General features: G+C 43.9%; 2 protein-coding genes across 4 annotated transcripts; one reads left to right on the top strand and one right to left on the bottom strand.

Annotated features, from left to right (window-relative positions):
- The first annotated feature begins 56,535 nt into the window (after positions 1–56,535).
- On the top strand, positions 56,536–95,652 carry Palld (palladin, cytoskeletal associated protein). The gene is made up of 11 exons (XM_052162913.1): positions 56,536–57,105; positions 67,143–67,278; positions 69,986–70,084; positions 72,107–72,328; positions 74,824–74,973; positions 82,477–82,571; positions 84,275–84,407; positions 90,362–90,569; positions 91,077–91,242; positions 91,770–91,903; positions 93,504–95,652. The coding sequence occupies exons 1-11, from the start codon at positions 56,630–56,632 to the stop codon at positions 93,674–93,676; spliced, it is 1,992 nt and encodes a 663-aa protein (XP_052018873.1). The 5' UTR covers positions 56,536–56,629; the 3' UTR covers positions 93,677–95,652.
- Cbr4 (carbonyl reductase 4) lies at positions 86,905–130,284 on the bottom strand. 3 transcript variants are annotated; one of them, XM_052162916.1, is made up of 5 exons: positions 130,037–130,284; positions 127,948–128,068; positions 126,286–126,419; positions 121,959–122,093; positions 86,905–87,524 (listed from the first exon to the last, which is right to left on the bottom strand). In XM_052162916.1, the coding sequence occupies exons 1-5, from the start codon at positions 130,176–130,178 to the stop codon at positions 87,484–87,486; spliced, it is 573 nt and encodes a 190-aa protein (XP_052018876.1). In that variant the 5' UTR covers positions 130,179–130,284; the 3' UTR covers positions 86,905–87,483. The 3 variants fall into 3 exon arrangements, with proteins under 3 accessions (XP_052018876.1, XP_052018874.1, XP_052018875.1); XM_052162914.1 differs by lacking the exon at positions 86,905–87,524 and adding an exon at positions 110,718–111,220; XM_052162915.1 differs by lacking the exon at positions 86,905–87,524 and adding an exon at positions 112,710–114,016.
- Positions 130,285–144,179: the final 13,895 nt, after the last annotated feature.

Below are 144,179 nucleotides of genomic sequence, written 5' to 3'. Positions count from 1 at the left end.
GCAATTATATATAGCAACTAAGATTAGTACTGATTAATACTATAAAGGCAAAGATATTTATGATCAGTGGTATAATTTCCCAAGGTTGTCTGTAGAGTTATACTGTTGGAACAAGTACTCCAAAGATCTGGACGGAGTAAGGAATGAAGAAAGCTGGAGTGCTGGTGTGTTATGCCTAGAGATAGATTTTTGTTGACTTTATTTGAACGATTTTATAGTACATCCTTTTTGCAAAGATAATAAAAAAGGCTAATGAATAAGAGGCAATGTCCAGAAGAAGCACAATCCCCGACTTCAGAGCTTATCTGTCCAGAAAATATAAACCAAAAGGTTGTGGTTAAATGATACTAAAATGGACAATTACTCATAGGATGGCTTTGCTTTATGACCAGGTAGGCCACTTTCAGGCTAATAGCACAGCCAGCTATACCTTGAGAAAAATGTAGTCACCAAGCAATGTAGCTATAGAGGCTTGGCAACCTGTCTCTGTGATTCCCCGGTAGAGCTCTGAACCATGCAAAGTATCTGAGGTGGTCAGGGTGGATACAGGACTAAGCAGGTCTAAAGGCCCATTGTCTTAGGGTTTTACTGCTGTGAACAGACACCACAACCAACGCAAGTCTTACAAGGACAGCATTTAACTGGGGCTGCTTACAGGTTCGGTCCATTAACATTAAGATAGGAGCATGGCAGAGTCCAGGCAGGCATGGTGCAGGAGGAGCTGAGAGTTCTGTCTTCATCTGAAGGCTGGTAGCAAAATACTGGCTTCTAGGCAGCTAGGGTGAGGATCTTAAAGCCCATGCCCACAGTGACACACCTACTCCAACATGGCCACCCTTTCTAATCCTTCTACTCCCTGGGCAGAGCAGACACAAACCACCACACCCATCCTTATCCTCTTTGACAGCAAGATCCCAGAATTCTAGACTCTGTTCTCAGAGGGAGTCATGCATTTAATCTTAAAGTGCAAAATTCACTTAATATCATAGTTGGGTAATATTATTGAGTAATAATAGTATTATCTGGATAAATTCTTTGCTATAAAAAATATAAAGACTTCCATAGGACTAGGAAGGAATTTATATAAATTGACCATTTGAATCATTCCACTTAGAAGAGGAAAATTAATCGACTTAAAATAGTACATGAGTTATTAGCATACCTGGGTGTCAAAAAGCAGAAGAGAAGCTTGAAAACAGCACGCATACCACCATGGGATTTCCTGTGATGGGTTATAATAACAGCAATTATAGAGCATTAGATGTGATCTCCACCTGCCTCTTACAGAGCAGACGTGAAAACTGAAATCCAGGGACTGGGGAGAAATGCTTGCCACACAACTGTGAGAATCTAAAATTTTAAGTATCCCCCCACCCCACCCTTCTTCCAAAAAAAAAAAGTGCCCATAATTCCACTGCTGAGGAGTAGAGACAAGAGGATCTCTGGGGTGCCAGCCAGCCACTATAGTCTAATTCTAGGCTTGGAAGGGGTGGGGGTGGGGCTCTGTCTCAAAATAAAGGTGTGGGGATAGAGAGACAGCTTAGCAGTTGAAAGCACTTGCTACTCTCCAGAGGACCTGAGTTGAGTCCCCAGGCAGCTCATAACTCCAGCTCCAGGGGATCTAACTCTCTTTTCTGTCTTCCAAGGGAACTCACAAACAGAAACCACACACACACACACAAATAAAGTTACAAATATATATTTTAAATGAAGAAGGTTTAGGTAAACTTGAATTTGTATATAAATAAACAACAACAACAACAACAAAGTAGACTGCAATAGAGACAACAATGTTGACCTCTGGTCACCATGCTCTTCCCTAGACATACACACACACACACACACACACACACAGAGAGAGAGAGAGAGAGAGAGAGAGAAGGAAGCAAGCAAGTAAACTAAGCAGGACCAGTGGGTTGTACAAGATCTCACAGGGAATTAATGGCAGTGCAAGGGCCCTTGCTGAACACAGTATTTAAATCCCTAATGGGTGTTTTCCTCTCCCATCTCTGCTCCCTGCCCTTCCCTTCTGTGGTGAACTTAAACAGCACTTCCACCCATCTTATTCTGACAAACCAAGAATTTGGAGGCAGTTTAGGTGGCCCATGTCATTGACTTAGACCAGGCAAGACTTTTGAAGATTCACCTCGCCCATTGTTCAGACTATCAGCTCCCATGGTTGCTTGGTGTTGTCGCATTCCCAGTGACAGCAGGGACTGGGGTGAAACTCCCTAGTCCCACGTGTCCTTTCCTCCATGCAGCAATCCATGAAGTGTGCAGTAGAACTGTGCCTGTGTCACCACGTGATGAGACTTAGATCCAGAGAAATTAAACAACTTGCCCAGAGTCAAACACCCGTGTGTGGGGCAGGGTAGCGACACTGGGATTCAGAGCTAAAGCTCCAGCTTGGACATGAATTGAATTTATGCAGGACATGAAGGTGTCTAAGTAGATTATAATTCCTCTGAGAACAACCAAAGACCTGTAGAAGAATGCCTACTTTGAGGAAATAAAATTATGGATTTCTTGCACGAAATCAGGTAGCCAAGGGATAATTTGTCTGTCTCAAAATGGGAGTGGTCATTTCAGGACAGCTCCAAAAAGTACCTGCATACATAAAAACTGACAAGGTAGACAGATAAATTTTGAAATATTATTCACAGTATCAGTGAAGGGATCTATGGCTGTCTTATTCATTAATCAAATAAAGATCTTCGTAAGAATTAAATAACTAACATTTCTGTACTTTTGGGGGCCAATATATGAGCTCTGCCGCATCCATAGGGAAAGGATTTGGCCAATCAAATGTTCTGCTTCTCCACAACAGCCAAGCTGCAACGTAGAGGTCATAACACTTGCCTGTCGCTGTGCAGTGCAGAGTCACGTAGGATGATGGGGAAGGCCAAGCTCCCAGCCTCTGTGTGGGTCTCTCAGTCCTGCCCCAGGGTACATAGTGGAGCCTCAACCTAGAGAAACAATTTGAAGCAGTTACCTTAGCCTATCATCTAGCCATCCCTCTCCCCAAATTATTGAAATGAAAAACCAAATAGCTTCAGGACAAGTTAAACTACCTACTTCTACCTTCTTGCTGTAGACTAAAGAGTACAACAGGTGAAAAGAGAAGTCCCAAGTCTTCTGCATTCCATCTAGTGAACTGAGTTATGTATGTCCAAATGTATGTATGTATGTATGTATATACACACATATATATAGTGTTATACAATATGTATATATACAATATATGCATACAAATATATATAGTGCCTAACTATATATTACTATATGATATACATGTGTGTTTATATATGTATATACATATATAGTATATATATTAATATATATATATGTTTTAAAATTTCCACAAAGAAGAATTCAAAGGATGAAATGGACATAAATATACAAAGAAGGTTTTAGCACTTTTGCACAGCTCTGCATGGATTGTTTTTGAAGACCATAGCTCTGTCTAATACTTCAACACCCACTTGAAGAATTATCATGGAGTCTTCCACCAGATCAGAATGGGTTGATCTTGAGCCTGGTCCTAGGACCATTTAGCTGAAAATAATGTTAGAGATCATATTATCTTTTGCTTCCACTGAACCAACTGAACAGGTAATACATGAAAATAATGGACTTATCCTCAAGACTCCATTTCCTCTGGCTGGAGAGATGGTTCCAGAGGTTAAGAGCTCTTCTAAGAGGTTCTGAGTTCAATTCCTGGCACCCATATAATGGCTTACAATTAACTGTCTATAATGAAATCTGGTCCCTTCTTCTGGTGTGCAGGGAAAACACTGTAAACATAATAAATAAATCTTTAAAAAAAATGACTCAAGTCACCACTCCTGGCTTCTGTCTGAAAAACCAAGTAAACAAACAACATGTTTGTAGGTGAATTAAGTTTAGAAATTAGTTTTACCATATCAAGAGTTCCCGTTATTTTGTCCAGTGACAGAATATTCCCTTTCATCGCAAGTTAAGTTGAAACTGCAGAAGAAATCTTAGGGTACGTAAAGAGTGGACAGTAGAACTGTGTTCAGAGGCAGTCCATGGTGCTGGGTCAATGCAAGACTCCAGGAGAGGTTCTGGTGAATGAGTGGGCAAGCCAGGAAAGCACCGGAAGCTGCAGGCCACACTCACACATCCTCTGTTGTGGCCTTCAGCCCCATGCTCACTCATTCTTCAGACTCCACTCTCAGTGCTGCAGGGATTTCTGTTGAGCCTTTTATGGGTATCCAGATGAATTAACCATTGTGTCTCACCGACGCCCCAGTAATTCACTTTCAGTGGGCAGTTTTATCTCCCCAGATGTGCGAATTGTTCACAAGGGAGTCATGAGTAATTAATGGCCCCATGAATGAACAACTGCAAAGCACCTGTTGTTCGCAGCTGATTTTTGTCTCCTCGCTTAGATTGTAAAGAGCCTGAGAACACAGGGCTGTGTTTTCTTCCTTTAAAAATGCAGGGCACCTACTGGTTTAGATTCGCACAGAACACAATGATGAATAGAGAATCGACAGTCAGTCAGTAGGTGTAGCTTGTCATTACACCCAATGAAAGAAAGTGTCAGAGTTGACAAAGGCATCAGATACCTGAGATTAGGGCTCACTGTGCTCCCAAGCACCTTAGGTACGTCGATCTTGTAGACCCTTTTGCCTGCTGAAGTTTTAGAATTGTATGTACTGACTGAATTAATCTGAAAATCAATGTAATCAAGTTAGAAGCATTATGCTATGGACATTAGTGTTATATTCATTTTTATTTTTTCGTTTTGAGTTTAAAAATGATTGATCTTGTGGTATAAAGTGTAGTGGATGCTTATCACTATGTCTGCTATATAAAATGCATTGACTTATATTGTCTAAGATGACAGACATGGGCTCTTCCTGCAACCTCAGCTGGCTTCATGTCTTTTCACACCTAAGATAACAAGGAGCGTTCTTCTTATATAGCTTTTTCTCTTACTTTCCCTAACGCTTCTTTCTTTACTCCATTGAGCAGAGAGATACCCGTCTCACGTGACGCCACGTGACCTAGGAAAATCAGTGGGCACCCCGTTGACCCACCAATGCTTGCCTGGTCGCGATAATGATGGATGGGACCTTTTCCAAAAATGAATTCTTCTAGGATGGTGAAAATTGTCTCCTGTTTTCTAAAGCACGGCCAACATGAAAGGATCAGATTTTGATCAGGCCTTCCTTTTTTATTGCTAGGTTACAAAGCTTTATTGAGTGTCATCTAGAAGACACATCAACAAGGAAACGATGACAGCAGGGTTATGTCAAGCTGGTGCTTGTACCTCCCACCATGAGTGTGAAACAATAATGTCCCCACCTCTGAGCTAATGAGCAGATTGCAACAGTCAGCTAAACCAGGAACGGGCAATAAAGTGACCTCTAATGAGGCCCTCTGCTGACATGGAAAAAATAATTTGTAGAGAGTCCACTATTTAAAGAGGCAGGACTCAACTGAGTCTGTATTTAAGGTTGCTGGCATTTCTTTTTTCCTTGGGTTGAAAAATGTGGCTTTCCAAATCTGACTTCATCAAATCTGCTTAGAAATCCCAGTTTTAAAGCACGGTCTTCTAAACTTGTGTCTCTCCATTTCTTTCTTTCTTCCTTTTGTCACACACATTTCATTAAGGTCAATAGCATATTAAAAAAAAATAAAAATAAGGGGCCTTTGGGGAATATCCATAGTCCACTAGTTTCCTTGAGCATAATAGACTGAACCCAACATTAACTTGAAGTATCTTGTCATAGAAGCCTGTTGACAGATTCAGCTTCTTCAGAATTCTTTTAACCATGCCAAGGCTACTAAAAGCAAAATATAACATGCGGATGCAAGAATAATTGTTTTAGAACAATGCGAATATTCCTTATGTTTGTAGAAATCTTAGGTATAACTCTGGACTTCATATTTTTGAAATTCAGCAATTCTTTGTACAAAAGTGACCTGGTATACTTCACATAATAGGTTCATAGTGGGCAAAAAACAATAATAGTAAGTTGACTTTATCAGGCATATAAACTATATATTAAATAAGTCCATTAAAAGGATGGACTTATTTAAAAGATGTACCAAATATTTTTTTCTTTTGGGTTTAGGGTATATACTCAGAAAAAAATTGCATTCTAAAATATATCCATTAAATTTTTATATTAAAAGAAAAAATTTTGAAATATTTGACATCCTCTTTCAAAGTTTAGGTTTGGGTATTTACTTTGGAAAAACACCATCTACATAATAGTTTCAATAGTTCTTTAGCAGATGAAAACTTTTTCCCAAAACTATTTGCAGCACCTCACCCAATGTGTTACCCTAAAGAGAAAAATAACATATTTCCAAAAATACAGTCCCATTGCTCTGACCCAAAAGATTAGATTATTGTGGAAGAGAATGAACACCGAGTCTAGACTACAAAAGGGTTGGACAAAAGACAAGGTATTTAGTTGACTGGCTGTTGCTCTAATAGAACACAACAAAGTAGGTGACATATACAGTAAAGAAAGTAGTTTTCACAGTTATAGAGGTGAGGTCATTTGAGGTCAGGCCTGGCATCTGATGTGGGGCCATCTTGCTAGATCATTCTGTGGTAGAGAAAAGGAGGACAAAGAGATCCATGTATGTGTGGACGGCGGTGTAGCAGTTCAGCAGGGACCTGTTCCTAGGATAATCACACTAAATCCATTCATCCCACCCTCATGGTCTAACTTCCTCTCAGTGTACCGCCCTCTCAGCTGTGTTCAGGGAGAAATTAAGATTCCAGTACATACGCTCATGCTTTTTAAACTTATTTTATTTTATTGTGGGGGAGCAGGGAGGACATATACTCAAACCACAGTAGGCTTAGAGGAAGACAGGTTTGTCCAAGTCCGAGAGAATAAATAGATTCTGTCCTTCCCATGAACACAGGTGAGGTCTGTTGGAGTCCCTGTTTTTTTCTTTTTCTTCAGTGTCTGGCAACGGGCTCTCCAGCACCCATACCAGCTCCTTTGTGGAGGTGTTTTACTCTCTGTTTCTGGGAGAAGCAATGGAATGATCTGGGTGTTCTCTCCGTTCCCAAAGGAATTTCTATGATGTAAGATTCCATGTGACGGTATCGCCAGAGGTAATTGCAGCAAGAGAAACAACTAAGGAAGTTGTGCAGCACCTAGCCAGTCACCACCACGTACTGTCACCGGCAAAACAGAAAGCGTGTTATTGGAAACTCTTTCTTCATATCTGCCTTTTTGTCATCCACAGATAGAGTTTTGATTGTGTAGGATCAAGCTAACAAGTCAACTGCTTTAGCATTGACCCTGGACCATCACATGAAAGGCCAGTTCCTGCTTTTCCACTGTTCCTCTTCAGTAATGCCCTTGGGGTTCTGTGGCTGCTCCCCATCAGAGCCAGCATAACACATTTAATTTGGAAGTGCTTTTCTCAGTTGTGAGTCAGACCCATCACTGGCCCAAGCAGGGCACAATCAGGAGCAGTCTCAAGTATCTCAGGTCACTTAGTTGGTGCGGCCCACACTGTGTCATAATAAATTGATTTACTATCAGACAGTAGTGTTCTTGGATAGCTAATGAATTTTCCATGCATATGGCCTTTTCGTTTTAATGATATAGTCCCTGGAATCTGAGCTCTAGATTCACACTGTCCACAGTGGAAGAATGCTTATAAGGTGATTGGTATTGTGCCCCTCGGAGTGAAACTTGGGATGACTTTTATTCTATTTCTTATTAAATACTCTGCTTTGTTGTTTTGCTTTGTTTTGTTTTGTTTTCTTGGTTTTTTTTTTTTTTTTAAGGTTTTTAAGGGGATGTAGCTAAGTGGGAAATCCTCAGCATCCTTAGAACCTCTCACCCTCCTCCAAAAGCTTAGAGGTCTGGGAAGGCTGCTGGGACATTGCCTTCTGGTGATGGACGGGACTATTTGTAGAGGAACCTGGAGTAGCTGAGTTGCCAGCACAAATCAAACCAGTCAGCACTGTAGAGTGGGGGAGCCATTGACAGTTGATGGCCTCTGTGGGAGAGAGGGTTGGTTGGTTTTCTTCAGGGATGTGGCCCCTGGTAGGTTGCCCAGGGTCCATTGGATGGTCCCACACACATATGACAGTACTAATTGGACTCAGTGAGTTTAAAAAAAGAAGAAGTTATAAAGTTGGGAGGGAGATAAGATGGGAATGAAGAAGGAATTTGGTGGGGCAGGTAGATGTGATCAAAATACATTACGTGCATGTATGAAATTAATAATTAAATGAGAGAGGAGGAAATCAGTCACCAGTCAATCCAGGTGAAAACAACAAATCAACCCTCCCCAAACTGCTAGATTAAAAGTAGAAACCTGCTTCCAGCATGCACACCGTCTCCTGGTAGGGCCCTGGGTTAGACACACCCTGGCCAGCAGCTCCAGGCCTACTCTTACATTTTACAAGCAGGAAAATGCAGCTGTGGGAATTCAAGGCCTCTGTAACAGCCTAGGATTAACCTTACACCGTCCATCTCCAAATCTGTCTGCTCAGGGCAGGACTCCACTACCCCTTCTCCCTCTGTGGTCCCCTCCTGACTGATCACTTTAGTTCTCTGGGGTCACTGTGGAGGTTCGGGCTTTGCTTTACTGTGAAGAACTCGCTCTTCTCTCTGTATGTTGGCACGATCACGGTCGATCTTCCGTTATGTTCCGTGTGGCAGATCTCCTGTTTGCCAAGTTCTCTCTAACCCAGTGCTCAGTGTCTGCTGGGATAGTCGCACTCACACAAACAGCCCTCCCTCCATTCTTAGCTTTCTCACACTTAGGAAAAAGTAAAAACTACGTACAAAGCAAAGAGGCAGAAAGATGGCTGGGCCAGTGGAGGAGGTTCATTTGTTTTTATACTGAAGTATGAACTGTCCTCGGAGATTTCCTGTCACCCCCTCCTCCTCCCAACAGTCTGAGGATTCATCACTCACAGAGTTTAGTCTCCCTAGAGACCCACATTTATTTTATTATTTTTTTTACTTTATTCACAATAATTAATGATGTTACTATGAAACTGAATGTGATTCATATAAAATACTATATTTCATTAGAGAGTCCAAGTTCAAAGATTTTTTGAGTGCTTATTTTTTTTTTGAATGAATTCAAGGAATGGATCTTCAAGGATTTTTATATTAATTTATCATTAGTGGCATTAACAGCTGGGAAGGGGTGTGTGTGTCAGTAGTTAGTGTGTGTGTGCTCAAATATATGAGCGTTACCTCATGGGGGGGCCAAAGACCAAAACTTAAGGGTTCTTTACTTCCACTGTGGCTCCTGGGGTTGAACTCAGGTTGTTGGGCTTGCAAGTGTTTTTGTTTTTTTTTTATCCACAGAGTCATCTCACCTTGGGGGCCAAAGTACATCCTAAGCAGTCTACACTCAGAAATAGTTCCTAAAAATAGCATTAGTTGGAACCAACACGAGCTAAAAAAATCTATATTGGACCCACAGTTTTCTTAGGCTTTCCTTGGTGGCTGCCAGAGGGTGGGATTCCTGAGAGAGGCATCAGCTACAGATGAGGGCAGCAGGCAGCCAATATCTCCATCCTGTGACATCTACGATGGATGCTAGTGATACCAAAGCCCCAGATTCTAGTGAGTGGAAGCCAATCACGATGCTGAATCAGTGACAAAGTATCTTTCTTCGCGCATCGTCCACCATGCTGGGGAAGTAGTCAAGGCCTCCTCCTGGGCAACTGTGACATCCCCGAAGCCAAAAGTCCAAGAAAATCCCGAGCTGTGGTAATTTTAATTAAAAATGTATGTGTAGCAAATGGCCTAAAGATAACACAACATTTTTTTTTCTGTTGTTGCGTTTAAGTAAAAATAGGAAATATGTGTTGTGAAAACACAGATGTTGACACAGATGTGTTAGGCTAGAAAAGCTTTCTTAGTGTAGACCTGTGCTCGCGCTGGTGGGTGATGCTTACAAGGCATTTTTGTGGCTTGGTAACAGTTTGTGCTTCTTTAAAAGATTGTTACATGTATGGAGATAGATGGCAACAGTACTTGCTAGTGGTGTTAGTGTGTGTGTGTGTGTGTGTGTGTGTGTGTGTGTGTGAAAGGCAGTGGGACAAGGGCTGGAAACGGTGGCTTATAGGTCAGAGCATTTATTGGTCTGGCAGAGAGCCAGAGTTTTTTTCCAGCACCACATCTGGCAGCTCACAACTGCCTGGAACTCCAGGTCAAGGCAGCCCAATTCCTCATTCCTTCTTCTGGATTTGATGGGCAACTGTAAGTGGCATGTAATCATGCACACACAGACACACAAACACACACAAATACACACAGACACACAAACACACACAGACATACACAAACAGAGACACACAGACACAGACATACAAATGAACATAGAAATACGCACAAACACAAACAGACACATACACAGACATATACAGACACACACAGACACACAAACACACAGAGAAACAGACACAGACATATACAAACACACATAGATACACACACAGACACAGACACACAAACACAAATAGAGATATACATAAACACATACAGACACACAAATACAGAGACACAGACACACACACACACACACACACACACACACATGCATGCATGTATCCACACACAAATAATAAAAATTCAGAGAAGACAGAGATGGAGGAAGGGGGACAGAGAGATGGCATCACTACCAAGACAGTTTTGTTAATCAGGTACCATTTGTCATCAGCTCCTCTGAGCCAGGATTTCCGTTACACAGCCCCATCCTCCTCCACCAACCGAAAACTAAGCAGAAGGCTGTTTGCAGATTCAAATCCGCACGTTTGAGCCCTAGACTTGTGAGCTGAAGGGAGCTGGGCATGAAGCTGAACCAACAATCTAAGGGAGATGTGTTTCCAAACATCTCAAGTGAGGACACTGGGAAGATAAGCCCATGGCCTATTTGTTTACTGTCTCTCTCCTTAGCTTAAAACCATGAAACGTGCATCTTACCCCAGGGACAGGGAAGAAAAAAGTACAAGAGACACTTGCAGGGCATAATCTCCACAGCGTAGAAGAAAACTGAGCATTCTTTTTCAAATTCCCATCTGGGTGTCTCCTCCCGCCGGTTCATTGAGTCTGTGAGGGCTAATGTGCACCCACACCTCCCGAAGTTCTTCCCAACAGTTTTCCATGGCCAGTGCTAAACTGTTCACTGATTTGCATCACTACCTTAAATCATGTTGGATTTCAGCACAAAAAAAAAAAGACTGGAAAATGGGCCAGAGAGATGGCTCGGCGGGAAAGGCCCTTGTCCGTGGCAGTCAGTTCTGACCTACAGGTCTGTCACCAGGCCAGCAAAACACTGAGGTGGTATTGCTGATGCCTATATACTCATTCCTTCTGTTTTTACACTACAAAAATCACAGAATTTGAGGACCGGAATTTAAACCCTCATCTGCTGATTCCAATACTCACAGAAAAAAGAAAGCATCCAAGCCCTACAGTTCAGGGTCATATGACCCAGCTCATTCTAAAGCTCTTTCCTAACTAACACGGCGCAGTCTCCCACCCCACCCTTGAGAAAACCCTGCGGTCTCCAAGCCGTGGCCACTGCTGACCACGATGGCCATTTGACAGGAAAATGGACAAACTGCAATTCAAAACAAAAGTAACAGGGTGAAATGCTGAATTTCTCACTCTTTTAAACATTTTCCTCCCAGGCAAGTGGGGATATTGACCTATCACCTTTGTGCTGAAAAATAATAAGTCCTATATCGTGCTGAACATCGTGACGGCCGAGTATTGTTAGGTTTTAAAAAATAGGCCACAGAATCATATGTAAACAATGATCTAATCTATGTTTTAAATATGTGCTTAAATACACACACAAAAGTCTGGAAAAGTATACTCCAGGGAGTTAGCAGTGTTTATCTCTGGGGGTGTGTGTGTAAATTACAGTGTGGCATTCATTTTTGATTTATTGCTTGAATATTTTACAAGTGTTTTTTTTTTTTTTTTAATTCAATACAAAGCTATTTGGGAGGGGAGAAAAAAGTGAAGGGAAGCGGCTACCTTAAGGCTGTGAGACAGAGGGCCTCCAATGGCGCCGTGCGGACACACCATCTACTGTGCTGGTGGATCCAGATTCTCAGAACTGATCAGGCCGAATGGAAACTCCAGTGCCAGGACACACGAGTCCTTCATCTGGCCACTGTGCCATGCCCACTGAACATGCGTGAAATAAAGTCCTTTTAAGAAATAGACTATGAATCTAGAAATCCTATCGTAGACACAGTATTGAAAGAGCAGGTATACTTATCAGGGCACGTAGGCGTGTGGCCTAATTACTTACTGATACTTTTTATACGGACTATTTTAGAGAAGCTGCCAGGGTCCGAGCCAGGCCTCTTAGCTGGACTCCCAGAAGCTAGGGGCCTGATACCCTGGACACTGACTCGTATGCATGTTTTTCACCCATCCAGTCATCTACGGAGAGCCTATTGTATGTAAAAGATCTGGTTCTAATGTGCAAGAAAGCATACATTCTAGCAGGAAAAATGGGGCAGAAATAGCTGTGATGGGAGTGCTGGCCAGATATTAGAGGATTACACACAGAGCCCGGCTGCTCTTAGCTAACGTGGTAAAGAGAAATTTGGTCATCTGGATTTATGGCTAAGTCCATAACCTGTCACAGCTTTGGTATAAGTAATTAATTCTGAGCCATCTTGGTAAAGGCACTTGGCACCAGGCCTGAGTACTTGTGTCGGACCCTCTGTACCCAGAAGGTAATGGAAGGAGAGAACAACTTCAAGTTGTCCTGCCCCCTCCAGCCCAACCCCCACACAGACAATACGTTTTAAAACTTAATTATGGAATGAATCCATGTGTCTTATTTCTTCCATCAAAACACTTCAAGAGAAAAATTCCCACTTAGAAGTTTTAAGCAAGTGACTGAGGTCCAGTAGTTCATGACGGAAAACCCAGGGGAGGTCTGGCTACATAGGGACCAATTGTTTCCAAGACCTTGTAAAAGCGAGTCTGAGAAACTTTTACCCAGAAGGCTCTCGGATTCAGTGATTCTTTGGTACGCAGAACCCAGTAAGCTACTTAACGGAATCAACAGTACTCCCTTTTCTTCTTTATAAAAGAACTGTCCTGTGTGCCTTTTTATTTAAAGGCTGCACATTCTGAGGCCGCCAGTCTGCCCCTGGGCTGGCCTCTTCCTAACCCCGCCTCCAGCCCCAGCGGTGCTTCCACGTTTAGTTCTCATCCTTTTCTCCCAGAATACCCTGAGATGGGATTTTGAGGGCACCCCTCTTTCCTCTGAAAAGGAAAAACCAGACTTAGAAACTGTGAGACAGTCGCCTGTGACAAGCAGCCAACACTTCTGCTGACTTAGGTTAAATTCTTCCCCTTTATCAGTTGTGGAAGTTAGAGCCTCAGAAACCCAACTCACAGCTTGGCTTCTGCTAAGAAAGGATTTGCAAGGAAAAAGATGCAAAGGGCGTGGCAAGGTTAAAAGGGGGCGGACACCCTAACCTGGGGCTGCTCCCCAGGGCCTCAGCCACGCCTCCCTGCCTTGCTCCAGCTGGCCCAACCCGGCCGCTCTGCCGGACTCTTATTTTGAAAGGTTGAAGGCTGAAGCCCTGGGAGGCTCACTGAGTCACTGAGCTGCTTGGCGCTATAAAGCCGGGGGTACCTGCCCGGCGCAGCCGGAGGAGCCCTCGACACCCACCCTGTTGCTTCGCTGAGACCCCAGATCGACGAGTGCCAGGCAGAGCCGGGAGACTCAAGGTAGGCGTGGGAGTCCTAGCACCGTGGCTCTTCGAAAAAGTTTGAATTAAAGAGCTGACAGTGTAGGGCTGCAGGACAGCCCTTAGGAGCGAGCTGAGACAGGCTGAGGACACTGAGCAGCGGATCGCTCTTCCCCAGAGCCTCTCCTTCCCACTAGCGGGATCTTAGTCCTGACCTCTGGAAACTGAGCTCCAGATGGGACTTTTCCAGCTTTTCCACCCGCTCGGGACTGGAGAAGATGCTTTGGCACCCAGGAGGACCCCTCCTGCCTCTCCAGCTTCCCTGACACCATCCCCCTCGTAAAGGAAGCACCACTTGGACCGGGCAGAGCTGTAGGGGCTGCCACAGACTTGGGAGTGGGAGCTAGGGGTGGGGGTGGGGTAGGGAATGACCTCATCCTCTGGCTGTCGGTTTTGGTCTTGGAGGAGGGGTCCACACCTCCCAAGCCCCTCCCCTCCCCTCCAGGGCTTCTCTCTCTCTCTCTCTCTCTCTCTCTCTCTCTCTCTCTCTCTCTCTCTCTCTCTGTGTGTGTGTGTGTGTGTGTGTGTGTGTGTGGTCTCTACGTGTCTCTTTCTGTATGTCTCTCCTCTTCCTTTCCCTCCCTCTTTCCCTCTTTCTCCCCCTCCCGCCTTCTCTCCTCCCTCTCCCTCTCAAGCTAGGTGCGCGCTCACACACCATGATCACATTCACATTCGGTGCAGACCCTGGAGGACTTATGTAGTAGCGCTGATTCCCCCCACCTAGTAGGTAAGACTTTCAGGCTGGCTAATGAGTAGCTCCGCTTCTGTAGCCCCCCTGGCCTGTCCATGCTTTGTGAGATTCTCTGAACTGCCAGACTCCTGTCCTCTTGGATGGACCTGATGCTCCAGGTCCTGAGAGAAGCCGGCAAAGCCGGTGGGGGTTGGCTTCCCTGCCCTTTGCCCTATTTTACACTACTGTGGTTCTGTCTGGAATGACTTGTCCAGAATCCAGAAGGCCTGTCACCCTGAGCTGCAGGATTGAGACTTTTTCTTTTCCCTCTGTCTCTGGGAACTGACTAAAAAGGAAAGGTCTCTTTGGACGAACTCAACTTTGCGCTCTGCTCATCTGGGTCTTGTAATAGTTGCAGGACTGGGCAAGCCAAGCCCACATTGACTGTCTTTAGGAGAAACTCCAGGTGAATGTATATTCCTCAGACCCGGAGTCTGCAAGTATATAGCTACAGATAAGCTGAGGAAAGGCAGAGAGACCGGAGCCCAGCATCAGAAGCAGGACTAATGAACAGTGATGGTTTCCTGACGAACACCCTTTCCAGATTAGGAACTGGTCCCAGCAGCTGGCTGTGGGGATGCTTTCTAGTTTCTCCTTGAACTCTCATCTCTGGAGATGCGTATGCAGTTGTGCCCGACGCTGGGTTGCTTCTGTGGGGTATCAGCAGACAAGCATGTCTTCCTTCAGCAAAAGTTTTTATTTGTTTTTTTTTTTTTTTCTCTTCAAGATTTCAAGGGCTTGGCTTTAGTGGCTAAAGTCTGAGACTGTTTTTCCATAGGTGGTTAGTGTTGGTTGATTTACAAGAAGGTATGAAATAAATATACTCCTGAACTTCTGGGTCACTGTAAAATTTAAGTTAGAGAGGCAGTTAAGTGACTTGCCACAAGAGGACATGAGAGCTAGAAAATAGATATTTCAACTAATTCCTAAGCCTTATTCTTTTTGTGGTGATCCACTGTGTATCTATAAAGACATATATAATGTGTATTGTTGACTTCAGTACAAAGAGTAGAGTGGGTTACCCAACTGTAAACAAAGCATACAAGCATTCTACTCTTCTCTTGGGCTCTCTGGAAACCTGGGGCTCTAAGGAAGCCTGGGTGGGTGGGCAGGCTCATGGAGTTTTGTTTTCTGTGATTGTCGAAAGCCATGAAATTCCGATAGCTGGCGTGGGTCATTAGCTTGCCTGCTTTGCATGACGTAATAGCTGCCTGGCCCACTTACCCCTATAAGAACACTTAGACAATGGATAGATGTCCTACTTAGAGGGACACTGAATGCCTTAGGGACTACAGACAGGTTCCGGTTGACCTTTAAAGCTTTAAACATGACCCAATAAAGACAGTGGCACTGTGACTATACTGCACTGGGGTCCGGTTTCAAGTGTATATTGTGCTGTCTTCTTATCCCTAAACCTGGCGTTTTGAAAACTTTGTTCATTGGTTATATTACTAACTTTCAAGGTTGTAGTCTCCCCCTCCCCCCAAAGTACCTTCCCCAGATTACAATAAATCACTGGTTACTAATAGAAAGAATTTTCTGGAAATTATCAAAGTCCATCCCACTCAAGTATCAAAGCTATTAGGAATTGCACCAAACAATCATTGATTATCTAAAGGATTAATCCTTTCCCTCCCTCCAAATTTCTTCCACTGTCCTGGCAAACCATAAAGCTACGTATAACACTGTCACCTCTTTGGGCTGTGTATTCACATCAGGAATTTTATATCAAAAGTTGTTGGACTTTGTCAACACTTGTTTCAGAAGGTCATGCAAATATTGGGTGACCAAAGTTCACTGCACCTCACAAATTTCACGCTATCTAGTATCTTGCCAAGCACCCCTTCATCTTCAAATCAGTGGTAGAGGAAGCACCAAAAAACAAACAAACAAACAAACAAACACACCTTACAAAAATAGGACTTAAAAGAGTGCCATAATGCTCTTTTGAAAATGTACTCCAGTAAATCCATGCTCCTTTGCAATGTTTATTCCAAGGCATAAGAATGTGTGTGCGCGTGCATGCCTGTATGTGTGTGTGTCAGTGTGTGTCAGAGGCTAAAGAATTAGCAATAGTTTTATCCAAAGAGATTGAGCAGATAAAAAGCAATGGGCCTTTGTTACAGAGAAGGCGTGGGGAGAGACTTAATACTGAAGACTAGAGGTATCAGGGAGGGAGAAACACTCTGAAAAGGTTGTCCGCTTCCTGCACAGACTCTTCAGGACAGATACTTTCCTGAGCTGACTTGTTGGTTACATCTTTAGGGTTAACCATGATTGGTAACATGAGCCATCCCAGGTAGGTGAACTGCTCAGAGCTTGTATATTTTGGATCATGACTACAAGGAAGCAAACCGAAAACAGAGGGTGGTTAGCTAGTGTCAGGTGGAGACTCCCCACTCAGTGCGTTTCAGACCAACATCCTGAGCATCAACACCGCAATGGCAGGTGAAACTGGTGATTTTCACAGCCGACTCTTGGAAGGCACGTGGCCTTATTGGATGGAAATGATTTCCTCCCAAGGGAAAGGCTGCCATTGGCAGGCAAGGTGCGTCAGCCAGAAGAAATGAGCAGTGACTGTTTTTCTGGCTTCTGTTGCCAGAAACCTTGCTGCTGCTGCTGCTGCTGCTGCTGCTGCTGCTGCTGCTGCTGCTCCTGCTCCTGCTCCTCCTCCTCCTCCTTTTCCTCCTCCTCCTTTTCCTCCTCTTCCTCCTCCTCTTCCTTTTCCTCCTCTTCCTCCTCCTCCTTCTCCTCCTCTTCCTTTTCCTCCTCTTCTTCCTCCTCCTTCTCCTCCTCTTCCTCCTCCTCCTTCTCCTCCTCCTTCTCCTCCTCCTTCTCCTCCTCCTTCTCCTCCTCCTTCTCCTCCTCCTTCTCCTCCTCATTCTCCTTCTTTCTTCATCTTCCTTCTCTTTTTTTCTTTTTAAAGAAAGAAGTGTTAGGTAAACTTTCAGAAGAAGATATGCAAAGCCAGAGTTTCACCAGGAAGAGAAAGAAAAAAAAAACTGATCTTTGTTAAAAAAAAACAGAACAATCGCTGGAGTGGGGAAGTGGCTCCTTTGGTAAAGTTCTTGCCCAGGAAGCATGAGGATCTGTGGTCTAATCTCAGAACCCACATTTGAGCCTCTGAGGATGCAGAAACCACAAGACCTTCAGATTTTGAAAGTTCAAGTGAGAGACCCTGTCTTAGAAAAAAAGACGTATGGGTGCTAACTGAAGAATAATGCCTGAGCCCTGAGTTGGCTTCACGTACACCACAGAGACAAGCACAGACCTGCATACAAGTGTGCTCTCATATGTGTACCCACAATACAAGCATGTGCCTCTCTCTCTCTCTCTCTCTCTCTCTCACACACACACACACACACACACACCACACACACACACACACCCTCTGAAGAACTGCTGGGCCTTTAAATTGCTGAGGCTGAATCCTTTCCTTTGAGCTGTTACAGTGGTTAGGCAACTCCCAAGCCAGCCCAGCAGTACTGTTGACGTCAGTCTGCATTATTAATAGAGCCATAGGACCAGGCCACTATATATAACACAGTTGTTATGGGACAAAATGCACTCAGTTCCAACGCGAACACTTAAGGGGTTTTAGTCCCCAAAACAAAAGTGACCCTCTTTTCATTTTCCATTTAAGCCCCAGAGGAAATGGAAAGTGCAGAGATGGATTTTTCTTTCAGTCTCCTCTTCTGCTAACAGACTCCACCCTGGATCCACAGAGCTACAGGGAAAGGGATCCTGGCAGGAGCTAGCTTTGTAGCAACAGAGGGTTGGGGCAGAACAGAAGGCGGCAGCGGTGATGGAGAAGAAGGGAAAACTGCTTGTCATCGTCCATGGGACTGTTGGGATGGGTTAGCCATATGAGCTGCTGACAGACTGGCACTGTTTCCTTACTAAACAAGAGGCTCGCAGTGGGGCACCAGCCTTGGCATTCACGGGCTTTAGTTGTGTGTTTAGTAGTTTGTATACCAGGATCAGGTTTGAGAGGGAATCTGGTCTAGTAGGAAGAAAGAATATATATAGGTGCTTTTTTCTTCACATCCTCTTCTTCTTTCTCTTCTTCCTCTTCTTCTTCCTCCTCCTCTGGCTCCTCCCCCTCCTCATCAATCTGCTATATTCCTAAAATCGAGCCAATTTAGATTTACAGTTGAACAAACAAGTAAATTTGAAAATAGATATATCTGCCAGAAAATATGCTAAAAGATTTACTCTCCTATATTAGTTACTCCCCATCGTAATCCCACGCGCTCGGTACTTTGAGCATTGACATCTCAAAACTGAGGAAAGGGCGATTTGGAGAGGGCCAGTCATTTCCTCAGGAGTCACACAAATCAGAAAGGGCAGAGGTAGGCCTTCGTAAATCAGCAGATGTTATTGAGTAAGTTCTATGTCCCAGGCACTGTGGGAATAAGTCAATGTTCTAAGCGGAAAATATGCAAACCTCCCTGTACTTTGGAGCTTAAATTCCAGAGGTGAGTGACAAACTACAACCACCTTACACTTCAGATGGACTTGCATGCTTCAGGAAAAGTTAGCACTGTGGAGGAGGCTTCGGCATGTCAGGATGGGTAGGATTCGGTGAGTCAGAAAACACAGACCTCCTAACTGTTCTGAGCCAACAGAGTCCAGATTTGTTGGACACGACTGTCTCTCACAGCTAGCTATTTTGTTTTGCACCTCTCAATGTTTGATCATGGGCTGTCTCCATTACTCATTCCCAGTCCTCCAGCAAGGGACCAGGAAGTACCCTAAAACAGCTCACAGAGGGCTTGACCTTTGTCTGTCCAAAGGTCCGGAGAAATGGGGACAGTGGAGGGAGGAGCATTCTGAAGAAGATGGGGACCTTGTGTGCTGCAATAGGTTGGAGCCAGCCTTCGCATAAAGGGCACAAAAAGTTCTGTGGGGGTGTACAGAGGCTGAGTCCTGAGGCAGTGGTTCAGGAGTGGGGAGGAGCTTGTGGGAGTTCTCTGTTTCTGCTTTCTTTGTGAAATGGAGAACTCACTCATCAGCTGAGAGTGGGTTGGGGAGGGAGTGTAAGGAACAGAATGAGAAGAGAGAGATGTGCGGCAGTCACCTGAGAGAAAGAGGAAGTCTGTCTGCAAGTGGTGATATACGCACTCCGGGTCATCCCAAGTTCAGAGTCTTGGTCTTAAGCATCTGGTATATAGGAGCTCAAAATTCTGTCTTGAGTTTTCTTGAGGAGAGGAACTCTTCTTATTCTTGTCTGTTTGTGCCACTTGCTTGGAGTGGAGCCCTGCAGGTAACGTGTGTCTAGTGTTTGTGAGTGAGGCCTATAAGAAACCGCCCATACATTGGTCCAGAATTTTAGGGTGTGGTAGCATGAGCCTTTAATCCCTCCAGCAAGGAGGCAGAGATCTGAGTTCTAGGCCAGCCTTGTCTACATAGTGAGTTCCAGGCCAACCAGGGCCACACAGTGAGATCTTGTCTGAAAAGCAAAAACCAGCTCTATCTTTTTCATTGCATTGATCTCTGTCTTAAGTATTGATTGTCCCTATCACATCTTGGGTACCAGGATGCTCTGTGGCTAGCTATTTCATTAACTTGGCCCTATCTATCTCCCTGTGGCCAAGGATTGGGAGGATTTGTTTTGTCTGTTTACTTTTAGCCTGGGTCTTGCTCTGTTCAGTCTGGCCTCAAACCCCTAAACCCAAATGATCCTTCTGCCTGCAGAAGCTGAGACTGCATGAGGACATGCTTTTTGTTGAATGGTTTTGTCTTCTGGGGTTGCTAGATCGAACCTCATGCCTTCCTTCTTGGACATGCCTTCTACTTGAATCACTTCTTGTTAGCCAGTGCAGCATTGGGAAACCAGGAAACCGAGGGGGGGGGGGGTTCTTAGAATGAGGCAGGAAATACGTATCAGGTTATCTCAACTAACTCAGAGACAAAGGAATTGATTGCAGGAGAGGAATGTCTGGGATAGTTAACATGGGAGCTAGGGAAATGGCTCAGTCAGTGAAGTGCTTGCCACACAAGTACAAAGATCAAAGATTGGATCCCAGCCCCCACTTAAAAGATCCCCAGAGCTCACTTGAAGCTAGCCTGCCTCAATAGGTGAGCTCCAGGTAGGAAGTGACTGAGAAGGACACTGTAATCAACTTCTGGCCTCTGTAAACCATGAACACACACACATACACACACACACACACACACACACACACACACGGATACATACACAGTCAGTGATATGGTCATGGTCACGGACAGACAGATGGACAAACCAATGGACCAGCAAATAGCAGGACAGGAGTGGTTGTATTTTAAACATCCCATATAGAGACTATTTATTGTACATCTGAAGCTGAGATCTGACTGGGGGACAGTGACTTGGGAATTATCACTACAGGTACAACTAAGTCCTCCGGGAAAAGGAAAAGCATGACTTTGCCCCCAGAGAACATTAGGTGAGAAAGCTGAGCTCTGTGTCAGAAGACTGAGTGATACTGACCACACTCAATCGACCAAAGCAGCCAATAGTCTGCCAAACCTGACCAGTGGTGGCCGACTGAGGGAAAGCATATGCCAGGCAAACCACAGATGAATTGCCTGAAAACTGGACTGAGAAAAATGTTGTGGCTTTTTTTGGTAAGGTCTCATTTTCTACTTGTCTTCATAACTAAAAATGGATGTATTGGTATGGAAGGTAGCATGTGGATTTTACAAAAGGTTTATTTCAGGTTCTTATTAAAGAGACAAAACGAATCCACATGTACACAGTACTTCTCTAACACCACACCATTTTGTTATGTAACATAGAACGTTCCTGAGAACATAGTGTCCACCCCAGAAACTATAAATCTGTCCAGGAAAATGACTACAAGACACTCAGGGACAGGGCATAAAGAACTGGTCTTTGCTTTTGCAAGGAGAAGTTTTCGTTTGCAAGAAAGAGTGGTATATAAAAATTTGAAAATTTCTTTGAAGGGCAGAAAAAGCATCCAGGGATAACAGGGCAGAGATCCAAGCCCACGCATTCCTTGGTCCCTGTGTATATACAACCAGCAGAAGTTGTCAGTTTGCAAACAGAGAGTTGTACCATGAGGTATCAGTTCATCTTCTTCTCCCTTTGCAGAACTAGCCACCAGCGTGTGCTTCATGCTCTGTGACACGGCTCAATGTGGGAAATTTCTAGACCTTTACCAGGGATTATTCTTTGCCTAGGGGCACAAAACTGAATGCCATGATGGCTCCCTTTAAAAAGTTATTTGTTATTTTGTATTAAATAGTTTTTATGGGACTGAAGAGATGGCTCAGCGTTTATGAGTGCTGTGCTTGCAGAAGACCTGAGTCAAGTTCCCAGCACCCACATTGGGTGGCTGGCTAACAATTGCCTGTAGCTTGAGCTCTGGGGGAGTTCATATCCTTGGGCATCTTTACCTTCATGGCACACATTCACACACACACATACACACACACACACACACACACACACACACACACACACACACGCACGCACGCACGCACGCACGCACACTCAAAATTTAAAAATAAAGTAATCCCTTAAATTGATTTTTTTTCAAAACCTAAATTTAGACTTATCTGAAGTATGTAAAGTTTGAGATGTATATCACCCAGTACTATGCGTGAAGGCCAATTTCTCATCCACTTAAATACACTGGGACATTTGCCACTCCCCAGTAGGGAAGCTGAGTAGGGGAGGTATCCTTTATCACAGACATACAGATTTTTTTTTAATATTAAATAGTGATTCTTCCAAGCTGTATCTACCATAAGACTTGAAATTCTAGAGCCTACAATGAGTTTGCTTTCCTGATCTCTAGGGATCCTCCAAGATGCTTGGTGATGTAAACACTTGAAAATGTGCACCAAGAGCAATGGTGGAGGTTTCTAAACTTGAAGCTTTAGCTCAGCTGTCAAATTTGGCAAAGTCAAACCAAGAGCGCCCAGTATAAGTTCAGGGGCGTTTTGAAGACTAAATGCTAAATGTCTAAAACCCTGAGAGCAGTTTCCTTGAGAGAGACATTCTGAAGGAAGAATTGAGTTAAGTCATTGAGGAGTCCACATGCTGACTCTTTCTGTAACTGTCATCTGTGCTGGGACAGCTGAGAAAGACGTGGGACAGTCAGTGGTGTTGAGTGGCGATGGTGGCCACTGAGCTGGCCCTGTCTGGCCACTGTATCTGTCCTGTAGTTCTCTTTAGTGTCTGTAGCTCCCAGGAGAGTTGGGCGTGGCTTCTACCCCTCATCCTGTAGCTGTTTTCTTCTGTGAGAATCATTTAATTCTGTATTTTAATTTGGTCCACTTATAAAACCAAATGTGAAAATGAAAGAGAAAGAGATTCACTTTAAGCTTTCAAATATTTGCCCAATGTAATTGTGGCTTTCGCTTTTATTGCAGAGTCCACCTTCAATCTGTAATTAGACATTTCAAAGTGCACAGTGAATGGTTTCATATCCTGTATCGTTCAGCCATTGTTGTTTTAGTGTGTGTTAAGTAAACAAAGTAATAGCATCCATAGAAAGGTTCTTCTCTATTGTTAGTCATCTGAAGAATTAACAAGGAGCAGGGTAAAATATGTCTTCAAAGTCTGACCTACATTTGGCCGTGCTATGAGGATCGATACAGCCCTTCTTCAGAGCTCACTAGGAGAAAAATAATTTCACTACTCAAAGAAGGTACTGATGACTTGATAGCACTCAGCAGTCTGGTTAAAGGTTAAAGCCTTATAAACCCACAGAATCTAAACATCTGGGTCACCTTCTGGCATGGTGAAAAGACACCTGGTGTTTTCCTTGGGCTCCTGGGGATCTGCATCTTGGTCTGCATGTCTCAGACTATCAATGCAGAAGATTTAAACACGGGGCAGTGGCTTGCAGCCTGTATCTTATTTTCTGAACTAGCCAAGGAAGTGTTCCGTCTCGGCCTTCTTCTCTGCTGCTAGACTGTAGATCCTTGCTAAGTCATTCACATCCAGCTGTGTATTCCCAGACTCCCCGGATTGCCTCAGGGTCTTTGCCTCTTCTCTTAAAATAGAGAGAGGAGCAGACCACATGGACGGGGGCCTTGAGGGTGTTCCAGCCAGTTCTGCCTCTGATCTCCTTCCAGGTCCTCATACTCTCAGGGAGTTAAGGGTTAAAACATTTAAGAAGTTGATGATTCTGTGGGATTTGGCTTTCTAGTCTTGGAGTAATTAATACAAATCCCAGACTTCTCTTGCTCAAATTATAAGCCTGTGCATAATTGGTAAAGCTATATTAGAAATGGAAGCTTCTCAAAGCCCCCCCTAGGAAACGATGGCAGAGTTGGTCCGACAGATGTGCATTTGAGCATGTCGTAGAGCATACGTAGGCTGGGGAAGCATCACCATGTCAGCTGACCCGGCTAGCTGGAAAGCATGGTTATCATGGTTTTCCCATATTTGGGTACACGGTAATTCAAGAACTATGACATGATCAGGGAATGAGGGCAATCTCCGAGCCAAGGTCACAGGAAAACGTTTGTTCTGCAAAACTAAACCCATTTCATAAAAGCTGTTTCATACAACAGCCCGCTTAGGGGTCTCTCTTCACTGTTTAGTTTGGGTTATGGAAACCTGACATTTTTTTTCCCCAAATGTGTAAAATTTATACTTAATTTCCCTTGATCTTAATCAGATAGCTGTTTAGACCTTAGAATGAGCAGATTTAAGTGGCCTGGCAATATTCTGCTCACACCATGCCATTATGCCATAGGTAATGGTGCTGCACAAACCTCCTGCCATGGTGCGGTGGTTCGGGCTTTAGGAAATGCATTTGCTATTTTGATAGGGACGGAGGTTCGTCACATGAACTTGAGGCCTTCCATATTAGGCATTGTGGATCACATGAGTTATCTGGGGGATGGGGCACTAATTGACTGCAGAGGCCTCTTTAGGGCACACAGAGTAAAGAATTCAGTCAGGTGAAGCCATGCAAGAGCAGCAAGCCCACACAGGAAAACCTGGCAGCACTTTGCCCAATACCAAACCACCTGAGGCATTTCCTGGGCCGAAAACAAGATTGCGGAAATTACACTTCCCTGCCAAATTTACTACACCTTGCCAAAAGCTTGGTACCTTCGTGTTGCCTCAAGAGTCTTTACAGCTGTTCAGCCTCCCTTCCAAGCAGCCTCCCGAAGGACAATAAGGAGTGGTCATGTCTCTGAACAGTTAAGTGGAGAATGTAGCCCTCTTCCTAGCTGTTCAAAAGGATGCTTCTGCCACACCCAGCACACTGTGAATTATCACCCACCACGGAGCAGTGTGTGAGCCTGTGTGAGAATCACAGAACGGGGACAGAGTTTGTCTTTTGCTTTCATTCTCTTGGGCTTAACCTAAGATTAAATAATTAAGCACCATGATTAAATAGGCTCAGAAGTAAAGACTGCACTTGACTAATTTGTCTCCACTCAGGTCAAACATGTTTGCGCTATTTATCCCTTAGATATTAATGATGCTGCCAACTTTTGTATTATATACACTCTATTAATTCCTATATAGTCCTCTAAAATGTTTATCCTGCTAAATAGATATATGTGGGTTTAGAGGAGAAACTGGGCCCACAGTTTGTTAAAGTATCTTGTTTTTGGAATAACCCCAAGACTTTCTCACCCCATTCCAGTCTTCCGGAATCTATATACCCTCAGTGAGCAAGAGCCCGTGGTTTCTGTTAGTATTTTTCTAGTCATAGTAACTGAGACTACCTAGATATATAGCATGAAAAGAAAAGCTGTGTAACAGGAAATTAGAGTACTGGGACCAGCCCACGGCATCTCCTCCCTGCCAACTTCTTCATAGGCAAAGGTGAATTCCAAATCTTGAAACGCTATCACATGACATACTCAAATGTTTGCGATGCTTTACAAAGCTAGGAAACATGTCCAGTGTCTTTTATTGACTACCAAGCATGTATCCAGTGCTTACGGTGATCAGCTGGATCCTGAAGGAATAAAATTTGACTGGGGCCCCTTAAGGAGGGGCAGCGCCTGGGGTAGAAGGAAGTGACTACCTATGACCGACATTTTCAGCCTCGGGGATCAGAGGCTTCTGGAGAGAACTGAGAGCCAATCACAGAGAAGTTTGGGCGGAGCAAGGAGGCCCAATTGCCTGGAGTGGTGGGAAAGTTGTGTGCCTGCCGGTGGACGACTTGTCTGAAAGGTCTTGGATGGAGAGGACCCAGAGCAGAGGGAAACTGGAAGATTCAGCTTCTGTACTCGGTGTCCTAGGACTGTGAAAATGAGTTTGCTCTCCCACAAAGCGATACAGTAAAAACTGGTGAAAGCATTACCTATCTCATGCGCAAACTCACTGGATGCTTTAAACAAGGAAGTGAGGACCTCCGCATTCTTTCTGCCTTTTTTATAACCTCCATCTTTTTCGTAACTTCGTCTGGTGTGATGTCCCGTTAGACAGGTCGTGGTGAGCATAAAGGATCTCAAAAAACACAAAAACGTTTTAGAAGGAAGCTTTACGCCAAGTAAGGATCCCATCATCTGAAGAGCTTGGTTGGTCAGGACCGTGGAGGCACAGGAAGGAGAGCTGTGGGTTAAAATATTAGGTGGTGCAGTCTTTCAAGAGGCTTGGGAGCTGCTGGTGCTCACCGAGTCTTTGTCATCGACAAATGCCCCTTTCAGTGGTTAATGGAAATCTCTGTAACTCTTAGTAGTTAATGGACATTTCATGTGCATTAGAGATTTCTGATCAATGTAATCTATATGAATGGGGCTTCCTCTCTTAGACCTTGGAACGGAACACAGGTGCTTCTCTGATAGGAAATTACACACCAATGCTATGAGTAGAACTCTATTTATTTATTTATTTATTTATTTATTTATTTATTTATTTATTTAATGTATATGAGTACACTGTAAATGTCTTCAGACACACCAGAAGAGGACACCTGATCCCATTACAGATGGTTGTGAGCCACCATGTGGTTGCTGGAAATTGAACTCAGGAGGAGCAGTCAGTACTTCTAACCGCTGAGCCCTCCAGCGCCTGAGTAGAACTCTTAAGACAAACCATTGAGCTGGGAGCATAGCCCAAGAGAACACTTGTTTAGAATGTTCCAGGTGTTTGTTTGATCAGATTCCTGTGTGCACATGAGCACACTCGTCTCACACACACACACATACACACTCCAAACAAATCCCCACACAAACTGGGTGTGTCACAACCAAGAAGAGAAAAGTCTTCACTTTTGTGGTACATCCTCTGGAAACTGGCCTTTCTTCTCTAGAGGGTAATTAGCATAACCCACCTTTTCCTCCTCACCAACAAAATTCACAACCTGCCTACATTTCCTTATTAGCTTTCACGCTCGTTCCATTCTCTACCCGCCACACAATGCACAGCATCTCCATCCTTAGAGACAAGCCCTAGGGCAGAAAACATACCGGAGGCATTGTGCAAATGCATCTAGTACAGCAAAGGCCAGGGCTCCAGGTTCCCTGCCGTTCTCTCAGGTTCACTTCTGTGACTCGGATAAATAAGAGGCAGCTCTGTCCTTTGGTAATATAATTCAAGCATGTCAGGCATCTTGTGATTACTATAAACACAAGCCAACATGTGATCAACCAAGGATTCCATTGTGAGAAAGACACAGCTTTATTTTTGCAGTTGATATATATATATATATATATATATATATATATATATATATATATGCATACACACATACATCTATACACATACACACATATATATGCATACACACATACATCTATACACATACACACATATATATATGCATACACACATACATCTAAACACATACACACATATATATATGCATTCACACATACATATATATGCACATACACACTTATATATATATGCATACACACATACATCTGTACACATACACACATATATATACACATACACACACACACACACACGCATACACACATACATCTATACACATACACACTTACATATATATATGTGTGTGTGCATCTATCTTAGACTCGTTGTGAGGCGACCCTGTAAAGAGCCTGTTGTGATGGAAAGATTTCTTACAGAAATTGTGGGGACTGTGTCTCACTTGAACTCATAAAGAGTCCCGCTCGGATGAAAGTTGTGATGGTCCTCTGACTGTACGATCATCTCCAAGAATGAATAGCACATTCTGAAAGCTATGACACTCAAAGTGTGACTGTGACCTTCACAGCTACACCTCAGTAGCACTGTCTTAGGAAGACAGAGCCACAGGCATCCAGGATACCTGTGTCTTCTCCCACTGGTATCCAGCATTCCTGTGTCTTACCTGTATATCCATTTTTATCCATACTGAAAACAAGAAGTATTTTCAAAGATAGTATCACAAAAAATATTAACTTAGTTTTTTTCTGAGACAGGTTCTCTCTATGTAGCACTGTCTGTCCTGAAATTCTCTGTGTAGACCAGGCTGGCCTGGAATGCACAGAGATCTGCCTGCTTCTTGCCTCTTAATTTGACCATATTAAGGCAAATATTTGCTAAATAATGGAAGCTCTACATAAATGATCTCTCTCTCTCTCTCTCTCTCTCTCTCTCTCTCTCTCTCTCTCTGTGTGTGTGTGTGTGTGTGTGTGTCTATGTGTGTGTGTGTGTCCTCCATTCAGAGGACAACTTACTAGAGTTGGTTCTCTCCTTCTACAATGTAGGTAGGCATAGGAGTCAGAAGGTAGGCAGGTGTGGAGTCAGGTGACTTTACCTGATGAATTGTCTTGCTGACCCTTAAACTTTTCTTTTAAGAGTTGGGGGTCTTACAATGTTGCTCAGATGAGTCCCAGTTCCTATGTTCAAGCAGCCCTCCTTCCTTAGCTCTGAGTAGTGGGGACCACAGGCTCACGCCATGGTCTAAACCTTAATAGAGTTGAAAACTCAGTTGGAAGTGAAACTGAAGATTTCATGGTTTCCCTCCCTTTTCAGATAAAAATGTGGCATTATACCATGTCTCTATGGAAACTTGGTTTTACACATTAAGTTTCATATTCATGTGCCCTTTGAACAACAGCTTTATTTTTACGTTTTCCCCACCGAAAGCTCAAGGACGTGAGTTAGATGGGTGCTTCTTTCTCACACACTTTACATCAGCAGTGTCACTGGAAACAGGGCGCTAGTCGAAAGGAACAAGTCCATGGAAAAATGAGCATACACTTGACCCAGTTTAGGTGAATAAGCAAAACCCAACCTTAAAAGTACCTGAGCTACATTTATTTATATTTGCAAAGCAAATTTTCTGGGAAAAATAGCTCTAAAAATTTTAAATTATTAACAGTTTTCCCTGCGAAGTGGAACTGCATAAATACTGGTAATTCTAGGAAAGAATTTTGGTTTTCACACTTGAATTTCCAACGCTCTGTGTTTTATTTATTTATTTTTATTAAGGGTTTATTTTATTTATATGAGCACACTGTAGCTGTCTTCAGACACACTAGAAGAGGACGTCAGATCTCATTACAGATGGTTGTGAGCCACCATGTGGTTGCTGGGAATTGAACTCAGAACCTTTGGAAGAGCAGTCAGTGCTCTTAACCGCTGAGCCATCTCTCCAGCCCAGTGTTCTATTTATTTATGTTGAAAAATATCAAGAAGGGAAGTAGAGAGGAGGGTCTGTGGTTATGAGTGTTCACTGCTCTTCCAGAGAGCCTGAGGCTAGTTCCCAGCACCATATATACTTGTTCACAACTACATACAACACCAGCACCAGAGGATCTGATGCCCTGACCCAGCTTCCATGGGTACCTATATATATGCCACATATACATTGCATGCATGTGTGCACACATAAATCTTTTATTTTCAAAAGAAAACTGTCAGAAAGAAGCTAAGTTCCAAGAATATTTAATTAACAGAAGTGAGCTTGATCTAAAATTTCCCGGTCAGTGTTATTCACGATGGTTCTTTCTTGTCTTGTTCTCAAGACAAGGGCTCACTATGTAAGCCTGGCTGGTCTGGAACTTGCTGTGTAGACCATGCTGACCTAGAAGTCACGGAGATCCACTCCGCTCCCTGAGTGCTAGAATTAAAGAGTAAGCCACCCACATCTAGCTCGGGATTATGGTTCGCTTTGCTACACCAGTTTCTCGGGATCTCAAAGCTAGAATTTAGCCTGAATGTTCATTTACCTGCAAAGAAACCGAATCTCTAGAGGAGTAAGAGCCTGTAAAGCGAATCCGTCGAGGTGACCAAAACTTACATGGCCTCTAAGCTCAGTTCTGTGCCAGGAGCCAGCTACTCTGACTGGTACTAGGGCCTGTGCTTGAGGGTTCTGAACTGGGGACAAGCTGTAGGGACCCAAACACACTGATCTGAGTCGTCAACAGCTAGAAACTAGGGCTACTGTCAAGAGCTATTAGGCGCAGACTTGCAACCCAGCAAAAAAATGGCACACAAGTTTAGGCATCGATCAGCTTTCCAACAGCCTTTGGAAACCACCGATGCAAAAATAATTTGAGAAAAATAAGAGAACACTCAGGGTGTGAAAGGATATAAATGTCAAAAGCAGGAAGTCAGGGGGTGACTGGTCACCAGACCTCGAATCATGCTAGCTGGGATTCTGCATCTAAGCATTGGTGGAATTTAGACCTTGAATCTGGAATGTACTTTGAGGCTATGCCTTAAATAGTAGAAAGGAAAGGCTTGGACTAGCAAGACATATTTCATACCAAGTAATTATTAAATGGTAGCCTTTTGCAAGTGAAGAGCAGACTTGGCTTTCTGGGTGGACTTGTCTTCATATCCCACCAGGATCAAAAGAGACCTAGAGCTCTTATTTCAGAAAGAAATCGACAATTCAAGACATGCATTGTCTGTGCTACTTTTTATAATTAGTGTGTAAGGTCAAGCAGACACAAATGAACGTAGCTTAAAATGTGTGTGAAGAGCACTACGTGTCGTTAGTGGAGCTGGGAAGAAGTTATTTGGCAACTTTTCCTGGAGGGTGTGAGAATTTTCAGTGACTCTGCTCTTACCAAGAGGGCCCCTCCCATCTGAGCATAAGTGAGCCCTGCTCCTCTGGGACATCCCTGAACACAGCTACATTCCAGCTGGGTGCAACAGTTGACTTTTGTCTGAGCTTTCCTTGGCAAGTGATAACATCGGAGGAAGAGATAAGACAGCCCCTTGGAGAACTGAGCTGTAACAGGCTCCAGACCGCCACATGCCCATTGTGTAACTGACAGCTCTCAGATTCAAGCCTGGGTCGTGGCTTGGGGCGATTGTTTATCGGCTTCTCGAAGATGCCGGATGGGATTTTCTTCATCATTTCAACTCCTGCTGTGGAAGGTCCTCTGTACACTGCTCTGACTGACTTAGCTGTAGAATAAAAGTGGGGGGAAAAGAGCATACATAATTTGACATGTGTGTGTGTGTGTGTGTGTGTGTGTGGTGTATGTTTTCTGTGTATGTATGTAAATGCCAGTGCCGGTACATAGATACACGGGTACACAGAGGACAGTGGCTATGATTGTCTTTTGTTTCTTCCTCTATCACTTTCTACCATATTTTCTGAGACAGGCTTTCTCACTGAATCTGGAGATTACTCGTTGACTAGACGGACTGGCCAGGGAGTATCCTGGATCCTCCTGTCTCCGTCTCCTGTGCACACTGCTACTCCCAGGGCTTTGCCTGGGTTCTGGGTGTTCAAAAAGAAGTCCTAGTGCTTAGACAACAAGCGTTTTACCCAGTGAGCCATCGCCCCAGCCCTAACATCACGGTTCCTATAGTAACCATATTCATTGAAGGAACCAGACCAACCGTAGTATGTGCTTTTAAAAGTCTGAATTTAGTTTTCTATAGAGTCTGACCTCTTGAGAACATTTCTAGCCAAACAAACCAAACTTAGTATTTATATTTATTTTATCAATAGTGAAAGAAAGTGAAAGGAAACTAAAATTCCTGGACAGCCAAAACTGGCATGATATTTTTCACATGTGTAACTTCAAGCGTTGTCAAGTAGTCTCCTTAGGAGTTACTCTATACCTGACCTTAAAGAAAATGGCGAAGCTTGAGCAGTTATCTGGAACAACTGAGATTCAGGCCTGGAGTGTATTCAGTGAGAATGGCATTACAATGGATGTGAAGGCAATCTGTTCCTCTTCCCCATCATCTCTCCTTACACCCATGACACCCACATTAAGGGAAGAGAGAAAAAAAGGAGAAACCCTGTACCGCTTTGTTACACCCAATTGCTAGTGAGTTCCCTGAAGTCTGACTTCCTAGAACACAATGCAGCAACTTCTAACCTATTGTTCAATGGACTTCTTTAACATTTTTTTTTAAGCAATAAACTCCCTGATCCTCCCTCATTCTTGCAGAGTACCAAGAAACAAAGGATTTGATGACAAACAGGCAAAGCAGTGTCTGACTCTAAAGCCAGGAGACATACTTTGCCTGGTCCCTGGGAGTTAAGCCATCCACCAGACCCTGAGTGGGGTGAGCTTGTCTTCCTCTTTAGGGAGGGAGGCCTGTCTTCTGCAGCCCAGCTCCTGGAAGGAGGGAACAAATGTTCTCTCTCCACTCCTACTGCCCATGAAAGGCTAAGCCAGGAAGAACCTAGTTCTTTGACTCTCAAGTAGTTTAATAGTATGTCTGGGCCTTCCCTCCTCAAACCCCTTCCTAAGGGCCTCTGAAGATGGCAGTTACTCCCACTCCTAGCATGTGTGAAAAAGTTGGACAAACCCCTGCCGCTGCCAGGAAAGCCCCTCTCCCTTTGACACACGCAACTGCTGATGTTGTGACTTCTCATCTTATTGTAAAGTCTGTCTTCTCCGTCTGCTTGGGAAGCAGTAGAATAATGTGGGAAACCACAGGTACTTCTGGCACCCTCTTAAAAGGAGGCGTCCTCAGACCCTGTGTACCTGGCAGAAGAGACCATTTTGCTGAGTGAATGAATCTGGCCCATGTGTCACTGAGGCACAGAGGGCCCCCCCACCCCCCCTGTCAGTCAGGTTACATCTCGTGCAGCACCTCCTACTGTGCCTCTCTCTGCCTGTGTCTCAGTTGTGTCTGAAACGTGCCCATTGTTTAAGGACTGTGAACCCATAGTCTGACTTTTATTCTCACTGTCTTCAGAATCAATCAACCTCTCTTTCTCCCTCTCCGCCCCTTCCCCTCTCCAATAAATCAAAAGTGACCTACATAAGTAAAATGAATGAAAGAGGCAATAATGAAGTGAGTCGGTAAGTTGAGCTGCCAGTTCAGTCTCTAGTGAGTTCATTTTTTTTCTCTCCACACATTTTTTTTTTAATTGAAAAATTCACCGTAGCACTTTAGTGTGTAACTTATCAAAGCCCCTTGATGTTAGTGCTTAGGAAACCCCTCTGACCTACATCTGACAAGCACACGGTTGATATCACCAACAACTAAGAAGTAGCTGTCACCCAGGAAACGAAAATCATGCTGAGCCAGCCTGGCCCTGCAGTTCTCCTGGAAGTGTGCTAAGGCTTCCTAGAAAATGATGTGACAGCTCGCTGTTAGGGGCAAAGAAGAAAAGGGCTCTAAAACACAAGACCCTTAGAATTCCAGCTTTCTCACAAGCACTTTGTAACTTTGCAGACATTGGATTGGCTTCCTATGTGTGAGGTGCAAGCAGGCTGGAGAAACACAAAGGCTAGGGACACAGTGCAACCCTCCCCAGCCCTCGGATCAGTGCAGATGGTGCACGGTCTGGTTGCAGAATCAGTGCTATGAATGGTGGCTGGGTCCTTTAGCGCTGAACCTAGACCAAGTCTGTAGTAAGTGCTCCAACCATATTGTAGGATGACTGAAGAAGGGTGGGCAGGAAGGACAAATGCAGATCAGCAGTGGGGCAGGAGCTGTCTCCGAAGCTCTTAGCATTTGTTCTTTGATCTTGAAGTTTGAGTTATTTAGCAATACTTATAAAACTTTGCCTTGAGCCGTGATAATAGGTTTATTCCATTTTGAGGGCTTTAAGGAAATTGAATTAAGTGCCTGTCACCTGACCGACATCGCACTGATGTCTTGTAGGTGGTACAGAGTGGGACGCCTGTGTGCTGAGCTCATCAGGTTGTAGGCTCTGTGCAGGAAGTATCTTTTCCTTCCTCTTGCCTCGGTAGTTTTGGATATAGCCCTCGTGCGCCATTAAGTTTTACAGAAAAATGTGAAGTCGGCTCTAAGGGTCCATAAATCAGTTTGCAGAAATTTAGGCATTCAGGGAGACCAGCAGGGATCCCTTTGTCAGGTAAAGGGAGAAGTCATACCCAGCTGAACAACCGGAAGAGAAGTGGTATGGAAACTTGAGAGTATCTCACACTATATTTTTTTTTCTTTCTGCTAGAAAGAGTTGTCAGTGCCTTTCATGAATGAACACAAATTCACCTCCTTTTCCCCCATAGAGCTCTTAGCCAAAAACAAAACAAAACAAAAAAAAAACAAAAGCAAAACAAAAACAAAACCCTCATATATGTTATATGTTATTATGTGGCCAGAGTAGTGTAAGGGGCCCTAGATTGTCTCTAGAATACCCTTGCCCACTTACATTTCTACTATTAATGCCAATTCTTCCATCTCATTGTACTGAAGGTAGAACAGGCCCTGAAGGGTCTATAAGCATGGGATTATCGCTGACAGATAAAGGTGTATATAAGGAGTGTTTGGGAGGCAGATACATGGAGTATGTCCAGGGACTCGGAGGGCAGACCATGAAGTGAGGTTTGGGCTGACAGCTGCAGAATGAATGGGAGCTAGAGAGAGCTGTTAAATTGGGAGAATCAAATATCGATTGAAAAGTAGCACTGACTCTATAAGGAGAACTTAGGAATGAGAAGTCATAGGCAGACACCAGGCCTTGTGGGCCACGTTAAAGAATTTAGAACTTATCCTAGGAGCTTGAAAAAGCTATCATGGGCCAGGAAATCAGGGAGTCACGTGATCAGATGTGGGTTCTGAGACTCTGCGATGATGCTTGGAGAATGCAGTGTGGGAGGTGTGTAGGAGGCAGGAAGTCAGCGTTTGCCATGTGGAAGAGGAGGCGAGAATCAGCAGGTGAGCTGCAGGGTTCTGACAGGACCAGGGTAGAGCAATGGGAAGAGAAGATGTCACCAGTTGCTGACGGAGTGTTGTCTCCATGCCAAGCCCTGGTCCCCTGTAGCAGCTGGCTGGCGCAGCTACTCTACCACTGTCCCAGGACATAAGTTCAGTGACTAAGGTGGAGGAGGACGGATGATCAAAACCACACAGCAAGCAGAGTCATCAGTGATCCAAGCTAACAGGACAAGGGCTCGGTGCACAGTAGCTGCCATTCCTTCTCACGCGTCCATCCATCCATCCTTTCCTGGATGAGTTGTTAAGCTTAGGTAACATATTAGTGACCCAAAGAAATGTGGGTCCTGCCCACGTGGAGATTACAGCCCAGTGAAGAAGAGAGGCAGCAGCCAGAGCGTTGTGCAGCTCGGCAGCGTTGGCTAGGGATGCGATGGTAGGATGTCTAGAATCCTTAGACTGAGATGATGTCAGCACTCTAGATCTTGGAGAAGCCTTGGGTAGACATGAGGGTGGGGAATACAAATGATTGACTAAGCAACGTGACATTTCTCAGGTGTCCTCCGAGGTTCCACAGACATCCCTCAATGAGTTGGCTAGACTTGGGCCGTGTGCCTATTCTATAAATGGAAAGACTGAAGGCCAGCTCTGTGAGCATCTCAAGAGAGGCAGAGATTGGGGTCCTAGACACTCCTGCTGTCCTTTTGGGGCCAGGGTGGTATTAAATGGCCAAAGCCCTTGCAGGTCAAGCCACGACTCCCTGTTCTCAACTATATATAGTAAAGAACTTACATAAGAGTGCTATTTTAAAAGGACTACAGAGAAAGGAGTGCCAGCTGAATTTTTTCCACCAAAGCTCATTTTTAACAGATGTGTTTTCTTCTGTTTCTATGATGACAGTGAATTGGGGGACAGATTCCCTGGGGCCGGAGGGAAGAAAGCTGGTGACTGGGATTTAACTGTACGTCTGTGGTGAATACGCCATCTCCAGCTTACCTCTGACTTGATGACCCCCCCTTCCATGCCTAATTACTGATATCCCCGTTCCTCTGATGTCTGTGGAAAGGGGGCCGTGACAAAGTGTGTGAGCATTGCTGAAATGATCCAAGGCAGACCTTGCAGAGAATTTCAACCTTGCAGGGTTGAAAAGAGATGTTCTAAGCAAATGGGAAAATTAACACACAATAATTGTCTCACGGTAAATGTTTTATATTATCATTATAAACTCTTTTGGCAAGGTTCTCCTATTCAGTTTTCTCTCTTATACACTCTAGAACTAATGTATGCATTTTGTAAGTCAGCTTATTTCAATGTTGACCTTGCCATGATGTAATATTAATACTGTGGCTGCAAATTCCCTCTGCTCCTGGGACAGTTGATTTGTCTGGCACACTATTTGCCCCAAATGAAACAGCAAACGTTTGGTTAATAAATTATATAATATGTATGTGAATTATCATCTTGAATATCAGTAGCTAACACGCGCTGAAGGCTTGCCTAACCGTTGTTCTTTACGCTTAGAAGCGGTTACTTAGGCTCTGAGCCTAGGTGCTGTGGTGACCCTTATTTTAAGGATGAGGAAACCGATTCAGAAAGGTCAAGTGATGGAGGAAGTGATACTTTAACTTTAAACATATGTAAGTCTCAGTCCAGAGCCGACACACCCAAAAAGTACACCATTACTTTTCATTACTAAGTCAGCAAGAAGTATGTGGATAAAACTCCCCAGTTAGAAATAGGAATGGAACAGGATCCTTGGATCCTTGAATGGTTTCCCTGTCTGTTTCCTACGGCAAAAGCCTTTGATAGGAAACCGTGGGAACTATCCACTACCCAAACTTGGGAATGCAGGAGACTTAGAGATTATGTGAGTGTGTGCAATAATCTAAAAATAATATAATATATAATATATATTATAATATATAATTTGAAATTTTTATGTTAGAAAAGTTCTGTGATTAATTTAGAAGTATAAACCCAGAACTGTTAGAATGATTTTCCAGGCCAGACTTTCTTCACAGCCCTTAGCTGACAGTCATTCCTCACCCCCAATATGTTCATGAATAGTGAGGTTAACCTGGTTTTGTCACCGTAAAAAGCACAAAGCTTGAGAAATCAATGAGGTTTGTTACTTGTAGTATGCCCCAAGCAATGTATGATACATTGTGGCACGTCTTCGCTGTATTAGTGAGCTCAGCTCACAACGCATCGCATCTCAGGTTGTTTATTGACAAATTGCTTTCAATGTGGCCTTTAACGGTCAACACCATTGTGCTTTTGTGGGCTCCAGAGGTAGGACTTTTATTTCAACTTGTTTTTATGTCATAAGGAAAGCAAATGGATGTACAGGAAGAACCAGCAACGTCGTGACAACTTTATATCATGGGAAGGAAATGTTCAAAGAATACTATGACTGATTTTTATTTTATACACACACATTAAGATTAATCTGTCACTATTCATAGCAAGAAGCCTGTTTTAGTTAGCGTATTAATATTTTACAACCTCAGAGCAAAAGATGCTAGCCCAGAGTTAACCAACATTAAAACCTCATGGCTTCTTCAGAGCTTCTTTATGCTCTTAATATACCAGTCAGATAAAAAAAAAATAGATCACATATGTGCATGTGTGATCAGGCACCCATGGAGGCTGGAGGAGTTGGGTCCCCTGGGCCTGGTCTCCAGCTGGGCTTGAGTGCCAGGTGTGTGTGCTAGAAGATAAACGCCCAGTCTGGTTAAGAGCAATGCATGCGTTTAACCACCGAACTATCTTTCCAGCCCCATAGAAGTCCTTGATAGCAACCAATAATAGGACCTCAGTAAGTTGAGAACCTGAAATTTTGTTTTTCCTCTCTGTATGCACAGCAATACAAGCACATATCAAAAACAGGAAAATGGGGGCCCGGCAAGATGGCTCAGTGGGTAAGGGAGCCTCCCGCAAAGCCTGAAGATCGAAGTTCAAAACCCAGGACCCACATGGTGGGATGAAAGAACTTTTGAACGTTGTTTTCTAACCTCCATATGTATGCTGTAGAAAGTACACACACACACACACACACACACACACACGCACACATACGCACATGCACACATACACACACTAACTAAAATGTAATGAAATATTTTAGACACGGAGAGCAAAAATATGAAGAACATTAAATGTACTTTTCTAAATGTACCTTCTTTGAGGGGTTAAATGGACTTCGTCAATGTTCCCCATGGTGTAACTGTAGCTGAAGATGCCGTCACCTGACTGGCACATAGCTCAGTAGACAGAGAGTCTGCCTATCACTCGAGAAGCCATAGCTTTGATCCCTCACACTGACTGAGTGTGCTGCACACTTAACATCCCAGCACTCAAGAGTGGAAAAAAGTAGACCAGAAGTCCAAGGGCATCCTTAGCTCCCATAGCTAGTTCATTCAAGGCTAGCCTAGGCTACCTGAGACCCTGTCTCAAGACAAAATGAAACTGTGGTATCAAGTATTTCTCCTCCTGTGGGCAGCCCCTTGGTGAGAGTAGTTCCCTGTCTAGTCATTCACTGAGAACTAAACTCTTGATTATTTAGGGCAAATTTTCAGGTTGTAAGTGGTTTCCCTAATATGAAAAAGAAAAAATTACTATTTGTGGCTCTAAGCCAGGCTCCTTCGCTTGTTTTATTTGTGTTAGCGGAATTCCAGGGGGAACTGTGCGGCGGAGCATGTGGGCTGCTCACTGCTTAGCCAAGCTAAATTAGCGATACTGGGCGGCATCGTCTTAAAACTCACACCCTCAGTGGGTTACAAGCTGCCTTTTTGAGGTTTCTCAAAGTTTTATCATGAATAATACTTTTATTAAAAATGTACCGTTTGCTTTGAAGAAGAAAGTCTCTGTTGTAATCTTTAACTGGATGAGTTTTCCCTGAGATGATGGTTTTCAGATCTAAAAGCTCTGTGCGCCGCATACTGGCTATTTCGAACGAGGCAGTGTCAGTGTCCGAGGGGCATTAGCAAGGACGCAGTAACAGTGAGGGTGTGCCTGTGGGCGTGTGCTGAACAGTCATTGCTGCCCACTGTCTGGTATGGTCCGGTCTACATCTGTGCCCACCCCCTCAGCTCACTCCCAGTATGAAGATGGGCTCTGGGTCTTAAGACTGTTCCTGGGTTTGTGCTTTCCTAATTCTAAACCAGATTCTATACTAGATTCTAAACCTAGACTCTCAACCTTCCTAATGCCGTGACCCTTTAATACACTTCCTCATGTTGTGGTGACCCCAATTATAAGATTATTTTGGTGCTACTGCCTAACTGTGATTTTGCTACTGTTATGAATTGTAATGTAAGTAAATATCTGATTTGGGACCCCTGTGGGGAATCCCAACCCACAGGTTGAAAACTGTTATTCTAAACGGTTTGTATACAGTGGCAAGGTGCAGGATGCGCAATCTATAGCTAAAACAAAAAACCTGAGCTTTATAATTGGCCAAAATTAGAGGTCACAGCAAAGATAAGACCCGAGCTTCTAAGAACATAGTCCGGTGGTAAGATAAGCAGCCCACCTAGTCCATCTCAGTCCTGCAGTCATCCCCTCCAGAAGGAGAAAGGGGCGAGGAAGGCTCCTCGAGATGGCGCAGTAGGTTAAGGTGCTTGCTGCCAAACTTGACATCCTAAGTTCAATCCCCAGGACCCACATGGTGCACACAAGGAACAACTTGTTCTGTGACCTCCTGTGCACACTCACACACACACACACACACACACACACGCACACAAATAGGTAAATGTAATTTTTTGTTGTTGTTGTTGTTTTTGGATTTGGTTTTTTCAAGACAGGGTTTTTCTGTATAGCCCTGGCTGACCTGGAACTCACTCTGTAGACCAGGCTGGCCTTGAACTCAGAAATCTGCCTGCTTCTGCCTCCCAGAGTGCTGGGATTACAGGCGTGCACCACCACCGCCCGGTGGTAAATGTAATTTTTAACAAAAAAGAAACAAGTGATATTTATTTTGATAATATACTCTATTTAGCCCTGTATAATCAGAATGTATCATGAGCATGGAAATAATATGAACATCAGTAATGAGATCATTTTATATTTCCTTTTCAAATTATCCAAAGTCTGGTATATCTTTTAAATTTGCAACATATCTTAGCCTGGACTAACCCTGCTCAAGATGTGGCCAGCTGCTGTTGTTTGCACAGTACACACAGGTCTTGAGGTGTTAGACTGAGTATGTACAAACCTCGGTTCTCCAAGACAGTGTAGCAGAAATAGCATTTAATAGTCTCAGTGGTCATCTCCATCTTTTGCTGCTATGTTACAAGCCAGAAGAGAGTAGTAAGGACCCATGCTGGAGGTAAAAATGAGGCCCATTCAGTGGAGAGGAACCTGCTTAGCATGTCACAGGGCAGGCCCATCTGGGATCCATGCCTACAGAAAGGTCTTTTTCTTAAGACGTGGGGCTCTCAGGTAGCTGCACGGTCGGAAGAGAAGGTTAGACACTGAGACAGAAAGTGCAAAAAACACGCGAATTAATAGTGTCAATATTCCGTGTTGCAGATTATCATAGCATGACAGGTGGGTGCATGCAGTGCTCACCTGGGGTTTAAAGAGTCATTTGTGGGGTCATTTTTCCTGCATGGTATGAAAAAGTGGTTTATAGTCTAAAGAAGATTGTTCTTCTGACTGTCAAAGGAATTAAAGAGAGTCTCTTCATTAATCTTTAAAAGAAAATATCGTTATTTACAACTTAAAAGAAAACAGGAGACTCTGAAGAAGATAGTTTCCATACCTGGCCCAAATGACCTCTCTATCACAAGTGTGCAGTGTCCCACATACCTGAAATATAAAAGATAACCTCAGATGCACAGTGAGACGGGTTACTTAGAAAAGGTTTGCTCGTTCTGTGTGTGTGTGTGTGTGTGTGTGTGTGTGCGCGCGCGCGCATGCTAGAGAGAGAGACAGAGACAGAGAACTGAGGCAAACAAATTCTAAAAAACAAAATGCCAGTTATCTGTCTCATATTCATATTTACCTAAGTAAAACTTCAAAAGTAATTCCTTGTCAAGAATTTGGTCTCGGGCTGGAGAGATGGCTCAGAGGTTAAGAGCACTGACTACTCTTCCGAAGGTCCTGAGTTCAAATCCCAGCAACCACATGATGGCTCACAACCATCCGTAACAAGATCTGACCTCCTCTTCTGGAGTGTCTGAAGACAGCTACGGTGTACTTACATATAATAAATAAATAAATCTTTTTTTTAAAAAAAAAAGAATTTGGTCTCAGCCCCTCGAGTGACCAATCAGTGCTGTCACAGCGTGGCACCGAATGAGACAACGAATTCAGTGCGGGAGCTCACGTAGAAGACTCTGGGCATTGAAAGCACGGGGCCACCCCAGTATGTTATGGGGTACGTCCTCATCCATGAGAGCACATGTGGGCGCTTGTATGATGAGACGATGCTGTTGGAAGTCAGACTTTGGATCATGAGCTCTGCGTCCCCCTAAGGCATGAGCATGTTCTTGCTTGCCTAATGTGGAACATAGCTTCCCCTGTGCTGTAAACCGTGTCACCATGTTCTTCTGAGAACACAGAACGTACACTTAGAAGATTTGATTAAGCCTATCGGTGGGTGGAGTTTTTAACCTCCATGCTCTCCACATGTGGAGAAACATTTTAGTTTCTTCCATGTGGCCTGCAAGAAGTTCCCTGAGGGGCATGGGAAATAAGCGTAGTACCACAGCTGCATGCACTCAGATTCTCCCGTGAAAGGCATCTCAAGATCTTGCAGCATTTTTATTGTTTTGGAAGGAGTCGTAAATACCACAGTATAGAATACGCCATTTGATAGAATGCTAGATGAACGAGTCTTGACTGTGTACAGCCATATATTACTGTGTTGAAAAATCCAGGGAGCTTTGATAGATTTCTCTAGTTTTTTTGCGCCCCCCCCCCCCGCCCAGGAATAATTACGTTAAATAATTGGATTGTTTCACCTCAGGATTATGTTAGTGGTGTCAGCCATTTCTTAGGGAGAAAACACATTTATTACAACAGCTCTTCCCAAGACACATTTGGATGGTAAAAGTTTTATCTGTGTCCTGAGGGGAAAGGTTGGTCACATTTGTCCTTCTTGCATCTCACCATTTGGCCTCTAAAAAATGTCAAGGTTAGCTGGCCAAAAGCTAAGGAAAAATAAAAAGACACTTCAAATATATAATTCCTTCCCAGGTCATAAATCTCTTCATTCATGATGTTCACCTGCAGCTCCTGAGTCTGCCAAGTGCATTTTTAAGGTTTCTGTTTTCTTTTACAACCTCTTCCTTCTTCAGATTCCAGGTTGTACCCTGAGTCTGGTGACAGGGCAAAGCCTTTGTTCATACCACAGAACCTCTGACTTGGCTCTCTTGGTTATTAACATTTAATCTAGTGGTGGTTGACCTTCAGTGGAAAATAGATTGCTCCAAGAATCCAGAGCCAACTGTGCATTCTTCTCGCTGCTTATTCTTGCAACACCGAGACACATGGAAGATACTGTTGGCAGTATATTACTCATTCAGATATGTTGTTCAATATGTTCTTCAGAGATGGGCCTGTAGTCATGGAAATTTTGGGGGAAAAATCCTGCTCTTACAATAATGTTTTCCTGAGTATGTAAAAACATAAAGTCTTACTGAATTCTACCATAATTAATGATACAATCTCTCAAGAGACTGAAGGACAGCTGAGTAGTACTACTGAGACTCTCCTGTGTAATCTTTGAGGATCGGTGATTTTTTTTTAATAGCCTAGAAGGACTCCTTAAAGGTCTTTAAAGTAAAGAGCAACCCAGATTTCTCTCTCACAGATCATGAAGATATTCAGACCAAAAAGATGTAGTCAAAGCCAGTTTAAACCAGTCCCCAGACACATCTGAAGAGGCCACCAACCAGTCCCCAGACACATCTGCAGAGATAGGCCTAGGTAACTCACTGTTGGGATGTTAAAGCGGACAACTGGTTGTGATTTCGTAGCCACACCCAGCTTTTGCAAGAGCAAAACTCTAGTTTCTTAGCACATTGTTCTGTTTGCTTCTTTGCTTCAAGTATTCTGTTCAAAGAGATGGGTGGGGAAGAGCACTATTAAATAGACAGCGACTTACGCACTGTCACATACTGGTGGTGATGGGACTCTTTTGATCCTATGACACTGAGATTCACATTATACTTTCAAAATCTGACCTCAGAACCTTTGCACATCAATCTCTTCTTCCTACCTCTCCACATTTTGGAGATCTCTATGGTGCAGCTGTATACAAATGATGTCTAGTCAGTAGAGAGTGAGCGTAATAGACTAATGTTGACTGGTGGTGATGTCAAAACCAAAGGAAGGAACTATGGAAGCGAACATACTTCTTATCACAAAAATAAAAAATAACTTTTTAAAGTCCAGACCATGAAACCTAGCTATTTAAATAAGTAGGTTGCCTTTAGGGCACAGCCAGGGTATGTCTATATATAGCTGTTATGAGAACCATTGCAATGTAGATCTAGTGATGCACATAGAGAGAGGAGGAAGGTCCTCTGGGGCTGAAATGATGTTGCATATTCTCAGTGGCAGGGAATCAAAACAGCCATTCTGAGACAGATCTCTCCACTGTTTTCCAGTATGTGAGCTCAGACAGCTTAAGCTGCACCTCGGGCCCTCATTTATAAAGTGAAGATTATAAATTGGACCATCTACTACCATTTTTATAAAATCAGATGAGCTTCTAGAAATAAAGAACTTAACACTGCTGTTTGGTACACAGTTAACACTCATTAAAGCTATTCCTAGTAGTTAACTGTTGTTAGTACTCAGTACTAGCTACATGACTATTGGAAATAGTAGTAATGATAGTAATAATATCTGTGGTTGATTAAGTTCCTCCAAGGAGGTGGAACTTAAGTTCCACCCAGGCAGCTTCAAAGACAGGGAGTTAATAAGTGAATCTCTTCTTTGGTTTCCAGGGTACTTAGTTACTAAGACAACAGCACAGTGTCATCTCTTGTGGGGCAAAATTCTTTAAGAATTTTAAGAAACTTCTGGGATTTTGAGGGGACTTTCCTTAATTTCCTTAATTTTCTTCTGAGGGAAAGAGAAATCACTCAAGCTGTTATGGGCCAGCCAGTGCTCTAAGGTCTGTGTTTCCAAGTTCATCTTTCCTAAGTATTTACTTTCAAGAGTAAATTCCAGAAGAAACCAGAGGAGTACCATCAAAAAAGCCACCTCCAACACCACTGGAAGCTGACCCACAACCTAAAAGATCAGGATTCCTCAAACAGAATGTTCTCAGTCTTCCCCCTCACGCCACCTTTAAGCGTTTTCAGGGCAGCCAATGTTTACCCCACTGAGTGTTGAGCCAGTCTGGAAGCTCTCCAGAGAAGTGATGAAGACTCATCTAGAAGAGGAAGTGGTGGAGGACAGAGACAGTGTCACTCAGGGAAGGTTCAAGAGCCCCCAGACTGAGACAGTGTCAGGAACGGCATGAAAACCCCTTGCAAGTATTTCTGAGTAGAGAAAATGAATTCAAAGAGGGTCCAATCCCTCGCAGTGTGCACAGTATACTGTTAGTATGCAATGTCCAGTATGCGGTAGTCTCTGTTTAAGAGGACATTGCCTTAGCCTGAGAAATCCCCTAGTGTAATGAACATCATTGTGGGGGAGGGGCTCTGACTAATATTCTCGCACATCTGGTGGGGAGAGCAAGTTCTAGCAAAAAAAAAAAATAGATAGATAGATAGATAGATAGATAGACAGACAGACAGACTTGGGGTCTCTTAAGCTCCTTAGAAGAAACAAGATAGAAACAACATATTCCATCCCCATCCTTGACTGTCTTGTTCCTGAAGCCACATTTGTAGGCATGGAAGGACAGAGGTCCAGACACAGCCATTTCTTCAAGGACCATCACAAAATGAAAAATGGCAGACCTCCTGTTCTGACATGAACACCCAGTACCATAGACAAAGTCAGCCCAGCAGAGCCAATGGAGCGAGCAATGGACACAGCCCAGAGCTGTTCATGGTGCCCACTGGGGCTGGGCCTGAGCCAGTGGTGGAGAGACTCAGTTGGAGTACCATGGCCCAGAGGGGTCAGGGAAAACATCTGAACGGCAAAAATTATCGCACATACGAGGAGATGGTCAAGGGAAAAGACCTCTCAGATCTTCATAATGAGCCAGTGGAGAACCTGTAAATACAAGAATGGATGTGAGTTCAAGTAATACAGAAAGTCCTCTGTCAAGTGGGCAGTCCCTGGAAGCCATATCTGTTTTCTGAGGTCCTGAAAGGTCTCACTGTAAAAGTCAGTTGGCTTCTGAGTTGGACTTTAGATCAGGGAGTGGGCAGCACATGCAAGGCTCAGGCTAAGTGACTTCCAACCCTTAACTAATGAGAGCCGGGGCCCTTCCAGCGGGGGCCACACAGCCACTAAAGAGAAGCAGGGGTGTTTGCCCACTAAGGGGGTCAGCATGGAGCAGCCACAGCACAAGTCCTAAGACCCCACACATGTCTTAGCCAAGGGCCAGAATAAGAATGTAACCTTCAAAGCTCCAGGGAGAGTTTGCCCTCTGACACTTGATACAGGAAAGTTTAGTGAAGGGCAAACAGGACTGAGGGTATCCTAATCCTCAGGGAAGAGTCACCTTGTTCCCAGGACAGGCCACTTGAGGGGACACATGGGAGGAATCCCTCCTCAGCCATGTTAATGAAAAGCTTACGTTCTCCGAAACACTGTGTTAGAAGACAAGTCAAACATTATTTTGCAGTGACTCTGTCTTGGTAGAGACTAAAAAGGAGCAGGAAAGGCTCCCCATTAAAATCAGCTCCCCAGCATCTTCCATGCAAGGCCAGAGCTGCCGAAAAACAGGGTTGTCTTTCTGGGAACACTACCTCAGAAATGAGAGACCCTGCAAGGTCCTCAAGGAGCGAATGGGGCACAGGCAGTAGGTAGCACGCTCTCCCCATTGCTTCTTTGCCCCCTACCAAATCTGGAAAAATCCATACAAGCAAAACTGTAGGTGAGACAGAGCCCGGTCCAGCCTGAGCCGTCGCTTTTACTATCAAGCTTCCTGCTCTACGTGCCAAACACTATGTCTTACAGCCAAGCTGCTGCTTTTGCTGGCCAGAGTTATCCTACAAGGCACAGATGGATCATAGACAGAGTCTCAGAACTGTTGCCCTGCTGAACGAGCAGCCATGGCAGCAGAGCCCCCATCCATGCCCCACAGGAAGCCAGAGCCCTGTGCAAACCCCATGGGGAGGCATCAGGCTGGCCAGGCTCCTCCAGATGCCTTTCCTCTTGCTGAGGCTTGAGATTGGGAGGTTCGTCCTGATTATTCCAACAGAAAACGCTTGTCCAGGATTTCCAAGATTAACTTCTTCCGCATAAATGATCTATCCCTTATTGATTTTCTTCAATAAATGTTGTGAGAAAGATATAAACTTCTGCCATTTTGTTTTATGTGTGTGCTTTTTAGGGATAATGCACGCTAGGCAAGTGGGCTAGCATATAACTATACGCCTAGCCTCAGATGGTTTTTTAAAGTCTCTGTTTCTCTCTCTCTCAGCTTCTCCCTCTGTGTGTGTGTGTGTGTGTGTGTATGTGCGTGTGTGTATTTGCGTGTGTGTGTGTGTGTATGTGTGTGTGTATGTGTGTGTGTATGTGTGTGTGTGTGTCTTTGGGATCTGGGGTCCACCCACTATGCTGGGGGGTCATGGAACCCCAGGGACCCTGTCTCCTCCCCTGTAGTATCAGGGTTCCAAGGTTGTGACACTATGATTAGCTTTGTACAGAGTTCTTGGAATAGAGACCAGGTCTTCTTGTTCGTACAGCAAACTCTTCACAGTCTAAGCCCTTTTCCAAGCCACTTGAAAACATTTTAGCCATAGGGTTTTTTTAATGCACACAAGATTTTTAAAATTCAAACAGCATACAAAATTATAAAATGAAGATGTAAAAGGTTCCCCGCCTCCAGTTCATTTTAGTCTTACTTTCCAGAAGTGAGCTCTCTCAACAACTGTAAACATGATTGCTTCTTTATTCAGAGTACACACGTTTATCCATCTATGGAGACATCAGCCCTGGACACGGTGCTTACCTCTCAGTATTCTTACTAACAAGATATTCTTGTCTTGTCTTTGTCACCAACTAGCTGATAACTTCGTCAAGTTAGCTATATTTCCACATCTATAAAATAAGGAAGTTGGTTCTGGAGACCATTAAGATCACTTTTTTAAAAGTTGGAAAAAGAAAAGAAGGAGTAGGAGGAACATCATTTGTTTGTGAAATTTAGTTAGATAAAACTGTTCTGACAGTTTGTGGATTTAGAGAATGAAACTGATACGTCTTTATCCCCCTTGGCCTCTCTCTGCCTGTTGCCTGCCCGCTTGGCTTCCTTTCGTGTGCTTGGCTTCCTCTCTGCATAGAGACCCCCTCCACAGCACATTCCTTATTAGTATCTTCAGCAGTTCTGAGAAGAGGCCCAGTGCAGGCAGCAGGATTGTATCTCAACCATCCTCATCCTCGGTGCTTTTGAGCCCCAGTTGAGGTCATAGCTGCCTCCTGGTTAGGGACATGCTATTGTATCTTTATGATCTGTGGTGCTGTGAACAGAGAGAGGAGCCACGCCCTCTTTCTACAGAGGGACCAACTTTGTTATTTCCTGATTCAGAGATAGAAGGAGAAATGGGCCCTAGGAAAGAAGAGAGTCACTTAGAGATGACTAAAGTTCTCAGCAAGCCCAAAAAGATCCCTGAGACACTTCTCAAAGCAAGTACAAACTCAATACGTTTTTGACCGATAACCAAATAAAATGGAAAATGGGCACCGGTACAGCCTGCCACTGCTTGGAACACGACGGAGTGCCTCAGATGCCAAATTAGGAACTCTGTTGCCAGGTTTGCAAACACACTTCTTTGGGAATGGAAGTTTCTTATTTTGGATACTACAAAGACAAACCGTAACTGCCATTATTACCAAAGTACCAATGTACATACTTACATTGCATTTCCATAAATATGAACATATAAGTTTCTTTCCTTATTGTAGGACCTATTTCCTTTTCCTACGTTTATCAAAGTATGTCTGGCAGTCTCTACACGGGGATTTAGTAGCATTTGAATATGAACCACGGTTATGATAAGGAAGTCAAAGACAACACAGGCCTGGCCCTGGGAGACCTGCCTGATGGGTGGGTCCTGCCATAGATGCCTCTCTTGACTGTGCCCCGGGGCAGCTGGCAGAGGAAGGAGAAACATGGGGACAGTGTTATGTGGGGCTGCAAGAAGACAGGGCTTTGAAAATGGCCACCTCAGTAGGTTGAGAGAAGCAGGCAGAGGCAGGACTCCACAAAGAAAAATGCATGAGAAAGGCCAGGAAAGGGAGGCAGGGAAGGAAACTAATTCAGGAGACCGAAGAGAGTAGTGTAGTCGAGTGTGATTTATACTGGCTCTTTGGGACTCTTTGGCATCGACTGTCAGATGCTGTTAGGAGAAATTAGATTAAGGTGAAAGAGACTCATGCTAAGCTAGAAGTTTTGTGGAAGTGGGTACCAGAACTGCCTTCCAAGTCAGAGGTTGGGGAGTGAGGGAGAGGCAGGGTCTATACAAGGAAGAGCTTGAAGAAAGGCCGTGTTCCACCACGCGGTCTTTGTTCATGCGCGCCCCAGTACAAATATGGATGCAGCCCAACCTGGTTGTGGGTGAAGGTGGCTTGTTGCAGTGTCAGGTAACCCCTTAAATCTTGGAACGATACCCAGATTTAGAGAGCATAGGAAAAATACCAATGGGGGGGGGGGAAGCCAGGGTTAAACAGGAAACTAAGAATGTTTGTGTTAGTGACCCCAGGAGACAAGGGAGGGTGGGTGAGTCACTTGCCACAGATACATCAGAAAGACAGTGAGACCCCTAGACTGCCAAGTGGCATAACATGACCTTTTTATCCAGCATAACCGCATACGTGAACTTTCAAAAGAGGAGTGAAGGTTATTAAAGAATGTTGCCTACCGAGCCACTAGGATACTGTTAAGTCACAGAGTCCTTCCAATGGCAGGCATCACAGCAGAGCCTAAACCCCAAACCCAAGGAGTAGGCAGCCCCCTAGCAGGGAGAGCTGACTTGGGTTTCATGTTGGGTTTAGGGTTAGACAAGGCTCTGTTGGGATGCTCTCCCTTGAAGGACTCTGCTCCTTAAAGCGTGTGTGTGTGTGTGTGTGTGTGTGTGTGTGTGTGTGTGTGTATGTGTGTGTGTGTGTGTGTGTGTGTGAGAGAGAGAGAGAGAGAAATAGAGAGAGACTCCTTGAGTGTATATGTTATATATACACCCTAATAAATGCCAAACTTGGACTAATTTGCTCGCTCAATTGTTCTCTTCAAATGAGTTTCTTTACAGTGACTAAATCTTAAAGGACTAGCCAGGCCAGGTTATAGGATGTCAAAATTTACTAAGATCATTATATATATATATATATATATATTCAAATGCATGTTTATTTTTTTTATTTTCTATATTCTTTGTTTACATTCCGAATGCTTTCCCCTTTCCCGGTTCCCCCCTCCCCATCGGTCTCATAAGCCCTCTTCCCTCCACCCATTTCCCAATCGCCCCCCTCCCATTTCTCTGTCCTGGTATTCCCCTACAATGCTGACTATGATCCTATCTTACATTATGAATTTCCACCTTAAATTAAAAAAAAAAAAAATGGCCCCAGCAAGGACAAGCAAACTCTTCAGGAACATAAATGCTCACAGCATCGCCAGAGTAGAGGTGCCGGAGCCCCTGTCTTCTCTTCTGCTGGCTCTGTGTTCTTAGTTGTGAATTTGTGTGTGGTGGCAGCCTTGCCTCTAAGATTGCTTCTATAGAAAAAGGCAGCTGTGTGTGAGTAGGTGCCATTCAGTTCAGGGGAGCAGACACACGTGGGGACTTTAATTAAATTCAGCAAATATTTATTTAGTAGTTGGTCTGTGAGTAGTGGCGAAGGCACGGTAGAGAAAATGTTTCAAAGGGAGCCTAGGGAGGTGGGAGAATTGGTGTTTTGTAAAGATGTTTGAGTGAGCAAGTAATGATGATTTGTTTTGAAAGATGTGACCCTTGACCCCCAGTAGTAAGCCGTTCTCAAAACACTGACAGCACTGCACTCTTTTAGATCTACTCAGTGTAGCTGAAATGGAAATCATGGAAGACACGGTAGAAGCTTCTACGATGGAAAATTCAAGAACTATTCACCATCCTCAAACCTTAAAATATGCCAAGTTCTTTGTTCCACTGTCAGATGGCAAGTTAATTGTTCTCCCTCCCACCCCAGGTCTTCAAAACCTCTTGGAAATTTTATGCTTAAGATCTGAGAGGTCCTCCACATGTGTCTCACAGGGGGTTTTCTTTGGTGTTTCAATTAGACATGAGATCATTGATTCTGCCCCAAGCATTGACCAAAAAGGTTAGCAAGCAGACTTGTTCAAAAGCGTGCTTTGTCTATGTTATGAGTTAATAGCATGCACTTTCAATTCGGAACAGTTCATGCTCCTTTAATGTCCACTAAATTAGCATAGTTTTTATAAGAATCAACAGCTAATATCTTCCTGCTGCTCTCACCAGCCTTTGAAGCAGGAGAAATGAAAATCATGTCAGGCATTTCACTGGGATGCCTGCCTCCCTGCATTCCTCCTGCGAAGAGGCTGAGCATCCCTGGTCTGCGGGGTTTGATTCATCAAGCATCCTATGACCACCGGCATCCTCAAAGCCCATCCGCATCCCCTGTAGTCTGCCCGGTTATAAACCCTGACCCCTTGGCGAGGAGGTAAATATACTGGAGCAGACTCAGAAACCTTCACTGAGCCCAACCAGCCCCTTCCTCCTGTGGGAAGTTGGAACCGCACGGATCTAGATGAAAACTGTTTGTCTCCTTGGAGGCAGCTGCAGGGTTCAGCTTTGACAAACAGTCTCATCCGCACTGATGGACCACAGTTCCCCATCCTCGTGGTCCTTATTCCTTGTGGTACAGGAGGATTGAAGCTATGCTTTGAGTTTCCCAGAGAGTCCCAGGAGGATTGTGAATTGGGCAGCAAGTGAGCTCTCTCTCTCTCTCTCTCTCTCTCTCTCTCTCATATCAGTGAATGACTTTAAACAGAGATGAACTTTATGAATTGAGACACAAGGCTACTGTCTTTATGTTGTGGAGCCAAACGTGCTTCTTATTCTAAGTGCAAGGGGACAAAACTCTAAAAGTCCCTCGAGCTGTGTGCTGAGCTTGGCCGGGCCACTCTCCCTTGAGCCGTCCTGTGTTAATTAATTGTGCCCAGCTCTGGCCCTGTGTAGAGTCAACAAAATTTACAAAAGTCTCAGAATGAATTAAAGATCAAAGAATGGGGCATTGTAGTCTCTGCCCAAGCTATTTGGCAATACATGTTAAACACACACACTCTCATTCCCAAGAAGGGCTCACTTTTAACTTCATTTTACCATTCTCTTATGTGGTGTGTTATACAAAGCCGGAATCTTCATTCCTACTCTTTCTCCCATTCCTAGGGAATGTTCTTGAATTCGTAATTATTTTCAAAGTCCTAACCCCCTTAAGGCCAAGTAACATGATCTCATTTGGCTTACTTTTTGCTGTTCTTTTTGAAATTAATTTTTAAGTTAACATACAAACTGATGGGTTTCGTTATAGAATTTTCATACATCTATGTGGTTGCATTTGTGACCTCCATATTAATTGTGCAAATGAACTTTCCCAAGATTGTGCCTTTTATAACTTTAACACTCAGCCATGACGAGGCAGTGCTAAAGAAACCAAGCTGCTATCTATTAGCCCTCATGGAGTATACCCATGATATAAAGCCATAAACTGAGGAATGTGTGATTTAAACAAAAGTATGATTGGTGAGGCACTAGCATTGAGAAGTTAAAGAAGGATTTTAATCAAAACTGAATGCAGGCCTCCGTGGTTTTATATTGCATCTAATTATAATATCTGGCAATGCATGTTATGTAAATAATACTATGTAGAATTAATTATTCAGAATTAATATATTCACCACTCTCACCTCGAATCCTGACCTAATGTCCATCAGAGGGGGAAAATAAATAGATTTTGGGAATATCCAGCCAGGGCTCTGATGCAAAACTTTGTCTTTACTGTAAAATTGGCAAAAATTCTCTGCTCCAGTCTGAGCCCTCCTCCTGTGCCTCACGAACTCAGAAGAGCTGTGGCCAGAAATGTTCATTGTCATCCATGATGGTGATGGTGATGAGTCTGTCTGCTGCAGTCTCTGGCTGGATGTCATTGGAGAATGGATGTCACATTCCTTGCATTCGTGGTGTTTACAAACAGGAGGAGCAAAGGAACTTAGGGTTCTAAGAGTGATGCTCAGTAGTTCTTTGTCTTGCAATGACCTCTGGATTACGCAGTCAAAAGTGAGAGAAAATGTATACGGAACATATTTATTCTTAAATCACACATGGTTTCCACCCCTGTGGATTAGAGGCTTCCTCCATCTTTATCAGTGTGAACAGGGGCAGATTCTCACTACCCAGGCCCCAGGGGATATGCTGGGATTTTCCAGTTTACACAAAAGTTCTCTCCCGGAAGTTTCTTTTTCTTAGCACTTATCTTGACCATGGGCATCAATCGACTCTCCAGAGAAGAGCATGCTGGGTAGGAAGAGTTGCGCATCTTTTTGCAAATCTCTTTATTACTGAAGACCTAGGGCAAGCTTTTGTGAGCCATCTTCTCACATTAAAACCACATTAACTAGCAAAATCTAATGTTCCTGATGCCAGGAAGTGAAGAAAAGCACTGGGAGGGAAACATGACCCCAGATATATATTTTTTAATTACATCGAAGGTCAAGGTTCTTCTGTGCTGGCATGCTGGGTGTCGCGAATGAATCAAAGGGCAGGCACCGATTCTGAACTCGTTTTAACTGGGAGCAGCTTGCCTAGCTTCTCCCCTTGGCAAATGGACCATGACAGTGTTTAACAGAAACTCTGGGTGGTACTGTTTCCTGAAGTATTAAACCTTTGAGAACCTTAGGGTGTGTTTACAGTGAGGAGGTTCTTAGAGTTTTTGAATTGGGGGTGTGGTGAGGAGAGGAGAAAAGAAGTTGGGGAGAATCTGATGGCTCATTTGTGTATAACCAAAGATTTGAGCACTATGGCATTGAAAGCCTGGTTGTGACTAAGGCTTTTTAGAAGCGTGTACCCTGGGTTTTCGTGCATAATTAGGATTTCCAAAAAGGGTTGTTGTAGCTTCATCTTTGGAGGAAAGGCAACAGGAAAAAGAAGTGGGGAAACCAGATGAGCCTTTTTTTTTTTTTTTTGAATGACAAACAGCGTATGAGTAATTTGCAGAGGGCATAGCCGATTTAGCTTTCTGGCATCTCTGTTTCTCTTTGCCTTCTTGTATCTGTGAAAACCAGTGAAAATGGAGACAGTGGTTTAAAATGGAATGTTTCATGATCACAGAATTCTGGTGTCAAATCCATTTAAGGGCTTAAATAAAACTGAGGTTCAAGCAGGAATCAAGTTAGACACTTGAGGGTTCGTTGTCAGTGTCTTGGCTTCCTGATCCTCCTGCCTGTGTTTCCTGCACCTTCTGCTCTGAACCCCAGGCTAGAGCACTGAAAAGGGGAGTGACAGCCCTGGAAAGGTTCTGTCAATCTATCTTGATATATATTAGTAGCCAAATCACTATACTATTCTGGGAGCCTTGGCAGCCCTCAGGCCATTTTGAGTCAGCAAGTGTTGTAATTCTTCCTCTTTTAAAATTTCTTTTCAAATAGCCTGTTGTGGCAGAAAATTAATGACAGCGGTCGGGGGACCTGGAGGCAGCCAGTCACTTTGTGTTCCCAGGCAGAAATCAGAAATAAATTATCCAGTCCTTCCTTGAGCAAGATTGGTTTTATGAAGAAAGTCAGAAGTCGTGTAGGTGGTTCTAGGAAGTCATCCCCTCATCCCCGATAGAAGGCCTGTGGTCTCTGGGACAGCCCCAGGACCACCCAGCTTCTTGCTGATGCAGGCCACACTCAAATTATCTTCAGACACATCTGTGACTCTCTTGCCCTTGTGAAGGCCGACAGGGTCAGGGGACAGTGCCTTTGACGAAAGCCACCAGGCGCACTGTCAGCCAGAGTGTGGGAGAGTCTTCATTCCATTGCTCGGAAGCCTGAGGGGCTACGAAAGGCTGAAGATGTGGGATGGGCTTTGAGGAAATGGGAACAAGAGCCCTGGGCAGTGGCTTCATGGAGCTAGTGGGTGGCTTTTACAAGTTCTAGTCCTTGTCTGGTCCTAAACACATGCAGTGGGAGCACATGCGCCAGACAGTCTACCAAACCACACAGACATCTGGAATTTCACGGGAGTGGCGAGGCTCAGCAGCGGTTGGGCTGCTTTGTAAAATACTCAAATTAAGTTCAGTAAGATCCCACGAAGTCCTTTGTTATTAAAAATCTTTGATGCCTTGCACAGATTAGGAATCAGAGCCCTTCTCTCTTTGTTGCTTTCAGTTCTCAAAAAAATACATTTTTTGGATAAAAGTGTGGCTGATTATCAAAGGCTCAGGAAGGGGGTTAGAATTTGTGATGTCTCTACATCCAATGGCACCTGATGACAAACCTTCAGCTTCTTTGCCTGTTTTATTCTTGTTCTTGCTTTGAGTTTATTGAACCTTCATCTTTGAAGATTAAATGCCTGAGGATAAAATCAAACAAACAAAAAACCCTTTGGCATTTTCTTTAGTGCGTGTGTGTGTGTGTGTGTGTGTATGTGTACATGTGCACAAGATCCAATGTGTGTATGTGAGCAGAATGTATGTGTGTATGTGTGGAATGTATGTGTGTATGTGTGTGGCATGTATGATGTATGTGTGTGGAATGTATGATGTATGTGTGTGGAATGTATGATGTATGTGTGTGGAATATATGATGTATGTGTGTGGAATATATGTGTGTATGTGTGGAATGTATGATGTATATGTGTGGAATATATGTGTGTATGTGTGGAATGTATGATGTATGTGTGTGGAATATATGATGTATGTGTGTAGAATGTATGTGTGTGGAATGTATGTGTGTATGTGTAGAATGTATGTGTGTATGTGTGGAATGTATGTGTGTATGTGTGGAATGTATGGTGTATGTGTGTGGAATATATGATGTATGTGTGTGGAATATATGTGTGTATGTGTGGAATGTATGATGTATGTATGTGGAATGTATGATGTATGTGTGTGGAATGTATGTGTGTGGAATGTATGTGTGTATGTGTAGAATGTATGTGTGTATGTGTGGAATGTATGATATATGTGTGTGGCATGTATGATGTATGTGTGTGGAATGTATGATGTATGTGTGTGGCATGTATGATGTATGTGTGTGGAATTATGATGTATGTGTGTGGCATGTATAATGTATGTGTGTGGAATATAGGATGTATGTGTGTGGCATGCACGACGTATGTGTGTGGAATGTAGGATGTATGTGTGTATGTGCAGGCTGGGGATGGATGTCTGGTCTCCTCTTGCTCTCCATCTTTAGTTGGGGTAAGGTCTCCAGCTGAGCCCAGAGCTCGTTTCTCCTGGCGACTTTGCTTCTTTCCTTGGGCATCCCCTGATCCTGTTTTTGGCATGCTGTGGTTACAGGGTGCCCAGCTTCAGCACGGGTTCTGGAGATGTGAACGCTAATGCTCATAATTGGCGCAGCACCGTGTTTATCCGTGAGCCACTTACTCCTACCTCGCCCCATTTTTGTCAGTGTTTAAAACTGAATCCGAAAGTGCCTTCTCGTGGAACCGTACCCGCTTGGTCTGCTCGTTCAGAGACCGTTTCCTTCAGCCAGCCGTCGGCTGCTTTGCTGACCTAACTGAACGAAACAAAGCAGATGCACAATCAATCTAAGCAAGAAAACTTTTGAGTAAAAGAATGGGGTTCTAGCTGCTCAGTGACTTGTGTTTTAAAAAAACAAAATACAGTTGGAGAGATGGCTTAGCACACAGGAGGTACACGGCCATATGTGCAGGCAAAACCACCCATACGTCCATGAAAATAAATCTCAGTATAACTAAAGATAACTGTGAACACTTGATCTTTCCAGCTTATGGGATTATAGGTATGCATTTCCACAACCAGTATGTTTTGTTTTTTGAAACAGGTCCTTGCTCTGTAGCAGAGAATGCCCTCAAATCTTCTTTGATCCTCCTGCCTCAGTTTCTGCCCCCTCCCCCATCATAAAGACATCACTCCTTTGCATCCAGTTTCAAGGGAGAAAACCCATCTTGTCATATTGAGTATTGAGTTGACAGCAGTGACGGAGGCAGAGCAGATTAACGGAAATCTATAAAAAATAACTTGAAGTGGCTTTTGTTTTAATGTTAGCTTTCTTGTTCTGATGAAATTTTTCCTCCCTCTCAAAATTGTCGGAAATTGGGCAACAGCTTCATAATCTGCAATCTTGTCTGGCTCATCTTACACAGAATTCATTTCTTTTTTTTTTTTTATTTTATTTTAATTATGTCCGGTGGGGAGGGACGGGGGGGGGGGGGGAGAGAAGGGGGCGGGTAAGGGGAGTTGAGGGGTTGGGGTTGCAGGTGTGTGCAGTGCCCTCAGAGGCCAGAAGAGGGCGGCTGGTCCCCTGGAACTGGTTGCAGGCATTGGGAGCATAAAAGGTCTGGGAACATAACCTTTAACCTGGTCCTCATCAAGAGCAGAGCTTACTCTCAGCTCAGAACCCTGAGCCATCCCGGCAACCCCTTCCATGGGGTTGAAATGAGCCGTTGTTATTACCAGTACTTGCTCTGAAAGAGTGAACCAGCCAGGCCCTTTCACTACGATGTCTTGCCATATCCCAGGTCCAACTGTGGCCAGGTTCCCATGAGAAACTGGGTGTATGTGTGCTTCTCTCCACCTGGGATGTGCCCCTTCTCTGAAGTTGTCGCTTTTCTCTCTGTGTGTCCTCAGGGATCCTCTGAAGCTTCAGCAGCTGCAGAACCAAGTGCGCCTGGAGCAGGAGGCGTGCGCCTGGCCCCCGGCTCCCCCGGGTGTCCCTTGCAACAGCAGCAGCAGCGGCAGCAGCGCACCCCCGTCGCCGCCCTTCCCTCCACCGCCACCAGCCTTTCCGGAGCTCGCGGCCTGTGCGTCGCCAGTGCCCTCGGAGCCCATGAGCGCGCTGGCCTCCCGCGCCACCGCCATGCAGTCGTCCGGCTCCTTCAACTACGCGCGCCCCAAGCAGTTCATCGCGGCGCAAAACCTGGGTCCCGCATCGGGGCTGCCCACGCCCACCTCCAGCCCCAGCTCCTCCAGCCTGCCATCGCCGCTGTCCCCCACGCCCAGGCCCTTCGGCCGCGCGCCCGGGCCGCCCTTCGTGGAACCCGAAGCCATGTGGGGCCCGTCCTCGCCTTCGCCACCACCGCCGCCACCGCCGGTCTTCAGCCCCTCCGCCGCCTACCCTGTGCCCGACGTGTTCCCGCTGCCACCGCCGCCGCCACCGCTGCCCAGCTCCACCTCGCACTGTGCCTCGCCCGCCCGCTTCGGCCCCGGCCAGACGCCCGCAGCCTTCCTCAGCGCCCTGCTGCCCTCTCAGCCACCGCCCGTCGCTGTCAACGCTCTGGGGCTGCCCAAAGGAGTCACCCCCGCGTGAGTGACACCTGCGCGCGCGTCTCTGTCTCCAGCTCACAGGGGCTGCCTGTTCTTGCACATAGCCTCCCTCCCGCCCCCATCACAGTGAGCCCACCCGCTAACCTACATACCCAGGAGTTCCTAGTGAAATCTGACATCCCTCCCTTTACCACCCCATCCTTCTGATGTCACACCAGCAGCCAAGTGGCACTCAGTTACTCAGTTACTCAGAAGAGCTGCTGTCTCTTCTGAAGGCAGCTGCTTAAAATTCTCATCAGCAAACTCTCCAAGGTGCTTTCCATAAAAGTGGCCTTTGCCGCCATTTATACAGCTTTTATACAGATCTCACTATTTCATTGGGTACCTTTTAAAGAGATATCCCTGTCCCACTAACATAACACCCCCAAACTAAGCCCTAGTTCAGCTCAGTGTTATACTAGATGGTTGTGGTTGAATATGTACTTGGTGTTTTAGAAAGACTAAACCTAATTAAGAAACAATTCTTTAACCATATCTAGCTAGAAGGAAAAACTGCATGACTACCTTAGTCACTTTTCTATAGCTGTGACAAAACACCATGACCAGTTTGTCAAAACAAAGAATGTGATCTGAGCCACAATTCCAGAGTGTTAGAGTCTATGCCTTGATCATGGATCAAGCAGGCAGGCAGGCAGGCAGGCGGGCAGGCGGGCGGGCGGGCAGGCAGGCAGGCAGGCAGGCGTGGTGCCGGAGCTCCTCTCTGACCCACAAGCATGAAGAAGCAGAGAGAAAAAGAGACTGGACCTGGTGTGGGCTTTTAAAACCTCAAGCCCCGCCCCCAGTGACACACCTCCTTCAACAAGGATACACCTCCTCATCCTTCCCAAACAGTCCCACAGCTCCTAAACTCAAACGGACAACCTTAAAATTCTTTAACATTGTTAAAGACGAGTTTTTTTTTGGTTTGTTTTTTTTTTTACAAAAGCGCAGTAAAAACCCTCTAAGCAGATGCCACGCGGTGCTGACACGGTTTGCTGGGACATAGTGAGTAAAAGGTTAAGCTGGCACGCCCTTCACAGCACATTCCAAAAACCAGGACGTGTGGGTTCGGGGTGGAGCTGTGCGGGCAGGGGACTTACTTAGTGTGCACGAGGCCCCAAGTGCAGCCCCCAACACTCCTGTAATCCCACCATTCAGGAATAGACAAAAAGAGAACACCAGCTTACGGTCCTCCTCCATTAAACAAACCTCTTCAGGCCAGCCCGGGAACCGTGAGACCCTCTCACGCCGAGTGGTGCTGATGAGAGAGAGGGCTTAGGTGAGGGCCTGAATTCTGCCCAGGAACCCACACAGTGAAAGAGATAACTGACTCCCGCAGGTTGTCCTCTGACCTCCATGCATGCATCTTAATATGCAGGCACGCCCCCGTAAATAAACAAACAAAAGGACAAAATAAAAAGTGTAAAGAGTACATGTTAGTAACGAGCAGGCTAGAACCTGTGTCTTTACTTTTCCTACTGAAATCTTACTGTAGAGTTCGCCAGATGCCCAGAGACAAAACAGGAGTGAAAAACAGAATTTATCTTTACTCCTAGTTTAAAGCTTCCCATGGTTGGAATATAGTTGTTACGATGAACACAACATCCGCTGTAGGGAACCTTAACCGGGGAGTGACTTGTTTTGTCTTAAACTTTCTAAATGTCGACTACATGAATTCCATGCTTGAAATCTGGATTTTTTTTCTCAAATTCCAACTGGAAATAGTAGAGTCAAAATGAGTACGTAAGTCAAAATGCAGATTCCTATAGTAATGCTATGATAATGGGCTTCTGTTGAAAGTTGAGTCACAGAGCTAGCTTGAGAAAAAATTTCTTTCCAGTTTTTTGGTTTGAGCATTTATTTTGCTGGTAGAAGATGGAGCATTATCTGTTACAAAGAGGCCTAGTACCACTCATATAGAACTTAATCAGAATCATTTTTCAAATACACTGTGTGGTCATGACCTTAATCATCCTGACAGACACAGTGGTCACTTCTGCGCTGGGCTTTGAAATTTTTCCAAGGATGCCCCTCTGAGGGCTTACATCCTGTAACAGGAGCGCCTGTTCATTATCACCGGCTGTATGTGTCGCAATTAGTCTTTAGAGCCAAAGTATAATTATTACCACAAAAGAGTCCAGACATTCCTCACATTTCTTTAAAAATGAATGGAGAAGCCACCCTGATTTGTGCCGGTGGAAACAGTACCAAGGAGTTGTCAAACTCCGTGCCGCCCAATAGTAGTGGCAAATTAGCACTCAGATCGGTGGCATCCCGGGACTGTGCTGTGTCTGCCCTCCTGCCTCAGAGGATTTTCCCCTCAATTGAAGAAGCCATCTTGGGGTTTGATGGACGAGTCTTTGGTAACACGGTTTTCTCTGACATGCTCTGGCCATTTTAGTCTCTAGCGGGTCTGTGTATGTCAGGGCCAAGTCTCGGGGTTGGATCAGGTCAGTGCCATTCCCTAGGACCAGACAGGCACAGGGGTTTCTGCTCATCCTCAGTATTGGACTCATTTCTCATAAGGCGTGTGGCATAGCCACAATGCTCCAGTGTCTTTGAGACAGAATCCCACTGTCTCTGACATCTGCCTCTTAACTCCTGGGATACATACAAGTAACACCAAACCCATTGCAACGAATCAGTCAATCCCCCCTCTTTCTCCCCCAACCCCACTCCTTCTTCCTCCCTGCCCCCATCTCTGTCCCTATGTCTCCTCTCTACCTACCCCCACCCCCCACTCCTGCCTCTGTCTCTGGCTGTTTTGAGGCAAGGTCTCATGCAGCCCACTCTGGCCTCAAACTCCCTATGCTGCTAAGGTTCCTCTCGAACTCCTGATCTTCCTGCCTGTCTCCCAATGTGCCACCATACTCAGTGTATGCTATCTCTCAGTTTCCCCTCTTATACAAGTAGAGCTTTGGCTGGAAATATTACCCCTTGTTTGTTAGAAATAAGAGCTTGTCCTTGAGACCTTTTGCGGAGATGTACTGAGAGCATTTATCCTGCAGTACCCAGCTCATCACAAACTTTCCAGTGCCCTCTGCTGCCCCTGGTTTATAGGATGCAGGCAGGGATGGCACGCGTAGTTCTGCCTGTAGTAGGTGAGGGGATTTCCTGGCCCCTGGAACAAGCTGGGCAAAGCAGGTTTGCTAGGCTGCCAGCCTAGAGTGCATTGCCTCCGCTAATCTTCCCGGAAGCCTGATCTCTGGGTTTCCAGATTGAAAAAAACAGTTACAGAAGCAACACAGCCTTCATGATCTTATAGAGATGTTTGATTGTGACAGATTCCAGTGTACAGTTAAATGTGAGACCTATGGAGAATTTTAACTTATTTTTCAATTCAAGCCGTCGGTTAAATGGTAACCAGTCGATAGAGAACCCAGCAGACACAAGGGGCATCAGACTTGGTAAACATCTCATTATTCCTGAGACAGATAGTTTGGCGCCTGGCCATTCCCCACTGAAGGAATTGGAATCATCCCCTGGGGTCCTGCTATCAGGCATTCACAGGAAGATGTACCCATCTCTTGGGCCTGTGTTTCCCAGTAGCTTCATGGGCAAAGGCCTCCAGGGGCTATAGAGGGAATTATTCTGTGAACATGTGTCTGATCAGGGAGAGCTCATTCAGTCTAAGTGCAGGATGACACTACACAAAGCATATGCAGTGAAGAGATGTGTGTACACCCTCCTGAGTTCACTCCTCTCAGAAAATAGTGGGAAGAGAAGTCAGACTTATCAAGTCCTTTAAATAAAAGCTGGTAGTACTCAGGGTTTTTGTGTGTGTGTGTGTGTGTGTGTGTGTGTGTGTGTGTGTGTGTGTGTGTGTGTGTTTGCTTTAGCCATTTTAGCCTAGCAGTAAAAAATAGAACTGATTATAACAATCTTTTACATATTCTTGAATGTATGGTGCCCTCGAATATAGAAAGGATCCCAGAATGACTGTTATTTCAATCCCTGAAATGGCTGTGGAACTGAGTCTCCCTCGGGCCACTCAAGTTCTCTAGAGGGAAGAGAAGGGACTAGAGTGGTCCAGTCCGCAAGGCAGGCTGGAACTCCAGCTGGTATGCTCTGCAGAGCTGTTTCTGCCCTGTCTGCAGGAACTGACCAGGAGGCCTGTGTCTAGGGTCCTGGAAGACCTGGAAGGTTTTACCTTTAGGCACTTCTATACACGCTCTAAATGCTTTTGCCCCAAACACAGGGGCACTCTTTAAAATGGCCAGGGTAAACTGCTCCATCAGCCTCTTTGCACAGTTAGACTCAGTATACACCCTGAAGTGGAACGGGAGACCCACTCCAAGTTGTTTACTGGTTCAAGTTGGCTTCTGGGCATGGAGTTTTGTGAAGAGATCTGGTTTGAGCACAGTTTACTTTGAATAAATATTTTTTTTTAATTGTATGACTCTGAAGGGAAAACACCCCTTTGTCAGCAGCTGCCTTACTTCCTAATGAGCCAGCTCTTCTTCTGTTGCCAAAGGCAGGTCCTCATGAGGGAGCACAGCCAACCCTACTACATTCAGCTGCAGCACGGTATTCAAAAGCTTTGCCCTGGAAACGGGACCACATCCCTCGAGCTATGTCTCCCTTCTCAGGTGCTCCATTCTGATTTCTAAGGCCGGCCTTGCCTGTTACTCTAAACCCCATCTGCAGTTTTTAATCTCCCTTTTCTAAGATATTTTCTGAATCATTCTTAGGAGTAGCTCTACCTACCACACACCATTTTTTTAAACGTTCCAAATTAAAATTATGTATGAGAGATGATGTCTTTGCTATCACTTCCCTGACAGTTCACAGTGGCTGTCTGCTGACATTCATTCTGACCATGGGGTCTAGGCACTGCCTACCCAGATCTCCATAGGTCTGCACGCAGGTGTTCTTTACACCCCATTAAGCCACCTGACCTCTCTAATAGCAGCCATCTGTCTAGATGCCTGACAGGATGTGGCGCTTACAACCCCGTGCAATAATGTCCTTCCCTTGGATCGTGTTCCTTCCCATCTTAGTCATCTCTGCTGTAGACTATGATTTTATAAGCAGTGTGACATTACTTCCATCGGCTCTGCACCCCTAGCACCTAGACAGAGTGGAGCCCTGAAAAGCCCGGCAGTGGGGATTATGTGCCCATTCTAGAAAACTTCTGGTCTCTTGGCCAGTCTCTGTGATTTACCTTCACCATGGACGTTTTGTGGTGACCTCTCTCCCTAGGCAAGGTATGCCCTCTCTCCAGTGGCACCCTCTTCTATGACCTACATTTTGTGAACACCTACATCTTACAGTCCACAGAAGAAGAAACCTAGACACATAGTCTTTGGATGACTAGCCCAACCCTTGAAGCTCTTAAGTGGTAAAAGAAAGGGTCTTACTTTTGAACCATTAACTCAGAGTCTCTTAGCATCTTTAATGGTTGGCACTTGTTCTAGTCCTAACGTCTTTAATGATTGACACTTGCCCACGAGCCTTTCTTCCTGTGAAGGTGTTAGGTAACGCTTGTGTTAGAGTCCTCTGAGGTCATTCAGCCACTGTCCTTTTCTGGTTCCCTTCTGCTTCAATGGCTCACAGAACATCATACGGTTTGCTCCTTAATCCATTCCCCCAACTTGATCCTCAGTCAGTGTTTGTGATGAACGATAGGCCTGCATGGGACTCTTTGCAGCCTTGAATAAGGCAGCAGCGAGGCTTTGTAAGCCAAAGCTGCCTTTCTTCATTTTTATACATGAAATGTCTAATGTGCAGGATTTCATGATGTCACCAAGGAATGTAATTACTTACCTTACAAAACAAATGTTTTGTTTTGGTTTTTTTCCCCCTAGAAGTAAAAGAACTTGCACTGGTGGATTAACCTACCACTATGCGTTGCCAAATGCTCAGTAAATGTTTGTAGAGTTGGCTACACTGATCTTTCAACTGGTTGACTTTTACTAGAGTAAGAGTGTTCAAAACTGAGACAGTGCAAGCTCCAATTTTTACAGCTTTGTTTACAGCTTCAATTCTGTAAACAAAGAAAAATGTCTTAAGACTAGGAGGAAACAAGAAATGATGTCCATTTCCTTCTGCTGCTGTTTGTCTTGCTTGGTTTTTTGGGTTTTCTTGAGACAGGGCCTGGATATATAGCTTAGACTATTGTGGAATAGGTGACCCTCCTGCCTCTGCCTTCTAAGTACTTGGACTTCAAGCATAAGATGCCCACTCCATAATACTGTTAAATTGTTGACATTATGGAATTGACTTGTTAAAAATAATGGAGAATTGGAAAGGGTTTTTTTGGGGGGGAGGGTAATCTTATCTTTTACTATTGAAATGATAAATACTTGTGAGGCAGAGACCACAGCAAGACTGATGACTTCTCTGTGAAATATTCCAGAGCAGTTATCCTAAGTCATGTACACTTCTTTTCCAAGTCCCAGGACCCACTCTCTAGAGTGTAAGATGGTTCTTACCTGCCCCAGACAATTGCAACAGTCTGTGAACACCAGCTCTCCGTTTCTGTCATTGAGATGGTCTCTTCTGTTCTTGGCAATCACCCTCTTATCCCTTTGGTCCTGAGCTGTGCCGAGAGCACAGCTCGTAGCATAGTAGGCCTGCACCACACAGGCTCCTTCTGTCATCAGACGCTGCTCATCCGTGGTAGTATGACTAGGCTCTGCTGTGCGGGCTACATAACAGCAGGACACCATACGCATGCACAGTTCATGTACAAGCGTTTGGCTGTCCACAGACTTGTCTTGACTTCAGAAGCTGACTGTCCTGTTTCTCAGGCTGTGGCAAAAGCAGCACAAAGCTCTCTGCCCAAATTGTGTAATATTTACTTGTCCTGAGCTTGGCTAGGTAACATACGGAGTCACTTGTGACAGAAACATCCAGGTGTATGCAGCGGTGAGCCCAAGCAGCCACGGTGGGGGAAAACCATTTAAGAATACAAACCATCAGCACGATCGACACAAAGTGCATTAGCAGCGGGGTAATCTTAGGTCTGGTTTTCCCCAAGGGGACATTAAGGTGAAGGCGAATGGCATAACTGGAAAAAAGCCTGTGTCAGAACCCAGAAGACTATGAGTAAGCTTGTTAAATGACTGCATGGGACTGACTGACTGACAACTGAATTCTACATCGTAATTCATATGACTCTGTTGGTGTCATAAGCAAGTTCGTTTCCTGTTTTCTGCCTCTTCCTTAAATCTCAAGATCACTTCCCAGTGAGGAGAACAAGAGTTAAAGAAGTCATGGTTTTTGTGGTTCTTTAATGTTTAAGTCTAGTGTGCAGGGGCAAATTTGACTGAACTAGATGGACCTGGAAACATGGGCTTTTCTTAGCTAGGCTATTTACCTCTCCAAATATCAGGAGACTTGGCTATAAGCAGATGAGATACACAGGACTTGCTGACTTACAGACAAGGCTGGGATGAGAGTATAGAAAAGGGATGTTTCTCCCTTTATGTCTGCTTTTAGAGATGGGGTACAGGAGCTCCTCCTCCCACCTCAGTCCACACCTCAGTCCACACCTCAGTCCACACCTCAGTCCACACCTCTCAGTAGTGGCCCAGGACTGTCGCCTGCATTAAAAAACTCAGATTGTCTTAGAACTAGCATTGGAGCAGGAGATCACCTCTCTAAACCCCTGCATTGGGGTAGGAGGTTATCTTAGTTAGGGTTTTACTGCTGTAAACAGACACCATGACCAAGGCAAGTCTTACAAAGGACAGCATTTAATGGGGGCTGATTTACAGGTTCAGAGGTTGAGTCCGTTTTCATTGAGGTGGGAGCATGGCAGCATCCAGGCAGGCATGGTGCAGGAGGAGCTGAGAGTTCTGTATCTTCATCTGAAGGCTGCTAGCGGAAGACTGGCTTCCAGACAGCTAGGATGAGGGTATTAAAGCCCAGGCCCACAGTGACACGCCTGCTCCAACAAGGCTACACTGCCTAATAGTGCCACTCCCTGGGCCAAGCATATACAAACCACGACAGAGGTTGACTCTCTAAGCATTCAGGATAAACACCTACCAGAATCAGGAACGTTCAAGAAGGATTCAGAGAGGTGTGGATCATAGGAAGGATGACTGCTGGGAAGACTAGGTGCACAGTCCCCAGGAGAGGCGACATCACTGGCCACCAGCACAGGGTGTGGAGCAGTTACAAGGGCCTTGCAAGGTTAAAAAGATCAATAACAAATCAAAAGTTGGAAAACCCGCTACTTCTTACCATAGGCAACAATGCTGTCAGGTGGGTGATGCTTTGACACCTTTACAGTAAACTTTCTATTGTTATTTAGAAATACCCTGCTGAACGAGATATATAATTTATGTGTATTAGAAATAAGCCCAAACATCCATGTCTTGTGCCTCTGAAGTCCTTCAGCAGCTGCGTATGCTCACTCTCCCCCAAGCTAACCACTACCCTGAACTTCTGAGTTGAAATATTCTCCTCTTTACGGTTTCCCACATGTCTGTGTTTCCCAGAGTCTGTCCACCCACCCTTCACATGTATCAGAACCACCCAGAGAAGTTATTAAATACGGACTGCTGGGCTCCAGCCCAAAGTTGCTGCTGCTCCTGAATCAGGTTTGGAATGATGTTGCTGATCGGCCACTAACAACTCCTCTGGGTCATTGTGACCCCTTGCTCCATACACTCAGAGAACACCAGATTTTAGCTTTTGCCCCTTTATAAGTAGTAGTACTATATATGCATTCTCCTGTGACATTTTTTTTTGTAAACCTCAAAATTGAATAGGGTAATGATGGGCCATTCATTTTCAGTTTACATGGTTTTTCCTCTCTCATTGATTTCCACCCACTGAGGTAATCAGGGAAGAGGCAGAGAACTAGGAAGCAGTTTGTGTAAGACACCAGCAGGAGCCCACACCTATCCAACACGCAGCACTGGTGCCCCCTGGTGCACAGTGCTGGAATTGCTGTGGCCCTTGGAAAGAAGAGTCTTGCAGATGTGTTACCTAATGCAGAAGTCCAGATTTAAGGCTTACTGAGGCCTGTCATAGCCCTCTTGTGTAAATCCAAAAGTCTTATAACACGGGCTTACGCTCGTCAAACAGGACTCATGTAGACGGGAAGTGATGGAACAAGTGGAACGTGGGATGACTATCCCCAAGGTGAAATCCAGTCTCTGAAACCCTTCCAAATGTACACTGTTTTAAGCTTTCATGTGATACTGGAAAGGGGGAATCTCCTGTGATGAGTCGTGGTCAAAAGGCAGGCTCACTAAGAATTCTACGTAGAATGCCTCTTATATTAGGCATATAAAATACATAAGATACAATGAAGGATTTTCACCATTTTTAGACAGTATTGTATGGCCTGAGCTGGCTTTGAACTTGCTACGTAGCCGACAGTGACTTTGAACTCCTAGCTCTCTGGCCTCCACCTCCTGGGGCTGGGATAGTGGGAATTACACACCCAGTCTTTTGCCTTTGCTGAGTATAGAGCCCGGGTTTTCTGTGTGCTAGGCAGGCACTCGGCCGGCTAAGCTACGTTCCTAGATCTTGATCCCGAGTGTCTCTGGCAAGTGATGCTGCTCTGTGTTGCTTACAGTGAGGCTTGGCATCTTGTCATTGGATACACGGAATTATGAAGGGCCAGAAAATTTTAAAAATCATGAGAGAAATGTATCCCTTTTGAAGCCCTCTTAGTATTCACACGTTGCATTCATTTTTATTTATTTCTGTGTATGTGTTTTAGTCAAGCTACTTGATCTTGCCCAAGATCAAGGCAGAGTCTGTTTAGGCCTCCTAGGAAGACACATCATGTTTTCATTTCGCATCACTACTCCCTAGGCCTCTCCTGCCCGTGGCGTTTACCTGGCCACACTGAGTATGCCCCCCAGGTATCTGAACCTTCTCCAAGACTGGGTTCCAGGTTAGTGTTTCCTGGACCCCTGAAAGCATCTTCTTTTCTTATGAGTGGCTGGAGATGCTTTAAAAAGATGCACTGTGAGCACCCTGTGCTCTCTCCTCGTTGAACTTGAATGCTGAGTTGGTCTTGTGTATATGCCCAGCAGTGAACTAACTGTACTTACGCTTTTGTTGTGCAGGGGATTTCCAAAGAAGGCCAGCAGAACTGCTAGAATAGCCTCCGATGAGGAGATTCAAGGCACAAAGGATGCTGTCATTCAAGACCTGGAACGGAAACTTCGCTTCAAGGAGGACCTTCTGAACAATGGCCAACCGGTACTGATAGAACAGGGGCTTAGACTTGGAAGCCCAGCTCCCGCTAGCCAGATCCCGTCTGGTTCGCTCAGGCTGACATTCATAAGACTTGTACACCACACTCTGCCACTATCTCTGAATCTCAGCATCCCTCTTAGTGAATAGGAGAGAAATGGAAGTATTGGTGGCAGCAACTAGGGCTGACACCACAACAAATGATACACACTGCTATAAAGAGAGTCCATCTTGGCTAGGTGACTCCTTGGGAAAAAATAGGAAGGTGCTCTGGGATAGCTGATACCCAGAAACAGTGAACTGGAATGAAAGGCTTCCACCCAGAATAGCCTGTGCTAGAAAAGCCACTGCTGTGGTTGAGACCCACCCTCCCTGACTGAGTACACGCTGCTGCCACACCTCGCAGTAATGCCTGCCCCACCATCTTGTTCCAAGTCTTAAAGCAATACTACCACAGTTGACAACAGAACCTACTTATGCCTTAAGGCCGTAGGTTATTGACTATGACCATCAGTCTGATGGGAAACAGATGTTTCATCCACTACTTAAATTTTCCATAGCTGAGTCTGCTTGCTTAATCATTTTGTATCATCCCAGAGTTTTTAAAGGGCTGGGAAAGGCTAGCACATTAAGTAGCCTGAACATAGGAGAGGAGTCTTTTCTGGCTTTATCATGAAATACCAGAAAAAATAAGCTTGCATAAAAACCGTCTCAAATGCCTTTTCAGAAACAGAAAATGCTCTAACGTTTCTGGGATTTTTGATCGTGAAGTGATAAAAATGTGGATGAGTCCTGCTTAACTGGCAACTGGGAAAATAGAGGAGTATTAGACGCTGATTTTAGTGATTAAGGGCTCCTAACCTAAGAAAGATGAGGCTTCTAGTGAGCTTCACGATGCTTATTTCACTGGGCCCTGAAGCTCTGCAGAAAGGGGAAGTATGTGACCCCACCTCTAACCAGTGACTGCACGCACTCTGGAAACTTTCCCTGACTCTGTCAGCAAAAGCTGTTGGAAGATTAAAACAGATGCTTATGGGAAATTTTTTTTTTTTTAGCCAGGTGAGGGCATCTCTCCAACTCCTCTCCAACCCAACCTTTTTTTAAAAAAGTATTCCTTATAGATAAGGAATTTCTCTTGGATTAAAAAATAAAACTTCTATAAGGTACAATTCAACCATATTATTGGTTTGTATATATTTCATAGCTCATATATCTATATATTATCTATAGTTATCTGTTTAGCAATAAGTAAACCTTCATAGTAACCTTCATTTGATAGTTTACAACAAGAAAACCAAAGTTCCTTTTTTTAAGAAAGGGATTCTCGAATGAGTCGTTCATACCATTTAAGAATATTCTATGACAAGAGCTTGTATTTCCACATATCACACTGATATCAAAACTAAACTGTGAGGTGAGATTGGCTTCTGGGGGAAGCAGGGGCATCTTGCTGAAGGAGTAGGTACCCAGTTGCTATTTCTGCCTATGCAGGACAGGTGTCCACTGATGGTGATAAAATTCTCCACCAGAAGGTAAGGAAGACTTTGTCAGAGGGCAGTGATGAAAGCAATCAGAGCCCATTTGGAAACTGAACTCCCTTGTCTTAACACACTTGATAAAATCACTTTGCATTGCAGTGCTGGACCAGATCACTCCCTGAAGCATTTTGGACACCCTCTTCTTGTCCCCTGCCATTTCTTTAGCAAATGAAATAATTTCAACCTTAGGGCTATTTGGCATTTGGTCTGTTTCACTTCCCAGTTTCAGCTGGGACAAAAACCAAGAATTACTGGAAACCGTAAATTCATCCAACATATTTTTCGGATTAGAGAATGTTGAACAGTGTTTGTGTTGACATTCAGAAGTTTTGAAGGGTCATCTGAAATAATGCTTGTACGTTTATATTTTTCAGATTCTACCCTACTAATTATTCCTTATTTCTAACCGATCCCTTGTTGAAAAGGGCCCCTAAAGGGATTTGTGAACTCTCAAAGTTCCTCGCAGATCCATAATTCTGAGGCACATAGGACCAACAGTCAAGTACAAGCATTATATTAATAGACAACAAACCTGTTGTCGTGTGGTCCCGCAGCATTACCAGCCAACTGCTAGAGGCAGCAGCCGTACGCGCCTCCTCCCCATGGGCAATCACTGCGCATGTGCGAGCTGAGGATGCTGGATGCTGGCTCTGCACAGACTTGACCTTACTCCAGCCTTGTGTAGCCATTCTTTGCGGGTTGTGTTTGCTTCACGTTGCTCACACTGCACAGCGGCCGAGGCAGTGTGCTCCCGTTGATGGAGCGTAGTCTGTGGGTCACGTGTGGCGGGGACTGACTGGTAGGATTGGGTTCGCTCGCTCGCAGCCCCTGCTTTCCCTCTCAAGGCTCCACTTGCTGCCCTTTTAAGAAGGACACAGCTTTCCTATGTGGTCTTAGCCTAAGATCACTCACATGGATCAGGGAGCAGCTGCCAGGATGCCTTATCTCATCTCCCAGTCTTGGATTTAGACCACATGAAGCAGGGGAGAAAAGCTTAACTGTACAAAGCCAGGAAAAGAAGCAGACTCTTTCGGATAGAGCTAGGAAGCAGAAGAGAGAGACACTAGTCACAGAAAAATGCCCAGCCCTATTTTATATTTTTATTCCCTTCCCACGAGCAGTGCATGATTGCGATTTCCCCCTAAGGTTGTATTTCTGTGACTTATTTCGTGCAGAGGCTAACCTATGAGGAAAGAATGGCTCGCCGCCTGCTCGGGGCCGACAGCGCAAACGTCTTCAACATCCAGGAGCCAGAAGAAGCAGCAGCCAATCAGGTACCGCATTGCTCCTCACACGCTGAGACATAACCACGGCTCCACCCACCCTCCCTCACTCTTTATGGGCTCTGTTCTTGGGATCAATTGTGTGACGAGTCTCAGGCAAGTCATAGAAAAGCAAGATTGCTGTCCTGTCAACCTCGTAAGTGTTACCTACTGGACTGGACAGTTACATACGTCACTGCTGAGTGATTGATTAGGAGAGCCTCTCAGTGAACGAATTGATATTATTGATACTGATCTGGTATCAATCGGTGTGTTTTCCTTTCCGGTATCTTCGTGTTTCTCAAACTGTCCTCTATGCTCTAATGCAAAATGGTTTGCAAAGGTTTCACCCTTTCTCATTGAAGTAAGCTAATCAATCAATGCCCCCATAATGTTCTCAACGTCAGCCAAAACTAGAAAGGGGGAACCTCTGCCCTCTTTTACATAAGTGATCATAAATCACGAACCGACAGAGATCGAAGGAGCCATCTTACACCCCTAAGACCAAAAAAGGTCACGTGTGGATCTGCTCTAGAGTTCCATTTCTCCCAATTGGAATTGGTTGATGTAGGTCTCACGAGAAAACCAAATTGAACAGAAGAGGCCCACCAAAGCTTTAAAGCAAGCCTGAAGGTTCACGGGAAGTCTTCGCCCTTCTCCCGACCTTGAGTCTGGCCTCCTCCAGTCTGGAAAGGTCACTGTGCTCAGGCCATGTTTGTCACTACACACATTCCTTCAAAGTAACCTTGAAACCCTGCTGCATATTCCAGCCTGTCTCATGTCTTGTTTTCTGCCGTTACAGGACGCTGGGGCTCCTCGGGCTTCTGTAGGGGGTCCTCTGGATGGTCAAAAGGTTAAGCTCTACCCTTCTCCTGTCCACTCTCACACTGTGCCGACTATCTGTGCTTTCTTTTTGTGTCTGTGTGTCTGTCTCTCCTGCTGTGTGCTAATTATAAATACTGTGGATGGTGTCAGTATTTCACGTGATATCACATGAACCTATCTCTTCCCATTTATCTACAAAGTTGACTTTAGTTTTAGTGTGAGTACAATAAACAGAAAGTCATGAGAGGATTTTCATTTATTAGACACCAATCTGGGAAGGAGTGATCCATTTGATAGCAATTAAATGAAACACAAAAGTTTGTAGTGTATGGTTTTCATAATTTTATTCAGACCAATAGGCTGTTTTGGGGTTCAATAACTTTTTAAAGACAAAAGGCATAATTAAAATGGTCTCTTAAGCAAGCAGGGCAGGGCACACTGTAATCCCAGCATCCACAAAGCTGAGGCAGCTATATGGCGGGGCTCAAAACGGAACAGCACAGACGTCTCCTACTTACTCTGACCCCAGGAATAGGTGATGATGGGCTGTCTCGTGTTCATGGTAATTTGCAGGCAGGAAGCGGCAGGCCCCACCCTAAATACTGACTTGTAACAATAGAGCCTTGGCGTTGCCTCTGTGTGTGCATAAAGTGTACTATCAATCTTGCTCTTGCTTAAGAGATGGGTTGCTGATTTGGGGGGGAGCCCCTATGTAACACGTGTATCGTGTAAAGTAAAAGTAGAAAAATGTGGTGCTGACTTCCCCTTGATCATTTGAGAAAATTCTTTGTGCCATTAAAATTGCTCGCCCATGCACCAATAGCCTTCTGGAGGGGCGTGGCACCCACGTGTTTTTTACCCTCTAGAAGAGACCACAATGTCTTCTTCCTAGGAGTGTAGAGTAAATAGCCTTCCCTTCTTATTTTTAACAGTTCCTCTCTACCCCTTTCAAGAAAAGTAGTGGGTGTTTGCTTGTTTATTTATTTGTGTGTTTGTTTGTTTTATTTGGGGAATAGGACTTTAAGGTGATTTTAAATATCACGCAAACTTAACTTCAGATGTTTTCTGTTATCCTATGAAATTATATTGAGCCCAGATCATGATTCACTGAAAAATAAGGCAACTCGTGCCCACCCTCCTGTGTTTTGTTAGTGAGGGAGGTACATCGTCTCAGGAGATGCTGATGCGGACCCTCTGTGTCTGGCCTAGGAATACAAAGTCTCCAGCTGTGAGCAGAGGCTGATCAGTGAGATTGAGTACAGGCTGGAGCGCTCCCCTGTGGACGAGTCGGGAGATGAGGTGCAGGACGCCGACGTGCCTGTGGAAAACGCAGCCGCTCCCTTCTTTGAGATGAAACTGAAGCATTACAAGATCTTTGAGGGAATGCCGGTGACGTTCACGTGTCGAGTGGCTGGGAATCCACAGCCAAAGGTAAGCAAAAACCATCACTCTTTAAGCACTGCTGTACGGGAAAAAGCAAAAGAGGAGGAAGAAATATTCTGGTTGCACGTTTGCTTCATTAGAAATAATCAAATCACTAAAAATGTATGACTAGGAGAGATCGTGCCTCATATAATTTAATTTTAGAGCCAAAAGTTAATCTAATTTTGGTGATTACTGCATAATACAGTTTTCATAACTTGGATCTGACTTTTAAAAAAAAAGATGGAGTTAGAAAGCCAGCTGTGGTGGCTCACACCCTTAATCTCAGCACTCGGGAGCAAAGGCAGACAGATTTCTATGAGTTCAAGACCAGCCTCATCTACATAGTGAATTCCAAGACAGCCAGGAGTACATAGTGAAGCCTGCTTCAGGCGGAAAGGGGGCAGTTAGAAAAACTATTGCAGGGCTGGAGAGATGGCTCAGCGGTGAAGAGCACTGACTGTTCTTCCGAAGGTCCTGAATTCAAATCCCAGCAACCACATGGTGGCTCATAACCATCTGTAATGAGATCTGACGCTCTCTTCTGGAGTGTCTGAGGACAGTATACTAACACATAATAAATAAATAAATCTTGAAAGAAAGAAAGAAAGAAAGAAAGAAAGAAAGAAAGAAAGAAAGAAAGAAAGAAGGAAAAACTATTGCAGTCTAACATCAGGACTAGATATACCCAGTCTTCTAATGGGAGGAAAGGGATGGGAGGTTTTTCATTAATATTTAGGTGAACAGACTCAGCAATGAGTTCTGCTCCTGCCCATCTCTCCCTGGGTTCTTCCCCTTCCAGATGGTTCTGTCTCCTAGCTAGACACCCTTCTGCTTCAATATTACATCTGGCCCACGACCTTATAAAACTTGGAACTTTAGAAAAAGGTTTTCTGTTTTCTGGGGAGACGCTTGACAGAGCACGCGAATGGTGGTCAGAGGGCGGCCCACGGGGGCCACTTCTCTCCTGCCACGCGGGTTCTAAAGATGGAAAGCACCCTCTCCCCAGCCTAACAGCAGAGCTTTTAAATGGCGTTTTCAGATTCAAATGCTTTGATAGAGTTGGATTAGAACGTCAGTTTGTGCTCTCGAATTTCGCGTGTGTTTATTTTAAAGAAGAAATTATTTTAAAACATAAGGGATTAAAGTAGGTTTCTGTCGGGAATCAGCTCACACACACACACATGCACACACACACTTGGTCACAAGAAGAAAATGACAATGGGAAACCACGTGGCTTTGAAAGGGGTGCTATCCAGAGTCCCGGAGGCTGTGTGTGCAGCCACAGACAAGCCTGTCCCTTAACACTGCTTTCGTCCCATGGTGTGACCAGCCCTTCCTGTGGCTGTGTAGTTCACGAGAAATAATGAGTTTTCACACATCTGTGCACAGGTGGTGTGTTACAGATGAAGGAAGGGAAGATGCTTTCATAAAAGCAATAGGCTGGTGAGTGTTTTATTTGTAGCTGGGCATGTCGGCACATACCTTTAATCCCAGCATTTGGGAAACAGAGGCAGGTGGACCACTGTGAAATCAAGGCCTGGTCTACATAGCAAGTTCAGGGCAAGCCAGAGCTACATAGCGCAACCTAGTCTCAAAAATGTTTTCCTTCATTTGATCAAGAATTATTTTTACCTAATTATTTTTAACATGGTTTTCTGCCAGTCCAACTTACACAGTTAAAAATTATTATGCCTTTCAATTACACTGTATTCTTTTTACAGTGTCGGGAAGAGTTGTTATTCTAAACATGGATTATGTGCATTTTGGTCCAGAATTACAAAAGCTGTATCTTGTGTATCTTGCCTCCCGCTCTGGAACCCAAAGTCACCAGAAACAGTTTGGAATCTTTTTTGTTTTATAAAGCAAGCTTTTCACCTTTTCTTACAAGCAGTACATCTTAATTGCCAACACATTTGAAAGAAAGAAAAATGCATATAATGCCACTTCATAGAGCTAATCACTGCCAAGTTTGTATATAGTTAAATAAATATACACATACTGCTTCATGTAAACGATATGAATGTGAATGACGGTTTCAAAGAGCAAAATGATAGAGCCTTCGTGCACATATTTATTCGACAAAAAAATAGGGTACACCAGGCTGGAGAGATAGCTCAGCAGCAATGAGCACGTACTGCTCTTTTCGGGGACCTGGGTTTGCCTTCCAGCACCCACATCAGGTGACTCACGGCCAACTCCAGCTCCAGGGACCTGATGCTTGATGCTCGCGCGCACGCGCGCGCGCGCACACACACACACACACACACACACGGACACACATATGGACACACACGCACACAGCACACACAACTTTTAAAAACTAAACTGAAGTTGAATTTGCCACTACCTGCTCTTGGAGCTCACAATTCAGTCTCCTGCAGAGATGTTTGGTTTGCCGTTTTTTGTTTTTTGTTTCACAGTGCCCCCTGCAGACTGGGCACTGTTATGCATCGAACCTGGAAGAGCACATGCTCAGTTGGCCTCCTTGTTTCCTTCCACAGATCTATTGGTTTAAAGATGGGAAGCAAATTTCTCCGAAGAGCGATCACTACACCATTCAGAGAGACCTCGATGGGACTTGCTCTCTCCACACCACAGCCTCCACCCTAGATGATGATGGGAACTACACCATCATGGCTGCCAACCCTCAGGTGAAAACACATGGAGGCTGGGCTCTGGTGGTGGGCAGGGCTTCCAGCCTTTGATTGCGCACAGGAACTGCTTAATTGAAGGGCAAAGTTATGCTTTTTTTAACCTATAAAACTGTTTTACACATCTTTCCATCTTTCTCTCTCCTCTCTCTCTCTCTCTCTCTCTCTCTCTGATAGAAACTTTCATTGTTTTGCAAGCATGTAGTCCATCAAGAATTCCTATAGGAACAATCCTGGCACACACATGCATTTCTTCCGCAAATGCTTTCAAGGGTCTCTTATGTGATCTCCTCTTATTGGGGTTTTGGAGTTGCAGTGGAGGGCAGACAGCATTTAGAGATAGAAAATAATCTGTAGAAGAATAAACTGTAAAATCTCAATAGAGTTAAGTGCAAGAAGATAAAGTAGGAGAACAAGATACAGACCAAGCGGGGGCAATAAATACAAACCACTTAAAAAGAAATGTATGTAAAATGTCAGTGGAAATCTGGGCCCAGAATTTAAGTCATCAGTAGACTTCCCCCGCAGATGGCGCCTATGCACAGATTTGGAATTTGTTTGTATCACAGTGGTTTTCTTATTGATCATAGATTTAGGGTCAGAAAAGCAGTGTCTTTTTGGATTTAATAACCAGCCAGGCATCCCACGCCTACTCAACCTGTAGGTTGTTTCTCATTGGGTATCATGCAGCACTGTGCTGGCAACAGGAGACACACCCATAAACACACACACACACACACAACACGAATAGGAGGTTATTTTGTACCTTAAGAGCTCAGTGTGTAACAAGGTAATTTCCATAAGTCCACAGAAGTATATAAGTCACATATTTAAAAGAGGGGGACTAAAATTAACAAATGTATCACATAATTCATAAAAACTCATATTTTAACAATCTAATCCATTTGTATCATTTCGTATTTCACTACTCTAAGAGATGTTGTTTGAAGATCTGTTAGTGTGCAGTTATACTATGATGAATGTATTGCATCTTGCTTCACTTCTGAGTGAATCAGAGTCAGGCCCAGCCAGTATTTGTGTGAGAGAAGACGATATTTTAGCAAAACTCGAAGACTTGAAAGTTCACACAGTATTTTTCCTACCCGAATTCCAGTTTCTTTACAAAGAAATCTGTGTGCACTACCAAAATTAGACTGAAATAAATTATTCGGATAATCATATTATATAAAAGCACAGCAACATCTTCATCATCAGAAGATGTCTACATTAACACACCTTCTTGAAGTTCTAAGTTTGTCACTAATGTCCATGTGACCACTGCCCTGGAAAAAAAAAGTCAAAATCATCACACTCTTAAGGGGTGCAGTGACAGCTCACAGGGCGAATCACCTGCCACGCGCGCACGAGGACCTGTGTCCTGATCCCCAGTCCCCACATAAAAAGCATGGCACCTCCTCCATCCTGTACCGAAAGGCAGACATAGGTGGATCTTTAAGGCTCTCTGTCTAGTGCTCTAACCTGATCCCTGAGATCCAGATGCAGTGAAAGACACTATCCCAGAAAGCAAGGTGGAGAGAATGACAAAGACAACTAATGCTGAATGACCTTTGACCTCTACAGGTACACATGTGCATGCACACCTGCACACAAGTGTGAACTCATGCACACAAACACACACCCACAGACATAAAGGCTACACCTTAATGCTTATGTTCCTATTTGGTGTGCTTGAGGGTGAGAACAGAAGTAGAACTTGCCTTTCTGACTTTCTTTCTCTTTCTTTCTTTCTTTCTTTCTTTCTTTCTTTCTTTCTTTCTTTCTTATTTTTGGTGTATTTCCTTTACTACTATTAACAAAGTTCATCTGTTAGTTTTTTGACTGCTTAAAAACAAATGCTGGAGAATTCAACAAAATCCCGAATCTTCTGTTGGGCTCTCTATTCCGCTAGGAAGGCTGGCAGTATTTATGGGGTATTGACGCTTCTGAGAACTTGCCAGGACTGGTTCCTGCGATTAATTTCGATGCGTTTTCCTAGCATGTTTGAAATTGTCAGTGGAATAAGCTGTATTATAGAGCAGAAGAATGCAGATGTAAAACTGCAATTGAATCTGCTTCTAGTCTTCTCAATTCTGCCTGTGCATGGGAGAGCTCTAAACAAGAGAGGCAGAACACAGAGCTTAAGATACCAGCCAGCCCCAAGGGTATCTGCTTACAGAAACTGTTTTGATAAACTGCACTACGGTCCCAGTTAAAGGAAAACCTCTAAAGACTGGATCAGTACAACCACGTGCCTATATCGGAGTACACTGGTAAATACATATGCTTACCATTTTCCAGTTTAAAATATAATCTTACACAAATTCTGTCTATAAGCCACGCCCTCCCATTCCTCCATATTGTAAACAAAGGAAAGGAATGAGGGAGCGGAAGCAGAAGGCACAGCACAGACGGTCCCTTAGAGGGGCGGGGGCTGCGCTGGAGCACGTGTGGGCTCTGCCGTTCATTACCTGAGGCCTTCAGGAATCAGTTCACCTCCCTCCTCCCCCCTATGGAAAGCAAGAATGCTAATGTGGCTTTCTACAGTCCACGTATGAAGCACTTGGTTTACTGGACATGTAGTGTATCTTCTGCGCATGCTAGTTGTTCCCATTGTTCCGATTCATAGACACACCCCACCACCACCATCATAAGACTGTAGCCAACACTTAGCAGAGCTTATGGGACCAAGATGTCAACAGTTAGTTCTATGAGAAGCCCTCTCCGTATTGCTGTTGGAGAGCAAGTCGATTGGGATGGAATTTGTTAGACAGTTGCTGCTGTGTGGTCTTCTGACCTCCTGCTGGTCCCTTTATCATCCCCGTTGGAAGAAGTGGGGCATCGCACACACACAGCTGTGCCACAACCACCACAGCTGTGAGCTAGAGATGGGGCCACACCCACAACACAGCTGAGGCTGCCGGCCACACAAGAACTAGAAAGCTGCAAACCCACAGCCAGCCCACAGCCAAGAGACAAGTGGAAAGAACAATTACTGCCCTCGTCCTAAGCCCCCCTACCTCTGCCGTATCAACCCCAGGCTAAATCCCCATGATCAGCCTCTTCAGTGCTCACCTGCCACCCTCTGGGATTGAAAAAAACGGAGATGGTAGAAGTGGACCAGGTGACATCAGCAAACCAAAATCCCAGCCCTCCTCCCACTCCTCCCGTGATTTTAGCAAAGGGTGATTTATGGTGAAGGTTCTGGGTCGACCAGGAGGAGCAAAAGACTCAAAGAACCCGAAGTGAGACAGATCCAGGATTCACAAACCAGGGGAAGCTGAATGGAACCTGTACCCACATGCACCGGAGGCCGAGGTTCAGTCTCCCCACAGTAAAACGGGGCGGGACCTCATGAAGGAAGTCTGAGTTCCTGGACACTTAGGATCAGGTTGTGGTGATGTGTACATCTCTTCAGCATTGCTGGAAGAGGAATGGGCAATTAGTGATGTTTTTACAGGAGCTCTTATCCCAAGCGTCTGATCATGTTGCCTGGTTGATTTTAATTCCAAAAGTAAAGGCTTTTTATTCTTCCTGAGTTGTCAAGAGCAGGTGTGCCCCTGTCCAGCTATTCCAGGTGTAGGCTTTGTGCATCATTTATAGACAAGGGGACTCATTTTCCTACACATTAAGAAAATGTGGCACTGAAACCAGAGCAAGTGGCAGACCATTTATCTACCTACACTTTGGCAGACCTGATCTTCTCTAGCCGTAGATACATGGTGTTAGAAATAATTACCCAGCCACAACCTTACAACAGCTGGTATTGCATATTGAACTCGTCAAGTTCTTGTAAGTTGTGGCTTTTGGTGATTTAAAATAAGAATGCTGTAGGTAGACATGAATACAAAATCAACATGGAAATCTAACTCCTTCAAGAAGCGGCCGTTCTCTGAAGCACACTGTGGCTGGCAGAAGATTGCAGCCAGCCCTCTGCTGCCCTGTGCCCTTTAGCTTCCTCTGGGTTTTTGTTTGTTTGCTTTTCTAATTTTGAAGGCATTGGGGGTTAAAGCAGAGACAGCTCATACTCTGTAGCCTCCATGAAGTGAAATGGCCAAGAGGCAGGGATCAGAGTGGAAAAATTCGTTCAGTAACGTGACACAGCAGCCAGGACTTTCCTGAGCCATGGAAAATAATTACAGAAAGCAGGCAAGGAAGGAACCGAGAACCGAGGCCAGAGGAAGACAGAGAGGCTCCGCAGGACCATGTAAAACAGTGCATTTTCCCACCTCGATGGATCTTTGGGGAATAAGAAACAAGCTAGATATTGTTAGCTTCCTCTAAATTGTACTTGGGATAGAACACACAACTCGAAACCCATGCCGGCTGGGTCACGTGCTCGACTCCGTGCATATGGCTTGGGCTTCATCAGAGACCAGAGCATCACACAGCTTAGCATGATTGTGCAGCACTGCCCCAGACGTTGCCAATTCAGAATCACAGAGACCGTTTGTTTCAGACGCTAATCCTGTCTTTAAGACACAGCTGAATCTAAACACGAGTGTTTTGCTGTGTTTTGTTGTGTTGCTAAGTTACCGTAGGCTGCATTTAAGTTGGGAAGGCTTGTTTTGCAGTTTGATGTTTCCTCCAATTGCGTGATGTACACAAGTGTGGCAGGCTTTTACAAAAGCTCATGTGCCACGAATTATGCTCATAAACTATGAAACATAAATGTTATTATCATATCATGTAAATAATTGGCTTCCCGTGATGAGGCATCAAATAGCCTCTACAAGTTGGACATTCCACACAGAATCCTTTCAGTAATTCAAACTTCTTGCTTGTACTGTAACTTTAAGCTCCGTGAATTTTTTTTTCCTAAAATAGATATAACACAGAGCTGAGTTGAATACAGAAAATTAGAGTGTTGGTTGTGTTCATGTTAGCATCTGGTCGTATTCTAGGTTTTACTTAGCCATTCACTTGCATTATAATAATACAGCAGACGGAAATCTGAAAGTTAAAACCAAATATAATACTATGTCCTTGTGCATAACGGTGATGACTTCTGTGGTTGGTTGGATTATCCAGAGGATAAAACTCACTCGGTGCTGGTTCTGCATGAGCAGTCTCTTAGTAAGATGTTCAGCCCTCATGCCTGAACTTTCTTCTGAGGTGCACAGGTAGCATCTTTGAAATGGTTTCACTGAATTCTAGGTTTGTTTTTCAAAGGAAGATTTAAAAGTGTATAATTTCTTAGTTTAGATGCTTTCTAAAGAGTTCCTGTATTGCTTAGCAATATACTACAATTTTTTTCATTAAATTATTTACTGATCATGGTGGGGGAGAGGACAGAAGGGGGGGGGAGAGAGAGAGAGAGAGTGAGCACTTGCCACCTTGTGTCCATGGAGCTCAGGTATGACTTGTAGGAGTCAGTTTCTCTTCCCAACATGTGGGTCCCAGAGATCAAGGTCAGGCTGTAGGGTTGGTAACAATCCACTTACCTTCTGAGCCATCTCACTGATACAATAATATATTTAGCCAGTAACAACAGAGTAATCAAACATAATCCTATCTTGGAAAGACCAAGCCCTCCCCACTTATATGCAGAATTGAAGTTAATATACGAGTAGAAAGATTATCCTTTTAGCATCTTTGTGAGGCATGCATGTGTATAGAAAAAAATCAGAAATCAAATGGACACAAAGAGGTTCCTTTTCAACAATTTATATTTGCTTTCCCAAATCCAAGGTTAAAGTGTAAATTTGATTGATACTCTTTGATCATCTGATTACATAAGTGACTGGTTAATATAAACTTCTCACGCGTCCTGGGCTTTACAACTCCACAGGAAAGGTGTATTGATTGCCATGCACCCTACCATCCAATCAGCAGCACAGATACAGAAGCCACACCCTTCACAGATACAGAAGCCACGCCCTTCACCTGTGAAGCTGTCAGTAGAACACATACAAAAAAAAAGTGCTTTCTTGTCCTGGATCTCAAAGGAGAATCTTAGATTTTATGTGTTTATCTGATAAAGCTCTAGCATGATTTATTGGTAGAGTGTTTAATAGAGAGGAATCTCCTAAGCAAGTCATAGATAGGTTTTTCCAGAGCGAGTAGAGATTTAGAGGGTTTTGATGCGCATAACGTCCTGATGTCTAGCTACTCTAGAGAGTCTTGAGTGTTTGCTCAGAGCTCCTCATGAGCCCGTGTGTAGCTTAGGTTTCAGATACAGTTACTCTAGCGGGGACTAGTCCTCCTGCACTCAGCTCTTCTCAGAAGCTTTCTGGAAGCACAAGGTTTGAGCACCAACCTCATAGCAAGCGTTGACTTCTAGGGCACCCATTCACCTAGGAGACTGTATTGTTGTCAGTACACTTGTTACCTAGTAATTTTGGCTGTCTCTGGTCTGCATCACGTGTATCACATCCTGTGTGTCCGCCTCTTCTGAGTGGCTGCATCTCTAAGGAAGTCATGATGGGGAAACTGGAGAGCCAGGCTACTGGATTCCTGCCTTTCATTAAACCGCGAGATGGGTCTCTGCCATGATATCCTTCCTTGTATCTTCTGATGCAGTCTGTCCCTGCCCACTCTTAGCTGGAACCCAAGTCTTCAGAACACACTGCTGCATTGCCTGTCTCTGTTGGCATCTTGCTACACAGGTTTCTCATTCATCTCATGCTAGAAGTCACGAAGCTGAATTACTGATGGCACTTCTGCATCTCGTGGTCCTTCTCTTGCTGTTTCTGTTTGGCCAGCATCTGAAGTTACGAGTAGATCTGCTCATCCTGAGAAGTGGGGGAGGAACTCATTGATGTTGCTACCTGTGAATACTAGAGATAAGAATGCTGAAACCAACTCCAGAGCAACATCTAGGGACTTACTCTTCTCATCGGGGTCCCCTGAGGATTGCACATGTCTACCTACAACTTATCCAGTCTACAGTTGGCAAACTTAAGAGATAAATACAACTTTTGATTAGCTAAGCCTTTAGCATGTGACTCACATGTTCTGGCCATTGTGTTGTTCCTGGCCTTTTTATTTTCAGAGACTACAATGACATACCATCATGACACTTATCTTGTCCTATGCACTCCTCTTACAGGATGCTCATTGTCACCGTGTAGGCATCCCTTAGTGCATGGCTTCCACAAAGCAATGACATTAAATGTTGATCGCTGTATTACTGAGAAGACCTGAGAGAGAACTAAGATTATTTAATTCTGATCTCAGAATTGGACACGAGTAGATGTTTGACTATGTGAATAGAACATCACAAGAGAAAAATATCCTCCTGTCCTACTTTGGCTTCCTGTGTTTTGAAAACCTTATTTTGCAGATTAAGGAGGTTGTCATTTTGAACACTATCCTAGATAAAACTGTCTCTCGTCACCTGAATTCTTTCGGCAAATGGTTTTCCTGGGGTGCTTGGTTTTGGTCACTCGTGGTACATGACTGTGGAATACTGTCTTAGAGAGAATAAGACACAAGACTTGTCTAGTGTGTGATGGCTCCCGTGTTTGTATAGCATATAATGTCTTCTCCTGATATCTCTGACAGGGTCGGGTCAGCTGTACAGGACGGCTAATGGTACAGGCTGTCAACCAAAGAGGCCGCAGCCCTCGCTCTCCCTCGGGCCATCCTCATGCCAGAAGGTATTTCAGATGCTCCATCCTGGGGGTCCTGGGGGTCCTGGGGGTCCTGGGGGTTGCTTCTCATCCATTCATCGCTGTGAACCCATTGCTGCAGCAATCATAGGATGACAAAGGACATAGACTTGAAGTGGGGCCTCCTTAATTTGCCACTTGGCATTTTACAACTAGGAAGGAACAAATACTTGCCAATAAGTGTCCGAACGATTCAGCCGTACATCCGCTAGAAGACACAATTTATAAAATATGAGAAAGTCAAGATTCAGGAACTTTGCCTGACACATGAACATGAAAACACCACCAAATGGAACATGGATGTTCAAAAGTCTAAACCAACAGCTGTGTGAGCTAACGTCATGCACTGTTACCTCTGTTCTTAAAATCAGCAGGATTTGGCAAGAGTACACTTTAAGTCACTCAGTTCAAGACATAGCACTGGGAGACCATAAGTCTTATGATGTGTCTTGAGACTCCCAGTGCTTTAGCAAATGTCTACACCCGAGCCTGTGACAGAGGCTGAAATGCTGACGGCAGGCAGGCGCTGGATGCCATTTCTTAATAATGTATTTGAATGTTAAAAAGAAAGGCAGCCTAGCTGTATTACAGACAACGACATCCCAAAACAGCACTGAGTGTAAATTACGGGCCCTGAGTGCAAACACCTTTGATGGAGAGATAAGCAGGAAAAGTAGGCAAGCAAGTAGAGCCAGAATCACCCAGTGACGACCACACAGCACTTGCTCCTGACAAGGGCCAAACGGGCAGTGGAGTGCCAGCCCCGGGAGCCTAGATCTCTGTGGCCATAAAGGCGCGTTCGTATTACACCCATCACTGGGCCCTTCTTTTCTACTTCTGTCCAATAAGTAGAATCCACCTACACTTCTCCACGCCAGTGACTCCACAAGGCGTACTGTCACGTATTATATCTGTATTTAAGCTACACGAAACGACTGATCGTTGTTAGCCTGACATAGCTGAAAGTCTTATTTGCCCCATTACTCTTTTCCTAGTTAGATAGGGTCTTTATTTTCTTTAGTCTCTTCAGCACTGAGGCCTGTTCAGTGCTGGGCCTGACAATTTGTTCTCAACATCTTGCTCGGTTTCTCACATCCCCGCTGCCATTACATTCAGTTCCCTTGCTCTGGTAACAAGATATACCAAGTCTCAGCGGTCCGCACCACTTTCTTTTAAAAGCAGAATATTAAGGGCCTTTAGGCATACAAACTAACGAAAGATTAAAAGTGCCTAAGAATATAACTTGTTTTCCTGGGGAACATGAAAGGGAATTTTGATGAGAAATACATTATATTTGTATAAAGTAAGACATTATAAATAGCTACAAAAGCAAAATTATGGTGAAAAGCTAGTATTTATTTCTATTGGGAAAGAATAAGTTAAAAAATGAGCAAAAGCTGCTGTTATTTCTAACATATCCTAACATAAGCTTTAAAAATGTCTATTTAGGTAAAAAAAAATATTCTCAAATATAGTAACCTCATTCTCCACTTCCATTTTGTGATTAGTATTTGGTAGTCTGCTGACTGGAGACTATTATATTGATCATAAACTTCCAAATGAAACAAGGTTTGTTTGTCTCATTTTTGCTGTGTACATTTTTGGGAGTGGACTCAGACCAGGACTTACGTCTCCTGAACATTAATTACCGTGTATGTTGTATTTATCCGTCTACCTCATCTCGTTTCAAGGCCTCGCTCTCGATCAAGGGACAGTGGAGATGAAAACGAACCCATTCAGGAGCGATTCTTCAGACCTCACTTCCTGCAGGCTCCTGGAGACCTGACCGTTCAGGAGGGCAAGCTGTGCAGGATGGACTGCAAGGTAAGTGTGCCCATACCTGCCGTAAGATGACCAGCATGAGAGACGTGGATTCCGTCTACATACAGTTATCATTACGATTTGCTTTACTTATAAACATATGTTAAGTATGATTACTCTGAACTCTATGCAGCAAACTCCAGGGAATCACTAGGTCATCCTTACTGTCTTCCTCCCTCTCCCCTCCCCCATCTTGTAGTAACAGTAAGTGTAATGAATCTGCCCTGCATCCCAGTCATCAAGTGGTCTCCATGGTTACCCTGTGCTATGGAATCACATTTTTATTCTCTCCACCACTACCACCACAGGACTGTATTATTTGTACCTTATATAAACGGATAGTAGTTTGTATTTGTTGACCATTTTAAATTAGCTTACATACCAACAGGTTTCCATAAGGCATTTTCATACATATTTAGCTTGGGTTGGTTTCCAGTCCCGCTCCGCTCCTCCCCTACCTGCCTCCCATTTCCCACTGTTTCGTTCCCTCCCCTACCAGCAGTCCCACCCCTCATTCCACCTTCTATCCTTTGTGTGTTATTAGCCTAAGCTTTAGCTCTTAAATGTGGGTAGTTTTTAAAATTATTTGGGCTCCATCTGGTGGTTCTCTCTGGGATTGCAGAACAGGAAAAATTGCTTGTAGAGTTTGGTAGAGAGGTTTTGTAAAAAACAAATGCTGTTAAAATAAGTTTCATGGCTCACAACCAAACATTAGGTGGAACTTGGGGAATCCCGCGGAAGAAGGAGAGGGAAAACTGTAGGAGCTAGCTAGAAGGGCAGAGGATAGGGAGAATACGGCCCGCAGAATCAAGTAAGCAGGGCTCATAGGGGCTCAGAGACTGAAGGGACAATCATGGAGCCTGTATGGGTCTGAGCTAGGTCCTCTGCATATGTGCTATGGTTGTATACCTTGGTGTTCATGTGAGACTCCTAACAGTGGAAGTGGGGACTGTCTCTGACTCTTTTAACTGCTTTGGGGACCATTTTTCTACAACTAAGTTACCCTTTCCAGCCTTGATGTGAGAGGGTCTGTGCCTACTGATACTGTAACTTGTTGTGCTGTTTTCAGTTGATATCCCTGGGAAGCCTACTCTTTTCTGAGGGGAAATGGAGGCATGGATCTGGGGGAGAGGGTAAGTTGGGGAGACAGATTTGGAGGAGTAGAAGGAGGTAAAAGTAGGATATAGTAATTGAGAGAAAAATAAATGAGAAGGAAGTAAGTGTGGCTACTCACTCACGTGGCACTGCTAGTGTGGCAAAGGAGAATGACACATTGGCATCTCTACTACAGGCCATCGCTGTGGCCTTAAAGAGTAGGGAGCGTGATTCCTTTGTCAGTATGAAAGAGAATGTTTGACAGAGGTTTTACCAGTGACCACAAAAATGGGAGGACCCTCTGTGTTTCCTCATTTTTAGTAAGGGGTACTGTGTGTGTTGACCAAGCCAGCTCAGTCAGTCAACAGGATCTCCAGCGCGGGGGTGAGAATTAAAAAGAAAAGAGACAAGTGGACAACATTGTAGCATGACCCCAGCCAGTTCTGAGGCTGAGGAGGGTTTATTTTTTTCCAATCCACTTTTGTACCATTTTAATTATGTGCAGGTATTAAGGAACGAGTAGAACAATGAGGGGCAAGCAAGACAATAAACACAAATAGTCAAAGAACAAGCAATACAATAAACACCGAGTCCCACGATCACTCGGTGATCACTGTTTTAAGGATGAGCAAGACATCGGAGCCTACTTCTTTGTTCTGCCCTAAAACCAGATTCTTACTCCCTTGTCCTTGGCCAATGTCAGGTCGCTGCCTGGACTTACTTCTTTATAATGGCCTAACCTCAGATTCCTGCCAAGACACACCCCAAAAGGCTCTCCACAGTGTGTACCCCGACTAAGCTCTGGGAATGGGCCTCGCTACCGGCCCCACCCACCTTCCCTTGAATCACGGATGAAAGACACACACATAGTTGTTCACTTTCAACTTGCCTTTTGGCACAGTTGCAGGGCGCTCCTATCTCCACCTGGAGAAGCATACCCTTGTCAATATCCTTATCACCGCACCTTTCCACCTGCCCTAAACTTCAGTTGCACAGTTACATCTAGTCCCTGCTAAACACCCCCGACCACCCACTTGCAGGAGCACCTGAGATCTCACAGGGCTGGTCACCTTTTCTCCCCCAGAAGCATGACAACCTCCCCTCCCCTCTCCTTGGGTCTCTCTGCTTCCTCCAGGGACCCAGAAGGGAAGTCCCACCTATTCCTTCCATCCAACAATTTACCCCTGTTCTTGATCTGTTCTTTAATGACAGATCAAGAACTAACTGGGGAACAGGAGCATCCCTACAAGGGGTTGGGGCTTTAGCTCAATCCTAAAATTTTACATTGAAGCAATCTATTTGCTTACTCTTTTTAAGTAAATTTTGTCTTCTAAGAACATACAGAAAAGAAATTATTTACTAATGTAGAACATGTTACAGGATAAAATACATTGACAAGTTAAATGTAATGTTTATTTTTAATCAAGAATTAATATATGTGGGGGGGGCGTGGTGGCTCATGCCTTTGATCTTAACAGTCAGAAGGTAGAAACAGGTGTATCTCTGAGGTTGAGGCTAGCCTGGTCTACATAATGAGTTCCAGGACAACCACAGAATGATCCTGTCACAAACAAACATAGCATGGCTCTGTCACAAACTGTAATAAAATACAGGACAACCAGTGCTATATAGCATGACCCTGCCTCAAGTGAATGAATGAATGGATGAATGAATTCAGCATTCACTTCTTGGAGGCCTGGAAAGGGTAACTCAGCCAGTAAGTTGTCTGCTGCTTATGCATGAGGGCTTGAATTCAGATTTCTCCAACACCCACACAGAAAGCTAGTGCTAGTTCTGGCAGGGTAGGTAGAACTCACCCAGGCAGTGTAGCCATCCCGTGAGCTCTTCATTCAGTAAGCCACCCTATCTCAAAAATGAAGGGCAGAGCTATAGACCTCTGTTTCCACCCGCATGAGCGCACACAGGAATTCACATTAGAACAGCCGTATGATCCAGCGGGGATATAGATCCACAGGAAATGGAATCACAAGTCACGGGTGAGTGCACTCATATCACTCACAGAATCTGAAATACAGAATCAATTTAAGTGTGCTGCGACAGATAAACAGACTTTAGAACTTTCATAGTGTATACTGAAAGAAAAAAATGACATTTTTGTGAAAGTATGCTGTTCCTGGAGGACACGGTGTTAAGTGACATGACCCAGGTACAGAAAGACAAACACTCCATGACCTTACGTACATGTCACTTCCTGTAGAATTTAAAGGACCTTGGTGGAGGAGGAGTTAAATGACGTTTACTGCCGACTGGCAGAGCAGGATTGGGAAACTGTCAGTCACAGCTGTGACTGTCAGTCGATCAGAAGACCAAAGTCCAAGGGATCCATTGTTCAGCATGGTGGTTATTACCAAGCCATCAAACATATGACAGCAACTGACAGACAGGAGGTTGGAAATGTTCCTACCACACCAAAAAGAAAAGAAGAAAAGAAAGAAAGGAAGGAAGAGAGAAAGACAGACAGACAGACAGACAGACAGACCATGTGAGACAATGTGAGACAGTGGATGTGCTGCTTGGTCAATGTCATCATTCTACAATGTGTGCATATTCTAGGGCATCATGTATGCAAGATATACAAACTAAAATTTTTGCTTGCCCATTTTCTAAATAAATACCTTAAGTTTTAAATTAATTCATAAATATAAGCTCTATGATGGCATTTCCAGTCCACAAAGGAGATGATGATATCCTGAGGCTATTATTAACTGCAGGTTTAAAAACAGAATTGTAGGCCGGGTGTGGTGTGCACACCCTTACTCCCAGACCCCAGATGGCAGGGACAGGTGGGTCTTTGGGAGTCCCAGGCCAGCCTGATACACACAAGGAAACATAAGTCAGTTAGCATTACTCAGACGGGCCCTGTTTCAGAAAAACAGGGAAAGGAAAGAAACATAAGAAAAATGTGTTTTTTTAAAAATATGTACTGCATTACATAGAAGTATAATTAGAGCAAGCCTGAGATTAATTTTAAACATAAGCACGTAGCAAGAGTGGGTGTGGGTGATGCACTGATATATAGCACCCTGGTGACTACTATTTATTGCTCTAGACAGCAATGTAGATGTCCTTTCATCTCTACCTTTAAAGGAATATTGAGAATTAAAATAATCACTAGTTGAACTCACTATAGTGATATGACCTGGATAAAGAAAATATGGAAGTCGGTGTGTATGGTGGCACAAGCCTGTAATCCAGGCACTAAGAAGGTGGAAACAGGACTATCGCAAGGTCAAAGGCATTCTTGGCTACATAGTAAGTTTGTCACCACCAGCTTGGGCCACATGAAACCCTGTCCCAAAAACAGAAGAAGAAAACAGGTGTCCTGCCACATGAACACACACTGCACACCGATACCTACCTCAAGGGAAAAGTCAACGTATTTAAGATTTGAAAGAGGGAAGAGTGCTGATGAGTCAGACACTAAGCGGAGCCCTCCCGCCACCATGGCCCCCACAGGACATTCCAAGGCACTATCTCTCCTTCACTCAGCAGTAAGCCTGTGCAGCCGGAACCCTTCACACATACGACAGATAACAAGTGTGCTCTTCTCTCTGCATCTGCACACGGATCAAGAGCACAGACTGCTCAGGCTGTTCCTCTTCTCTCCTCACTGACTCACTGGGAGAGCTGGGCTCACTCTCTCTGCCTGAGCTTGCATAATGCTGTCCCCTGGAACAGCTCTTCTGAGAACTTCCTGTTTTGAAAGGGCGTGTCAACGCCTTCCTGCACTAGGGCCACAGATCCTTCTTGTCAGGTATGAAACTTGGAAAAGTGGGAACAAGCTACAAACTCCCCAGGACCTGGAGCCCTCCGTTTATATTTCTGTACCACTTCTAGCATCCTCCCCACAGGGAGAGGGTGCATGCGAGGCACACTGCCTCAGAACCACTTCCTAACTACTCTCTCAAAATCCCATCCCTTTAACCCATCATTTAATTGCACCTTTTTCCCTCACGTTCTCCAGATGTGGCTACACGTGGCTGAGATAGTTGGTAGCAGGGATGAATACTTATCGTGGGGCAGGATGAATTGTATGAGTTCTCTGGACGACTTAGACAAAGCTAAGTGCTTCAAAGGAACCTTTTACAATCCAATCGTTTTAGAATTGTTTTATGATCCAATAATCTTTAGGTACCAGAATACATCATTTCCCACTAGTAGAGCAGGAGGAAGGAAGGGCATCAAAAGTCTTCCTCACTTCTCTTCTACTCTGAAATCAAAGGCAGCCCTATACGAAGTCAGCAGATGGCCACTGCCCCTTCCTTTAGCAATGCAACGTGCTAATAACTGAATGGGTTTTATCTGCTCTTTGTTCGGCGACTGCCACGCTCCTAAGATTTCAGGAGGTCGCCATTGTGATGCTAATGTGTCTGACTTTCTGCATAATTTCAAATCACTCTTGTTATTCACTCTCAAGGATTATAAAATAATAATAGGTCTGTGTACTAATGGACACATTAGCTAGCATTGCCATGGTGATGTCCACTGTGGGATGGGAAGCCTCCCAGCTGAGTGCTGTTGTTGCTGTGAAGGTTGCGCCTCCCATGTTTCCAAAGAGCTCAGAGCGTGATGCCATCATCACTGGGGATGTTTAGTCTAGGGCGAGGTAAGATGATGGAAACATGTTTAAGTCCCTGTGTTTCTCATCTCTGTCTGGATGGCGCTATAAGAGGTGTTTAGACGTGAGCCTCTGAGTGCTTATGGCAACCACGGGGAGGTTTTAAGCAAGAGAGTAACGTGAAAAAGTCGTCGTTTGTGCTGCCAAAGGATGAACTAACTCTGGACCCATAGCTCTTGGTGACTTGATGGTTTCGCTCATGTGTATCTCGTTCTCGGTTTAGGTCAGTGGGTTACCAACCCCAGATCTCAGCTGGCAACTAGATGGAAAGCCCATACGCCCCGACAGTGCTCACAAGATGCTGGTCCGAGAGAATGGGGTCCACTCCCTCATCATAGAGCCAGTCACGTCCCGGGACGCGGGCATCTACACATGCATTGCCACCAACAGAGCAGGACAGAACTCATTTAACCTGGAGCTTGTGGTTGCTGGTAGGTGGCCTGTGATTCCTTTCTTACTGTCGAAACAAGTTAGTTGACAAAGAAACGAATTCTGTCATTAAGTTATGAGTTCCAAATTTCAAATCTTCAAAACTAAGCCTTTCAGGTGGCATCCAGGGAATCCTAGTGCTAAAATATTCAGCACCACTGGGTGGCAGCAGTAGGTAAGGCCTGTGCGCTCCTGTTGACTTAATGAGAGCAAAGCTCTCGCAGCTGCTAACAATGACTGGGAATCTCTGAGGCCTGTCAGGCAGGCATTCTGAGGAGCAGATGGCCGGGGCACTATGTGGGCCTATCAGTCTTGAACTAATTGAGGAAATAATGTGAGTGGAATGAAGCGTACAGACCTTTGCTTGAGGGGAAGGCTAACCTCCTACCACCCGACGTGAAAACAGTATAATAAAATAACTACTCAATCTTTCTAACGTTCCTGAGTTCCTTGCAGTGGCCCTTTGGCATGTTTTGCACTAACAGAACATTCATCTCGTGTTCTCTTAGCTAAAGAAGCACACAAGGCCCCTGTGTTTGTTGAGAAGCTGCAGAACACGGGGGTGGCAGATGGGTACCCCGTGCGGCTGGAATGCCGTGTTTCGGGAGTGCCACCCCCTCAGATATTTTGGAAGAAAGAAAATGAATCGCTCACTCACAGCACTGAGAGAGTAAGGTAAGTCTGCACAGTGGTTCTGTCTGCCTCGTCACCTGCACAGTCCTGGGGCTAGATGAAAAGATACAGCAGATTCTGTATGGGAATCGCTGCGCGTAAAAGCCACGCTGCCAACACTGATATGTAAGACAAGAGTCACACTTCGTCCACATGTAGGCTTTGGAAGAAAGTGATCTCGGTGTGTGACAAAGCAGATTCTGACTTAACCTAGTTGCATTTTTGAAACGTGTGTGTCAAAAAGAAAAGATGGATTCATTTGCTCCCACAGTGGCAGCCCAGTCGGTGGCTTTGTAAAGGGGGGGGGGGTCTTCCCTTAGGAGTTAGTGCATGGATTTATTCACCCTCTTGAGGTCTGCTCTGCTCTCCCATTAACTTAATGGGGCTGGCTGCCTCTCTAGAATAAATATGATCCTATTATCTGCTGCTCGCACAATTCCGTTTCTAATGACCTAATTAAAAATGACGCTCCGTGTCCAAAGCCACTTTTTAAAAATTTAGAGCCCTAATGACTTTATCTTTTTCTGCAGCATGCACCAGGATAATCATGGCTACATCTGCCTGCTCATTCAGGGAGCCACAAAGGACGACGCTGGGTGGTATACGGTGTCAGCCAAGAACGAAGCCGGCATTGTGTCCTGTACCGCCAGGCTGGACGTCTACAGTGAGTGCCGCCTCGTCTCAGCTCCATGCACGTCACGCACTGAATGATTCAGAATCAGATATCGAGTGATATATCACAGTACTCTAAGCTTTATATTCTAAGTTGATAAGGCAAGATCTTATTTGCCAAAAAAAAAAAAAATTCATATTACTCTTTCTCTTTCTGTTTATAGTTTCCCGACATTAATAGTGAAACCCCCGTCCAGGAGCACAGACACTCAAGTATCACCAGGGTCTTTGATTGATTAGCGAGACATGCATGTCGGGTTCTTAGGCTGGCCGCTCAGCTGTGCCTCCCTCACTACGGCATCTGTAGGGTTAACACAAAAGGCATTCGCCTCTTTCACGGTTTCTTATTTGTGTACTCTGCAAGTGACTGTCTCTAACCGTTCCGCCCTGAATCATCATCCTTCCCACGTCCTGGTGCAGTCTTAACGTGTGTACCTTGATTCCGGAATGTGTACTTACATAGCTAAGCGCTTTTCTCATTAAGTAGCTCTTGGCAGTGGATTCTTGAATGTGGGTATGTGTGTTTGTATACATGCATCCGAAATTAAAACAAAAAAAAAAACCCTACCAACTCAATTCCAAGACTATAACAGAATTATATGATCCATTGATATAAGAAAAACCCCTAGAAAATATTTTTTAATTCCAAATTTTATCTCTGCTTGAGAAAGCAATAGTCTTTTGAAACCTTCCCAGGTGTCTGCTTCTCTTCTGTTTATTAATGCTAAAATCTATCTAGACTTCCTAACTATGATTATTATTAAAGAAAAAGGAAGAAAGCTAGGTCAGATATAGGAAGTTTATCAACTGTTTTGAGACTTTCCAATCTGCATTTACTAGAAGAAGAAAACTTTCTGTGTTGCCTGCTTCGTAGTCCATGGGCACATACAGACCGTGACCTGGGTTCCTGTGAGTAAAGTGCAGAAGTACCTCGACATTATCCCCATCTCTACCACGGCTCTTCACTCTCGTAAGAAGAGTACTTATGTGGGGCTCTGTAGAGTTAGCTCAGCAGTGAAGAGTACTTCCTGCTCTAGCAGAAGGCTCGGGCTCAGCCCCCAGCTCCCACAGGGAAGCTCTCAGCTGTCTAACACCAGGGTATTCTGGGACCTTCTCCTGGATTCCCAGGCACCAAGGACATACTCAGTGCAAATACTTATAGGCAAAACACACACATACACACACACAATAGGAATATACTCAATGCATACACATACACACACACACACACACGTCACCAGGAACATGCTCAGTGCACATGCATACATGTAGGCAAAACACTCACATATGTAAAAAAAAAAAATTTTTTTTTAATTATATGTACCTGATATCAAAAGATGGTTTTGTGTGCGTGCTTTTTGCTTTTAGAGACAGGTTGTTGCTCTGCATCTCAGGCTGGCCTAAAACTCACTGTGCAACCCAAGCTGGCCTCAAACTCGCAGTAATCCCCTGCCTCAGCCTCCCGAGTGCTGAGATTAGGATGTAAGCCACCCAGGCTCTGTCCAAAAGACCGTCTGTATTTACTTAAACCTCTCAGGGATTTCCAAGCGTACCTTTGTTTAGAAATCTTCATCTGCTCTCTTTCTCTGTAGCCCAGTGGCACCAGCAGCCACAGACCACCAAGCCAAAGAAAGTACGGCCCTCGGCCAGTCGCTACGCAGCACTTTCGGACCAGGGACTAGACATCAAAGCTGCTTTCCAACCTGAAGCCAGCCCGTCGCACCTGGCACTCAACAGCGGCTTGGTAGAAAGTGAAGACCTGTGATCGGCGCCCTTGCTGAGCTGAAAACTGATTGCATTGCTTCCACCAACCTACTCCTCTGCCACATTATGTGAAAGGCAGAAGGATACTTTCAACTTAAGAAATTAAAAAAAAAAAAACAAAAACAAAAAAACAAACAAAAAAAAAACACCGAAATCATATTTTTCTTACTTAATAGAGAGTCTAAGTAGGTGATGCTTATAGAAATATACACATTGCACAGAAACTTCACATTTATTGTCCAAGTTAAGACTTTTGGAACTGCTGTGATTAAAATGATCTGAAATGCCAAAATGCCAAAAGAAACCAACGGTTCAGAGGTAACCACAATGTATGTTATCTAAGTGCCTTTAAATAAATACAAGCGACAGGGGCTAGAGCATGGCAGTGTGAGTGTGTGACAGGTACAGTGACTTTGAAGCGCAGTGTCTACAGATGGCCCCAGTGAACCACGTGCAATACGGAGGGATGAGAAAGAGGAGGGCAGAGACATCCGAGGGAATGCCTTGTCTTTGCAAACTGCTTGTGTGACATCGGAAAGAAGGAATTCCTTGCCTTAAATTCCGTTCACATCCGGAGTTTTCCTTGTATGTTATCTTACTAGGAAGCTTACTTACAATCTGTGTTGAATAAAAGATTACCTTAAACTTAAAGGGTTCTGGAGGAAGCAGACATATCTTACAGTCCATTCCACAGGAGGCATCCAAACCATGACCAAGGCACATATATAGCATTTGGAGGAGGCAGGTTTAGAAGGCACAGGAAGAAGAAGGAAGAAGGAAGAAATTGCTACCCACATGGGGATCTCATAGCCATTTAGATGAAAGCATCAGCACCAGGCCAGGCTCTTCTTTGGTTTTCCTCTAAACCTTGAAAACATGGGTGCAGAAAACACTGCCGTTAACCAGTCAAGGACTCTAGGGGGTGGGGGGGTACACCGGGAAGCCTGGTGCGCATGCGTGGTAGAGACTTCCGTGTAGTTGAAGTGTGTCGTAGTTGATGATGTTAGTGTGTAGAGCAAGTTGAACGCGGGGGAGGTAGCAGGGGTGGCATATGAGAAATAGCTGGAAGGGTCTAGTCTGCCTGAGGGAAAAGGAGACTTGAGAGACAAATCCAAGAGTGTGCGACAGTGGGCTTCTTTTCCATTGGCACTAGAGGTAGGTGCTGAGCGGAAGTTCCTAGTTCCCGTCACCCCTGGCTCCGTGGAGCCTGAGGAGAGTCCCAGGCTCTGAGCACCTGGAAGGCCAGCTGCAAAGCCTGCGTTTTGAATGCACGATTCTGCATCAGCTAAACTGAGGTGATTCTGACCAGACTTGATGACTTTAAGTCGGAACCAATTTTTTTTCTTTTTAAAGTGAGAGAAAGTAATTTGGCCTGATAGTATAAAACATAAGGCTTTAAAGGTACTTTGCTATGAAAAGAAAACACTGTTCCTCATGCAAAACATATCTGTTGTTCATTATTTATAAAGGTGTTGAACTTTCTTAGCTCAGTGACTCAATTCATACATAGTACTTCTTAAAACAATTTTCTATCTGTAACCACCCCATATATTTTGTATTACTGCTTCACGTGTACAGCTTCCTACTTCTGTAAGAACACCAACCAAACAAGTTTTAGCAGGCTTGAACACTGGGTGGCACATGTTCTGTGCAGTGTGGCTCAAGTCTCTTTGACTGCATACACATTGCTAATGGAGGATTTAATGTACCCTGCAGGGTCTCATGGACCTGTCTATCTCTGTTGTAGAACAGTGGCCTATATCATATCATAATTGCCAAATTTTTTCTGAATGTGACTTTTTTTTTCCTAATTTGCTGGGCTTGGGATTAACTTGCATTCTTTTGCCACCTTTTATGTTGTATTTATGAAAACAAAAAAAAAACAAAAACAAACAAAAAAAGTAGTACCATTCTTTGGATTGTTGTGCTGTTGTAATGTGGACTTAACATCAATAAATAAATATTTAACAGACGGCAGTTGACCCTTTGTGCTGTTGTGTTCTATTGCTGCTGGAAGGAACCAGCAGAATTGGGAGTTTCAGATTTATGTCAGAGTCGGGTAGGTCGGAAGTTAAACATGAGACGGCAAGTTCCAGTTCACTGTGTCACGGGCCAGAATCGCACCTGATACCTTAGTGGTTATGACAGAATTCAAAAGTTCCTTGACATTCTGGGACAGAAGACACATTCTGTCAGCCAGGGGCTGCTCTCCCCCTCCCCAAGGCTATAGGGATTTCTTCCCCTCCATCTTCAAAGCCAGACATGAAAATTCCCTTCATGCCATGGACTCTTTTGCTATGGAAGGGTCTGTTCCCCTTTAAAGGAGTACCTGAATGAATCTGGCCCACCCAGACAATCTCCTTCCTAAAAAGCACTTGTCTTAGAAACTTACTTGTATTTTCAAAAATCCTTCCAGGGGCTAGGAAGGTGGCTCTCTGGTGAAGTGTTTGCTGCATACGAATGAAGACTTGAGTTCATATGCCCAGCACCTCCCTAAGAAACTGGTAATGACTACATCTGTGCCCTCTGTGCTGAGGGGCCAGATCCCTGGGGCTCACTGGCCAGCCGGGCCAATCGAAACAGCAAACTCTGGATTTAGAGGAGGGGTCTTGTCTCAAAAAATAAGGTGGAGAGTGACTGAGGAAGTTGACATCATCCTCTGGGCTCCACATGGACCTGCATCAGCAAGGTACCTCCACCTGAACCCGCCTCGTGCACATACACCTAAAGACGAAAACCAATCTCTCCCAGGTAGCGCTGAGATTCAGCCTTGATTGGATAAGACAGCTGTCTGTTTACTAACTCTCAAAAACAGCTTATCAAGTAAATAAAACCAGAAGCGCCAACTATAACCCTGTGCTGGTCAAGGCATGTGACCCACTGGGACATCTACAACGTATGGTGTTTCACTTTCACATCCTCAGATCTATTCTTTACGTTGAAACTTCATCTGATTAAAGAGTTTTCTCATTGCACTATAAGCAATGGACATTCACCTAAGTCCTTCTTTTGAGAAGCCTGTAGGTCAGGTCGTAAGAGTAGTGCTCTCTAGAGTAGCTATTGGCATCTTGCTGGAAGTGCAAATTCTTGGGTGCTGCCAATCTCTTCTGAATCAGAAATCTGAATGTTGAGGCCAATGGTTCAGAAGGTGGACACTTGCCACTAAGCTTGATGACCTGATAGCTCTGTGATCTACGTGTTAGAAGGAGAAAACTAACTCCCACAAACTGTCTCTGACCTTAATGCTCACACATAAATAATAAACAAATATATAAATGTTAAAAAAAAAATTAAAGCCAGGAAGTGGTGGTGTACACCTTTAATCCCAGCACTTGGGAGGCAGGTGGATTTCTGAGTTCACGGCCAGCCTGGTCTACAGAGTGAGTTCCAGGACAGCCAGGACTACACAGAGAAACCCTGTCTCGAAAACAAACAAACAAAAAAATAGAAATCTAGGCTTCTCAAATCTTTCATGTGACTGGTTATGGCTCAAAAGCCATCTTTTGAGGTGGCTGACTTCCTAGTCCCTTCCATGCTCGGCTGACTCTAAGGGTGGTTGTGCTGCCAAAGAACCTGAAAAGGTTGTTAATAATTTTAGTCACAATTGTCCCTCAGAACAGTGATACGCGTGCATGGGCTTTTTGGATACTTCATGAGAACAGTCTCTGCCATATACTTATATCATCAACCATGGAAAAATCAAATGGAAGATTCACCCTTACTGTCTTCTGTTCACAGTACTGGAAAGTGATACAGATGTTACCAAGGGAGAAACGTAATCATCAATATCACCCTGCTATGAACCCTTCGAGCTGCAACAAGTGGACTGCCTCCAAGATGTGCCTGCCCATTGAGGCAACAGCAGTACAAATGTTATGGGGGTAACCAAACACATCTTAAAACATGGCTTTAAGGCCCACTCAGTGAACTGGAACCCATACATGACACTATCTGTCAGGCAAAGCCACTTTGAGATAGATAGACCATGGAACCTTGGGGAAAGTCTACTACCATCATTCTGCTAAGTCAGCACTTCTCAACTTGTGAGTTGAGATCCCTTTGGCAAATCTATCAATAAAAAATTTTCCATTATGATTCATAACTAGCAAAATTACAGTTATGACACATTAATGGTAATATTCGATCATTAGGGGATCACCACATGAGGAACTGTGTTAAATCATAGCATTAGGAAGGCTGAGACACTGTGGTAGGAATAAAAGGCCTCCTGATGACATACTGCTATCCCCATAGAGCAGAGCATTCTTCCATCCTCACCAGGGGTTTCTTCCTGCTGTAGATGGTGATTAACACAAAACCCCACAACTGATCAACATGCAGAATACAAGACCGTGGAGTGCTTAGCTCTAAATGGGATGTCTGTATCATGCCCCTGGGTTTAAGGCTTGGGGATTTGTGCGGAAAGACTGTAAGAGCCAAAGGTGGTGAAAGACTTCTAGGAGACAGCATTTTCGAGACACAAGAGGGGAGATGTACACATGAACTCACAGAAATGGACAATATGCCCATGACCTGTATGACTTCACGCCAGACAAACATCCAAGCACAGAAGTGGAGAAATGGGCAAAAAGACCACTCCCTGGTCAAGAAGCTACTCATAATTGATAGCTTCTGGGAAAAGGAAACCAGCTTTCTTTGAAAGAGTGTCACTGGACACACCAACTGGACGGCTCAATGCTCTGGAGGAGCCGTGCGACACGTGGGCCGGCTCCGTGTGGTTGTGGTGGCGGTTGGTGTGGGGTGCCTTTGTTTGTTTTGTGGAAGGAAAAGAACATGAAGTTCTGAGTATCTGGAAGGAGTTGGGGGAAGGGAAAGAATATGATTAAAATATATTGCATGAAATTCTCGAGGAATAAATAAACTCATTATTTAAATAAAATAAAGGAACTTAGCAGTAGTGTTGAGATGGCCTTTGGGGATCCTAAGTCTTCATCTTCTTTGTTGAATAAATCTTTCCCCTTGTCCCAACAGCCTCTCCTCAATACACGGGGACCTTGTCAATGGTAAGTAAATGGGCAGGCTTGGTAAGACAGAGGCAGTATGTTAGCATCTTATTTAAATTACTGGTCCAAGAATTCAAAATTACATTGGTGGTAATTATTCAAACTTGAAGACACATTGCCTAAGAGAAAAAGTATAATTGGCTTAGCACTGAAAATTCAGTTGTAAAAATAAACAAACATCAAAGTTACTGAGATAGCAAACAAAGAGAATCCTGTCAAGAAATAACACACCTGCATATATACCAAGGGTCAGCATCAATACCAGCTACAACTACAACTCGACACACAACAAACAGCTGCAAATCCCGAGTGATGAAGGACTACTGGTGACTCTGAGTCTGCCTCGTGTGTTTGGTGCGGAACAGCAAGGTAGAGATATCGGGAAATTCCAGGACATTTAATTGCAAAATAAATGAAGGCACAGCATGTGCCTTGGGAGCTTATGATGCAGTTGAAAGACATTTTTTTTTAATGTTAGCTATTAAATACTTTATTTAGGTATTTTTGTCAAGCAGGACAGTAGTATCATTTCATAATTCACACTAATTGCCACTCACAACGCTTGGGGAGATGTTTCCTGTAGTGTGTTGGCCTGATGCTGTCTGTATTATGATGCTAAGTGTAGACCCCAAGATCTGCTTGCCCCTGAGAGGGTCCATACCATACCACCATGTAGATCCAAGGGAAGCTATGTGACCTTGCCCCCAAGTTATTTTTCTGATTGGTAAATAAAGATGCTGACAGCCAATAGCTGGGCAGAAGAGGCCTGTTTCAAGGTTCCCAGGTCTGGAGAGTTGGAGGGAAACCAAGAGAGAGAGAGGTGAGGAGGACAAGAAGTCACCATGGGTTAGGAGTCAAGAAAACATGGCCCTGAGGGCTAGCCAACTGAAGTTAAGAGCGGCCCAGATAAAACATGGTAATAACTCAGGGTTATCAATAGGAAGTAGATTTTATTATATGTAAGTACACTGTAGCTGTCTTCAGACACTCCAGAAGAGGGAGTCAGATCTCATTACAGATGGCTGTGAGGCACCATGTGGTTGCTGGGATTTGAACTCAGGACCTTCAGAAGAGCAGTCTGCTCTTAACCCCTGAGTCATCTCACCAGCTCCAGGAAGTAGATTTTAATACCAGAGAGAGTAGATATCTGCCCAGCCCTAGTGCTGAGTAAGGCTTATTATAAATATAAAGGTTGTGTGTCTTTTATCTGGGAACTAAATGGCCAAAGATGGGGTAGAAACCTGGATTGCGATTAAAAGTCTCTACAACAGTTCCCATTATACAGATATCAATTCTTGAACACCTAAAATAATCTATCTTCTTTTATTATTCTGGGTAATAGATGCATGTAAATTATCTCTGCTTCTCTGCACAAATTAGCCCTCCTAATTTGCAACATATAATCATATCTGTAAAAAGCTGCCACAGTTCCTCATAAATTGAATATTAATAAAAATATAAAAATAGCAGATACTTTAAAACCTGAGCGTAAAAACTGAATACTCTGGCTTCAGCCCCTAACCTCTTCCTTCAAATGCTAGCCATGGCTGGACCATGAGTTGTTAGGAGGGCGGCAGCCATAGATAAGTTTTCTGTTTAAGAATTCCATAAAGTTCCTGGGCCTCCAAATGCAAGTATTAAACTGAAAATGCTACGTGTCGGTGAGAGCAGGGAGTGGTCCTTTACCTTTTCACCTTTACCTTTACCTGATCCTTTACCTTTTCACAGCTCGCCACATATTTCAGTCTGAGATCAATGGGGCCCAGTTTAAAGTGTGAACATACACACTTAAGGACAGTCCTACTGGTGGCATAGTCTTTGTGGTTGCTTTGAGCTTTTGCTCATGTAGCCTAGGCTAGTCTCAAGCTCACTATGTAGTTGAAAACATCTTTGACCTCCTATACCCTCAACCCCAAGTGTGAGGACTACAGCTCCATACCCGGCTCCTTTCTCTTTGCTTCCTTCTTGATTACACAACGAACCAGGTTCACTGACGACTACAGAATGAGGTGTGTCCAGGAAAGGGAACTCAAGCCTGCACGTGTGTAGGTGGCCAAAGACAAATGGGTCAGACCCTAAGGAGGCTACTTACTCTCTAGGCACAAACTTTCCTACTCAGGCTCCTGTGAAATAACCTGCGTGCTACATCTTTATTTATCCCTGTGAAACATCCTACATGCTGCATCTCCTAACAGGACTAAGGATGCTACCACCCAAACATTCTCCGGTCGCCATGGCTGACACTCAGCAGTACACACAGCACTGACGACATGCGACCTCATCCTGCACCCTGCTGCTCTTGGACCCCCCTGTACAGCACTGACTCAGCAGGCAGGCCAGAAGCCTAGAGGTCAACCCCAGCACTGACAAAACCAAACGCTAATAAACTGAGTGAAGAAAGAAGTCTGTCAGAGATAAAGGGCTCCATAGTCAGCACACAGCTTTTAATTCATGACAGTTGTTCTGAATCTATTAGTACAGCTTATTCATGTTTGAATTGACCTTCAATATGTAATTAAATCTGCATTTAGATAATGTTCCGATTCAAAACTGTAGTTAGATCACTGAGTTTGGCTCTGCTCTCATCTGAAGTGCTAAGGATTGAACCTGGGGCCTTGTTTATGCTGGAAAAGCATTCTACCACATAACCAGTCCACTTTATAATTTACTATTTTGAAAAAGTCTTGCTAACTTTCCCAGGCTGTCGCTGAAGTATGTAACCCAGGGTGTCCTTGAATTTGCTATCTTCTTCCTTAGCTTGCTAAAGTATCTGAGATTATAGGCACTTGGGGGGGGGGGGTTGTTTTGTTTTGTTTTGTTTGTTTGCTTTTCAAGAGAGGATTTTTGGCTGTCCTGAACTTTGAACTCAGATTCACTTGTTTCTACTTCCCAAGTGCTGAAATAAAAGGTCTTTCTCACCAGCACCTGGCCAAAACATTACTTTTTAGAATGAAATATTAGGTGCATTTCAATACTTTCTGCTGGAGCAGACTCTTGGCTGGACTGCTCTAGTGAAGGCACCATCTCCTGATCCATCCTAGAGAACCTGCTGCTCTTAGAGCAGTTGAGGATCAGCTGCACTTAGAGCAGTTGGACAACATCTGAACTGCTTCACTGAAAACCCAACAGTCTGAAGGCCTCCCAGGAGATCTACTGCAGCCAGGGTAACAGACCAGCAGCTTCTCTGCCCCTTTGAAGAGCCCCAAGTTCGAAGGTGGTCTGCTACAGCCAGGGCTTCAGGCCTGCCAGGAGACCTGAAGCAACCAAGGGACAAAAGAGGCAAACTCCAGATCAAAAAAACACCAGGGATATCCAAATGGTGGGTGAAAGGCAAGCACAGAAGCCAATATATGTGGGCATCATCAGAACCCAGTTCTCCCACCACAGCAAACCCTGAATACAACAAAACACCTGAAAATCAGGAAGCTGACCTAAAATCCTATCTCATGAAGATAATAGAGTCCTTTAAGGACGATATCAATAACTCACTGAAAGAAATACAGGAAAACACAGGTAAACAGGTGAAGAAATTGAATACAGCAATCCAAGATCTAAAAGTGGATATAGAAACAATAAAGAAAACACATATGGATGCAAATCTGGAAATGGAAAACCTAGGAAAGAGGTCAGGAATTACAGATATAAGTATCACCAACAGAATACAAGAGATAAAAGAGAGAATCTCAGGTGTAGAAGATACTGTAGAAGAGATTGACACAACTGTCAAAGAAAATTCAAAACATAAAAAACTCCTAACCCAAAGCATCAAAGAAATTCAGGACCCAGTGAAAAGACCAAATCTGAGAATAATCAGAATAAAGGAGAACAAAGACTCCAAGCTCAAAGGACCTAAAAATGCCTTCAATAAAATCATAGAAGAAAACTTCCCCAGGCTAAAGAAAGAGATGGCCATAAAGGTGCACCAACTAAATGGGACCAGAAAAGAAATTTCTCTTGTAAAATCATAATCAAAACACTAGACACACATAACAAAGAAAATTAAAAGCTACAAGGAAAAGGGGCCAAGTAACATACAAAGGTAGACCTATCAGAAGTACGGCAGACTTCTCAACAGAGACTATGAAAACCAGAAGAGCCTGGTCAGAGGTCATGCAGACTCTAAGAGAACACAAATGCCAGCCCAGGCTACCCAGCAAAACTCTCAATCAGCACAGATGGAGAAACCAAAATATTCTAGGACAAAACCAAATTCAAACAGTATCGATCTACCAATCCAGCCCTACAGAGAATCCTAGAAGGAAAACTCCAACACAAGGAAGGTACCTGCACCAAAGAAAAGACAAGATATTAAGCATCTCACAGCAAAGCCAAAAGGAGAAAACCACAAGCACACAAAGCCACCTACAAAAACAAACACATCAGGAACCAACAGTCATCTCTTTTTTTTTTTTAAGATTTATTTATTATATGTAAGTACACTGTCACTGTCTTCAGACACTCCAGAAGAGGGCATCAGATCTTGTTACAGATGGTTGTGAACCACCATGTGGTTACTGGGATTTGAACTCAGAACCTTCAGAAGAGCAGTCAATGCTCTTAACCATTGAGCCATCTCTCTAGGCCCCGTCATCTCTCTTTAATATCTCTCAATATTAATGGACTCAACTCACCTATAAAAAGACATAAGCTAACAGACTGGATACACAAACAAGATGCAGAATTTTGCTACATACAAGAAACACACCTCAATAACAAAGACAGACACTATCTCAGAGTAAAAGGATAGAAAAAGGTCTTCCAAGCAAATGGTCCCAGGAAATAAGCAGGGGTTGCCATCCTAATATCCAATAAAATAGACTTTCAACCAAAAGTTATCAAGAGTGATGAAAAAGGACACTTCATATTCATCAAGGGGAAAATCTACCAAGAGAAAGTCTCAATTCTGAACATCTATGCCCCAATGCAAGAGTACCCACATTCATAAAAGAAACTTTACTAAAGCTCAAAACACACATTAGACCCTACACAATAATAGTGGGAGACTTCAATACCCTACTCTCACCAATGGACAGGTCATTGAAACAGAAACTAAACAGAGACACAGTGAAACAAAGAGAGTTATGAACCAAATGGATTTAACAGATATCGACAGAATATTTCACCCTAAAACAAAAGAATATACCTTCTTCTCAACACCTCAAGGTACTTTCTCCCAAATGGACCATATAATTGGTCACAAAACAACCCTCAACTGATACAATATTGAAATGATACCATGCATTCTATCAGATCACCATGGCCTAAGGTTGGTCTTTAACAACAGCAAAAACTACAGAAAGCCCAGATACACATGGAAACTGAACAACTGTTTACTCAATGATAACTTGATCAGGGAAGAAATAACAAAAGAAATTAAAGACTTCCTGGAATTTAATTAAAATATTGACACAACATACCCAAACTTATGGGACACAATGAAAGCAGTGCTAAGAGGAAAGTTCATAGCACCTAGTGCCCAGGTAAAGAAACTGGAGAGATGTTATACTAACAACTTAACAGCAAGCCTGAGAGCTCTAGAACAAAAAGAAGTAAACTCACCAAGAAGAGTAGAAGGCAGGAAATAGAAATCAACTAAATAGAAACAAAGAAAACAATACAAAGAATCAACAAAACCAAAAGCTGGTTCCTTGAGAGAATCAACAAGATAGATAAAACCCTAGCCAAACTAACTAAAGGGCAGAGAAACAGTATCCAAATTAACAAAATCAGAAATGAAAAGGGAGACATAACAACAGAAATGGAGGAAATTCAAAAAATTATCAGATCCTACTATAAAAGCATATACTCAACAAAAATGGAAACTCTAGATGAAATAGATGGTTTTCTGAACAGATACCACATACCAAAGTTAAATCAAGAGCAGGTAAACTATATAAGCAGGCCCATATTACACAAAGATATAGAAGAAGTCATTAAAAACCTCCCAACCAAAAAAAGCCCAGGGACAGATGGGTTTAGTGCAGAAATCTACAAGACCTTCAAAGAAGAACTGATACCAATTTTTCTCAAACTATTCCATAAAATAGAAAGAGAAGGAACACTACCTAACCCTTTCTATGAAGCCACCACTACTCTGATACCTAAACCACACAAGGACCCAACCAAAAAAGAGAACTTCAGACCAATCTTATGAATATCGGTGCAAAAATATTCAATAAAATTCTTGCAAACCGAATCCAAGAACACATCAAAACCATCATTCACCACAATCAACTAGGCTTCATCCCAGGAATGCAAGGTTGGTTTAATATACGAAAATCCATTAACGTAATCCACTATATAAACAAACTCAAAAAAAATCACATGATCATCTCCTTAGATGCAGAAAAAGCATTTGACAAAATACAACACCCCTTCATTTAGAAGTATTGAAGAGATTAGGAATTCAAGGCTCATACCTAAACATAATAAAAGTAATATACAGCAAAGCCAACAGCCAATATCAAATTAAATGGAGACATACTTGAAGCAATCCCACTGAAATCAGGGACAAGACAGGAATGACCACTCTCCCCATAACTATTCAATATAGTACTCAAAGTGCTAGCTAGACCAATAAGACAACAAATAGAGATCAAGAGGATACAAATTGGGAAAGAAGAAATAAAGGTATCACTATTTGCAGATGATATGATAGTATACATAAGCAACCCAAAAATTCTGACCCGTCCAGCAGTCCAGTTATTCCAGGGTCTCGAAGAGGCACTACCTGTGGGTCAAAAATGGGGGGAAGAGAGAAAGGAAGCCAAGCACGCTAAGAAAGGCAAAGTCAGTCTGGGTTGTGTCAAGGCCTCATTTAATGTCGGGGAGGTAAATGAGTTTTAAGGCTTACAGAGAAGGAATTGACCTTCACACAAGAACAAAGGAGGGAAGGGCAGAGACACCCCTAGTGATCAAAGCAGGAAGCAAGGAGTCATCCAGTGGGGACACCTGGAGTTAATGCCTGCAGGAACATTCCACGGTTAGGGCAGGGACTCTTCTCCCACCGACAGCTCATGGTGAAGACTCTAGTTAATTGTTCTCATATTTTAGCAGCCACCACCTTAGGGCCATGAGTAAGCATTAAATCTGAATAGCTCAAGATGGCTTCCCACAAAATTCTACCAGAGAACTTCTTCAACTGAAAAACAACTTCAGCAAAGTATCCAGATATAAAATTAACTCTAATAAATCAGTAGCCTTCTTTTATACAAATGATAAACAGGCTGAGAAAGAAATTAGGGAAACACCTCCCTTCACAATAGCCACAAATAATATAAAATATCTTGGGGTAACTCTAACCAAACAAGTGAAAAACTTGTATGACAATAACTTCAAGTCTTTTAAGAAAGAAATCTAAGATCTCAGAAAAATGGAAAAGTCTCCCATGCTCATGAATTGGCAGAATTAACATAGTAAAAGTGGCCATTCTACCAAAGGCAATCTATAGATTCAATGCAATCCCCATCAAAATCCCAACACAATTCTTCAAAGACATGGAAAGAGCAATTCTCAAATTCATCTTGAAAGGAAAAAAAAACAGAATATTTAAACAATTCTTTTTTATTATTATTATTATAATTTTTTGTTTTCTATATTCTTTGTTTACATCCCAAATGATTTTCCCTTTCCCGGTTCCCCCTGCCTCCATAAGTTCCCTAAGCCCTCTTCCCTCTGCCCATTCTCCTATCAACCCCCTCCTGCTTCTCTGTCCTGGTACTCCCCTACAATGCTGGAATAAGCCTTTTCAGTACCAGGGATCTCTCCTTCCTTCCTTCTTGGGAGTCATTTTGATATGTGAATTGTGTCTTGGGTATTCAGAGTTTGAGCTAATATCCACTTATCAGTGAATGTATTCCATGTGTGTTCTTTTGTGATTGGGTTACCTCACTTAGGATGATATTTTCCAGATCCAGCCATTTGCCTAAGAATTTAATGAATTCATTATTTTTAATTGCTGAGTAGTATTCCATTGAATAAATGTACCACATTTTCTGTATCCATTCCTCCATTGAGGGACATCTGGGTTCTTTCCAGCTTCTGGCTATTATAAATAAGGCTGCTATGAACATAGTGGAGCATGTGTCCTTATGGCATGCCAGGGAATCCTCTGGGTATATGCCCAGGAGTGGTATAAGAGGGTCCTTCAGAAGTGTTATGCACAGTTTTCTGAGGAACAGCCAGACTGATTTCCAGAGTGGTTGTACCAACTTGTATTCCCACCAGCAGTGGAGGAGTGTTCCTCTTTCTCCACATCTTCACCAACACCTACCGTCTCCTGAGTTTTTAAACTTAGCCATTCTAACCAGTGTACGGTGAAATCTCAGGGTTGTTTTGATTTGCATTTCCCTAATGACTAATGATGTTGAACATTTTTTAAGGTGCTTCTTCAGCAAAGTGGCTGGTTATAAAATCAACTCAAGCAAATCAGTAGCCTTCCTATATGCAAAGGATAAGCAGGTTGAGAAAGAAATTAGGGAAGTGACACCCTTCACAATAGCCACAAGCAATATAAAGGAACTTTGGGAGACTCTAACCAAACAAGTGAAAGATCTGTATGAGAAGAACTTCAGGACTCTGAAGAAGGAAATAGAAGAAGACCTCAGAAAATGGAAAAACCTCCCATGCTCACGGATCGGCAGGATTAATATAGTTAAAATGGCCATCTTACCAAAAGCAATCTACAGATTCAATGCAATCCCCATCAAAATCCCAACTCAGTTTTTCATAGAGTTAGAAAAAGCAATTCTATAATTCATCTGGAATAACAAAAAACCCAGGATAGCTAAAACTATTCTCAACAACAAAAGAAATTCTGGGGGAATCAGTATCCCTGACTTCAAGCAATACTACAGAGCAATAGTGTTAAAAACTGTATGGTATTGGTACAGTGACAGGCAGGCGGATCAATGGAACAGGATTGAAGATCCAGAAATGAACCCACACACCTATGGCCACTTGATCTTCGACAAAGGAGCCGAAAACATTCAGTGGAAAAAAGTTAGCCTTCTCAACAAATGGTGCTGGTTCAATTGGAGGTTAGCATGCAGAAGAATGCGAATTGATCCATTCTTATCTCCATGTACTAAACTCCACTCCAAGTGGATCAAGGACCTCCATGTAAAACCAGACATACTAAAACTAATAGAAAAGAAACTGGGGAAGACCCTTGAGACATGAGCACAGGGGAAAAGTTCCTGAATAGAACACCAATAGCTTATGCTCTAAGATCAAAAATTGACAAATGGGACCTCATAAAATTACAAAGTTTCTGTAAGGCAAAGGGCACTATCAAGTGGACAAAACGGCAACCAACAAATTGGAAAAGGATCTTCACCAACCCTACATCTGACAGAGGGCTAATATCCAATATATACAAAGAACTCAAGAAGTTAGACTCCAGAGAGCCAAATAACCCTATTAAAAAATGAGGTACAGAGCTAAACAAAGAATTTTCACCTCGAAAATAATTCTTAACAATAAAAGAACTTCAGGGGGAATCACCATCCCTGACCTCAAGCTTTACTATAGTGAAATAGTGATAAAAACTGCATGATACTGGTACGGAGACAAGACACATTGATCAATGGAATAGAATTGAAGATCCAAAAACAAAACCACACATTTATGGGCACTTGATCTTTGGCAAAGAGGCCAAAAAGATACAATGGAGAAAAGAAAGCACCTTTAATAAATGGCACTGATCTAACAGGCTGTCGGTGTGTAGAAAAATGAAAACAGACCCATATTTGTCACCTTGCACAAGCTCAAGTCCAAGTGGATCAAGGACCTCAACATAAAACCAGATACACTGAGTCTATTAGTGTAGTGAGAAAGTGGGAAAGAGCACAGGGATAAATTTTATTGGCACAGGGGAAACTTCCTAGACAGAACTCCCAATGGCTAAGGCTCTAAGATCAAGAATTGATAAGTGGGACTTCATAAAATTGGAAAGTTTCTGTAAGGTAAAGGAAAGAATCCAGAAGACAAATGGGCAACCTATAAATTGGGAAAAAATTCTTCATTAACCCCACGTTTGAAAGAGGGCTAATATCTAAAATTTATTTAAAAAAAAAAAAAAACACCTCAACAAGCTAATCACCAAAACACAAACAACCCAATCAAAAAATGGGGTATTGAACTAAACTGAAAATTTATAACTGAGGTATTTCAAATGGCTAAGAAACACCTAAAGTACCAGGATTACAGGACCACACCCAGCTCTTCATATGGTTCTTAAATAGCTGGCTATTTTGAGGTTTTCATGGGGGGATACACTCCCTAACTTCAAGATCCGTGTGGTGCTTAACTACAGCAGGCACCTTAAGGACTCAATACAACTTTCCCTGTAGAGAGAATTTTGGTTGCTTTGAAAAACATAGAAATATTATAAGAATATGTTTTGTTTTAATCCCCGGTGTGATATTGTCCCCATCAGCTGGCTGTGATTTGCCTCGTGCTCTAGCAGGGGCATGATTCTGCCAGCTTCAGACAGTTTCTGCTACTGTGAGACATTTGTAATTCCGGGGATTTATTAGGGGGTATATAATAAATGCTACAGCCCAGAGAAGAGGTAGTTGGTGGTTGGTGGTTGGATGTTGTTGGTTGTTGTTGGTCATTTGGGAAGGTTGGCTGCTGTTTAATAGTAGTTGTGGTCAAAGAAGAAAACAAAAAGAAAAGAATTAGATCCAGGGCTCTCTTTCTCCCTTACCTAGTGTTAGGGGTTGAAAGGGTGGATAAGGGTGGAAGAAAGAAGGTCCCACAAAGTAGCAAAAGCACAGCTACAATCCCCAGGAGCTGCTATACACAAAATCAACTGTGCCACGCTTAAATCAGCATGTTATTTTGCTGAGCAGCTCAGAGAAAAGTAGCATCACTCTAAGAAAATGGAACTTGATTGTAGAGATGACTGACTAGGTAAGGAGCACTTGCTGTGTATCCCAAGCACCACTGTAAAAGGCTGGCATGTCCATGCATTCCTGTAACCCCACTACTAAGGGGCAGAGACAGGAAGATTTCAAGAGGTCACTGGCTAGCCATTCTAGCCAAATAGTAAGCCTCTGGTTCACTGGCAGCCTGTTTCAAGTCAATAAGGAGGAAAGATACCAACACCCTCACCCTCCTCTGGCCACTAAAGGCATGTGCATGCATGCCTGCACATTCACATGCATGTGCCACCCCCCCAACCTCCCCAACACACCACATACACACAACCCCCCACACACATATATACACGGATATACATCTCACACACACACACACACAGAGTCCAGTGTAAGGCCTGCGTGATGGCTCAGCATGTGGGACAATAAGGCAGAAGTGCTGTGAGTTCAAGGTGAGCATGGGATACATGGTAAATTCAGGGCATCCATCCAGGGCTACAGAGTGACATCCTGGCTCAGAAAGAAGATGAAGTGGAAGTAGTCAGGTAGAGAGGTGATGGAAGGGGAAGAGGTAAGGGGGTGTGGACAAGGGGCAGAGGAAAGAAAATCCTCTCTAAATGAATACATTTCTCTAAATTGACATTTTCCAGCATGTATTAAATGATTGCCTATGCACATGCAGATATAATATTACACAGAAGGTGTAGTAAAATGCAGCCTCATATGCAAAACAAAGCAAGCGAAAGGCAGCCTTCAGCAAGGCTGCTCAAGTAATGTGATAGATTGAATGTGAAATGTCTTTATAGATTCATGTGTGCACACCTGGTCCCGAGTTGGTGGCACTGTGGAGAAGACAAAGACCCATTAGGAAGTGAAGCCTTGCTGGAGGAAGTACGTCACTGGGGGTGGGCTTTAGGATTTGACATCCTGGCTCCACTTCCTGCTCCCTCTCTCTGCTTCCGGTGTGTGGATGAAATGCGGCCAGCAAGTGCTCTGCTAACTGCTGCCTGTCTTCCCCGCCATGTACCATCTGGAACCACAAGCATCAAGAGACCCTTCTCTCCTCTAGGCTGTTTTTGGTCACAGTGTTTACCACAGCAAAAGAAAAGTGACAATAAAAAAATGTACCTCAATCTTCTGTAAATACTCTTATTTTAGCAACAGTCTAAAAGGTTGAAGTCTTTAACATCCAGCTTGATACAGGTGTATCACAATCACCCTTACAAATGTCCATGTACTAAAATTGCTATGGCCTCTAAAGACAGAATTCACACCTTGTGGATTACAACTGGCCACACTTTGTTTTTAGAGACATGTTCATACAAAGATGTAATCATTTGTAGCATCCGTTAGCTAATTTGTTTCCATTAGCAAATGTCACCCAAATAGATGAGATTGTCTAATTAATAGGAAAATGTGTGCTTGACCCAAATCACCATTGCAATAGCATCATCTCTAATTAGACAGTGAGCTGTAATCCTCCATCCACGATAAGAACATGTCCTGTGATGTATGGTGACTCTAAAAGAAACACAACGGCATGTGCCACCTCAAGAGCTTCTCCAAACCTCCCAAGAGGGATATTTTTCTTGAAATGTTCTTCTTTCAAGTGTTTTGTCATATCCGTATGAATAAATCCTAAAAGAGAAATGTTAATTCAGTTGAAAAGTATAAACACTAAAAATGGCTGTTTAACTCTTATAAAGAGAATTTGCTTCTGAGAATTTGACATTATTAATTAATACTGATTAGGAACTATAGAGTACTGTTAGCAATTACTCAAGTGTACAACTTTATTCACTTTAACTCAATGAATGTTTATTCAATACAAAAATGCCTGACTCCCAAGTCCATGGCTCAGCTCTTGGCAAACACAAAGACAATGCTCTTGAATGTAACAGGCAGGTACAAACATGAATGAAACACAATGTATCCTTTGAGTAACTAAAATCTTCGGAGGGTGGAAGTACTTGCCGCATACCCAACTGTAATGTGATAAGGTCTGGTGAATCCATTTATAATGCTATAAATAAGATGACAGAGAAATGATTTTCACACAGGTCGGGCAGAAAGGAAGAAACAGTATTGAGAGAAGCTATCACCAAAATGGTCTCATGAACTGATTTTGCAGTACTAATAAGGATTAGACCATTCCATTTACTACACCACAATAACTGATAAGGGAAGCGCCCAAGACTCCAAAGTCCATATGAGGAAAAAAGTCCTATGGTCATATCTAATCTGTATAAAAATGTACAGAAAATATCAAATTTTAACTCAGTATTGGCATGTGTGCAATAGAGTGTGCAGACAGCATGTTCTAAAATAAATTCTACAGTATCAAGTATTATATACTCAGAATTCAAAATTATTGTAGGTATGTATGCACAAGTGCACGCGCACGCAAACACACACACACACACACACACACACACACACAGAGACCAGGATCAACTATAGATTTATGAAACAACTACAAGAATAGTCTCAAGACATACAAATGTGTCTGTGTGTGTGTGTGTGTGTGTGTGTGTAGCTAACAAAATTTTACGACATAGTTTCTTATTCATTAATTAATTCTAAAAAAATTTTGAGACATGGTCTTATCATGTAGACCCAGCTACCTAAAACTCAAATAAATGCACCTGCTCTACCTCTTGAGGTCTAAGACTGAAGGCATGTGCTACCACGCCCAGCTTCAGTCACTAGGTTTTAAAAGAAAACAAATACTAACTTTCATGAGAGTGGCGGGTGTGAGGAAAGTTTCTATTTCAAGGTGATAAAAGGTGGACTTAAAGTCAGACAAGCCACAGCAAGTGAGGGCTCCGTGTGCACTCACAAAAGATAGTTGCTTTATGTTAAAACTAAATCATTTGTAAATTAAACTATAAATCAGCTTAAATAATACTGTTGCTTACAAATGTCAGTGTTGATAAATGTGATCTAAATACTATATTCAGTTGCTCATTTATTATGCAACACTACATAATTAACTTTAGATTTTCATTTATGAAAACTCAAATGTTTTCTTTAAAGTCCTGTGAAAAATCATTGTAGTTTTTTTCCTACTATGAAACCTAAGATAGTGAGAGGTTCCTGAGGAAATCTGGAAACAAACTGAAAGATCTTTCAACAAGGAATGGGTTAAGACCTGATATATCCACAGCATACATAGAACAATGTTTGGTATTAATGTCATAAATGAAGATTTCACATCTGTAATCTTTTTTTTTGGATATTTTTTTAATTCGATATATTTTTATTTACATTACATCTGTAATCTTAAAAGCAGGTTAGAAGTTAATTCCATTATGTCACTATCGAAAACAAAGCAAAATATACATTCCAAAATGCTAACATCTGAGTATCTCTGAACATCTGAGGGACAAGTGACAGTAGTCACCAGAATTATATACCAGGTGATGATTTTCTTTGTATTTTTCTCCTTTTAAGTTCTTGCTCGCTCTGTTTCTCTCTCTCTCTCTCTCTCTCTCTCTCTCTCTCTCTTTCTCTGTGTGTGTGTGTGTGTTTGTGTTTGTGTTTCTGTTTGCTGATAAAATTATTGAAAAAATATGAGTTAAAGACAATCTATAACTAGGGCCAGAAATAACAAGACTAATTTTGTAGTGCCTGTGAGACTACACTGTGAAACATAACCCCCTCTGTCAGAAAAGTCTGAGCACATTTATTTGAGAAGTCAGCAACATTTCCTTTCATCTTTACATACAGTGTGGGCAGGAAGGGGTGAAGGCAGCAGTCAAAATGCCTCTGCAGACTTTCAAGCAATGAGCGAACCCGCTGTTACAAGACAGGGTCTCATTGTGCAGCCCTGGCTAGCCTGGAACTCTGTATGTAGCCAAGGCTTGTCTCAAACTCACAGAAATCCACCTGCCTCTGCCTCCGGGGTGCTGAGACTAAAGAAGTATGCCACCACAACTGGCCCAAAGATGAAATCTTCAGTGAGAAGCCAGAATCTAGAAGATTCCAATTCTCTCGAGAAGCCATGGATTTCATGAACTCCAATGCTGCATGTTAGCAAACTTTTTTTCAAGGATACCCCAGAATAAACCCTATAACCACTTCAGGTTATGAAAGTTGAGTGAAATAAAATAGTTAATGCTAATATTAAAAACTTACAACCCCTAGCTTAATGCTCAGGGAACACGGCGTGGAAAGATTGTAGTCATAGGACCAGAGTATCTGCTATGCAATAGGTTCTCTCTGCATATGATGGGGAAGCTGTATGCATGAAATCTCAACACTGTGGTCACCCAAACAAGCCCTGCCCAGTGACCGTCAGGATGTATGGGGACTCACAAGGCCCGACCCCAAGATGAAGAGCCACGAGCAACTACAGGCTGCTGAGGAAAGGATGATCCATCTCCTCCGGGGATGGGCTGCCACAGGTGATCAGTCCCACGCAGTCAGCCCTACCTACAAACACACACAAGCCACACTGAAGGCCTCCGCAGCCTGCTGTGCATGCACAACACATGACCTGTCCAAAATAATAACTGAAGAAGACATCATAAACTTGAGAGGGAGTAGAGGGAGAAATAGGAGGAGTTGGGGGGACAAAAATGATGGGAATACAGTATTCATGGATAACCTCAAATATTTTTAACTTACAAATGAAAAAAAAAATCAAACAGTTAATGGTACACCTGTCTTTTGCTCTGTAAAATTCGAACAAAACTGGCATAAAGGGTTTCACTCTGGGCTGGAGAGATGGCTCAGAGGTTAAGAGCACTGACTGCTCCTGAGTTCAAATCCCAGCAGCCACATGGTGGCTCACAACCACCCATAACAAGATCTGACTCCCTCTTCTAGAGTGTCTGAAGACAGCTGCAGTGTACTTATATATAATAAATCTAAAAAAAAAGGGGGGGGTAGATTTACACTTACTCCATAAACTCAGCAGAAAGGTTATATATTTTTTTAAAAACAAACAAAAATAAGCCACGAGACACTGCGGTAGCCATGGTTTATGAGCGCTCTTGTCAGACAGATGAGCAGCTTACAGGCTGCTTGCAGCTGGCTCTCGTGCAGCGTGCCGTGGTGAGGAGACCTGGATCAATTCTGCGGCCTGCTCTCTAACACTGTAAAGCTGTGACAAGCAGACACTGTACTGATGCAGGGTTGTCTGTGTATCACACGATGAGCAAACAGATCGAAGACAGCAGGTCCCCTGAGCTTCCTTCCAGCTGTACATGGTTGGCTTTTGATAAGAAATCATCCTGACTCTGACCCGACTGGGAGACTAGGAGACAGAGCTCCCTGGAAAACGCCCTCACTTCCTATACGTCTTATATCCAAATAGGTGTGCGGCCATTCACTACACAACAAGAGGACCCTGCCCAGCTCCAGTCTGGAAAGCAGGGATGGCAGTTGTCAGAGGAAATTACCACAGCCCCTCTCCAGGCCATGTTGAAAAGAAGGGAATGAGTTGATGGGACAACTCAGCGGCTAAAGACACTTGCTGCAAAATCCCGAGGACCTGAGTTTGATCCCCAGAACACGTGCAAAGGTGGGCAGAGAGAACAGGCTCCTTCACAGCCCCTGACCTCCTTGAGACTCCTGTGTCCTGTGCAAAGAGCACGAATAATCATCATTTTTTAAGAAAGGAAAGAATTTGCCCCAATACGCTAATTTTTTTTTCCTCTTAGATCATGTCTAATGTGGAAAACGAACATATTCCTAAAGATCTTGGATTCCTTGTCTTTTTAATCAGTGGACTTCATGTTTAACACGTTGTACATTTACAGAACTATTGAACAAAGGCTCCTATGCTGACCACGCTGCCATCACCCCTTGCTCCCTCCATTTCCCCAAGCATCTTGCCTTGGTGTGGTTGACACACTACGGGTGAACACTGCTCAGCTTCACTGGGTAAAGTTCCTAGAACACGAGAGCTGGGGTCCTACCAAGTGCTGCTGTCATGCTATCCACCATCACAACATAGTTGTTCTGACCTATGCCATTTGCAGCTTCTCAGACCGCACAGATCTGTTCCAGTTCATCAGAAATTAACTAAGAAATGTTAAGCTGGTCTCTTATGATTAATTGCTCAGGGCTGTATAGCATGTCGATGTTATCTTGTGCTGAAGCTCATGGACCATGTAATCTCCACTTAGAAAATATTCACAGCCCAATGCACTATATATCAGTAGTTCCCTAGGTGCCCTCTGCCCCATACATCACAGAGCTGAGAGTAGATATTAATGGTCCCCACACATCCCACACACCTATCCTGACTCTTGTCTTACTTTCCAGTCTGTCTTCTTTCCTTGGCTCTAAAAGACTCTCCACATCACTCTTCATATTTGTAAAGTTCTGGAGATTTTGTTCTACTCCACACTCATGATTCATGCATTTACAAAGACTTGAAGTGGCTATAAAAGCTATAAACTACAAGTAGGTGCCACTGTCCAACAGAGAGTGCTACTGGATTACTTCACTGGACACTCAGTGCCCCTTCCCCCTCCAGCACTGACCTAGGCTTTTCAGCAGCCTCTTCGCTCAACCTGCGACATTCCTGGCCAGCAGCCCCTGCTTTCCGCTTGTGATATTCCTGGCCTTTGTTCTTCAGAGAACAATACAGCTGCTGCTTTCACCTGGAAGTCATGGGCAGCCTCAGAGCCCCTCACCTGGAAGCATCCCTGATCTGCCAGACTTGAAGTGCTCTGATCTCAGCAGGTGACCTGCTGAGATTGAAGTCAAGGAGTTCTAGGACCTCTCCTTGAAGTCTGGGGGGAAGGACTTCTTCCTAAGCTATATATTGACTAATATTTATTAAAGTTTGGGTCTTGATCAGCACGGTGTTGACTTGACTCATTTCTCTTTTCGCCGTTTCTCCATCTATCCCTAAGTTTCTCTTCCAGGAACCAGCCCCCAATAACAACAGAATGCAACAAGTCAGAAGTTTCCAACTGGCTACAAAGCCACCCTTCCTTAGATCAAACGCAGTAAGTGAAATGACATGCATTCTATCAACTTGGAAGAAAGACACTACACGTCCTTACCAGACATACAGTGACAACCTAACACAGAGGGAGAGGGGGAGGGTGTCTAGGATCAAACTGGGGCCTGGTGCATGCTGGGCAAATGCTCTAGCACCAAGCCCCATCTCAAAGTCCACCATTAAAATGTGAACTCTTAATTTAGTCTGGGATGCGCTGGCTCCCAAAAGCCATGAGAATGTTTATGTTATAAACTCTGAAGAAAGGACATTTCATTGATCCACTTTAGACAAGGAATTGACAACAGTCAATCTATCAAATAAAATTTCTCATATTGATTTTCAATTAGGGAGATTCATCCTTACTTTATATACCAAGTTGAAAATACTAATGCTTAGTGGAACAGTAAAGGATTTAGGACGGAGCAACAGTCTAATCGTTATCTACCTTGTTTCCTAGTATTTGTGCTACAATTTGCTTTTCTTTCTTTTATCTTTTTTTAAATTATTTTCTTTTTTTTTCTTATTTTCTATATTCTTTGTTTACATTCCAAATGATTTTCCCTTTCCTGGTTCCCCCTTCCCCATAAGTCCCATAAGCACTCTTCCCTCTGCCCACTCTCCAATCAACCCCCTCCCACTTCTCTGTTCTGGTAATCCCCTACAATGCTGCATCAAGCCTTTTCAGGTCCAAGGTCCTCTCCTTCCTTCTTCTTGGGAATCATTTGATATGTGAATTGTGTCTTGGGTATTCAGAGTTTCTGGGCTAATATCCACTTATCAGTGAGTGTGTTCTTTTATGATTGTGCTACCTCTCTTAGGATATTTTCCAGATCCAACCATTTGCCTAAGAATTTCATGAATTCATTGTTTTTAACTGCTGAGTACTATTCCATTGTGTAAATATACCACATTTTCTGTATCCATTCCTCCATTGAGGGACATCTGGATTCTTTCCAGCTTCTGGCTATTATAAATAAGGCTGCTGTAAACATAGTGGAGCATGGGTCCTTATTGCATGCCGGGGAATCCTCTGGGTATATGCCCAGGAGTGGTACAGCAGGGTCCTCTGGAAGTGTCATTCCCAGGAGGATCCTTTTGTTTGTTTGAGCTTTTTTTTTTTATTGGATATTTTATTTATTTACATTTCAAATGTAAAAATACACCTTTCCCTATTTCCCACCCAGAAACCCGCTATCCTATCCCTCCTTCCTCCTGCTTCTATTGAGGCTGTACCCCCCACCTACCCACCCACTCCCACCTCCCTGCCCTCGCATTCCCCTACACTGTGGCATCAAGCCTTCACAGGACTAAGGGCCTCTCCTCCCATTGATGCCCGAAAAGGCCATCCTCTGCTACATATGCAGCTGGAGCCATGGGTCCCTCCAGGTGTACTCCTTGGTTGGTAGTATAGACCCTGGGATCTCTGGTTGGTTAATATTGTTGTTCCTCCTATGAGGCTGCAAACCCCTTTGGCTCCTTTAGTCCTTTCTCTAACTCCTCCATTGTAGACCCCATGATCAGTTCAATGGTTGGCTTCCAACATCCACCTCTGTATTTGTCAGGCTCTGTCAGAGCTTCTCAGGACACAGCTATATCAGACTCTTGTCAGCATGCACTTCTTGGCATCCACAATAGTGTCTGCATTTAGTGACTGTATATGGGATAGATCCCAAGGTGGGGCAGTCTCTGGATGGCCTTTCCTTCAGTCTCTGCTCCAACTTTGTCTCCATATTTGCTCCTGTATTTTGTTCCCCCTTCTAAGAAGGACCAAAGGACCCACATTTTGGTCTTCCTTCTTCTTGGGCTTCATGTGATCTGTGAATTGTATCGTGGGTATTCTGAGCTTCTGAGCTAATATCCACTTATCAGTGAGTGCATACCATGTGAGTTCTTTTGTGGTTGGGTTATCTCACTCAGGATGATATTTTTGGTATATTTACACAATGTAGTACTACTCAGTTATTAAAAACAATGAATTCATGAAATTCTTAGGCAAATGGATTGAACTACAATTTGCTTTTCAGCTGTTTTTCTGTTATTTAGAACCTCTGTTGAGGGAAATATTAAAAAAACAAGCCAGCACGTTCCTGCGCTTGTGCCTCTGCCCCGGCAGCCTGGCTGGCCATGCACTGGCGGGCAATGGACGACCTGTTTTTATCTCATGGAGACTCTCATGGCCCAGAGCTCCCAAAATGTCTCCACCTAGCTCACTTAAGTGATGGGCCACTACCACACAGCCCCGTGCTTCAAACCTCTACAGCCTTTGTGGAGCACCTCGGGCAAACCCATGATTTGCCACTGTACCTTTCTCTCTGGAGCCTGGATGAGCCGCAGCATGAAGGAAAACAACACAAACTTAGTTCAGAAACAATGGCAGAAACTCAGTACCTGGGATCCACCACTGAGACCAGGAGACACTCATAGCTACATCTTGTGTTCACGCTATCCCCGCTCAAAAGAAGACCTCAGTCTCTCCTGCCTCCTCTCTTCCTCCAACCTGGAAGTCCCTCCTACTTGCCCAGTGATTGGTTCACAAGAACAGCATAAGGCCCATCCACAACAAACCTCCACTTGAAGCTAATCAGGAATACTTAGCACAAAAAAAGAACTAGAAGTCTAAGGGCTGGAACGATGGCTCCTGCGTAAAAAGCACTTACTGTACTAACAGAAAGTCTGCAGTCTAGAGATCCTGGACGTACATCAAAGCCAGGTATACCGGCTGGTTTTGTGTCAACTTGACACAAGATGGAGTTATCACAGAGAAAGGAGCTTCCATTGAGGAAATGCCTCCATGAGATCCAGCTGTACGGCATTTTCTCAGTTGGTGATCAATGGGGGAGGGTCCACTGTGGGTGGTGCCATCCCTGGGGTGGTAGTCTTGGGTTCTATAAGAGAGCAGGCTGAGCAAGCCAGGGGAAGCAAGCCAGTAAGGAACATCCCTCCATAGCCTCTGCATCAGCTCCTGCTTCCTGACCTGCTTGAGTTCCAGTCCTGACTTCCTTTAGTGATGAACAGCAATGTGGAAGTGTAAGCTGAATAATCCATTTCCTCCCCAACTTGCTTCTTGGTCATGATGTTTGTGCAGGAATAGAAACCCTGACTAAGACACCAGGCATGGCAGTACAAGGGAACCAGCACTGGGGACCCAGAGAGGACAAACAGATCACAGGGTCTCATTAATCTCAGCCAGTCTAGCTCAAACAGTGAGCTTCAAAGCCTGTGAGAGGCCTGTCTCAAAAAATACACCGGTGAAATGAATGACCCCTCTCCAGATGTTAGCACACGGGTAAGCACACCGTGAGTGCACATTTGCTAGCTCTACTTAAAGATCTAGTCAAGAAGCTGATAGATCTTAATATCAAAATTAGTCAACAGATAACTTATAGAATTGATCTAATCTTATTTCAATCTGTACTATGAAACAAGATGTGTGTGTGTGTGTGTATGTGTGTGTGTGTGTATAATATACAATATAGTATTACAAAGGCTACCCTACTAGTGGTCACTTTCTAGCAACAAATTTTTGTCCCCAAAATGAATTGCATAGGAAAAATACGATCTTTACAAAAGACTCTGTGGCACTTTCGTAATACCTCTCAAACGTCTCCTTTGTATAGAAACTGGATTCCCACCACTCATGCCATTGCCTTGATAACTCATCCATGCTAAGCAGCTTCCTAACACAGTACACATCACTGGCTCCCTTCAGCCACGACACTGCAGCGCTCCTTCCAACTGTTCCTGTAGCTTGTAACAGAGACATCTCATTTATTTTTTTACTCCTGGACGTAGCACAGCCTTGGCACAGAGGAAGGCACCCAAGGACACTCGCTGCCTGAGTCCATGTGAATTGGAAAGATGATCCTTCCTCTCAGCCAGTCAGCTATTACATCACCAAAAACATAGAATCAACTCCTCATTACTCACACCACTGGAATCCTGAAAAGAGAGAGGGCAAGTCCATGCCCTTCCAAACAGCAAACAGCCCCGCGGATGGCTAGCTCAGTCAACACTAACAGTGACAGCCTGCACAGAGCCCACGGAGACAGAAAAGCAGGCTTAGGTAATGACAATGCATCTTTCCATGGAAAGCTTTGGTTTAGGCCCTTTTCCTTTTTCCTTCAAAAGAATTCCTCTAAGCTGTAAAACTTAGTCAATACTCATGGATTTGGAATGTCTGAACTTAGCTGTCTGTGACTAAACAAGGAACTGGAGTGAAGGCATGTTACCCAGCAAACATATTCACAGCACATCCTGAAAAACATCTGCTGGCTCAGTGAGTGCCAACTCTCAGGTCCAGCTGGAGTCATGAGGGACTCAAAAGCTACAGGTGGCAGAAGTCAGCTGCAGCCCACTTAACTACAGACTGCCAGTCAGTCACAGGAGCAAACATTACACAGGGGATTGCTCTAATCCCCATCAGTCTAATGCTCTCCCAACTGGGCTATTCCAGTGGCTACAGAGATGACTTAAGTATGTAAAGCTGCAAACAAAGATAAACTATCTAGGCCCAACGAGATGGCTCCGCAGGGAAAGACGCCATCATTACATCAAGCCTGAAGACCTGACTTCCATCCCACAGGCTGCAAGGACAAAACCCATTCCTGCATGTAATTCTCCTATCACTACATGTGCAGTAGTGTGCTGTGCATGCACCCATACAAAAGCATACAGATACACACACAAATAAATGAACACATGAGTATAAAGAAAGACCCTACTCTAATTTACAAAAGTATAGAAAAACATTCATTCTGTTGGGGAGTCAAATAAATACTTAATAAAAAATGTCTAACAGGCCAACCAACTAATAAATGACAAATGTATCTGAATGTTGACATCTTTTATCTAAACTTTGACATCTTTTTATTAGAGAGTGGCAAATAATATACAAGTTAACAAAAGATAGAGAATAAATAGAGAAATACATAAATAAGAAACTAAAGGATAAAGACATCAATCTTATGACTCAAAAGGAACTCTTGAGGAGTGTATTCTCTCCATGAACCAGCCAGGTAGCTTTGGGTAAATCACGTCAAACCCTCGGTCACAATTTTTAAATTGTCACAGTGGCTGGAGTAAGCCAGGCGTGTTAGAGCAGCCGGTAATCCCAGGACTACAGCGCATGGTAAAGACGCTGCTTCAAAACACAAGGTGATCTCCAAGGTTGTTTTAACCATAATTTACTCCTTAACTTGTGAAATTTTTTAAAATAAAGATTTTTATGTAAGACAAGAGGAACAAGAAAGTTTTTTTTTCAGTCACTAATTCATTATTTCTTTCGACAATGATTTTAGAGAGATACAATCCAAATGTCAATTAATGACTGCCAATTAACCAATTAACAGGGAACCTAGTGGCCTTTCTCTATACCTCTAAATTATACTACAGTTATTGTATGAAGTTTTCACTGACCTGGTGCAACCACATTCACTCTGATTTTCTTCCGTGCAACCTCTTTAGCAAGCGAGCGGGAAAACCCAACAAGCCCTCCTTTGGTGGCGCTGTACGAGGACTGGCCCACATTGCCTTTTAAACCAATAATACTCCCTGCGGGAAAAGAAGAAAACAAGTGCAAGCCAATCGGTTCATTATTTGACGACTCATATCCTATACAGTCACCAAACCAGGAAGGAAACCCCGCCTTCTTTTATCCTTTGCTAAAATGAGTAACTCTAACCACGGTCCTTTGAGAGGTAACCCAGACACGCACGGCAAAGAGAAACTGATGTCAAACCACCAGTTTGCAAGAGAGGCTTGTGTGACTTTACCTGAAAGGGGGGCAGAGGTCGGGAACATTGAGTGCTGGGTCTGACAGTGCGGCTGTCTGGATGGGCAACGTCCCTCTAGGCTCGGACGTGTGAGCACTGGGCCCCAGGTGCTGCTGGGGCTGTCTTAGGAGGTGTGGCTTCACTGGGAGTATATGGCTTCACCTGACTTCGAGTTCTCTCTCCACTTGGTGCTTGTGGTTGAAATGTCACCTCTCAGCTTTCTGCTTCTGCCACCTTGCCTGCTGATTGCCTTCCTACCGTGACAGCCTTGTATCCCTCAGGGACCATAAGTATACTGGCTGGTTTTGTGTGTCAACTTGACACAGGCTGGAGTTATCACAGAGAAAGGAGCTTCAGTTGGGGAAGTGCCTCCATGAGAACCAGCTGTGGGGCATTTTCTCATTTTGTGATCAAGTGGGGAGGGCCCCTTGTGGGTGGTGCCTCCTCTGGGCTGGTGCTCTTGGGTTCTATAAGAGAGCAAGTGAGCAAGCCTGGGGAAGCAACCCAGTATGTAACATCCCTCCATGGCCTCTGCATCAGCTCCTGCTTCCTGACCTGCTTGAGTTCCAGTCCTGACTTCCTTTAATGATGAACAGCAGTGCAGAAGTGTAAGCTCAATAAACCCTTTCCTCCCCAACTTGCTTCTTGGTCATGATGTTTGTGCAGGAATAGAAACCCTGACTAAGACAGTAACCCAAAATAAACTGTCTTCTTTAAGTTGTCTTTGCCATGGTTTTTTTATCACAGCAAAAGAAAATAACAAACACAGGCAGAAATAAGTTAAAGCCAGGAGATATAAAATAAAGGCTGATTACTTTTATAATTATATCATAATTGGAATACTTCAACCTATAGGAAGAACAAATCTCATAACTTTAAACTACTGTCAATCAAAATTGACTTGCAAACAGTGCAATTTTGCTACTTTTGTTTACTAAACATTCCTCAGTGACCTTGTCTAATAAATATGTAAGAATAATTTATAATTCAAATATCAATTGCATGCAAATACATGCTTGCAAAACAGAAGTAGGGAAGTAATTTTCTGCACCACTGGCCTGTGCTTATAAAATAAAAATTGAACAAGAACCCCAAACACACAAAATTGAAATTACATTAGAAAAAGAGATCATTCTACTTTTATACTCAAGGAGCCCAGTGTTAAAATGTTTACTTACACTGTCCAGTCAACATTGCTTGATGACAGTAATTTCCCCCCAGACATACACTGTAAGGTGGGTTCACAGCAGTGAGAGCATCCCACAGAATGCTTATATAAGGCAAGCTGGTCTAGCCCGCTTCTGCTGTATATAGTATTCCTTACTGTTCCCAAGCTACAAGCCTATGTAACATGAGTGCACAGAAGATCGGCAGACAGTGATGGCATATGTGTACCTAAGCGCAAAGAAGAACAGTAAAATCAGGGTGTGGTCAGGGTGGGGTCACCATCACAATCGACAGAGCCACTGTCATGCCTCTGTCCTCCATGAACTGATGTATCACATGGCACATTACTAAATGTGGCAGCTCAGTTAAGAGAAGAAAACTGGGTAGTCCAAGAAGAAAGAAAGGCCATCAGCTTAAGGAAAGGAGTGGGCAGGAAAACGGGTGTGTGAGAGAACAGAAGACAAAAAAGGTAAGTTCCAGGCGTGGTGGAAAGGTCGGGTAGGAAGCTCTCATAACCAGCACTCAGGCCACACTCCATTCATTCACAGTTGGTCAAAGTATGGTGTCTTAGTCAGGGTTTCTATTCCTGCACAAAAATCACGACCAAGAAGCAAGTTGGGGAGGAAAGGGTTTATTCAGCTTACACTTCTGCATTGCTGTTCATCACTAAAGGAAGTCAGGACTGGAACTCAAGCAGGTCAGGAAGCAGAAGCTGAAGCAGAGGCCATGGAGGGATGTTTCTTACTGGCTTGCTTCCGCTGGCTTGCTCAGCCTGCTCTCTTATAGAACCCAAGACTACCAGCCCAGGGATGGTACCACCCACAAGGGGCCCTCTCCACTTGATCACTAATTGAGAAAATGCCCCACAGCTGGATCTCATGGAGGCACTTCCCCAACTGAAACTCCTTTCTCTGTGATAACTCCAGCCTGTGTCAAGCTGACACACAAAACCAGCCAGTACATATGGCTTCTGAATTAGCAACACATCTACAAGGCCAGCCTGTCTGGAGGCATCCAGGAAGTATGTTCACTCGTTACGATGCATCGGCCTTAACAATATTCTACAATTCTAAGGGACCAACTTCGGTTTCTGAAACTTGTCTAAAATCAGGGTATTTTAAATATGTCCTGTGATATTCAGGCAGTCTCAGTTTTGTGTGACAGGTCTTAAGAACTGATACCTGAACTGGCTGTGTCAGAGAGCCACAGGTCACTAATTCCTCCTGAGAGGGACCTTTAACAGAACAGCATTCCCCTTTTGCCGACTTATAAGGTACTCCTCATCACTTAAGACTAAACGTCAGATGGTAGGCTAAAGTCAAACGCCATGTTATTCTGCATTTCCCGCTCTACAGGAAAGAACCCCGAACACCTCTCCCCTGTGGTTCCAACAAACTAAAGGCTACTTCCATCCACTCTGAGAAGCTGAGGTTTAATGTTCCTCAAACTGTGGCACTAGACAAGCCAGTGGTCCATGCAATTGCCATAAATAATTGTTATCTGGCCTGATGTCTATGAGCTTTCTTTTTCATTTCAAAAATTAGCTTGGTTTTCTTTACAATTTAAAAAATAAAATGACATCATTCTTTACCCCTTCTCCTCCAATCCAACCCTCCCATTTGCCCCCTCACACTCTCTCAGAGTCATTGTTTTACACACACACACATGTATGTATATATGTATATAACATGTTACATAGATGTGTGTTATATGTACATATATGTATATATACACATGTGTATGTATATATGTGTGTGTATATATATATATATATATATATATAGAGAGAGAGAGAGAGAGAGAGAGAGAGAGAGAGAGAGGGAGAGCGGGAGAGAGGGAGAGAGGGAGAGAGAGGGAGAGACATACAACCTACTACTGCTTGTAATGTATGTAACAGTATCAGGCCTGGCCACTTGGGACAGGATAACCTATTAGGAGCCTATATTGGTTTGAATAGGTTTGGCCCCCACAGACTCATGTGTTGAAATGCTTGGCCCACAGGGAGTGATACTATTAGGAAGTGTGTCCTTGCTGAAATAGGTATGGCCTTGTTGGAGGAAGTTTGTCATTGTGGGGGGTGGGCTTTGCCAGTCTTTTCCTGATTGCCTTCAGAACAAGATGTAGAACTGTCAGCTCCTCCTGCGCCAAGCCTGCCTGGACACTGCCGTGCTTCCCAGCTTGATGACAATGGACTGAAGCTCAGAACCTGTAAGCCAGCCCCAATTAAATGTTGTCCTTACAAGAGTTGCCCTGGTCACGGTGTCTGTCCACAGCAATGGAGACCCAGTAAGACCGGGCTCATGCCTGGGAAGGCTGCCTCCCTGTTCTCAGCACTCCTCAGTGTCCTGTAGTTCTAGGGCCCTGTGAGTTTCCCTTCTGTCTTAGCGTGTCTACTGTCATTGTCCATGCCTTCTTTAGGCAGCCACACCACTGAGGCAGCATGGTTGGAGCTTCCCAGTCATTTCTAGGAAACACAATCTCGCAGTACATTACCTGGCCCTTTGGCTCTTATAATCATTATAGGTTTGATCAAAAAATAAAAATAGAAAAATAGAAAAATTATTTTTAAAAAAAGGCAAGGGTGCCTGATTTCTCCTGAAAATTGAAACTGGTGACAAAACTGTTATAACATCCATGTACAGACAGTCTGCTGGATGTGCACAATTGTGGCCTCTCCCGTGCCATACGATGCCATTTATCATGTGGCTTCAGTAAGTCACTCATTGGTGATCAAGTCCATCAGTGGATTAAGTATCCTCATGTTCACATGCAATGACTATAAGCCCACGAGAGTGAAAACTCACCCACGTTAACAATAGATCCCCCCTGCTGAATCATTGTCTTCATAGCGGCTTTACAGGTCAGCATGGTGCCCAGGAGGTTAGTGTGAAGCTGAGATATCATATCTTCAGTTTTTGTTCTTACTAGAAGACTGTCTCTACAAAACAAATAAACAAACAAAAAACAAACAAACAACAACAACAACAAAAAACAGTGGTCACATTAACATCCAGATCAAAAACTCAAATCAAGGGGAGGGGGGTTGGGGGCTGGCTCAGCAGGTAAAAGTTCCAACTGCTCCTTCAGGAGAACTGAGTTCAGTTCCCAGCACTTGTGTCAAAAAGCTCACAACCAGCTTCAGGGTATTAAACATCTACTTCAGAACTCCACAGGCAACTACAAACCACACACACACACACACACACACACAATTTTAAAATAGCAAAAATAAATATTTTTTTAAAAATCACGTCAAAACATTATGTACAATCCTGATTTAAAATATAATGTAAACTGTGCTTTCGAGCTAAGTGCCAGGCAGTCCCATTACGAACTTGGCTTTAAGACCACTAAGCTAGCTGTTGATAATCCAGAAAGGAACCACTGGGAAGGCAGGACTCTCCACCTCTCCATAGGCTGATAAACACCGCCACTGCCTAAACATAATAGCAAATAACCAAATGGTTTAAGCTACTGCCAGGTTTTCCTGGTTAACAGGACTGTAAATCTAAATATTTTCTCCCAAATTCAACTTTCGAAACCCCCTCATCCTATCATTATTATATTTATTATCCTATGTATTACCATTAAGCTTGTTATGATCAATGGAACTCAGAACACTGTTTTCCAATGAGAGGAGACTAAGGACGTCTTGTAGCATGCCAGGTGATATTCCAGTGATGGAATGTTAGGACTGATCCAACTGGACATTTACCTCAACTTAAAAGAATTAGGCTAGAGAAATGGCTCATTGATTAAGAGCACACACTCATCTTATAGAGAGCGGCAAGTCCAGTTCCAAGCACCCACATCAAGGGGTTCACAAGCACCTGTATCACCAACTCTAGGGGATTTGATGCCCTCTGTTAGCTTCTGTGGGAATCTACACACTCTGCAGATACTAACATGCAGACACACACACACACACACCAATTTTTAAATAAATGTATGGATTGATTATTTTCTAAATAAGCCTTTCCAGTTAGAAATAAAACAGCCTAATATACTGTCTCACACTAATGTGGTGTTCTGAATGAAAATGGTCCATAGGCTTGTGTATGTGAATGCTTGGCCCTGGTTTAGGACAAAGTTTGGGAAGGAGATTCTGGAGTATGGTCTTGTTGGAGGAGGTATGTCCCTGGGAGTGGACTTTGCGGTTTCCAAAGACCGGCTCCATTCCCACTGGGCCCCACCTCTGCCTCCTATATGCAGATCACAATACGAGTTCCCAGCTGTTGCTACCACTGTGGCTTTATTCCACCAACGTGGCTCTAACACTATAACCATAAATATAAAACCATAAATATATAACCACTATAAAACCATAACCTCAGTTGAACACTTTATTTTATATATAGCTTTGGGACATGGCATTTTGTAACAGCAATAGAAAAGAGACTAAGCCATCAACATATTGAGAAGCATTTAAAACAGGTATCAGAAAGTCACCTCAACCTTTGACCAACCTGTTAATACCAGCTGCATTTACCAAGAAGCGCACTGGACCTAAACGTTTCTCCATCTCTTCAAAGGTACTGTGAACATCTTGTTCTTTGGCAACATCGCACCTAAATGCCAGGTGGTTTCCTACAAAACAAAGTCAAATCAGAATTACTTCTAAGTCTTAACTTGAAGTTTGGGTTTATTTGCTTTATGATTAGACTCTAAGGCACACCTGTGCTGAGCCTAGAGACAAAAACACATCATGGGTTCCTGGCCCCATAGAGCACCCGATGAAAGGGACAGACTGGATGGGAGGGAAGGAGAAATAGTGAGGTTTTGTTTCTTCCTTCTCTTTGTGTGTGTGTGTTGGTTTTTTTGCTTTGTTTTGTTCTTGTTTATTTTGTTTTTGTCTTTTCTGCTCCGAGAAAAGGTTTCACTGTGTTACCTGGACTGACTTCAAAACTTAGGCTTGCCTTGCTTCAGCCTGCTAGAAGCTAGGATGCAGTAGGCACATAAAATAAAGCATTACTGAAAACTACCTTTAACTTTGGAGTTTTCCCGAGTGGGAGGTGGAGAGGTGAGATGTATGAGTGTCAGGCTACCCATAACGTTGGCGCTTGCTGGACTCCCAAGTTCATGACTGGCCTGGATGAGACCTCAAACTCTCAAGAAGAAATAGGCTTGGAAAGCCTAAAAACTAAAAGTAGTTGGGACCAGCAAGATGGCTCACTGGGTAAGGACACTTTCCACCAAGCCTGACATCTGGGCTGAACCTTTGGGACCCATATGGTGGAAGGAAAGAACAGACTGTCCTCTGACTTCCACATGTGCACAATGACATATATGTACCCATCCAACCAAATAAAAAAATCTGGGCATGGTAACCTGCAGGCTCAGCATTGAGACAGGAGACTACTACTATAAGTTTGTGGCCAGCATTGCAAGAGAGGTGGCTCAGAAGAATTCCCTGATCCCTAGCATCATAGGCAAGAATTATACTTCAGAGGAAAAGTCTTCTCTATTTAATAAACTACCGTGTGTGTGTGTGTGTGTGTGTGTGTGTGTGTGTGTGTGTATTCCTCAATTTATGATAGGGATACATCAAGATGAACCAACTATGTATTGGAGAGCGGAAGAACAGGTGAGTAACTAGTACCACAGGGCAATATGGAGTAACGATTGTCTAACCAACTGGAAGCAGTACTAACTAGGGGTTTAGACTTGTGTTCACACCCACGGCGAACAGACATGCTCCCCTATGTTCCCAGCACGAGGAGGCAGGGACCAGATCTTGATCCAAGGGAAACCTAGGCTGCATAGTGAGTCCCTGTGTCTGGGAAAGCTGGATACCACACTTCAGGTTCAAAGAACTACTCTGTACTAAAGATGTCACTGTCACACCGCAGTAAGGTAATCTCAGAAACAGGGAGAAAGAGACACAAGAATCACGAGTTCAAAACCAGTGTGGGTTAAATATCAAGGCTATTTCCATATAAGTAAAGAATTATAATAGGCACCGGACACACTCTTAGACCTATAATATACCCAATGCTTTCCTGATAGTGACGTGTACTTTTCTCCATTCTTCCATGCTATCTTCTCCAACAGAGACTTAAACTTGCAATGCAATGACTAATCCGTTAATAACCAGTGGGAACGAGGGCGGGGGGTGCTAGAATTGGAATACAATCAAAGGGTCTAGGAACACAAATTAGTTACTTATTAAAAGTCATTGACGGGCTTGGGAAAGCAACTTATCAAGAGTTTCTCTTTGAAATACTGTCGTGTGCTTACACAAAGGGCAAGAGCTCTCAGCAAAATGCAGCCTAGCCATTTGTATCTGACTTCTCTTCAGATAATCAGATAATCGCGACCATTCTCTCCTACCAAAGGCCCCGAGCAAAGCGGCTCGCAATATCAGCACTGGCCGCGAGGAAGACAGCTACTTGTCAGGGGGTCCTCAGACTGGGGTAGGCGAGAGCCCCAGTGAGGGCTTGGTCATGGGCATGAGTGATCTGGGGCGCAGACTGGAGAACATGGGCAGTAGCCCCATGGACTGGAGCTCAAGGACTTGCACCTCGGCCGCGCGGCAGAGAAACTTTCGGTACCTACCGCCGAGCTCGCCGGCGGTGGCTTTGGCCACTTCCAAGTTTCTGGAGATGATCGCCAGGCGGTAACCCTTCTGGGCCATTAGCTGGGCTACAGCCTTGCCGATCCCCCGGGAGCCTCCAAAAACAGCACAGACTTTTTCCATCTTGGATCTCGGACTGCAAGATGGATACCTAAGACTCAAAACTAATAAAAGACGCAGCTACTGACAAAACCAATATTCACTCCCTTTCAACAGCCGACCCAGGTCACAAAATAAGACGCGAGAATTAAACGTCAGTGCACCCGGCCTCTTCGATGGTTGCAATGCATCCTGGGACATGTAGTCCTTACTTGCTTGCGCCTGAGAGCATTTCTGTAACAGTTGCTGGATCCTTATTCCCAAGCCTAGTTAGTTGGCCCGAAGGCACAGGGGACCAATGGTCCTTTGGGCAGAGATAATAGGGTTGCTAAAATCGTGGGCTTTCCAGAGCAAACTGTAGTTAGCAGTCACATTATGTCCCTTTGGGTGTGAACCTGTCCTGGTGACCACATTTTTTACTGCAGACGAAACCTGTTGAAGAGTGAAGTGGTTCCCCAAGTTACTGTAGACATTGGCTTTTCACTGCAATGTTATTATAAAGGTAGATGTCCTGTCAAAGAACACAAGCCGTGTGTGGTGGCTCAGGCCTGTACGGCCCTCACTTAGAAGGCTAAGCAAAGAGATCACTGAGAGTTCAAGGCCAGCCTGGTCTAGGGAGTGAGATCCTGTCTCAAAGGGAGCAACAAAGAACACTGTGTAGAGGGATTCAAGAAAGGTCTGTGCTCCTCTTTTTGAGGAAGAGACCTGCTATGTTACCCAGGCTGGCCTAGTACTCACTATATATATAGCCCAGGCTGGCCACAGATTCGCTATGATTCTCCTCCCTTAGCCTCCAGAATGCTGCTGGCACGCACAGGCATGGGACTCTTCAACTGATGGGAATAGTTTGAAGATTAAAGAGCAAGCTTAGATCATTATTGGCAATATTGGGTTCCTATACTAAATAAGATATTCTGAGTGCTTTTTCTTTAAAAAATAAAAATAAAAAAGATAGCTGGACATGGTGATGCACGCCTTTAATCCCAGTACTAGGGAGGCAGAGGCAGGCGAATCTCTTGAGTTGAAGGCCAGACTGGTCTAGAGTTCCACAATAACCAGGGCTACACAGAGAACTCTGTCTCAACTGCTCGAAAGAAAGAAAGAAAGAAAGAAAGAAAGAAAGAAAGAAAGAAAGAAAGAAAGAAAGAAAGAAAGAAAGAAAGAAAGAAAGAAAGAAAGAAAGGAAGGAAGGAAGGAAGGAAGGAAGAAGGAAAGAAAGAAAGAAAGAAAGAAAAGGCATCACCTGCTACCATTCTAGTGTAAATAGAACTTTTCTTGACCAAATATTAGTGTACTAAATAAAGAAAGTATAGACCATGGTCCCTATTGTGGGGAGGGAGAATTCTGGGGCAACAGGACTCACATAAAACACTAGTGGGATAAATTGTTTAGTGAAGTACGAAGTTGGATTAACACCAGAAATGAAATAGGCCAGTGAGGACTGAAGGTAGGGAGAGTCAGCAAAGCTGGTCTGAGTATTGATTTGTAAACTTGGGGGCAGGGGGAGGAACCTGCCATAAAAGTTGTTTTTCTTTCACATAAATCCAAAAAGGATTTAAAATGTCTGAAGAATGCATGAGTTGTTTTTCAAGTGCTCTGTTTTATTGCGTTCTTATTTAGATAGGGTCTTGTCACATAACCCAAGCTGTCCTCAAACTCATTGTAGTCTTGCCTGAGCCTAGTAAGTGCTGCAGTTTCAGGTATAGGTATATATATATATATATATATAGTGTGTGTGTGTGTGTGTGTAATTTTTTTTCAAAATTTCATCTATACATACACTATTGATCATTCACTCTTGGTGTCACCTTCCAACTCCTCCCAAAATCCCAGCAACATTCTCAATTTCATATATGAATGTGTGTGTATTTCCATAAAATAGTCATGAATATGTTATGTATTATATATAATATGCAATATGCATAATATATGTAGCATATTATATGTTTATGTAATATATACTACACATATACTTCATGGGGTCTATTTGTGCTGTTCATATGTGTGTGGTGTGGAATCATCTACTAGAACATGGTCATACTACTAAGGATCAGTCCACTGAAAAAAACTAACTCTCTCTTCCCTAGCAGCTACCAACGGTCCATAGCTCCTCAGCTGGGGGGTGGTCAGGTGCTCCTTCCCCACCCACGCTGGACTGCTGACCAAATTAATCTTACATAAATCTCATGCGGTCCATCACAGCCTCTGTGAACACAGCAGTCCTATCATCCTGAGGACGCTGTTTCATACTATCTTCTTCTAACCTTCCACCAATGCCCTCTCCTGCCAGTGTTCCCTGAGACTTAGGGAGGGAAGGAGAGATACAGTGTTTCATTTATGGCTGAGTACCACATGCTCCTCTTTTCTGTTGTAAGTTCTGTATTTCCTGTTGCCCACTGAATAAAGAAGCTTTTCTGATGAGGTCTGAGAATGATACAAGCTAATCTATGGGTAAAAGGATATGCACTTAGAAGGCTTTTGGATGCTTTATCCATGTAGCAAAATAAAAGCATTAAGTTCAGTTCTAGAGTCATTGGGCTTTGTAGCCACAATTTCTTGGTTAGATTCACAGTATCAATTACAGGAATTCTCCAATGAAGGGAGACTTAAATCCTATAAGAAAATTGATGGTTACATTTGTGTCACTGTGGCACCGCTGGGCACGCTCTTTCCAGGACACTTCTTATTACAGCATCCCAGGTTCACGTCAAGACTACTGATGCCTGTGCCCTCAACAGCCTACATAGCTCCTTTCCCTACTACGAAAGCTAACCAACAAGAAAGAAGCCACCTGGTCAGTACCAGATTGATCGCTCCAAGTCCTATGGCCAAAGTGTGTGCTATCTTCAGCTGCAGGGTCTTCCCTTCTGATGGGTAACCAAGAGTAATGGCTACTGCCTGCATCATCTTGAGCATCTCCAGGCTCCCCTTGATCAATATCTCACGCTTGGCACCGTGCTTGTTGGTTTGTTTTGCTTTTTTGGGTGGAAACCACACAAAGGTGGAAATAGAGAACCAACTCCACAAGGTTGTCCTTGGTCTTCCACAGGTACGCCATGACACAGCCACCCCTAGGCACACACTTCACGCTCACAACAAATAAACATTTTTAACATGGAGGTACAGATCAGTGGAAGCACTTGCCCATCATGTGCAAGGGAGGGCCTGCATTCAATCTCCAGTACTATAAAAAAAAGGTAAAAAAAAAAAAAATGAAAACCAAGCAAACCATTAGTCAGTCTCAACTGTCCCTTCTTCCCAAAGGTCAGGACAGTAAAGTAAGTCAGGAGAAAAGTCGATGAAAATAAAGTCATAATGTAGAACCTTTCTTAGGGCTGAAGATGTCATTTATAGGAAGATAAGCGCTGAAAAAAAAGATCCTGTTATTGTCAGCACCAAAGTGATACATATGTCACTCCAGTGTCCACAAAGCAATGGAAATATGCCTACTCACGAAGCAATTCCTTTGTGCGTATATGTGTAGTACTAGAGACTTAATTCAGGGACTCCCACAAGCTGGCAAGTGAACCAAGCCATATCTCCAGCTCATGTAATAATTTCTGTGAGAAATAGACACGGCTGTGGAGTAACAAATTGGTCCGAGTAATATTCTCTCCTCAAGGATCCTTCCAAAGGCCACGTGATGCTCAACAGTGCTCCCTCTGAGGGGGAAGGAAGACTATAAAGGTATCTTTATAGCACATCATAGTATATTAAAAGCAAATACAGTAGGAAACTCAACATATGCCAACACTCAGACACAAGAATAGGTCATTGGGTAAACAAAGTGATGAGGAAGGAAGTCTGGCAACAGGAAACACGGGCTGGGCTGGGTTCTCGCGAGCTTTAAAGCCACGTGCAAGCAGTAGGCTGGGAAGGCCCCACGTGGATTTGTTCCTAGAAGTCAGAATATAAAAGCTATATTTCAGAATTATTATTGCAGGCCAGGAATGTTGATGCATGTCTGTGATCCTGGTACTAGGGAGGATGGGGCAGGAGGATAATGGATTGGAAATCCACCTGGGCTACAAAGGGAGACCTTGGTTCAAAAGCAAAATTAGTTCATAAGTGATGTTCATGGGTTGGGCCCAACGTAAACCTTCTTTCCCACAATATCCTGCCATCTTGGAAAGGAAGATAGCTTGTTGGCCAAACCATCAAAACCAGTGGTCACATTCTTGGCATCTGGCATCTTACACAGAGCAGAGAAGTTCCATTTTTCTGAACAGTTCCACCCACTTTATACCAAAATTTGGGGAGATCCTTTTCCACGCAGAGTGATTTTAACAAAAGCATATTTTTTCAGAGCTGTGCCACCTGTCATAAAGACCATCAACATGATGTGGGGTGACATCCAGTGTTCTCAAAACCCTCCACCTTTCTCCCAGTGCACACACAGTAGATGAATAGGCTGAGGTTTCCCATCAGCACATGCGTCAGTTTAAACCCCCAAGGCTATTATTTATTTTTCCCTCTTAATACAATATCACTAGTACCCTGGGTAAGAATTCCCTCATCACAGCCTGTCAGGCTTTAGCTGAAAGGATTACTGAGTGGGGAGGTTTTCCCTTAATCCCCAGGTAACAAAATCAGAGTCTGTAAATTAAACTGGGTCTCCCCTACCCAGCAGGACAATGAAGAATGGCATCATGGGAACGCACACTCCATCTAGGACACGGGTTAGTTTTCTGGGATGATTTTCATCATGGTCTATACTTTGATTTCATTTAAGCCCACACAGGATATCTTTCCTCTCGGCCCTAATAATTGAAAGAGAATATTTCTTGTATAGAAGGTTTGTTCTACAATTTTTAGAACATTTTAATAATATTTTTCTGATTATAAAATGAACACAATTTCATTGCAAAAAATCTAATGTTCAAATGAAGTAAGAATTCATTGAAAACATATATTTTAAATATGTAAGTCATAGGTTATGTGAATGTGCTCCAGTAGAATTGCTTTTTGGGGTTTTGTTGTTGTTGTTGTTTTTTCAAGACAGGGTTTCTCTGTGCAGCTCCGGCTGTCCTGGAACTCACTCTGTAAACCAGGCTGGCCTTGAACTCAGAAATCTGCCTGCCTCTGCCTCCCAAGTGCTGGGATTAAAGATGTGTGCCACCACTGCCCGGCTTCCAGTAGAATTGTTAAGAAAATGTTTTTAATTGAAATGTGTTTAATTGAAAGGTATTTGACCTTAGTATATGACATTTGAAGCTATAACTAATTGTAAGTGAATTTTGCTTTTGTAGTTTTTATTTATTTTATTATTATTATTTTTTTTTTACCACAAATGAAGACTTATAAAGCCAGAGATTCCAAATGGAAATTGTGTCTAGAATGGTGGTAGTGAGATAGGGTTTCATGTAGGCTTGCCTCAAATTTGCTATGTAACTAGGGAGGATCAGGAATTCCCAACCTCCCTCTCTCAGCATCTAAAATGCAGGACTTAGAGGAATATGTCCCTTTCCTAGCTCTGTGTCCCACTTTTTTGAAACAGGTTTTCACTATGTAGCCCAGGCTGACCTCAAATATAATATGCAGCCTAGGCTAGCCATGAACTCAAAATATTCCAGTCAGGCTCCTGAGTGCTGAGATGACAGACGTGCGCCACCATACCAGGCTAGAAATTCTATTTATAAGAATTCCGAGTGCTGAAAAGAAACAAAGACACAAAGGAGGAAAGAACTCCTTTCAGCAGTTCACTCGGTCATCCCTTCAGCTTAAGAGTAGAGGAAGCAAAACCAGCTGGGCATGGGATAGCGCGCCTTTAATCCCAGCACCGGAGAGGCAAAGGCAGGTGCATCTCTGAACCCGAGGACAGCCTGGGCTACAGTGTGTTCCAGGACAGCCAACGCTACACAGAGAAACCTTGTCTACACTGTCCTGGAAAACCAATGAAAATTAAAACAATTCACAATTCTGAGTTTGCGTTGATTTGATGAAGCCTCTAGAACCAAGGGCATACCAACTGGGCAGATCCGTAAGTGAATTTCCCCCCTTGGCTGCCAGCTATTCAATCTCCCAGAAGTCTTCGGGTGACGGTGAGTAATCTGTTTGGCCCACATTGGGTGGACAACCTAGCATCCCCATACAAGCCCTGCTCCTATTTCCAGAAAGGAATTTGGAAAGCTGCCTCTGGGTGGCTGCACAGTGGGCACAGTGTTTGTGAGCACAAAACAAGTTGGACTTTGCTGTCACTGTTCTTCACGCGGTCAGATCAGGGGAGCTGTACAGCAAGCAAGCGCCCTTTCGCCGTTTGCAACATGTCCTCCGTGTTGGTGTGTGCGGGGTGAGCCTTGAGAACTTTTATTCTGTCGAACTAGTGTTCACGTCCAAGCGGTTGGTGTGGAGGTCCTCGGTTACCCAAGGCAACGTTGGAGCTTATGCCTGCCCCCCACCTCTTACTGACCTCATGTGGAAACCCAAAAGCCCTGCTGACTCTCCTGCCCGCACTCCAGGTAGATGGAGCCTTAGTCCCCCTAGCCTACCTCTGCTTCCGGCCTGCCAGCCTCCTCAATGAGCCAGCCTTGTCACCAGCCTCCACATGTCCACCAGAGGGCTCTGTCTAAACTGCAAAGCCAATCTTACCATATGCGACAAAGTCCTCTGATGAGTGACCACCACACACACACACACACACACACACACAATCACACAGTCTCTCTCTCCAGTCCCACCCACAGGTTCACAAGGCACTTGGCGTTCTTTGTAGTAACAAGTTATTTCACACATCCATGCTTTGGCAAACACTGTCATCTCAATTTCTAATGCTGCCTCTTACCCTAGTAACACCCAATTTATCATCGGAGACATGGCTCAACACATTTTTCTTTTTACCACGGACACTGTTATGCAGGAAAATGAAGTGTTCCCTTACAGGCCTATGTTTTGAGCATCTCTGTCCCTCTCCCAGTGGCTGTGTTTCGGGAGGTTATAGGACCTTGGGGATGAGGGAAGCAAGCCATTAAGACTAAGATTTGAAGGTCACACCCACGTCTGGTTCTGGACCAGCTCTCTCTGCATCATGATCCCCACGCTGAGAAGACCCCACATCTCATACTCCCAGCATGGAGAAGGATCTTCTGTTTCCTCTACCCCAGGTGAAGCTCTGTCAGCCTTTGTAGCCATGAAACAATACATACCTCTCCTTCCTTCAGCTTTTTCTGTCAGGGATTTTTATCACAGAGGCAAGGAAAGTAATTAATACATACACATATAGTTTTCCTAGACCGTGAAAGAAGGTAGTAATGCATTTTTTTTTTAAAAAAAAATCTTTTTGCCTGATTTGTCTGAAGCTCTGTTTTGTGGAAAGACCTTGAATTTTAGTAAGTTTCAGGGAGACATTGAATGCCCTTCCAGGAAAGTGTGGAGGGGGGGCTGGTAAATTGAATACAAAGTCTCCTGAACATTTGAGGTTAGTATTTTGGGGAATGGAGTCTCCTCTTTCATGGCCTTCTCAAAGGGAACTTTTACCTATGATGATAAGAAACTTTTCACAGTAAGTTGTGAAACCCTTGGATGTAGAAACCCCACTAATGTTTGTTTTCCTAAGTGGAGCGTACTTCCTAGGGATTGTGAAAGTTATTAATGGATGAATAAGTGAGTGAGTGAAATATCTCATTCACAAAGAATGTATTGCTATAGGCAAGAGCCCCTGACGGATTCTGTTATGACGAAAACGAACCTGCCTGTTATTTTCATTGGGAGAATAATTTGGCAAGAAAAACAGACCTAAACAATCACGCAATTACTATTTAATTAGAAAGGTGGGAGGGCCTGGGCGGAAGTGCAGGCTGTTAGGGCATAACTTGGGGCTTAGGTCAGAACATTGTTTTAGAGGACACATGCTAATAAAATCAATTACTAATAAAAACACGTTGTAAAGAGTGGAAACTCTGATTTCCACCCCATGTCAATTTCTCATCTCTCTGACAACATGCTTTGTAGCAACACCTTGAGGATGAAATTATTCGTTTTGGTTCAAGGTTTTAGGGGATTTCAGTGCTTCGTGGGGGAGGGAGCCCAGCAACCAGACCACATGACAATCCATTTGCATATAATAGACAGAGCCCACTGCCTCTCAAAATGGGTCCACCTGCTGGGTCAAAAGCACTAAAACAAAACTGTGGGGGACATTAGGACATCACAGTATTGGATTAACCAACAGACAAGGTCATCTGTAGACAAAGAATAAAATGAAAATTATTCACTTTTGAGGCTGGAGAGGTGGCTCACTGATTAAGAGCTCTGGTTGATCTTGTAAAGGACCTGGGTTTGGTTCCTAGAATCTACTTCAGTTCCAGTGAGATCTGACACCATCCTCTGGCTTCTGTGGATGCCTACATAAATGTTAAACAAACATATATACTCAGGCATACTACATGTGAAATGAAATTTTGAAAAAAAAATATGTTTCAAAAGCAAGACAGCTTCACTTTTCCATATGCTTGTGAGCATGTGTGTGTTGTGTGCATGTGTGTGTCTCTCTGTGTATATATGCGTGTGTGTTTCTCCATGTGTGTGTCTCCATGTGTGTGTCTCCATGTGTGTGTCTCTATGCATGTCTGTGTGTGGGTGTGGTGTGTCTGTGTGTGGTTGTGGTGTGTCTGTGTATTTTGAGACAGGGTTTCTCAATCTAACTAGGCTGACTGGCTAGCCAGCGCTAGGACACACGTGACTGCGCTCCCCCAGTGCTGTGAGTTCAAGCACAGGCCTCCATACAGGGCTTTCGTGATGACTGGGGATCAAAAGCAAATCCTCGTGCTTACACAGCAAGCACTTTACTAACTGAGCAATCTTCTCAGCCCCTAAACATTCACTTGAATGAAACTGTTAATTAACACGGGAAGTATGTGTGTATGTGTGTGTGTGTGTGTGTGTGTGTATGTGTGTGTGTGTGTTTCCTAGATGAAGTCTCTCAGGAAAGTCCGTGCAAATGTATAATGCCCAAAATGGGGTGGAACTTTTTGTTACTGACAGGTTATTTCTCTGCCTGTGAAATGACAGATTAAATTATATTAAAGGCAGATTTATTGGGAATCTGCTTCCGGGAGAGTTCACTGGCCTTAAGGATGGAGGGAGAGAGAGAGAGAGCAAAATGCAAAATGTCTGGATAATATAGAGCCTCTGGAGAAAGGGCAACCCAGACCCAGCTGGGGTTAGGATTAAGGCTTAGGGGCAGGGTATGCCAGGTAGGCAGGAAGGACTGTTGGCTGCTGGGAGAACCTGGAGGCCAGGTCTGCTTTGGTTTGTAAAATATTCACCTCAGTCCCTTGTGTGTCTGAAACCAAACAGTTGCTTGCCCAGATTTTTCCAATGGTTTGAATCTGTGTGCTTCAGATGATCTAAGCGTGATGATGTGTCATTCGTAAGCAAACTCAGTGTTCCTGACTTCCTTCTGCAACTGGCCAGCCCTCTGCGTCAGCCTCCCGCCCACTGACATCAGTTCCCTCCTTCCCTGTCTCCTCCCCAGATCCGCCCTTTCTGTTGCTGTTTTATGAAGTTCTCCCCCAGCTGCTGTGCCTGTCAGACCGAAGTGAGTCTCCCTGACTCTGCAGGGGCTCTGACAGGCTATATATATCCAAGACTCTAGTGTAGCTCTAGGGCGAGCGTCCGTCATATTGGCCAATGGATGACAGCCTTAGCCACGCCCCGGCTCTGTGGATTCTTGAAAGCTCACCCAAGAAAGCCAGAGTCAATGCCACAAGGCTTAACCTGTGAGGCGAACTGCCGTGTAGTAGCTTCTGCATTTCTAGGTGGCACTTGTGTGACCCTGGAAACTTCACTGTAACAGTTTTATGTTCCTCGTCTGTCATTCAGAGACCCAGCCCTCAAATGGGTTTTGGGCTGCGCAGTCATGCAGACTAGAAATCTTGGACCCTGTTCTAGATCGATTCTCTGTTGCCACAGCGATAACACATTGAGCTAAACCTACCTGGGGGAGTTGCTTCCATGAGATCGGCCTGTGGACATGTCTGTGGGAGTTATTTTCTTGATTGTTGATGGACAGGAAAAGGCCCAGCCTATTGTGGGCTGTGCCACCCCAAGCAGGTGTCCCTGGACTGTATAAGAGAGGTAGCTAACCACGATCCTGGCACAAGCAAGCAGGCTAAGGCCCTCTGTGATTGCTTCTTCATGTTCCTACCTTGAGTTCTATCCTTGGTGTCCCCTCAGTGGTGGGCTGTAGAATATAGGACAAAACAAAGCCTCTCCTTCCCGAGTTCCTTTTGGTCATGGTGTTTATCACAGCAACAGAAAAGTGACTGATGATACAGTCTCTGTGCAAAAATGTAAGCAAAATAGTTCTCTAGATGTTGAGACTAGGGCTGGATTTAAAAACAAAACACCCTCACCTCAAACCAGAACTGATATCTGATATGGACAATAAACCCACCGTGAACCCTAACATACAACATTGACATATTGAAGTTTTGACCTCTACTGTGACCTTATTTGGAGGTAATTAAGAGTAATGATGTCCTGGGGGAGGGGCATGGAATACAGCTGCTTCCTCCATGCTTCTCCACATGACCATTGCCATACTGACACAGAGTAACTCCGGCAACATACATGAAGTCACGAGGATGAACTAAACAGCCAGGTCTGTAGTCATAATAATGGCGCTGTTCCCATTTCCACTTGAGGAAGGGGCCACACATCTATCGGCGACCCTCCCCTGTGTTTGCCATCTCCCCTCGCTGCTGTCTAAAAAGACATTTCATAACATTTCAAGTAAAAAGAAAATGACTTGGGGTAGGGTGGGACTTTTTGGTGGTGCACCTGCCTGTGAGTCACCTCTGCTCCTGGGAGTGACCCAAATAAAGTCATTTATTCACCAGGTTAGACTTCCTATGGTCTGTTGACTCTTTCTTTGTTTGGGGTACATAAATCTTCCATTTATGTCTCCCCAGACAAGTCACAAGATAAGCTCCTGATGCAACAGGGCTGCTGCATTCTTGTCAGAAGGGTTAAGGGACACACGGGGAGTGATAGATCACGAGGATGTGCTGTCCCCTGCTAGCTCTTCTCCCTCCTTCTCCAGCTCTCCCCCCACCCCCTCTCCCTCCATGCATGAAGAGGGAAGGCCATGTGAGGACAGGGGAAGGCAGCTGTCTGCAAGCCAGGAAGAAAGGCCTCCCCGGAAACTAACACTGATGGCACCTTGATCCAGACTGTAGCCTCTCGGACTGTGACAACGCTGATCTCTGTCACTTAAGCCACCCAGCCTGATTATTTTCTTGTGGCATCTGGAGCACATAATACAATGTGATTGCCCAGTTTTTCTTTGCCACAGGGGAACTGAAAACATGGGGCGGGGGAGAAAGTCCTGTTTAGGGGAGGCACAGCGGTGCATGCCTGCAATCTCCAAAGCCTGGAGACCAGGCCAGGAGCGCAGCACAGTCAAGGTTTGATACTACAGTTCTACCTGTAGTGGGTTGGCCTGATGATGCTTGTATTCCAATGCTAATATTGGTTCCTCCACAGGTAGACCCAAGTGACGCCATGTAACCTTGCCCCACAAGTTATTTCTGATTAGTAAACCAAGATGCCAACAGCTAATAGTTGGGCAGAAGAGACATAGGCTGGTTTTAGGGTTCCCGGGCCTAGGGGTTCAGAGGAGAGCCACAGGGTAGAGAGAGGTGAGGAGGAAGAAAAATCACCACAGGTTAGGAGTCAAGAAAGCAGAGTCCTGAGGGCTGGCAAATTGGAGTTAAGAGCAGCCCAGATAATATTAGTAATAACTAGGGGGGTAACGATAGGAAATAGATTTTAATAGCATGGAGGGTAGATATCTGCCCAGTCCTAGTGCTGATTAAGGCTTATTGTAAATATTTTTTAAAGATTTATTTATTCATTTAATGTATATGAATGAGTACACTGTTACTGTCTTCAGACACTCCAGAAGAGGGCATTGGATTTCATTACAGATGGTTGTGAGCCACCATGTGGTTGCTAGGATTTGAACTCAAGACCCCTGGAAGAGCAGTCAGTGCTCTTAACCACTGAGCCATCTCCCCAGCCCAGGCTTATTGTAAATATAAAGGTTATGTGTGTCTTTCATCTGGAAACTAAATGGTAAGAGGTGGGATAGAAACCCCAGGTTGGGATTAAATAAATCCTACAACACTACCCTTGCCGATCCATTCAGTTGTGAAAAGATGTGTGTCAGTTGGTTCTGTTCCAGAGCAAAAGTCTGAAGACCAGGGACCGTCCCCTTTACTTGATGGCTCTTTAAGACTCGCTGACTCCCCAGCCCCTCTCTTACTCTTTTACAGTAATGAGTGCATTGAGAGAGGACTCTGAAGGTTGTTCAGAATAAATAATGAAACAGCACAAAGCACTAAAGGGCGTGTGATTGTAGCAGACATCCAAGGGTTAAACCAAAGAGAAGGCATGCTAACAGTGAATTTTCATCTAGCATCCATAGTATACGGGTACATCCGTCAGAGGAAAACATAATAGTGCAAGTATTCATTATTATACTGCAGACATCATTCTATTACAGACATGTGTGTTATCACAGTTCATGTATTTATTCACATATGTTTGTTTGTGGCGGAGTGTTGGCGTAGAGTGGGGTTGAATGTGAGCAAAAAGCAAGTCTTTTCTGGGTTAACAACTAATGTTCCTTGGATACTCAAATACTACGCACCAATCACATTGTGTTTAATCTTCACAGCAAACTATGCCATAGAAAAATATTGCTACTGTTGTGTTTGAAAACAAGGACATCAAAGCAAAGATGTTAGATAGCTCAAGATCAGAGGACAAATGAGTGGCCAAACTGGAATTTCTTCCTGGTCTAGCCAGTAAGCCTGACCTTTCTGTTGGGAAAAGAAGAATGTCCCCGGGCTTTCAGTTCCAGAGCAGATCACGTCGGATTGTCCCTGGTCATCTCAGGGGCTCTGAAAGTCTACCACATACCCATAAATGCAAATCGGTAAAGAAACATTAGGCATATTAGACAACTATAGTCAAGGGCTTTTGGTTGCAGAAGAGAAACACACTAAAGCAATTGAGAATGGGAGACTTGTTACAAAGGATGTCATTAAAGGAAATGAGCGGCACCCCTGTGGGAACTGCGGCTGGTGATTGGTTACCTTCCGGGAACAAAGCCAGCTTCGAATCTGCCTGCCCCCTTAATAGTCACTGAGGTCCCATGATCCTCTGCTTCTACTCTCCTCTGCTCCCAGTGTCTACTTCCTGTAACCCCACTTCCTCTGGCTATGCAGCCTCAAGTACACGGTGAATCTGGGCAAACTTGTGCCTCTGTAGTTCACTTCTTGAGGGCCAAACTCTGAATGACTTTGCTCAGGGTGAATCTGAGTAAGCTTCTGCCTGCTGGCCGCCTGTGCGCAGGTGCGGAGGAGTCAGGGGCTCAGAGATTTGAAATATCACTAAACATAGTGGCCAGCGAGGTCACGTGGAGGGCAGTAACTGAGGTGACGCTGGGTGGATTCATAACACATGTGTCAGCTTTTCCTCTGAGCAGGGATACTCTGCTCAAAACAAGCTCCTGTTTTCAATGCAAAATATCTGTCATTTGAAAGTAACTAAGCGCCACAGTATGTATAAATGTTCTGATCTAAGCAGTGAGTGGGTGGTGTCAGAAGCAGCATACAGCATAAAAATCTACAGAAATGGAAAAAGAGGCGATAATATCAGAGGGAGTATACAATATATGAATTTTTTTCGAAGTGAAATAGTTGTTGGAGAGATGATTTTGTTAGGAAAGTGCTTGATGCACCAATACGAGGACCCGCGTTTGGATACTGACCTGAAATCTCTGCGACGGAGAGCCTGACACAGATGCATGGAGGATGTCTGGACCTTGCTGGCCAGCCAGTCTAGCTGAATTAATGAGCTATGGGCTCAGTGAGAGAACTTGCCTTCAAGATATGATGGAGGCTTATTGAAGAAGACACTCAACATCTACCTATGTCCTCCATGTAGATGTGTGCACATGAGCACATATGAACACATATACACCAAAAAAGTTAAATAGGTATCAATTTTATGAGAAAT

The sequence above is a fragment of the Apodemus sylvaticus genome, chromosome 18, assembly GCF_947179515.1.
Source record: "Apodemus sylvaticus chromosome 18, mApoSyl1.1, whole genome shotgun sequence".
Taxonomy (NCBI): Eukaryota; Metazoa; Chordata; class Mammalia; order Rodentia; family Muridae; genus Apodemus; species Apodemus sylvaticus.
This window is presented reverse-complemented; position numbering and strand designations above follow the sequence as displayed.

Coding starts and splice junctions, on each gene's coding strand:
- Palld (XM_052162913.1), top strand. CDS start 56,630: ATGAGCGCGCTGGCCTCCCGCGCCACCGCCATGCAGTCGTCCGGCTCC. Junction 74,974..82,476: donor TCATGGCTGCCAACCCTCAG/GTGAAAACACAT, acceptor TATCTCTGACAG/GGTCGGGTCAGCTGTACAGG. Junction 82,572..84,274: donor GGCCATCCTCATGCCAGAAG/GTATTTCAGATG, acceptor TCTCGTTTCAAG/GCCTCGCTCTCGATCAAGGG.
- Cbr4 (XM_052162914.1), bottom strand. CDS start 130,178: ATGGAAAAAGTCTGTGCTGTTTTTGGAGGCTCCCGGGGGATCGGCAAG. Junction 122,094..126,285: donor GGGATCTATTGTTAACGTGG/GTGAGTTTTCAC, acceptor CTTTTCCCGCAG/GGAGTATTATTGGTTTAAAA. Junction 111,221..121,958: donor AGTGAATGTGGTTGCACCAG/GTCAGTGAAAAC, acceptor TTTCTCTTTTAG/GATTTATTCATACGGATATG.